Here is a 122,482-nt window from a genome sequence, read left to right as displayed (position 1 = left end):
CACACGGTGAACACAAGTTTCCAGAAAGGCTCCGACCGAACACAGAATAGCTATGGGACAGGTGAATTAGATTTATGCAGGATGTCACATGGAATGACATGAGCCTTGTTTCTCACCTGAGGACATTTACATGAGGTCCCCAGGATTCCCCCTGTGCCCACAGACTGAAATGGACCTTGGATTAGAAGTCCCATGGCAGGGGGCGCCTGGGTGGCTCAGTTGTTAAGCATCTGCCTTCAGCTCAGGTCATGATCCCAGGGTCCTGGGATCGAGCCCCACATGGAGCTCCCTGCTTGGCGGGAAGCCTGCTTCTCCCTCTGCTTCTGCTGCTCCCCCTGCTTGTACTCGCTCTCTCTGTCAAATAAATAAATAAATAATCTTAAAAAAAAAAGAAGTCCCATGGCAGAAAATTCAGCGTGACATTATGCTGCGTATTGTCAGCTTAATTCCACCTCGATTTTGTCTAAGTAGTTGCTGAGTTTGATCACAAGGTGGCGCTAACGGGCTTGGCGGACCATAGTTGGGGGCGGTTAGGCATTGAGGTCTTTAAAAAGAAACACTCGAGATTGCTCAGCTTCTTGACTGATTAAATCTTACATTTTTTCCCCCTACTCTGCACTTTCCAATTGGTGAGGGGGACCCCCACTCAATGATAAATTGTTATTTTAATATATTAACTCGGACCTTTTTTTTTACATGGTTGTGGCTATATGATAATGTAATTGCTTAATCATTTTTAAACTTGATATAATATTTTTCTGTTACTACAAGTTCTTCATAAACACATTTATTGCTGCACATTATACAGCGACCATATATCAAGGGCTCACTTGGAACCAGGCAAACATTAGCTGAATGTTTTATGCGCATTTTTACAGAGTCTTCTCCACAGTAGTGTCTACCCACTTAGGTGGACACTTATTACCCATATTTTACCTGCGAGTAGAAAGATGCTTAGCTGCCTTTCTCTAATCATAGTGCTATTTCATTGGGTTTTACTTAATGATTCACCTAGTGTGTCCATTTCATTTATTGCCAAATTTCATTATTTTAGATAAAGCTTCAGAAAACATCTTTATGCATAAAGCTTTTTCTGGATTCAGGAAATATTGCTGGAAGTGAACTCCTCACATCTAAACATTTGTAAGGCTCTTGATAAAGATACAGCACGAAATATGAGAAAATTTTCAGGAAAACCATCTCTGGCTGGATATTTTATGATATTAAAGAATTATTGTTCATTTTTCTAGGCGTGCTAATGGTATTGTGGTTCAAAGAGCCTTTCCTAGGGGCACCTAGCTGGCTCAGTCAGTGGAGCATGCGACTCTTGATCTCTGTGTCATGAGTTCCAGCCCCAGGTTGGGTGTAGAGATTACTTAAGTAAATTAATCTTTAAAAAATAATAATAAAAAGTCTTTGCTAGGGAAGGATAGTGAAGTATTTACAAGTGAAATAATATCTAGAATTTACTAAAAAATAATCCGGTTGAGGGAGGAGTAGGGGATTAATAAAAACAAAAAATTAAGCATGTGTTGATCATTGATAAAACTCCATTATGGGTACACAGATGTCAAATATGCTATTCTTTCCTTTTGTTTATGTTTGAAAATTTCTATGATAAAAGGTTTAAAATATACCCATAAAAAAATCTTATAATCTATCAGAGAAGCCAGACCCATAATTCCTATTCTGCCTAATTCAGTGAGAAAGACAGGGAAAATAGGGTAGATTTCCAGAATAGTTTGCTCATCTCTCTCTCTCTCTCCCCATCAAGCAAGAGTTAAGGTCTCCCTAAAACCAAAACATTATCAATCACTTTTGTTTTGCTAAAACTTTTCTTTATTTTTAATAGGATCATAGAGCTGGAAAGGGTCTTTGAGATCTGGTCCTCATTCTTCTAAACAACTGAGAATCCTCTTCTGAATTATAATCAATGCTCTATGACAATATTGTGCACCCACCTCCTAACCCTAGCTTGGGGCAGGCTTTAAGTTTCTGGAACTATCCAGCATCCCCTTCCTAGGGGGCAACCTCACCTATCGTTTTAAATTTAAAAAGCAAAATGTTTTGTGTGTTCTGGACAAGGGTAAGCATTGAGCATTTGGAGACTCCCCAGGAGAGGTCCCAGCATCACAATGAAAGAGTTAGTTATACCCTTTGTCACTCTGCTTGAACCCCTCCATGGTTTTACTCCTATCCCTCCCTCCTGGCTCTTCTTCCTGGGGGCTGGCACCTTCTATCCACCCACCCGCATTCTTGCCCCAGGATATGTGGGTTTCACCTGGCCAGCTCCTCCAGTGCAGGTCCGTCACCCAGCACTTGCTCAGTGCAGCTGGTCCCCAGGCGGTAGACCTGGAAAAGGAGGTTAGGAAAGACTGTGAACACCCCTCTCTAGGTCTTGTTTTTTCAGTCTTCAAGAGTCCTTATCAGTGGAATCTAAAGAAACAAAAACAACAGAACTCATAGATGCAAAGAACACAGAACTCATAGATGCAAAGAACAGATTGGTGGTTGCTAGAGGCAGGGGTTAGGGGGTGGGTGAAATGGGTAAAGGAGGTCAGAAGGTATAAACTTCCACTTATAAAACAAGTCCGAAAATTTTTAAAAATAAAAAATAAAAATTAAGTAAGTCCTGGGGATATAATGTATGCCATGGTGACTATAGTTAATAATCCTGTATTGCATATTTGAAAGTTGCCTAGAGAGTAGATCTTAAAAGTTCCCATCACAAGAAAAAACCCTTTTTGTAACTATGTGTGGTGTTGGATGTTCATCAGTCTTACTGTGGTGATCATTTTGCAACAGACACAGAAATCGCATCAGTATATTGTACACCTGAAAATAATATAATGTTATATGTCAATTACATCTCCATTAAGAGAAGCAAGAAAAAAATACAACAGGCACTTAGTAAATATAAGATGCTTCAGCTTTTACTAGATGAGTAATTATAAATATATTTCTTAGTATTTGATATTTAATATTAGATATTCTGGGGGGGGAGAGTCCTTAAGGGGAACCAAAAGTTAGCACGCCCCCTCCCTCTTTTTTTCCCCCTGACTTGGCCAGGGAAACAGGAATTTCTACCTATCCTTATATATTCCATGTGATTTAGGAAATAAAATCCTTCAAGGGGGGAGAGTTCACTCTCTCAAACAGCACTACTCTGGTTTTTATTAGGTTTGGTGGATGTTGGATACAAAGTCATTGGTGTCACTACTCTCTTCCCGTCATACAGAGGGAGAATTTTTGTCCTTTTCCCCAGGCCTTGGCGACTCCATCCTATGCATTTAGAGTTTGCGCCTCTTTTCTCTCACAGGGCTGCTTTGTTCCCTCGATGGGACTTGTCAGGGTGAAGCTTCTGAGGCCTAGAAAGAATTGATGTCTGTCCCACCACCGTGGAGTGAGAATGAAAACTCGGGCTCATCCCAGCAGACTCTAGCCTAAAAATATCTCGACTGCAGGAACTTTGCCTGTCTGTCCTTCTGGTCGACAAGGCTGGAGGCAGCCAGGACCCTTCCAAGCTCTAGCTGGAGGAACACGTGTCTATAAGAGCCAAGGTGAGGGGAGCTGATGGACGTTTCCCCTGGCCTAATAGTCCCAGAGAGGGCCCTTCTTATGATGGCCTGGTCCTGCAGAAGGAGAGAGAGACAAGAGCTGATCCCTGATCTCCTGGAGCTCACCATCCAGGGGCGGAGATGCTAGTAATGGTCAGTGTCACAGAGGGGACACACAGCAGCAGCAGCTGGACCTAGACCACTCTGATTTACAACCCGGGGCCAAAGGAAACGGTCGCCAGGGTGACAGGGCTCAATTTCACCTTTAGAAAAGGAAGATTCTAGTAGAAGTGAAGAGGCCTTAAGAAGAAGGAGGTAGATATTGATGAAAAAGGTTGAACAAGTTGGGATTTGATATTGATAGATCTCTAGAAAGGGAGAAAAGGCAAGGAGGCTTCAGGTTGTTCCCTGGGCACTCCATCCGCATAAACACTAACCAGAATTGTAGCAGATACACAAATTCTATAACCAAGCTCTTGAAAAGGTCACTGAGATATAATCACGGCTCCATGGGAGGCTTGAGGGATGCCAGCCAGGCCCCAGACTGTCATGTCCTTTAATGCTATGACAAGCAGGTCCCCTCCATGGAGACTGCTGCCCGTCATGGGCACCTCCTCCCTGGCGCTCCACCCACAGACCAGATCCTTACAGATGAGGGCCAAATCTTCTTATCAGGCATTTTATTTTTTTGGCATCAAACTATTCTCTGTTGCCCAAACACCATTGGAACTACAGAATGGAAATGGAGAGGGGTGGAGAAAAGAAACACCAGCCATCCTATCATACTCCCTCATATCAATGTGTTAAAATTTCCATTTCCAGCCCGTGTGCCAGATGAAGAGAACAGGCCCGTGGGGACAGTGTTGGGTGGTCAGAGCAGACATCCCAGGGCCTGTCCTGGCCAACACCCCATTCTTACATTTCCCGGCACCAGCGGACAGATCGACGCCCTGCCTGCTGGACAGGAAACAGACCACCAGAAATGTGTGACCTGACCTGGGTGGCCAAGATTGCTGTCTCCGTCGCAGCCTGGCTTGGAGGGGATGTGAGAAACCAGACGAAGGGAGTGAATTTTGGATAAGGTGAAAGGTAGCCAGTAGACGTTTTGGAAAGGACTGAGTCAGGGTTAAGGAAGACAGAGAAGCGACCTGAGATTTGGCAGAGTACAGATACCAAGGATTTGACAAGCGTGTTTCAGGGGAGCCGTGGAGGCAGAAGCCTCAGGAGCAGGTTAAAGAGGATGATACAAGAGGAGGAGAATTTTTGGAGAAGTTGTGCCGGAAAGGATGGTGGAGCATGGGACCGCATGAGGGAGTCTTGGGCCAGAAAGAAGGGAGTTTTCAGAAGAGAGCTGCTAGGGCATGTTTGTGTGTTGGCGGGAATGATCTAGTAGAGGAGAAGAACCTGAATATGGTGGAGAAAGGGGGGGTGACTAGAGCAGCAAACTCCTAGGAAGCCAGCGAGGTCAGCCTTCAAGAGGACCGAGGACAGGAAACAGAGAGTATGGGTGAAGGTACCACAGGTAGACTGTTGCGGAGAAGATTGTGGGCTTTCTGTCCCCCTGGGCCGGAGGAGATGAGGCCAGCAGCTAAGAGGGGGAAGGTGGTGTTGGGCATCGGCAGGGAGAGCAATCAGCACTGTCCCAGAGAGCGGGAACATGAACCCACTGGGGGAAGGCAGCGTTGCTGTCTGGCCTGGCATGCCCATGGGGGGTCTGCAAGGATGGATTTAAGCTGGAAGCACTGAGTGAGCATGAAAGCAGAGTCCCTGTGAGTGCTGCTGCTGGCTCTGGGGAAGGAGAGAAGCAGACACATTGGAAAGTTTGGATGTGTCCGAACCAGGACTTGCTCGTGGACTGGACGTGGCCAGAAGAGGATGAAACCAAGAATAACTCATTGTTCTTGACTCAAGCAAGCGAGTTGGGGGGAGGGGGGGAGCATGGACTAAGATGGGGGTGGAAGGGACCAAGAGCTGCATTTGAGGAATTTTAACATGAAATGACTATGAGGCATCCATGGAGACAAGCAGGCAGGTGGGGAAGCCTGGAGCATAAGGGGGAGGATTTTCTCCTCTGCTCTGCTCCGCAGTGTGTGAGAACGATGCATGAGCTGGGTCTGGGTGTGTGGTATCACCGTCCTGACTTGCATGAAGAGGAGGAAGGTCTCCAGCACTAGACTACAAGCTCCTTGCAAGCAGGGCCTACATTTTATTCACTGATGCATCTCTAGCGCCTTTCAGAGCACCTAGAAGGCCATAAGTTCTAATCAATATTTTCTGTCGAGATAGATAAATCGCATCATGGGCCCCTCTAGCCTCCAGAAACTGGGTGACTTTGGAAAGTCTGGGACAAATACCTTCATAGCTTCACGAGAGAGGCCTTGCTAATTACAATGACGACAAGGATTTGGGGATGACTTATATAGTCAGGGAGGACCAATTGCTCTTCTGAATAATCACTTAAATGGGTCACACCATGATTGCTCAGAGTGACACAGGTGGCAAGGTGGATGTAGGGGTTAGGGTGGGGTGGGTGATCAGAAAATGGGAGGAAGGCAAGTTTAATTCCACCAGAGAGCTGGGTTTGCTTTGTGACCTCGGGCTAACTACTTGACTTCTCCCACACTTTTAATTGTTTGTTTTTGTTTTGTTTTTAATGGAAGTGATAGAGATCTACCATCCCAAATGGCCATAGGCACCACTAATAAAATTATGGCACCTCTGTGACAAACAAGGGAACCTGAGAAACCAGAAGCTGACAAGAGTTCTCAGAAGCAGAGACTTTGTCTCTGCTCCAGGAAACTTAGCCAGGTGCCTGGAATGTGTGTGCGCCACAGGAAGAAAGAAGAAGGAACTGTGTGGGGTGAGGAAGAGAGATGCCATGGACACCAGAGTCTTCCTACAATAGTAAAGTGACCACGTGGCAGGCAGCCAGGTAAACAGCCATAGAACAATAGACAGATGGAAACACGCAGAATGTAGGGCATGGAATGGTCTAACCTCTGGGATTTTATAGGAGACTGAAGCCCAACAAAGGGCATCCATTTGTTCACCAGGCATTTCTCAAGAGCCAATTATGTACCAAGTGCTGGGCCAGTGTTTTGGTTAAATATTGCTGCACAACACATCACCCCAAAACTCAGAGGCTTAAAACAATAGTCATTTTATTATTTCTTACACATCTGTGGGTCAACTGACCTCAGCTGTGTGGTTCTTTTGCTCCATTGGGTGATGGCTGAGTCTCCAAGTTATTTGGGGTGAGACTCAGCTAGAACCTTCAAGATGGCTCACTCGCAGAGACGGCAGTGGGTGCTGACCTTTGACTGGGAGATTACCTGGGTCTTTCACCTGGCATGCCTCGGTTCTCTTCTGTATGGCTTCTCCACCTGGCTTGGGCTTCTCAAAGCATGGTGACTGATTTCCAAGAGCCAGGGAAGTGGAAGCCGTCAGTCCCCTTAATGCCCAGGCTCAGAAGTCCCGGAATTCCACTTCTGCTGCATTCTATTGGGTGAAACCCAGTCATAGTGTGTGTATTAGTTACCTCCTGCTGCATAACAAATAATTCTAAAACTTAGTGGTTTAAAATGATGATAAATATTTATCTCTCTCAGCTTCTGTGGGTTAGTTAGGAAATATGGAGCAGTTTTGCTGGGCAGTTCTGACTTGGGGTATCTCATGAGATTGCAGTCAAAATGTCAACTGGAGCAGAAGAACCATGAGAGACAATGGACTCTGAAAAACAAACTGAGGGTTCTAGAGGGGAGGGGGTTGGGAGGATGGGTTAGCCTGGTGATGGGTATTGAGGAGGGCACGTTCTGCATGGAGCACTGGGTGTTATGCACAAACAGTGAATCATGGAACACTATATCTAAAACTAATGATGTAATGTATGGGGATTAACATAACAATAAAAAAATTAAAAAAAAAATGTCAACTGGAGCTGTGCTCATCTGAAGGCTTGACTGGGACTGGAGGATCCATTTCCAAGATGGCTCACTCACTGAGTTGGCAAATTTGGGTTTGCTCTTGGCAAGAGGACTCTGTTCTTCTGGATGGGCCTCCCCACACCCTGCGTGAATATTCTTGTGACGTGGTGGCTGGCTTCCCCAGAGTGAGTGATCCAAAATACCAAGGCAGCCCTTTACAAGCTAGCTTCAAAGGCAGACTTCATCACCTCTGCATGCTTTTTTGTCACATAAACCACCCCTGATTTGCAGTGGGAGGAGACCATGAAAGGACACAAATGACCAGGAAGTGAGGATCACTGGGACCATCTTGGAGGCTGGCTATCACACAAGGCTAGCCCAAGATTCCAACGGGTGGAGAAATAGACTCTACCTCTGGATGAGGGGAATGACCAAGACTTCGTGACCATCTTTACTCCTCCAGAGCCAGGCCCTAGGGACTTAGCAGAGGACCAGACATCAGAGCTTTGTGCTTACAGAACTCACAGTCTAGACCACAGTCTAGCTCCTACAGTCCAGGACCACACAGAAAACTAGTGCCAGAGAATGGATGTGTCTATCATTTTCCTTATACAGATGGCAAGCCTGAGGCTGAAAAAAAAAAAAGCCAGTAATACACCCAAAGTCATATAATAAGTGGCAGAGCTGAGATTAACACTCAGACCCTTCTGACCCCAAGCCAAGCCCTTCTTTCCCTTATCCTGTACTGCTGCTCATTATATTACAACGCTAAATTTTAAATAGGGAATACAATATTGTATATAGTATAAAGTAACAGCTATGTAAATCAAACTATGCTTCTAAAAAGAACAGAAGGAAATATAAACAAAATATTGACAGTTTCTAATAAGTGGTAAGAACATGAGTGAGGGTTTTTTTTCTTCCTTCTTCTAGGTTTCTGTTTTTTTTTTTAATACTCTAAACTGAACTTCTATCACTTTCATAATAGAAAACCCCAAACCATTTCCTGCCGTGGTGGATCACACAGGCCCAGGAGGAGAGAGGGGTGCTGGGGGGATTGGAGGGGGAGCTGGGGGTAGGGGGTGAAGAAGGAGCCCTTCACCTGTGGATTTTGGTTCTTCCTCTGCTCTGTGGCTGTTAATTAGCTCACCTGTGCAAACACAGCTGAGCCCTCCACTGAGGTGTGGGAGGAAGAACCTCGTCCTAAAGAAGATCTGTGCTTCCCACTCTCCAGGAACGGGCAGGGCAAAGGAAAGTAGAGGGCTGATGTTTCTCCTTCTTAATGGGATATATCTATAATGCTGTTTTCTGGTCCAAGATCAAGGTGACTTCCCCTCAAATATGAGCTTACATACTGACAGAATATTTGATATTGATGCTTTCCTGGAAACTCCAAGATAGGTAGTCACTGTAGTTAAAACTAGTTGTTTAAAGTATTAAGTCCTTTTTTTTGTTTCCTGCGACCATGTGATCTCTTCTTTCACCTTTATATTTGAGGCGTAAGCATGTCACTCCATTGTCTTCTTCCATGGCCAGAGTGTGTTTTCCCTAGAGTGAAAAACAACAGCTTCCATTAATTGAGCACCTATTACGGAAAGATGCTATATTAAGCACTTATGCACCCATTTACTCTTTACAATAGTATATGATGTGGTATCTCAATTTACAGATGAGAAAACAAGGAGCTCAAGGAAATTCAGTATCTTCTCCAAGGCCACATGGCTTGGAAATGACAAAGGCGAAACCTGAGCCCAGGTCCAAATGGCCCCCAAAGCCACTCGCCTAATGCTGATTCCCTAAAAAGAACATTGTAACATTAAAAGACATTTGAAAGTTTATATACTGATATCCCAAGATGGCAGTTTGGTGGGGATTGTACAAGGTTCTCTTTTTGAAAATGGACTTTGTATCAGGAACGTCTTAAGCACCACTTGAGAACGTCCAGCCCCGGCTGCAGTGGCCAGTTCCGTGGCTATACTCCTACCAACTTCCCAAATATTTCCTTTGCCTAAGCACTCCCTCAAATACAGACCATCCTTGTCTTCTGAATTGCAGAGGTGTTGAGTAAAATAGATATGTGGAAACGGCCAGGACTAGCAAGTCCACTTTCATTTCAATTCTATTTAACAACCTGGTCAGGAGCTAACATTTCCCACTGACTCGTGGGAAATATACCAGAGTATATAAATATATAATATATAAATCTCCTTTTCAAGATTTAAAAACCAAAACCAAAAAGCCCAACCTTCCCCTATGTTTGGGTGGATGTATATGTCGTTAAATGGCCAGCTGAGCCCTCCCATTTCTGCTACTTAAGGGGTGATGTACCCTGATGGGGACGAGAGATGCAGGGCTGGGGCTACCCATGTGGGCTGCACTCCTGACTCTCTCATCCCTGGAGTTAGAACTGTGCTCCAGGGTGATTCTGGACAAGCTGGAGACTGAATTTCCCATGCTGCCGTGGGGCAGTGGACCTGGTGGTTGGAAGGTAGCAAGGATGGTGGGTGACATCAAGGTTATCGGGAAAGCAGGGGTGTAACTATTGTACTGTGTTTCTGTGGCCACACCTGACCTTGTCATCACTCAGAATCATTCTTCTGTGAAAACCTTGCCTCAACCATCCCACTCCAAATGAAAGCAAAGCTGGTTCTTCTCATCTCTCCTGCCGCCACGTATTTCCCCCTGCCTATCTCCTCCTCTTTGGATTTCCTTCTATCTCCATCCAACACAGGACCCAGCACCCACCACTTCAAACCCCCTGTTGTCAGTATCCGAGCTGTTTTGTTTTCTTTTTTTAAAAAGATTTTAGTTATTTATTTGACGGGGCGGAGGGGGAGAGAGAGAGCACAAGCAGGGGGAGCGTCAGGCAGAGGGAGAAGCAGGCTCCCCGCTGAGCGGGGAGCCCGATGTGGGACTCAATCCCAGGACCCCAGGATCATGACCTGAGCCCAAGGCAGACACTTAACTGACTGAGCCACCCAGGTGTCCCCAAGCTGTTTTGTTTTCCTCCTGTTCCTGACCCTGTAAATTCATGACTCTGGATTCTCCACACCTGGAACTGCCTAGCCCTCGGCAGTCCCAGGGCCGCCTCAAGTGCACGGGCCCGCGGGGCTGCCCCGAATTCTCCTTCTCAATCTGGCAGCTCCCTCTTTCATTCCTCTCAGAGGCTTTTCCAGTTCTTCACTGTTTCCTTCAAAACCCTGTTGTCAACTCCCACCTACTCTCAAGAGATGACTTTGCTTCTCACTTTAGAGCTAAAAAAATAGAAGCCAGCAGGCAGGAATTTCCTCAACTTCCTGCCTTCCACCTATGAATGAAGCTGCACCCACACCCATTCTTAGCTGCATGGAGCTTACTGCAGTGGAAGAGCGGACCCCTCTTCCTGCCCCAGGACTGCTCCCTTTCCCTGTGGGCCTCCTGGGACCCTGTCCCGTGGGTCCTCTTCTGCCCAACCTCTTCATTCTCTTTTCTTAGCTCTTCTCTTCAGCCCAGCTCTGGGGGTCCTCTGCATTTCTAGGCCTACCTACACTGCTTTGGTCAGTGACCCAATAACCAGTCTAATTTCCAAATCCCAAGATTCACTGTTCAGACCTCCTCCAACTTGAACCTTCCGAGGCTATGTTGCTATAGACCACTTCTTCCTTCTCCAGTACCTTCTCCCTTGGCTTTGGTGACAACACTCTTTCTTGGGTTTTTATCGCCTTTCTGGTTTCTCTTTTGAATAGCCCTCATCTGGCCACCCCTAAAACCTCATCTGTTCCCCATGGGTTATTAGTGTTTATTCTGTGCACCATAACTCCTGAGCTTACATTCGAGGAAGCCTATCATGATCTATCAACTTGCTGATCTTTCTCTACTAGATCTAGTGCCCAAATTCTACCTTTTCTTTTTTTTTACACTTTTTTATAGTTACCTTTGTCTCCGTCCCCAGTGTTTAGTATACCACCTGGTACTTACTGAGCTCTCCATGATTGCTCATTAATAGTACAATTTGCGGCACAATGGATCCCTAGCCTTTGTTAGGTATACAAGTGGATTGACTTTTTTGTTTTTGTATATGTCGCAACCATTTCTCCCTTCAAAAATGCAATGTAGCATCAAAACATTGAATTAATGGGGCGCCTGGGTGGCTCAGATGGTTAAGCGTCTGCCTTCGGCTCAGGTCATGATCCCAGAGTCCTGGAATCGAGTCCCACATCGGGCTCCTGGCTCAGCGGGGAGCCTGCTTCTCCTTCTCCCTCTCTCCCTGCTCATGCTCTCTCTCTCTGTGTGTCTCAAATGAATAAATAAAATCTTAAAAAAAACAAAAAACAAAAAAAACACATTGAATTAAAACTCTTAGAGCATTTTTGTTTGTTTAGAGTTTCAAGAGAAAATAGGGATTATCTTGAAACATCATAATGGGGAATAATTCAAGTATACCAGAACCTAGGTAGGCTTAAGCTGCAGTCTGGGTTGTGAGAGAGATCAGGTTGATGGCTGGGGACAAAGGGGGGGCAGATGTCAGAATAATATAATAACTTGGGCTTGAATTTCTATGACTTCTATTGTAGGTACAAAAATATATTTTACTTTGTACATGATGTACATTAGAGCAACTATTTGGGGGATAGAGTAAGGAATCTTGCTTGATATCTGAATTTAGCATCACAATCCCTGAACTTTGTCACAGGTCACCATAATGAGTACAGATGCCAAACTCTAAAATGACTCTTCATTTACAAGTTCAAAGTCCATGTAGATTCATATATATGTTCTTTATTTGACTGGATTTTCATACCAGCCCAAGGAGGCAGAATTTGTTATTATCCCATTTTATAGATGAGCAATCCAAGGATCAAAGAGACTTAATTATGTAAGTTGTTCAAAGTCAAACAGATGTAAGTTAGAGCAATGAAACTTCAACTCCAAGGCGGTGCTTCTATATCACACTGTCTTTTGGGGAAGATTAGTGATATTTGCTTCTTTTTGCCTTTTGAAGTTATCCATCCTGTTTCTGGCAGCAACAAAGGGCATTTTGGCAGGCACTGGAGTAGGAGGATCCTGGTCATTAGGGTCATGAATGCTGGCTCTTTCTTTAGCTAGTCTTGTGATCTTGGACGCATCAGCAATCCTCTCTGGACTTCAGTTTCTGCATCCGTAAAATGGGGAAAATAGCAATCCGATCTACCACACAGGATTATTGTAAGGTTTCAATGAATTAATATGTGCAAAGGCCTCGACATAGTAAGGTGCATAGTAGCCTCTTAATAGGTAGGAAGTGTTAGATTATTCTGTTATTATATATTCATTTATTTTTCAAAGCATCCAAATTCCTCACTTTTCAAAAAGAAGGGATCCTTCTTAGTGTTCCTGCTGGATCTTATTGGCCTCTAGTTTGAGGTCAGATTGATAAGGTATTAATTAATCTAATATTTATGTAGGGCTTGGAATGGGCACAGAGTGGGGTGGGCACTCTGAGATGCACCTTGCCAACTTCCAAGGACCCTTGCAGCAGTGCAGTTTCAGGGCCTACCCCTCCCCAACCCCCCACTGAGGAGGGTAGTTTAAGATGTGGCCAGAAAGAGTCTGGGGCTATTTCTCGACTGATAATCGCCCTTGTTGCACATTTCCAGATATCCATGAATGGAGCCCTCTCCTGTTGAGACAAGAGTTCCTTTTCCTTTGGGAATGCCAAGAGGATACATGGTAATACCAAGGAAGTGATATCAGCAACCCAGAGACTTAACACTGACTGACAAGGCTGATCAATGTGTGTGTGGAGCTGTCCCTGGCAAACACAGCACCCAGCAGATATTACAGCAAAATATGGGGTGTTCTGTGGAGGCCATTTGCTCCTCATAGGAGGGGTCCAGGTGGACGGGGCTGACCTTGAAATTGAAGGCAGTAACTTCTGGGTCAGATGTGTATCTGGGACACTGGGGATGAGGAGAAGAATGTGGCTGGGAGGGTGGGCAGGGCTCAATTCACTGGAAGGAAGCTCCGGAGGGGCAAGGCACCCTCCTGGGCTTATGACTGGGTGTGGGTGTGTTTGCCATTAAGATATTTCAGCACTGTCTCACCAGTCAGAGAACAAGACTGGTTTGTTGCTTCATCCCAGCCCAGTTCCCTTCAAATTCAGTTCTTAGCATGACCCACTCAGGGAACTGCTCTGAGTTTCTTAGTAGGCGACCTCCAGCCCAGCTGGAAAGTCTCCCAGCCATATTACTGATTTTGAGGATAAAAAAGAGTTTAGCTTTGGGGCACCTGAGTGGCTCAGTCGTTAAGCGTCTGCCTTCAGCTCAGGTCATGATCCCAGGGTCCTGGGATCGAGCCCCACATCGGGCTCCCTGCTCGGCGGGAAGCCTGCTTCTCCCTCTCCCACTCCCCCTGCTTGTGTTCCCTCTCTTGCTGTGTCTCTCTCTCTCTGTCAAATAAATAAAAATAAAATCTTTAAAAAAAAAAAAAAGAGTTTAGCTTTATTTTTGACAGTTTAAATTTGAATTTCATCACTATGATGGACTCGAAACATGCACCTGAACCTGTGTGGATCTTGTTTGTACCACCTACATTAGATTATCTTGGGGGAGGGATGCCGAAAAATGCGTATTTTCCCCAGTCCCATTCCAGAAGTGGGGAATTAGAGACTCAGGAGGGACCTAGAGATCTTATTGTTAAAATCCGCCAGGGTGAGACTGAGAATGTGCCTTTTTAAGTGAATTTCTGGGATTGGACGGGAGGCATGAGGGCCTTCTAAAATCCAAATTTGAGTAAATATGCCCCGCGTGGGACCCCTGGTTCTCGTAGCCTCAGTTTCTCCCTCCGACCGGGGCAGGTTCTGTCTCCACTTGTTTGCTAGGCTGCAGGAAGAGGAAATTAGTAAGTGCAAAGAACTGAAGAAAGCGCGGCAGCCGGGCTGGGAGAGAAGAGAAGCTCTTACCCCTCCCATCCGGACTCTTCCAGGTAACCCTGCCACCGCCCCTCTCTAGCCCCTTGGGCGGCGGCCCCTTTAACAGACCTGACCAATCGCGCGCCCATTTCCGCGGCCGCTCCCCGGCGCGCGGGTAGGGGCTGGATTGGCCGGGCCTGGCGCGCGGCCTGCTCCGCCCCTGCCGCCCTCTGGTTGGCGGCGGTGGCCGCGGGCGCGGGGCGGGTCCGCCGGCGGGGCGGGGCGGCCGGTGCCCGGGGGCGGGCGGGCGGCAGGACAGCGGCCGGAGCCCGAGCCCACGCCAGAGCTGTGGCGGCCGCGGAGCACGGGCGCCGGCGCAGTACAATGAAGGAGCCAGCGGAGCCGGGGTGAGCGCGACCGGGGCCGGGCGGTGGAAGGAGCGCCTGCGGAGAAGGCCCGGGCTGGGGGCGGCCCGACGCCGCTGGGTCCCGGCTGTGCCGGGGGCTGGCGGCCGTTGGTGAGGCGGGGCGCGGGGATCGGGGCCCCCTCAGGGCTCCGCCCCGCTGTCACGGCCTGGTGTTGACGGGGACGCCCACACGCGACGCCCCCGGGCGAACCCCTCTTTCCTTTGGGGTCGGGTGTGGCGGTTTGGGCTTGACCCGGACCGGAGGCGCCGGCCAGCCCGTCCCCCGCCCCCCACCCCAGCCTGCCGTCCTCGGGCTCCGGGCTCCCGGCTCGGCCCGGGCCAGGGAGGGCAGTCCACACGCAAACTAAGGGAAAACAGCTTGTAATTTTATGAATGGGGCCCCGGATTCCTGCCGCCCCCCTCGCCCACGTCACGAAATGCTTGCAAGTCGAGAACCGCGGTTACTTTTACGCGGATCTGTCAGGGGCTGACTGCGCTCGGGTTGTTTTTCTCCCAACTCCTGGAAATCGCGGGTGGCCGTGGGGCGGTTTGCGTGCCTTAGACAGGAGGCGGCGGCGTGCCGAGAGCCGGGGGATCGGAAGGTTAACAAGTGACATTGGGCTGAGGCCTAACGCCAGGTGCCCTGCCCGGGAGCGCGGGTGTGACGGTGGAGGCTGTGGCTGTTGGCCGCTGGCTAGCACGCCAGCGAAACCCAGGGACCGCGAGAAGGAACGCACAGCGACTCCAGTTGCAGCATGCACGCTGCCCAAATTGCACGGCCGCCGCGGGAGTTGGTGCAGGGGAGTTTTCCCCTTTTTCGAAAACGGTTTTTGGAAAACTTAGCCCCTCAGTGGGTTGATAGTTACTTAACGGTTGTTATGGTTACGGGGCATCAAATGTAAGGGCAAAGTCTGTTTCCACCCTCGCTCTTTCTCCAGAGCTATGAAGTACTTTGTCACTACGTTTTACAGACACTGTACTGGGAGGACATACTTTTTTAGAGTTGAAGGGAAAGCGTGGGCTCCTTGAAGGCAGGGGTGGTACCATATTCCTGTTTGAAGTCCATCGTGGCTGGTCTGCACAAGAATTGAAAGGAGCCAGCCTTCTGCATGTTTTGATGATCCTCATCAAAGGATTTAAAGGAGCCCTTTCAGGAGCCAGATGTAAGCTGGAAGGAAAACAATGAGTGACTTTTATATGGAAACCAATAAGGAAAAACAGAGGGGCAAATGATCCTTGAACTCCAGGGTAAGGGGGTATTTGAGGAGTCTAGGTTTGACAGTTTAGAACTAGGTGACTCCGTGAAGCTTATCTCATAGGAGGTATTGGAAGAGTGAAACGGCCATTGCTGTTAGCTCTTTTTAACCCTTAAGCTATTTTGGTATTTCCGATTCTTCCAAGAATGGGTAGTTGGTCTAAACTTATGGAAAACATGTAAGCCTCCTAAGGGTACCGAGTGGGTTTTTGCCAGACAGTTTCTTTCACACAGGGCTCTCCAGGAGTGTCAGTGAAGGCCTCCAGTCAGCGTGTGGAGGGCTCTGGGTGAACTGAGCTTGGCCTGCCCATTTATCTGCAGGAAGAGGTGCTGTGCCTGAGAGGAAAGAGATTAACAACCCGATTCAAGTCAGAGGATGGTAGTAATGGAGACAACCAACAAGTAACCCAGGGGCTGGGACAGAGGGAGGGAGGGAGGGGAAGTGCAGGAGTTTGCTTGGGCTGAGTTTCTGGGGCTTGGAGGTTTGAAGAGAGTAGAATGCCCTCCTGTGAGAGGGTTGGAGATATCACATATACCAAACGTATTGTTTTTTCATTAGAGATTATGTTTTTAGAATACTTCTGGAAAAGCAGCAGAAGAGATTAGGCTTTCAGGTAGAATAAATGTACAGGATGTTTTGGAGTTTTCGTTTAAAAGAAATTGCATGTAGTTGAAAAATATTCATTCAACTAATTTTTATTGAGTCAGTAGTGTGCCAGAAACTGCAAGGCAATTGTGGGTTGTGGTGGAAAAAAACTAAAATGGGTGGAGGGTTTGTTTCTACTTGCCATATGATTCGCCTTCCCTCCAAGTCAAAAGCTCTCTTCTGAGGATGTTCTGAAATCCTTGAGGAAAGAAAGGGGAGAAATGCACAGAATATTACTTAATGTAAGAACAAAACAGAACAATGGGAAATTCTTCCCACCGTAGTTCACTTTTGGTGTCAAACTGAAGCTTTAAAGAGTGGTTTTCTGTGTCAGGTTTGGTGTAAGATTATCTGCATCCTCATATCTATTGATCCATATCTTTTCATGGTGTTACTTCCTGTTCTTTCTTTTTTTCCCCTTTCTCCTACCAATTTATTTATTCAGAAATTTGGAAGTTCATTAGACAGATACCGTCCTTGGTCTCTAGGTGCTCCCACCTCATTTTCTTTGCCCGAGCATCCCTCAGCATCTACTTTCCTCTGTCTGATCCTTATTCTCCCCGGAGGGTCCCCCTTGGGCATTGTTGAGGTCACAGGGAATGTTTGTTCTTTGATTCTGTCCCAAAGCAGAAGGCAGCTAGTATAGAAAAGAGAGCATTTGTTGAATTTCAACTCCAGCTCTGTACTACTTTCTCTCTCTCTCTCTCTCTCCAGGAGATAATCTATATCAATATAGATGTAGATGTAGATATAGGTATCTTCTCCAGTCCTTGAGCAACCCTCTAAGGGAGATAGATGATGATGGTAGCCTCATTTTATAGAAGAGGGAACCGAGGCTCAGAACAGTATAAGTAACTTGTCTAGAGTGATAAGCTGGTTAGATGGTGGAGCAAGAATTTCAGTCTAGGACTTTCTGATTCCAAAACGTGCCTCTTCCATTGTACTGTATTGCTTCTCCCAGAAGAGGAATGGCAGTTCTAGCACAGTGCCTTCTTTGGACATATGAAAGGTCAGGTTCGGAGCTGTTCAGAGAATTGCCACAGTTAACATGCTTACGGTGGACCAAGAGTTAGCACCCTGTGTACTGCCTCTCTGCCTGGTACCTTTTTGGGTCATTCATGTGGCTGCCAGGAAATTTGAGTTTACTGCTGTGAAAAGGTGATCTGAACTACCAGGGCATATCCCAGTGCTTCCATTTAGCAGCTTGTGACTTTGGGCAAATTATTTTTTCTCTCTCTGTACCTCAGTTTCTTTATTTGTAAAATGGGACAGTATTCACATTCCAGCAATAGTAAGACAAGTACAGTTTGTCTCATCTTAACATTTCTGAAGAAAAATATAGTTTTTATTATAAGATATTAAATATTACAATATAATATATAAGATATTAAATAGAGAATTTAAAAATCTTTCCATTGAAAGGACTGACTAAACAGTGATCATTACTCATTCAGTAAATATTTGAGCACCTACTGGAGCCAACCATTGTGCCTGTCGTTGGCAGCGATGTCCATTTTTGGTACATAAAATAATGGTACGTCTTAGTAGTGGGGTCCTAGATTAGATGAACTATAGTAGTGCATTCTTTATTTTTTTAAATATTTGAGAGAGAGAGCCCATGCGGGCATGAGGTGGGGGGGTGGGGGCAGAGGAGAGGGGGAAACAAACTCCCCACTGGGCGGGGAGCCTGACACGGGGCTCGATCCCAGGACCCTGAGATCATGACCTGAGCCAAAGGCAGACACTTAACTGACTGAGCCACCCAGGCGCCCCAGTAGTGCATTCTTTATAGGTAGTTGCAGGGATTACATGAAGTCGCTCCCGTGCCTGGTACATAGTGAGCACCCGATATCAGTTGATGGTACTGAATGACAGGGTTAGGGTTAACTGGTGGGTGGCTCTGGCATAAAGCTGGAGAACATCTCATAAGATTTGCCACTTGGAGCCTAGGCAGTAATCCATGATCTGTGGGCCGGAGGAACATTTTCCAGTTTGCCTGGAACTCTGTCCTTTGGCTGACTCTTGTCCCCATGAGAAGCATTAACTTTGGGAGCTAACGAGCCACGCACAGACAGCTCCCTTTGTCCTGCCTATTCATTAAGGTCTTTGTCAACTTTAAATCCCAAGTTAAAAATAAATATCATTATAAGAAGATTGGAAACCTACACTGATGTCAATAATCTTACATGTGGATTTTAAAGCACCTCAAGGTTATATACAAGATTCTGTGTTTCCCCTTTCAAAACTCCTTTTAATGTCTAATTGCTTTGGGTGAAGTGTCATGAGATGCCAGTAACCAGAAGGAGCCTAGGAGGTCATGAAAGTACAGAAGCCCCTACCTAGCACTGGGTGAGGTAGAGAGAATTCTAGAGTGGGCATCAGAAGGCCTGCTCCCAGTCCTGGGGCTTTATCTTGTTATTGTGTGTGTTCTTGGGCCCTGGGCCCATGTGTCTCTCTGGGTCTCGAGGCTCTCTTTTCAAAATGAGGACTTGATTTCTCAGTCTCCTCCCCTGACTCCCTCCAACACAGTATCAGAGATTCTGTGAGTTTGTGAACTAAGGATCTGAGAGATTAAATGGTCGAAAGAAGTTCCTTCATTCAGGCCTCCTGAAGTCTCACTTGGGTGTTTGTGATCCTGCTTTGTAAAGCAGAAAACAGTAATCAGGTGATAACAATATGAGTAACTGTCATTTATGGAGGATTGCTGTGTGCCAGGCATTGTCTGCTTTTCAAACTCTCATGGCCCTGTGAGTAGGAGAGACCAATGTCAACCTTATTGTAAGATGAGAACACCCACGTTCAGAGTAGTAAGTACCTTATCCGAGGTCACACAGCAAAGAGGAGGGCTTCTACCGCTCTCTAGTGTGAGCTTGTGGTTGTTTCAGGTGGACTCTGCCTCATCTTGGTATCCTCTCAAGCCACGGGCCCTGGAAGTTTTCCAGTTTAAAAGTAGGATTCCTCCTGCTTTGAGGTCACACATCTATCGGGTGCTGACACCTCTTTAAATTTGAGTTCTTGTTCAGGACATCTGCTGTGTATTAGGAGAACTTTGTTCAACCTAAAGAATAGCCCCTGTGGGAGTTGCAGGCGACCTAAGTCCTTGAAAGGCAAGGTTTTTCTTTGGTGAACTGAAGCCACAAGCTGGGTCACTGTGAGCATAAGTGGGACCGTTGAGAGCAGAATCCAGTCCTTCGGTGTGGAAGCTGATGGGATGGGAAACGTGGGTGGGCTTTGAAACAATCAGGTAACCTTTCCCTTTTGGGTTTGCCTGGAGGGTTGGTTCTAAGGGCTTTTCGCTAGGCAGGTTATTGGACCTAACAAATTGAGTGCCTCCCTGGCTTATGCTAATAGTTGAGAACGGCACAGGGCTAGCAGAGCCCTCGTCAGTCATAAGCTTATTAGGGATTTGAGATTTAAACCCACCCCTTGGAGCCCTCCTGCAGTAACCTTTCAGAATCACAAGAGGCATTTCTGAGTTTCGTTTCTCTGTTGTTTCTTACAGTTGGTGTAAGCTGGCCTGTTTTCTTATGCAATTTTAAATTCTTTTTTACATCTACTGCTATCTTTTAAACACTGTTCCTAAAGATGGTTATGTTTATCATTTGGGGTTTGAAATAGAGAATTTAAAAATCTTCCCATTGAAAAGACTAACTATACAATGATTATTACTCATTCAATAAAGATTTGAGCATCTACTGGAGCCAACCATTGTGCCTGTCGTTGGAAATCCAGTGGGGAGCAAAGCAGATGTGGTCTCTGCAGGCACATAGCACATTATCTAGTCCAGACAATAAACAAGTCAAGAGATGTATACACTGTGTCTATAGATTACATTGTGATAAGTGGATAGGCTTCTTCCTCTGAAGGGGAAGAACAGGGCACTGGGAAGGAAGAAAGTGAGGGAGGGAGCTAGCACTTGGGAGTGTCCAGGAAAGCATTTCCAGAGGAGCAGCTTGTAGAAAGTATGGCATGGGGAGGAGAGGAGGAGGGAGGGCTTGAGGAGGTAGGGGGAAGACGAGTCACAGGGAGAACCGTGCAATGTAGAGATGAAGAGCCCGGGCTCAGGAGCCAGGCACTTCTTCAGGGGACTTGGGGATTTCTTAGGCTCCTGGTGCCTCAATTTCCCACCTCCAAGTGGCCGTTAGGATTGAAGGAGCTGATGTCTGGGAAGTCTTGAGAGCAGTGCCAGGCACATACAAGAAGGGCTGGGAGTAAGGGTTTGCTGATTCTCACACAGTGGGGATCTTGACCTGGAGTGGATGAGCTTCTCTTCTTGGTCAGCATTTTCCATCATTCCATGTGTAAAGTAACCACAGGGCTGAAGATGAGATGGAGATGGCTAATATGCACATCTGCTGGATGCATTCTAAGGTAGCTTGGTGTTGGACGCTCTGTGATACGCTAACCATTGAGCACATGTGGCTGGGGAGCACCTGCCGTGGAGCCTCAGCCCCATCTGCTGTGGGTGCCATGTTCAGCCGGAAGCGTTGTTCCTCAGCTCCTTCCTACAGTTGTCTGCTTTGGTGTTTGATATGGAAGGTAGATTTTTAGCCTTCCCCCCCTCGCCCACCCATAAGAGGAGGCAGAGGCCGGTGGCCTCATTACCAGGTGATCAAAGGTGACAACTCAGAGTTGCTAAGTGCAGTACCCGCCTGAACTCATGCCCAGTGAGATTTGGTGTGGTGCTTTCTTGGGGAAACAGCCACACCTCGGGATCATACAGGAGGAAAACTTCATGAAACGAGTCACTGGCTTTGGTTCTTTGGCCTGGTTTAGGATGTTCAGTAAAATAGTAGAAACCCAGCCATATCAGAGTTTGTAATTATCCTACAGAGTATTTTTTTAGAACTGATCAAATTTGTATATAATTGCATTAGTTCCTTTAAAAAAAAAAAAAAAAACTTATTCTGAAAACATTTTTTAAATTTACAAAAGTAGAGAATAATATAACGATCCCCATGGATCTATCATTGTTTCAATAATTATCGACATTTTGCTAATCTTGTTCCAAGATAGTTTCAATTTGAAGCATTGTTGGTGGATTTTCTGTCACAGTATAAATGTATCTTTGGAATATAAAATTATATGGTAGATATGGTCCTAGAGGAAAAAAAAATTACCGCATGCTGCCTAATTACAGGACTGGTGTTAGTAGTTGAAATTCAGAATCCTAAATGAACATTTCTTGCAAGCCCGCATAGACTTGCTCATGAAAAGTAGGCATCCCTGACCGGACGCATATGGAAGACTATAACCTTGGGGTCTCAGATTGGAGCCCCATTCTTCCAATGATATACTCAGTGAGAATGATGCCTCCTGAGGCTGGGACAGGAAGCCCATCCAGACTAGAGGGCCACCCTTGCAACTTGGCAGGAGAATGCATTTCAAGTCTGGGTCAAAGACACAGAACATGCTTCTTTTGTAAGATGGGCCTGAACCCACTGGACAGCTCCAAGGATGGATTCCCATGGACTCCTTTCCCCCTTATTTCCCTTTCTGGATTATTCTACTCTAAAAACTGTTTGATTCCTTCAATGAACCCAAATTTTAAAGAACATATCTTAAGTTTCCCCTTGTCTTCTACCATGCTTGCATTCATTCCTTCATTCATTCATCACCCAACAAACATTTGAGGAGGTTGCGCAATGGGTCAGATAGTGTGCGGTATACAGCGGTGAGCAAAATTCACAAGGTCCTTGCCCTCCTGGAGGAAGGAGAAAAGCAGAGGTCTACTAAAAAATATGTCCTAAGAAATACAAGTGCTACAAAGGACAAGTGCAAATGGGAGTGAGGTGAGGGGGTGGAGCTGTTTCCTGAAGAGGGAGCAGGTGGTTCAGTTCCTGAAAGGCCTAGTTCCTTTCCTCCTGGGAACAGAAAGGTGCTTGGAATATAATAAACCAGGAAGAGAGAGGCACGGGCCCAGCTGAGGCAGAAGGCAGGAGGGGCTAGACCATACAGCACTTTTCAGAACATGGATCTTACTCCATGAGCCACAGGAAGCTCTCATAGGGTTTTGAGCAAGGATGTGGCGTGCTCATATTAGGATTTTTTTTTTTTTTTAATTTTGTTTTTAAGTAAGCTCTGCGCCCAATGTAGGGCTTGAATGCGAGACCCTGAGATCAAGAGTCTCATGCTTTGCTGACTGAGCCAGCCAGGTGCCCCCATATTAGGAAGTTTTAAAACCACTTCCACTGCAGTGGGGTGAATAGATGAAGTCACTGTGGGGAGAGCCATGAGGGGGTTGCTGTTGTCTTCCAAGCAAAAAGGTGGTCGTTAGGACCAGATTGGTGGCAGCAAGATTGGAGAGAAAGAGACCATTCAGGAGAGGTTTAAAGATAAAAATCACAGCACTTGGTTAAGGACTAGGTAAGGGCCAGCTTGCATTTGCAGTGAAAAGAAATGTAAATTACTTCAGGCAGAAAACATTGGCTGTGCATACTCTGCAACTCACTGGTTCCCTTGGCACCTATTTTTCAGAATTTCTAGATAAATTTAAAGCTGTTCTCCTTACTTGCTCTTAAATCTATTCTTGAAAACTGTCATCCACTTTTGAAACATGTTCATCGAGCATCTACTATGTGCTGGGGAGAAATAGGTGAGCAAGACAGCCCAGGCCCTCAGCCCATCTCCTCTGCACCTCTCTGTCCTCCAGGCTGGGGTTGCCTTACCTCCTGAAACCTTCATATGGGCCAGGTTGCAAGGGCTTCCTGTCCCAGCCTCAGGAGGCATCACTCTCGTTGAGTATGTCATCAGTAGCACAGGGCTCCAAATTGAGGCCTTAAGGTTAGAGTCTTCCATATGCAGCCCACAGTCAGGGACATAGTAGTCTTCCTCTCTATCTAGAAGGTAGGGACTATGCCCCGTTCATATTTGTATCTCCTCCCTCTCACACTCCCCACCCCCCCAACTCCCATCAGCAAACCAGAGTGCTCTGCCCTTGGAGGTATTCAGCAGGTGTTTGTTAATAGCCCCTGGTACTACTCAAGAATAATGCTAGGTGGGCCCTAAAGAGGGCTCTGGGCAGCAGTAGGAGGGGAAGAATCTTCCTGATGTTGGGAGAATACCCGTTGGAGAGAACGGAGGCAGTTGTGTTTAGACCTAGCCCTGCAGATGGGCGGACTTGCCCTTCCCTTGAGGCCAACTTCTAGATGAGGGGAGGAGTCTTCCTCCTCAGATCACCTGTCACGTGGGAGGGAATCATAGGAGACATCTGGGTCTTCACCGGAACTTTGAAGTTCTAAATAGGAAATGTACTTGAGGCAGAGAAGGTGGTTAAATTTCCTTTACAACTTTTGTGATTGTGATTCTGAGAGAGAAAACTGATGTGGGATGTCATTAGCTGGTTTCCTAGGTAACTTTTTTTTTCCTTTGTTTTGTTTTGGAAGAATGGATTGGGTCCCTAGACCAGGTCCTCTGATAACCAGAGAGGAGGCATTTATTGAAGACAAGAGTGATGTATTTTCTGGGAGACTTGCAAGTCTGGTTGGGATGGCTTTAAGCTGAATATTAAGGGGATAGAAGAGAAAAGTATAAAAAAAAAGTATACAGGAAATTTGCAGAATGAAATGACATAGAGACCTCTGTGACTTAGCCGCAATGTGGGCACCAAAGTGGTGCCCAGAAACTCTCAAGTGGAAATTAGCACCAAAAGCTGCTTGAGAACAGCGTGGAGGGAAGGGGTCAGGAATCTGTCAACTCATGCCTGGGGGTGAGCAGCCAATGTCTCCAGGCACTGGAAACCTTAACATCACTGCCAGGTAAATAAGTGATCTGCTGGTAGGTCGGATTGGAATAGAGCAAAGTAGTATGGGCACACCTGGCCCCAGAGAAAATCCTAGGAGAGACTCCTCTGTGTGCCCTGACCACAGAAGGCTGGCAGCAGGCCTTCCAGTCATGACGGCAAGAGCAGGTATGTACTGTAGGACGGCCTGTCAGACTGAGGTGGCAGTGATTTTGTTCCATAGGCAGACCTTAAAAGAAGCCCCTGGCAGATGTAGTAGATCGTGAAGACGTTTGTAGGTGAGTGTTATTAGAAGTGGACCACGTGGTAAATTTTAACACTACCTTGCTGATATTTTGCCTCTCAGAGCTGGTAGAGGGAAGTGTGTGTGTGTGTGTGTGTGTGTGTGTGTGTGTTGGTGGGGAGGGGTGCTGTTTGGACCTAATGATGACAAATAAGGAAAAGCCGGTTGATGGTGTGGATAGGGTAAAGGGAGCCTGTGACCGTGGCCCAGAAATAAGCCCAGAGCTGGGGTTTAGGCAGGCTGGCTTCACAGCCCCTGCTCTTGGAGCATCTCCTACCTCCTGTTTCCTTTGATAAAAAGAATGGAACTGCTCCTCACATTAGCTGTACAGGAACCATCTTGGTGTCCTCAAATCCACATGCCTGTTGGAAATGACCTCTCGAGTATCAGGCTATAGCTATGAGTAATTTGATGTGACTCCTCCTTGGTCTCCCATTTGCCTCAACTGCCCCCCTCCTGGCCCTCCCCCCCCCGCCCCCGGAAGAGTTAAGAGTAGAAACTGCAGTACCTGTCCTAGAAGTCTGAAGGGAGTTGTCCTCAGGGAAAGTTGAGCTGCTTGCCCTGGCTAAGTTCAGAGGCAAGATCGAAGTGGAAAATAAGAGTAGCAGAAAACCCATGGGAAAGGAGTTGCTTTTGTTTTAATTTCTCAGGGTAGGCTAATGTCTGTGGGGATATGATGAGTGGTATTCGATCCTGTTGGGGTAGGTTAATAGTAAAGCAGGAACATTAATTTTTTTAAGGCTAAAACTCCCAACAGAAATGACTATTGATCATACTCTGAGCCAGAGACTAAACTCGTTTGGTCAGTCTAGCTTTTGTCTTAAGGTCTGACTGTGATCAAGAGGGGGTGTTGGCAGAGGCTTAACAGCCTGAAGCGAATTTTATTTGATGAGGTCTGATTTGTGGCATGAAAGTCTTACGGAAGGAAAAAACCTATCTTGAGTTTCTGAATTAGGTGATAGAGTTGCTTTGGCAGCAAATGTAGGCAGGGCAGGGCCCAGAATTTTCTGGGGCAGGTGATCAAGAGGTCCTTCCAGCTATACGAATTTATAATGCCAGAAGTGTTAATCTCAAAAAATAGAATTTTAAACATGTTTAAATTATATGACCCACAGCCTAGAAGTCTTCCAGGAATTTCAGGTTTAGCTATTTCTAAGTCCTAGCTGGATTGTGGCCTAAGAATTTTAGCCATTTTGTGTGATCTGTCAGAGTTGATCCATTAGCTGCAGTTTCCCCTCCCAGAAACATGCTGCTGCTCCTTCTGGGCTCGCTTGAACCGCACTGCACAGAGGGGTGGGCACTGTTGGTTGGTAAATGTTCAGTGAGATGGGTACTTTATAGCAAGCTAAGGAAAAAAGTGTGATTTTTTTTTTTTTTTTGCCATGTTTTTCTATTTTAGGAGTTCATACAGGTGCCCCGATTGGTGTTTAAAGAGGAAATGAGAGGTTTTTGCCACCGTAAAGCAGAGTGGTTACCTGGGTCAGCCCTGTCAGTTCGTATTTCTGCCCGTTGTCGTAAGGTGCATATCCATATCTCTCACTGGTGTGATGCTATTGCTTAGGGAGGGAGTGACCCTGCGAGACAAGCAGGAAGCCCTGAAACTAGCTTTGGAACCTTTCATCCAACCAGCTTGATGGTTTCAAGACAAATTCTTTGGGGCTTGAGAAAGGACTCATCAAATGGGTTATCCCCACATTGAGTTAACATGGGCTGGGTATCCAGTGATCCCTTGAGCATTCAGCAGATGATGCTGCTCCCAAGACAGTGGCTGTGCTTGGGGACTGTCACGGGGCAGGTCCAGACTCTCTCTGGCAGTGAAAGTCAGTTTTCTGTGAGTCTTCTGTCAGTCTCTTAAATGAGAGTCTCTTAAAATCTTCACCCACTTTGTCATTCTTTTTAAGGAAGGTCTTGAAGAATCTTAAAGCAAGTGTTTGCATAGCATGAAACATGATAAATTCTTAATTAAGAAATGGTTAATTAGATTTTTTTCTTCCTGATTAATAGCTTAGAAGTCAGTGTGCCAGTTTTTCTTTCTTTTTTAACTTAGGCAAGCACTTAAGTATATTTTGGAATATTTGCTTTTCAATTTTTTGGTTGTTTGTAGCATGTCTAGAAAGGAACCACCTATTTTCCCATTAAGGTCTTGGCCCAGGAGTAAAAAACCCCATGAAGCTTTGGGAGGCACTAAGGACTGTTGTTTTCTTGAGGCAGAATTTCACTTTGCTCTCTCTCTTGTCCTGCCCAGACTTCTGAAAGACCACACACCCACCATCCAAAGGGTGTACATCAAAACTTTATACTTCTTCCTCAGAATAATGTAATGAGTTCTTTAAATCAGGGTTTTTAACCTTGAGGAAGAGAAGGGAGAAGTCTGTATCTGCTTGCAAATTGAATGTGAAATCTTGCGGGTATTTGTGTACTTATATTTGGTGGTGGTAGGGTCTTATGTTCATCAGGCTTTCAGACAGCTAAAGTCTCTGTACCTCTCATCTAGAAAACTCTAAAGCCAGCTTTTTAGAAAGGAGGGACCAATTAACAGTAGGGGAAGAACCTAGAGCACAGACTGTCGGTTCCTGACTGGTGGGAGCCCATGCCCGCAAGCCTGGCTTCTCCCTAGTCATACCTGGCTACCGCTGGGTCCCTGAGAGCCTCTTTCCTCCCTACTGGCCCCTCTCCCCTCTTCAAATCTGTAAGGTATCCTTTGTTGGGAGAGCACTGGATGAACTTGTCCTACAAGCCAGGTGCCATGTGCCAGGATATTTTGTCTTTGGTTTCTTTAGTCACTTCCTTTTGTTCAATGCCCTAACTGCCTCCTAACTTCTTGTAGGCCTCTCTCCTCATTTTTCTTGCGTTTCTCTCTTATACCACCTTCTCTTCCTCCCCTCCTCCTCCCCCTCCCTTTTTTTCCCCCCCCCTTAATGTGTTCTAAGTTAATCTATTCCCTGCCATTGGCTTTTCTGTTCGGTCTGGTAATTCTTGTCTGCAGCCAGAAAGGGGGCCCTGAGCTAGACCCTGAGCTAGACAGAGAACTGGGAGGCTGGTCCTCCCAGCCCTGTGGTTCTGGATGGTGGATCCTTCCCCTCCCTGGGATGCCTTGGGGTCCATCCTAGAAGTCCAGCCATCTGCTCTGGCAGCCTCCACCCAGCCAGGAACACACACATGGATTTGCTGTCACAGGACCCTGCCTTTCCTTGTGGACCTCATATGTATCCTATCATGGTGAGCTCGGTTCATGAAAGTATTTCTTTTTTGTTTTATATTCCTTATTCCAGTGTTGCCAGAGGCAGAAACGACAGAAGTTATTGCTTCCAGAAAGACTGTTCTTCCAGGGGCAGGCCAATATATAAGGGAGCACTGGTGACAAATGTGCATGATTGCAACAGCAGACAGTTAAATTACGGTAAAAGATGGTCATTTTCTACCTTTGGTAGTTTAAGCTTCTTTCCCTCTCCGAATTTCTCCCCGTGCTCTGGGGGGCTAGGCGTCTGGCCCTGAAAGGGTTTGGGAGGAAGGTCTCCTCTTGCTGCTTTTGAGGATTCATTAGCCCCTTGGCAGCACTCACCTTCACACGGAGGTGGGCATGTGATCCAGAAGGCTCTGCTTAGGAAACCAGATCTCTTAACTGATATAGCCATCTCGTGAGCTGGTAATGCAAGCTGTTGGTAATTACAAAAAACCTACCGTGAAATTCATCTAAAATTAATGAAGAGTCAGCACTGTGGATTTTAAATACAGAGGAAGTTATGGCATCGGCTCTCAGTTATCTGAGTAGATTATTTCTTGCTCATCTTTACGCCTTTAGCTGGCTTCCCTTTGCACCCCATTGTGCCCGTGGGCTCTCTTCCCACTCCGCTCTGCTCGGTTCACATTCCTCCCACACGAACCCATTTTAATGGGAAGCTACCGAAAAATGCTGTGCCTTCCCAAATCAATTGTTTGGGATTATCCATTCCACTTTTCTCTTCTGTGAACACAGAGAAGTGAAAGGTCCAATGTATTTAAAAGAAAACAGTAAAAATGTATGGAGAACAAACACATGTGAGTGAAAACCAGCTAGATGAATAGAACATGTCTGCTTTTCCTGACATTGATTTTTTTTTTTTAAGGAACATTGTTCAATACTTTATTTTGTGTGTATGTCAACATTTGAAGGTCTCTAGATCAGTAATTATATAGACTGAGATAAATGGTTAAGGTATTTTGAGGCTAAAATTTGTATTGCTTTGGTGATGTACTTTATAGGTATATCATCCCTTGATTTAATAGGAAGGATCTCTGGTCTATATGTGCTTTTATGTGACTTGAAGAGCAACTAACTAGTCCATTTAAACAGATTTCAGTTAGGACAGTGGTTTTGAGACATCTCATAATGGTACCGTTCTCAGACTCTTGGGATAGAATTGTCAAATTATAGCAAGTAGCGTTAGAAATAATTTTGCAATTTTCTAAGCAGATTGTGATTTCTCCTTCTTTTTTTTTTTTTTTTAAAGATTTTTTATTTATTCATTTGAGACAGAGAGATACAGAGAGAGAGAGCATGAGCAGGGGGAGAGCAGAGGGAGAGGGAGAAGCAGACTCCCCGCTGAGCAGGGAGCCTGATGTGGGGCTTGATCCCAGGACCCTGGGATCATGACCTGAGCCGAAGGCAGACGCTTAACCATCTGAGCCACCCAGGCGCCCCTGTGATTTCTCCTTCTTTACGTCTAGTTGTTCTGGAAATAATAGTGTAAAGGTACCTTTTTCCAAAACTGATTATTTTCCAAATACAGTGGTACCTTTTGGTTTAGAAGAAATGATAGAGGAAGATTGTGGTCCAGGAGACAAGCAGAGAACAGGGTTTTTTTTTTAGCCTTTCTTTTATTACACCTTTGGCCACATTTTTGAAGAGAGACCAAGAATTGCCATATGTGTGAAAGAAAATTGGTAACTGGGTAGACTTGAAATGAAAGTGAGATTTTCAGAGTAACAAGGTCCACGTTCTTACATGGCTTGTAGAAACAAAGGATGTGCAATCACAGTAGGTCTAGCAGCTGGGGTTGGTGGAAGTGGAGAGTTCATGGAATCTGAAGGATATTTAAGTTGGTATGATATTTAAATTTCCAAGTTAGAAAAAGCTCATCGAGAACAATGGTTTGTTAAAACCAAAATAGAAAATAAATTTTTAAAAAATGGAAGGGGGAATGTGCACGTATGCATCTTATAGGATGTTGAAAAAAATTTTAAATACCTGGGACACAGTTTGAGGAGCGGGCCAGAGCACAGTGGGAACAGTGCCTTAAGGATTACATTTGATGTAGAAGCACTCAGTCAAAGAAGAAACTTGCCCAGGAGGAAAGTTTCTGTGGAGATGTGCCCTGCATTTTGAGTGAGTGATGTACTGGAGCATTGCAGACTCAACATTGATTTTGATCATTCTTATGAAGCTGGATAAAATAATGTTGTTTCTGAGGAAAAAACAGTTATCATGAAGTGTCAAGAGCCCTGCAGTGGAAAATGCCAACAGCCAAGAATCCCAAACAAATTCCAGAATCAACATCCTAGGTGCAGACCTCACGCTGACGTACCGTCTTGATTTACCTTACTGTGAGGTCCAGTGGGTTTTTGTTGGGCACCCCAGAAATGCACAGGATCCATACCCACCAAACAGGTGTTGCAGCTAGTACTTAGGCTTCCTAGTATTTTTCCTGGGAGAAAGTGTTTGATCTGGAACAGTTCCCAACTGGGTAGAAACCTTGCTCACCAGAGGTGGCTCTGAGAAACTTTGGTTTCACGCGCCTGGGTGGCTCCGATGGTTAAGCATCTACCTTGGGTTCTGGTCATGATCTCCAGGTCCTGGGATCAAGCCCTGCATCAGGCTCCTGGCTCAGCGCGGAGTCAGCTTCTCCCTCTCCCTCTGCTTCTCCCTGCTGTTCATGCTCTTTCTCTCTATCTCTCTGTATCAAATGAATAAATAAAAAAACTTTAAAAAAAAAAAAAAAGAAACTTTGGTTTCCCAAAATAACGGGTAAAGTTCTGCTACCCCCTAAAAGAGCGGTGTTTTAACTTTTGGAATATACGCCCCTTTGCGCCTCTGAACACTAGAAAACTACACATGTACACACAGACCCAGTTTGGCCCGTAGGATGTGAAGAACCCTTGATGTAAAATAGTAAGATGGAAGGTTTTGAAGAGAATGTGAGGAAGGAGTTTGCTGCTGGTACAGAGGCCATTTTCCAGTGGGAGGTAGAGGTGCTCGCTTGGGAGTGTACTTTGTACGTTGTTGGGCAGTAAGATTTAGCAGGGCTCGAACACGCAGCCAGACCTATTTTGAGAGAGTTGTACACTCTGAGAGTAGTGCTTCCAGAAGGTGCAACTCCCTGCTGCCCTCAAGAGCTGGGCCCAGTGTTTGCTGTCAGAAGCTTTTTGGAGAAGGTCTTTGTAAGTGCGGTTATTTAGTATGTGTATATCACAAAGCAGTACCAACTCTGCATTTATTTCCCTCGTTACTATTATCCTTTTCCCCTTAAGAAGACTGATACAGACATTGACCAAGTGGGTTTTAAGAGCCTAAAATTAATTTGTTAGATAAATTGCTTCTTATATAAGTTATAAAGGAGGCATTGCATACTTTATTATGAACAATGTGATTTCAGAATTCTCCCATTTGAGAATATATATTTTTAAGAAAGTGCCTTATAAGAACTGCATGTATTGGATTTGCATCCTGCTTTCAAATCCTCTGTTCCACTTTGCAGTGGGGCTGGCATGTGAGACAAGTTGGGAGTGGGGTGGTTCTGGTCCAAAGGCAGGCCCAGGAGCTACGGACACCTTAAGAGTTCTGTTGGTGGCAACAGCTCTGCGATGTCCACTTCTAAACCCCTGGTAGATGGTGACTTGCAGAGGAGCTCTTATTTATGCCATCAAGATATATAGGGTGCCTGGGTGGCTCAGTTGGTTAAGCATCTGACTTCGGCTTAGGTCATGATCTCTGGGTCCTGGGATTGAGCTCCCTGTTGGGTTCCCCATTTGGCGGGAAGTCTGCTTGTCCCTCTCCCTCTCCTCTGTACCTCCCCCGCTCCTGCATGCATGTGCACATGCTCTCTCTCTCTATATATATAAATAAATAAAAAATCTTAAAAAAAGAAAAAAGGTCTAGAAGTCACCACCACCCAGAGGTATTCCCTTTTTCTCCTGAAGGATCCTTTTCTTTGACAGCGGCTGGCTTGGAATTTTGGTTTCCTAGAAGAAATGCATTTTCCCAGCAGAGACAACATTATATATACACAGTGGTTCCGTGGGAAAACAGAGTTAGGAAAGGCTTGTGTTCCTGTAAAGGCTACCACCCGGTAGGGACGATCTGGGTATGAAGTTAGATCTCATTTTCTCCTAGCAAGTGTTATAATATGTTATATTCTGGAGCTAAAACCTGATGCCCAGTTGCTAAAAATATACTGGGCTGTAAATGATATATTTATTTTCTATACCATATGGAATTCTCTGAAAAGGACATAAACGGGTTACTTAGGTATTAGGTGCCGTGTTCTTTCTTTCATTCAACTAATAAATATTTAAGTGCCTACTCTGTAGGGCGTATGTTCTGTGGGCTGAGAGGTAATAAGTAGGTAGCCATGTAACACAATGTCAGGTAGTAATACCGTTCTTAAAAATAAGGGGATGGGGAGGCCGTGCTTTTAGGATAAGGTGGTCAGGAAGGTTTTTTCTGAGGAGAACTTAGAGCTGAGTCCTGCCATTGTTTTTACTACAACCAATTTTGGGGAGTAACAGTTGTCTTTGGGGCCATGGAATTCAGTGAGGCTTCTTTGCAGAGATTTTGACCAAGTAATTTGAAGGATCTTTTGAGGAGTTGGGACTTTGGTATCAGTGACATTTTGAGAGAGTGACTGGCCTTATTCTGGTTGGTACCCTCTTTTTCTTACTGTCAGTTTTCCTGTGGCAGGAACAGGAGGAGACAGCCTTTGGCCATCCAAAGCAGCAGACCGAGCATCTCCCTGCTCTTGGGTTGGCTTCGAGCTTGGCCACTGAACTTGCTTTCTGACAAAACGTTTTGCATGCCCAACGGTCTTTAAAATACGTGAACCGACCCTTCACTTGTCACTCCACAAGGTCTGACAACCTGAATGCTTTCCCTGGAAGGGTCACCACATCCAGAGGCCAGCTGACCTGGGCTTGGCCCCGAGTCCCAGACACAGAGGCCTGGCTCCAGGCTGAAGGGTTATAGCTGTTGACCTAAGGCTATTTTTTTTTTTTCCCCTCCTCAGTGTCATTTGTAAGCATTGAATCACGAAATTATAAAACAACCTTTTAGGAAATAGTTTATACTTCTTCCAGTGACGCTGTCACTGTCCAAAACCTCTTCTCACACGTGGGGCCTGTTAGTTAGCCCCACAGTTCTCCCCTGTACTCAGTAGTCCCAGGATACATTAATAACCAGTATTTGCATAGGGCTGCGATGGACAGACCCAGGGCCATACCTCTGCCCTTAGTCCTCACAACATCCTGTTGTTATTGCTGCCCCTTTGCAGACCAGGAAACTGACCACACCTGTCAAGGAAGGAAGGGCACTAGTCCTACGAGGAGAAGCCCGTATAAAGGCTAGTGTGGAACCTTTTTCATCCCCACACAGATGCCGTGAGGTACACTTTATTTGTCCCCTTCTGTAGATAAAAAACTGAAGCGCAAAAAGATGATGTAACTAGCCTGAGGTCACAAGCTGGTGAGGGGCAGAGCTGGGTTTGCTCCCCATCTGATTTGGAAAAGCATGCTCTTACCATCCTACCAGGCGCCTACCTTACCTGCCTGAGGCCGCCTGTCCCTTGCTTCCTTCTTCCCTTTGTCACTCCTGCTCTGCCCTCCCCCTCTTCAGTATCACCTTGGCCACTTTGCCTGGTACCTGAGCCGGCCTCCCTGAGTCTGTGTCAGGTGGGTGGGCGGTGCCAAGTTGAGCAGTGCTTCTGAGATCCCTGGAGGGCTCACAGACTTCACACATTTGTGGACGAAGAGCTTTATACACACACAGACACGCATGTATGTATATACATATACTTACATGCGTGTCTGTGTGGAGATATAGAGGAAAATTAAACTGTCACTCTAGCATATCAGACATTCTTACATTTCTGAACATTGTGTGAATCAGTGTAGGTACTAGTTTGTGTTTTTTCCTCACTTATCATGATTTTGTTTGCATATTGCCTCATTTCTATATCATGCACATACTTGCTATTTGTTGTTGTTTTTTAAAAGATTTTATTTATTTGAGAGAGAGCGTGCATGCGCACACGAGCAGGGGGAGGGGCAGAGGGAGAAGCAGACTCCCTGCTGAGCAGGGAGCCCACTTGAGGCTCGATCCCATGACCCCAGGATCATGACCTGAGCCAAAGGCAGATGCTTAACCAACTGAGCCACCCAGGCGCCCCCATACTTGCTATTTGTAAGGACTATGTGATATTTCCTGTTAACACACCTAGGATCCTTGGTTGACTGAGTTGTTAAGCTTTGGGGCCTGGCAAGGAATGTACCTGATAGCATTTCTTCTTCAGGAAAAAAAGTTCTGGGTTTGGCTTAAGAATAAGTGGTTTTGCAAAATTGTTCTGTAAATTAGAGGCAGCTTATTCACCATAGTTTCAGTGGATTTTCGTTGGAAACATGTAGTAGACATTTGATGAAAAACAAATATTTGTTTTTTCCAGATTGGAGTTCACATTTGGATCCCAATGTTAAAAGCAGTCATAACTAAGACTTATAAAGCCTTTTTGGGTGTGATTTACATGTCTAACCAGGCAAAACCCTTTTCAGAAGCTAGAGTAGAGAGGATTGAATTGACAAAGAAAACTTTTTAAAAATTAAGGTTATCTTGAGGCTAAGGATGAAATTGACGGGTGATCACAGAAAACACCTTCCGAAATAAATACCCCAGCGTTCGACTTCTACAGCAGAGGATTGACATCGAGCAAGTAGCGGCTGTTTCCTTTTCCCTGTGGTGTTGGGCGTCATTAAAGGGAGTTGCCCAGACCCGTTTGCTTTGCATTTCAGCCCTTACTGGCAATGATGCCTTAGGCAAGTCTCTCAACTTCTCTGTCTCCTAGTCCTCGTTTGAAATGAAAACACAGTTCCTGCCTCTTAGGGCCAAAAGATGGAATGAGGAGTGTCTTGATGTATCTGGGACTTAAATCTTCAATCAGAGTTGTTCTCCGTAACTCAGAACTTCAGATGAATTAGTGCATGCCAAGTGAGCTGCCTGGATGATGCCAAGACTCCCCCCACCCCCCCACCCCGCTCCTCATTTTAGGAAACAGTTATTTTTCCTGCTCCAGTTTGAAGTTTCTTGTTTGCTGCCTGGTTTAAATTAGGGTCCCAAAAGTTGAAGAATTGTGTGTGTGTGTGTGTAGAATAGTAGATGGCATTAAATTTCTCTTGAAAGATGTTCCAAAAAAGTTGAACGTAGGCAGACATTTCTGAAATGGTTTTATTGCATATGTTACTTGCACAGGATTGTTAGAGGTTCATGACTTCAAGAAAATACTTTGTCATCCAACAAATTCTCTCTCTACTGTTTGGTTTTTAAAATTTTTTTATTTTTTATTTTTTAAAGATTATATTTTAGAGAGGGGGAGAGAGAAGGAGGGGAGCACATGTGCAGGAGTGGGGGGAGGTGCAGAGGGAGGAGGAGAGGGAGAGAATCCTCAGGCAGACTCCCGACTGAGCGCAGAGACCGACACAGGGCTCAATCCCAGGACCCTGAGATCATGACCTGAGCTGAAATCAAGAATTGGATGCTTAATTGACTGAGCCACCCAGGTGCCCCTGGTTTTCCATTATTTGTGAGGAACCATTTGTCTCCCTTCCTGGTGGATGTGTAATAGTATCAGTTATTGAATCAGAACTTTCAACACCTTTCTGACATCCACCCATGGAGGCCACCAAGTGTCAGACTCTTAACGATGTCCCAAACTGAACCTATTATGTTCCCCCTAAACTGATCCTCCTCTTATTCCCAGAATTGATAAATGGGATCGCTGACCACTGTCTTGTAAGCCTAAAGCCTAAGGCTTGTCCTTAAAAGCACCTTCTTCCTCGTTCCCTATGCCACCCACCAAGTCCCATGCATTTCATCTCTCTCTCAGTCTCTTTCATCTTCACAGCCACCTCCCTTGTCTGAGCTACTGTGGCCTCTCACCTAAAATGTAAGAGTGTAACTGACCATTCTGAGTCCTTTCTTGGCCCCTCCCAGTCTGCTTTCACACTGTACCCAGAGTAAGCTTTTCAGAATGTCCATCTGATCACCTGCATACTGCCTCTAGACCACATATGATAACCCTTCATTTGTTCCTCATTGCTCTTGGGATAAAACCGGTTCCTCAATGTGGCCTTTAAAGTCCTGCATGACTTGGTTCCTGCTCACTCTTCCAGTCTCATGCTGTGTACATTAAACCCACATTCAAGGGTCCTTCTTTGGGTTCCTCCGTTAGGCTGTGCTCCTGCCTCAGGTCCCTTGCTCATGCCATTCTCCCTTGTGGACTGCCCACACTACCATCCTAGCCAACTCTGACTCATCCTTGAAATGTCAGCCCAATTCCCACTTGCTCCAGGGACCCTTCCATGACCAATCCTCAAACTGATTAGGTTTCCCCACTGGCTGTACTCTCTTGGCACCCTTCATGTTCCTTCATAGCTCTTGCATTGATTATTTGATGGTCTCTGCCCCCTGTCCTTCTCTAAGCTCCCTGAGGGCTGTTCCAATACTGTGCTGCTTTGTGCATTATAAGGCGGGACACAAATGGCAAGTACTGAATGCAAAAACGTGTCTCTGCTCTCGGAGCTTAAACTCCACATGTCCAACTAGAAAGGTTTGGCTGAGATTAAAATGTTTGTGCAAACAAACCTGTACCAGTGCATAAATTGTGAAATTAAGAGAGCCTTAGATCTACGATCAACTCCAAATGCTTGTTTTATATACATAATAAATTGAGAGGAAAATGAGTTTGTCTTTAGGTGTTGTTTTTGAAGTCAGTTTCTGTATGGTAGTACCTTGAGACATTTAGATGAACATTTCGTGGAGTGATTTACATAGGGAAAGTCTGTGGTAGCAACTGCCAGAGATGGTTAGTATAAAAGGGAAGGCAGAGACATCAGTAAAGTCACCAGGTAATCAATAACGTGGGTAGAACATTTGCTACAAACAACAGCCTCATCTGATGCCACCTCGCACTGTCTCAGTGAAGTCCCAGCTAATTGTGACCAACTTCCCTAAGGTGGAAATATGTGCCCATAGCACACAAAAAGGGATGTGCAGTATTTTTAGGGTTAAGATTTTCGTACATGCAGTAGAACATGTATATACAGCAGTGAAGTAGGGGGGTGGGTAGAACAGGTAGTGCTGAGGGTGATATGGGCCTGCTGGATTTCTTTTTGCTGTAAACTGTGGTTTACTATAAGAAAGTCTTCCCAACGTGGAACATATTTCCTTAATAGGTTGATTATTATCCCAAGCAGGCTTTGAGGGACCTGTAACAATAGAGTGAAGAATAAAGCATTTTACCGCCTGTTCTGTGACTTACTGGGACTTTTTTTTTTTTTTAAAGATTTTATTTATTTGACAGAGCGAGATACACAGCGAGAGAGAGAACACAAGCAGGGGGAGTGGGAGAGGGAGAAGCAGGCTTCCCGCTGAGCAGGGAGCCAGATGTGGGGCTCGATCCCAGGACCCTGGGATCATGACCTGAGCCGAAGGCAGACGCTTAACGACTGAGCCACCCAGGCGCCACTTACTGGGACTTTTTTAAAAAGTACTTTTCAGGGCGCCTGGGTGGCTCAGTCGTTAAGCGTCTGCCTTCGGCTCAGGTCATGATCCCAGGGTCCTGGGATCGAGTCCCACATCCGGCTCCCTCCTCAAGGGGAAGCCTGCTTCTCCCTCTCCCACTCCCGCTGCTTGTGTTCCTGCTCTCGCTATCTCTGTCTCTGTCAAATAAATAAATAAATAAAATCTTAAAAAAAAAAAAAAAAAAAAAAAGTACTTTTCATTGCTTTCCTGAGTTGTCTTTAGACTCAGGGTCCACCCTGGAGCTGGTGCTCCCCCTGGACAGACAGTGTGAAGGTCTTTGTCTTTCAGCGATGGGCTTGGCATGCAGCCAGTGCTCAGTAAATGTTGAATGGATGGAAGTCTTTCTTGAAGCACAGAGCACCTGTAGAGAGCTTCTGTTGCCCATGGATTGATTTGTCCTTGGAAACACCTGAATGAGGCAGTTAGTAGGGGTGGGGAGCATCGCCTTGGAGCGTGAGCCCTAGCTCTGCTAGTCAGTGGTTTTGTTGCCTTGGTAAGTTGCCCAGAACACTTTCATCCTTTTTCCTCATCTGCAAAATGTGGGAATAATAATAGCTCCTACCTCACCGAGTCATTAGGCTTCAATGAGATCTTGTTGGTAAGGTCCTGAGGCCTGGCCTGTGTAAAAGTTAATTATCAGAATCCCTCTGATACATCCTCACAAGTCCAGATCGTGTCTGACTTGGATCTCTATGGGCCTCGGCCCTCCTTTCCTCCGAGAAATAATTCCTGCTGCTTTGGGTGACAGGGACATGTACTGCTCAGTACCTAGACGGTGCTCTTTACCATGAAATTTAAATGGCTGTCATAAAGTTTTTAAAGGAGAAAAACTTGTATTTTCTGAAGATGACCATGATACATCTTTATTTAAATAGAATAACTGCCAAACAGGGTCTTTTGAGAACAAGTAATCATACCCCTTGGTATACTTCATCATGTCCACTGGGAGAGAGCATCGTGGTTAATGATAACATTTCTCATGCTGTTGGTGCCCAAACTTCACAGTTTATGAAGTGCTGTCCCATTTATTCTTTCTCCCAGCAATTTGAGGGGTGAGTTTTCGCCATCACGCCCCTCATTTGACAGATCAGGAACTGCGGCCCCAGCGAGGCTGCTCCCGAGCTGGGGCTCTTCCCAGTTAGCCTCAGCTGTACCGGGCTATCCTTTTGGGTGTTGAGTTATCTCTGTGGGATTTTATGGTATCCTAATTACACGTGGATAGCCAGAAAATTTTGCTCCTGTTTTGGCATTTTGCTTTGGCAGAGAGTACTCTCTGAGGACCCACATGAGCTGGAAGACAAAACCCAACAACAAACTCAGCACTAATCATCTGGAAAGGGCAGGACGCTGCTCTTAGGCAGTTGCTGGACCTATGAATGGAAGAACATCAAGATCACAACTTTACAGCGTTCACTCCTTTGAAACGTCAAATGGAGCCCCATAACAGCTGTCAGGTTTATCGTGCCTCCAGAATTAGATTAGGCAGTTTAGTTCCAAGCTGTGTACTCGTATTTCTGGTTATGAAATGCTCCTTGTGCGTATATTCCCTGATCTGCCAAGAAACAGCTTTTTCTCTTGTTACTTTGTGCATCCAAGTTTGTTTATTTCACTTGCCCTTCATTTCTGCCTTCTGTCCTGCTTTGGGCCTTGAGACAGTGATGAAACAGACCTTCAGGAATGGGCAGCTGTGGAGGCCCTGGCTGGGGTCAACTCTATTGGAAATGCCTTCCTGGATACCTAGGGTCCAGGTTTGGGGGGGATAGGACCAGCCCCAAGAGATGAGGTCACAACTCAAGGGGCAAACGGTGCAGTCGAGGGTATCAAAGATCAAGAGCAGAATGCAGTCATGTCCTGTGCCCATGGAAGAGGGGCCCACCTCTGATTCTTCATTTGAAATATCTGAAGTAGTTCACTGATTAACCTTGATGGAGGTAGGCCTGCCCCCCCCCCACCTTTTTTAATGTAGGTTCAGAGCGGTCACCTCTTACAAAGGAGTTGCCTCCAAGGTAGTGCCTTCTAACGTAGATGTAGGCTGGATTAACTAGTTACTGGTGCTGAGGAATAGCTGACACTGTCTCACCAGCTGAGTTCCTGGTGATTTCATGATTTCATCACATTTTCCTGTGTGTGTAAGTTAGTAAGTAAGTAAGTATACTGCGTTCCTGATATTCCAAGTTGATTTAGACCAGTGAGTCTCAATTCCATGGTAGGTATTGGGGCATGTGTGTGCACATACGTAAGCTGTGATTACTAGGGAATTTTTTTCAAATTATTTGCCTTCTAAATCCCCCCTTCTCAATTATGACAGGTCCTGAGATGGGGAGGGGTGGCTGTGTCGTTTGCGTGAATACATTTCCTAGGATTTTCTGGTACACCTCCCCTCCGCCCAATCCCAAAATGCACTTGCCCTTTGATTACTAGGGATAAGAAGGTGCTCAGAGCTGGCTGATCAGCTGTCCCACCGCAGTCTGCTGGGTGGAGCAGATATAGGCTGGTGGTTCCAACCTGACATCTGCAAAGGAACCCATGGGAGCCAGGGGGCCATTTTCAGTATTTCAAAAGGCTTAATAGAAACTGCATTTACCCAGGATAAGGACACAAAAGCTACTCAAATTATCAAGTTTCTTTTCTTCTGTTTGGAATTGCAAGTCTGTGTGGTTTCATGCTGATTCCAAGTTCTGATTGGCTGTAGATTACATAAGAACTTCTGAGACAGGATTGGTCTAACTCTAGACATTGTTATTAGAGCTGGTATCAGGTCTCATTCCCCAAACTGAATGTTCTTACTGCCTTTAGAATGAGGTTGACCTTGACTATCAAAGTTAAGCAACTGATTGTTTCTTGCTTGCTTAGCAATGTTTATCATCATTACACCTGTGGCAGTGATTTGCTTTCATAATGTTATTTAAAACCCTTTATAGGGCACCTGCGTAGCTCAGTCAGTTAAGCATCTGCCTTTGACTCAGGTCATGATCCCAGAGCCCTGGGATCGAGTCCTGCATCGGGTTCCCTGCTCAGCAGAGAGTCTGCTTCTCCCTCTCCCTCTGCCCCTCTCCCCCTCTCCCATGCTCGTGCGTGGACGCTCTCTCTCTTGCACACACACGCTCTCTCAAATAAAAAAAATTAAAACTCTTTATAAATGTAGATTATTGGTTAAAATTTGGATCAGCATTCAAATGCAAAAATAGTAAACAGAATTAACCAGTTACTATTCAACATCGTTTGTTAGCATTTGGCAAAAACAAGTGGCCAAGTGGGGAAGGGACAGAAAAAAAAGAGGTTGCTGGAACTGCAGATCTCATTCAATGCCTTTATTTTTTAAAATTTTAAAAGATTTTAAAAGATTTACTTATTTTAGAGAGAGAGCATGCACCCAAGTGTGGGGAGGGGAGGGGCAGAGGGAGAGGGAGAGAGAATCTCCAGCAGACTCCTTCACTGCTGAGTGAAGTGCCTGATGCTGGGCTTGATCCCATGACTCTGAAACCACGACCCTGAGCTGAAATCAAGAGTCAGACGCCCAACCAGATGAGCCACCCGAGGTGCCCCCAGTGCCTTCATTTTAAAAGTGATCCTTTTAACCAGCTCTGCAGTAAAAGCAAAAAAGACAACTCACAGTAAAGCACCAACTATTAATCTTTAGTCTCTGTAGCTTCCGAGGATCCCGTTGGCTGTGCTTTCTTTTTTTTTTTCACGCACACCCTCCCAAGTTCCACTTTTTCATGTTGTGCTACAATGTATAGACCTTTCGTATTTCTGCTTTGCCCCTGTGTTTGTAATTCTTAATGGTCACAGCTGCCTGAGCTAAACCTGAAGCCAAACAGGTGGGACAGTCTAGTTTGGGTGGTTAGAGAGGCCAGGCCCAGGCTGTTTGATCCTTGAGAACGTGGCCAGGCGGGGTCAACTCTGGTCCGCACGGATAAAAAAGATGTGCTCTTGCCTGCTGCAGATGCTGATAATAATAATTTACATATGCCAAATGTTGTTTCTTCATTTTCCCGGCAGCCTTTCTGAGGTGGGCACTGTTATCTCTTTTTGATTTGTAGAATGAGGAGAAAGAGGCCTTTGGTGATAATTTGTCCAGAGTCCCACGCTGGTCAGCGGTGCGGCTGGGATCTGAAGCTGGGTCAGTTTAACGCCTGCATTTGAATTCTTAACCAGGTTTCTCTGACTTCAGAAAACTTACCACCTTCCACCTTCATCCTCACAACAAACACATCTGTTGTCTGCATTAAAGTCGCAGAGGCTTGATATTAAAATAAGATGGAACAAATGCTGCAGGCGAGCAGGAGCCCCAGAACCTCCTGTCAGCATCAGAGCTTTGTTAGTCCTCCTTGGGGCAGAGCGGGGTGAACAGCCAGCCCACAGTCAGGCTTTTCTTTCGTTCCATCCTGTAGTCGGCCTTGAAGTTTCTTGAACTTGCCTAGGCACAGCAATGACAGCACGAGGTCACCTGAATCGTTTATACAGTACTTTGCGGGGTAATCTTGGCTATTGGTAGCTTTTTGCCCTGACCTTAGAACCTAATCCCCACTGATGAGTGGCCATCAAGTTACTAATTAGAAGTTATCTGTGTGCCCTGTTCTATCCTCCGGACAAATTAAAAATGTTCCCATGTTCTCCCCGATGCCTTTTGTCATGGCGATGCTTGAAAGTCATCAAAGCGGTTCTGCCGCTGCCGGAGGGGCCCCAAGAAGAAGTGTTTCCTCTGACTGCCGCCTGGCCTTTATGTGTCTGGGGGCAGGCAGGTCCGATTCCTCTATTTTTCCAGGGTCTTGCTTCTACTGAATGAGAAAATTTTACACATGAGTTAAAACAGACTCATGTCCTTGGGCTGGATTGGAAATTGGAGTTCAGACTGTAGAAGTCTGGTTGGGGCTGATGGGTGAGAATTGTCTGGGTTTACACCCTGGGCCTTTGGCTTCCTGTTGTCTAGAATTGTCTTTTTCTGGAGTATGGACAGGGGGCCGTAGTTCTAGGGTCCTGGCATTATCTGGATTCAGAATGTGGTTTTGTTTTATGCTCTGTGTGGTTGGAAAGGTACATCTGTACCACAGTGACATTGTGGATTGCATAAGATTTATGGGCCTAGGAACCTATTTCCCATGTATTTTCCTTCAGGTTAAATGGATTTTGAATTTCAAACAATTGACTTACTGATGAACTTTTGAGACTCAGTCTAATCTTGCGTGAGAACTCACTTTCTATGATTACTTGTGTGGCATAAACGTTGTAGGAGGTCAGCTGAGAGGCCAGAATTGTCTAGGAGGAAGGCCTGGGGTTCAGTTCAAGCATCACTAGCTTCATGGAGGATATTACTCTTGACGAGGCAGAGGCAAGAGGGGAAGGCATTTCCAATAGAGGTAGCTGCATGAATGGAGGTGGGAAGGAAGATGGTTTTCACATGAACCAGTGGCTCATCAGACCCAACCAGAATGTTGGGAACACGTTGGAGAGTAACTGAAAATAAGGTTGAGTAGATAAAGGGGCCCAGGTTATGTTGGACCCTAAAAGCCAAAGAGATTAGATGAGACAAAAGATAGGTTTTTGAGCCAGAAGAGGGACATGATGAGAGTAGTGTTTAAAGAAGGCTAGCCTGGCTGCAGAATGCCACGTGGGCTGGAGGCTGGGGACGAGGGATGAAACCAGAAAGAAATGTTGAGGTATGAGGTGATGAAAGAAGAACTCAGTCAACAGGACTTGGGGAACAAAAGAGTTTTGGAGGATAAAGAAGAGGAGAACATCAGAGATGACCCGTGGGGGTTGGAGCCTTGGTGGTTGGAAGATCAGTGGTCCCTTGATGGATGAATGGATGAGAGGGAGTTAGTGTGGGGTTGGGTTGGGTGGACAGGAATGAGGGGACAGTTGGGTCCATTCGGTTTAGAATTAGGCCTCTTTAGACCTGGATAGGATCTGTGTCTGGCTATAGATTAGAGAGGAACAGCTAGAATTTCTAGCCAAGGGATGGATTTGTGTATATAGTTGGGTATTGGAGACAAGATGGCAACTCGTACCACCTTCCCAGTGACTTAGGGGCAAGGCCATCTGCTTAGTGGGAGAAAAGAGGGAGACACAATTGGAGGTCTGGATGAGAGACAAGGCCTGGAATCACACCAGTGGGGGATCTGGCCAGAAAATCAATGAGCTATTTCAGGAATTTCCTGGAAACAGCAGTATCCTAGGTCAGGTGTGCATGCTGTAGTCACCTCCTGACTGGGGTCTGGAGCAACCCCTACCCAGCCCTCTCCCCCCACACCCTCCCTAGCTGGGACGGAGATACCTGGTAATGGGAGTGACTTGCAGGCTGGGGGTGGGGGTGTCTCACAGGCAGTAAATAGCAGTGTTAATGATTCAGAGAGGGTGGTACAGATGGTGGTTTCATCTGAAGAACTAGGCCAGCCCCTCTCTTACCTTGCTCTCTTGCCCCATTAAAAAAAAAAAAGCCAGGCAGAGGAGGAAGGGGATCATCTTTTGTGAGAGGGTATGGGATTGTGTCCCTGTAAGGATAGGTGGGAACCTGGAGGAGGTATAGTTTGAATCCACAAGAGGGTGAAGCTTTTTGTTGCCACAGCACACGCAAGTGCTGATTATCTGCATCTCATTCTTAGTAGACTCGGCAGACTCTCCACCTATGACCAGAAGAAGTGAGGGATGTTTCCACAGCTGGGCTAAGTAAGACAAGGTCTAGAAGTATTCGTTAATGTGAGATGAACGGTTTCAGTATTATTAGAAAAATATTTTGGCTTCATTGCCTTGGCACATTAATCATTTTAAGTGTATTCTGGTTCCCTTTGCTTGACTTGAGCAATTGCCAAGAATTTCTCTGGGCAAAATGAAAATGTAGGAACTCTAAGTAGGTTCTGTTCCATGAACATTGAATCATAGAACCATAGACATATAGAATTTAGAGCTTTCTGGAAAACTTCTTGAAGACGAGGAGGGTCCCCTCAGTTTACAGTGAAAGGACCCAGCATCAGGGAAGTGAAGTGGGTGAGCTCCATCACTGTCACTTGAGGGTCTTGGTCCCCCTCGGAGCTCCTGGCCCTGCTGCCTCATGGCTTCACTCGGTATGAATTTTCAGTGGCTGATTCTACTACCAACTGAACAATTATCAAAATCTCACACTTGGGTAGAACTGTTGGGCTCCGTCATATCACTGGGCTGCCATCAGCTCAAGTCCTTCCCTGTCACATCCACAATGGTGGTTGAGTAGGTTGGGGGAAGGTTCCCTGACCGGGGCGGGGGGGTGGGGTGGCTATAGACAAATAGTCCTCTTCAGAGGGAACCACAGTGTGGCCAGTTGGCCATTTGGGACCGTGCCTCTACCAGGAACACAGTACCTCTTGACTTTGCAGGTCTTGAACATGGCCCTGGGTTTCTTGCCTCCTTTTTTCTCATGGCCTGTCCTTCACTTGGAATGTACTCTCAACCCTGAGTGAGAGAGCACACAAGTGGGAGGGACAGAGGGAGAGGATGAAGCTGACTCCCTGCTGAGCAGGGAGCCCGATGGGACTCAGTCCCAGGACCCTGGGATCATGACCTGAGCCGAAGGCAGACGCTTAACTGACTGAGGCACTCAGGCGCCCAGGGAAACAGTTTTGGAAGGTTTTTACAATGAGCTTGAAACTGTGTTTAAAAAAAAAAAAAAAAAAGAATGCAAATGTATAGATGCTATGTAACCCTATAATTTCATTTCTTTCTTTTTTTTTTTTTTTTAAAGATTTTATTTATTTATTTGACAGAGAGAGACATAGCGAGAGAGGGAACACAAGCAGGGGGAGTAGGAGAGGGAGAAGCAGGCTTCCCCGCGGTGCAGGGAGCCCGATGTGGGGCTCGATCCCAGGGCCCTGGGATCACGACCTGAGCCGAAGGCAGACGCTTAACGACTGAGCCACCCAGGCGCCCCTATAATTTCATTTCTAAAACCTCATTTACTGAGGAAATAATCAGAGGCAGTCAAAGGTTATGTACAGAATTGTAACACATTGTAGCAGTGTTTGTAATAGCAACAAATTCCAAGTAATATCCTGTGTTGAAAGGGTTATGATATGGGATATTCATTTTATGTAGCTATTTAAAATCATGTGTAAAAGAATCTCTGTTGACTTGAGGAAATACTTAAAAGCACAGTTAACATCTAGGGAATGCTTGCTTTGTACCAAAGAGCATGCTCAGTGTTTTACATAAATTGTTTTATTTAATCTGAAGTCTTTTGCCATTCCCATTTTACAGATGGAGAAACAGAGGCTTGGTTAGTGTAAATAATTTGCCCGAGGGTCAGACTCCTCCCAGGTTGGTGGAACTGAAGCCAAAGGCCTCCCTGATACCCATATGCTAGATCACTTCACTGTGTAATCTTGTGTATAAAAACAGATTGCATGCATACATATGGTGTGACTCATTTTGTAAAAATGAATCTTTCTGTGCCTTAGTTTACTCATGGGTAACTTATGGGGGATGGGCAAGTACAATTTTATATTCCAAAGATCGTGATTTTATTTTAAAGATGGACACGCATTTACATGTAATTTTTTTCCAGATTATGAAAATATTTGGAAATACCTAAAACGAGAAAATAAAAATTACTGATAAGCAAAAGTGACATTAGTGCTGCCGGTCCCCCTCTGTTTTTGCCTGATGTATGTGTGGAATGAACATCTTTTTTTTTAAGATTTAATTAATTTATTTATTGGAGAGCACACCCGGGTGCGTTGCAGGCTTGATCGCACAACCTTGAGATCATGACCTGAGCTGAAATCAAGAGTCAGATGCTTAACCGGCTGAGCCATCCAGGCGACCCTGGAATGAACATTATTGAGGAACCTACTGCAAAATTGGTTTCTGAGAAGTTCTTAACCAGTTATGTTCCAACCATTAGTGCAGTAGTGGGTTTGTCTCAATGTGCTGTTGACAGCATCCCGCATTATATTTTAATGATGGAATGATGGCATTTGATGACGAAAATTGTTTCACTAATTTGTTTCCCAGCTGATGTTTTTAGTGAGTTGAGCTTCTTTTGTTTGTTTGTGTACTGGCCATTCGAACTTTTGGGTGAATTGCCTGTTTATGTATCTGTTGATGGATGTATTGGGAATTACCTGTTGATGATACCTTCTAAACTTGATCATTTAAGACCTTAAGAAAGACTATCAGAAAGTCCTTATAAGGGGAAGTTTCACTGTCAGGTGGAATGCATTTTTCTTACAGGGATGAATTAGTGGTGTATAGTTAAAACCTGATTTCTTAACTACTTGGGATTGATTTGGCTTTAAAATTTAAGGAATGAGGGGCACTTGGGTAGCTCATTTGGTTAAGCATCTGCCTTTGGCTTAGGTTATGATCCTGGGGTCCTGAGATGAAGCCCCTCAGCGGGCTCCCTGCTCAGTGGGGAGTCTGCTTCTCCCTCTGCCTCTACCCCTCCCCCTGCTCCTGCTCTCTCTTGCTCTCACATGCTCTCTCTCAAATAAATAAAATCTTTAAAAAATAATAATAAAATAATAAAAATAAAATTTAAAGAATGATTGGTGAAAGGTACACGGCATTTCTTTGTATTACTTTTGCAACTTACTGCAAGCCTCTAATATTTCATAATAAAGTTTTAAAAAGTTCAAGTTATGGTAAAACTCAGGCTCCTTCCTGTTAGTACTTGTAGCTGGCCATGATCATTCTGACAGGTAGAGCCAGAGGGAGGTGGGAGGGAGCAACGTTCGACAACAGATCCAAAGCCAAACAAGGGCAAGGAGCACTGCCTTTTTTGTTTTTTCAACTTGGAAATTATTTCAAAATTTAAAATGGTTGCAAAAATAAAAACTGAAAAAGGAGCACTATGTACTCTTTCCCAGATTTGCTTGTTGTTAACATTTGACCCCATGAACATCAGCTGTTGAAACATGTTTATGTGGTGACCATAGCCACCAACAACTCTTGTCTCACCCTCCTTCCAGATTTCCAGCACCAGTCTCCTGGGTTCCAGGCATTCACTCACCTGAGCAAAAACATCTACACCCAGTTTTCAAATTTCTGGAGAACCTACAGGGGTTCTGTTTCCTAAGATTTAAATATAAATCCAAACGCTTAGCCTTTTAAGGCTTTGAACAGTTGATTCCCTGCCCCTCAACTCAGATATTAACCTTCCTCCCCTGCCCCCCAGCGCAGCCCCTCAGCTGTAGCTAACCCAGCTGTTTAGCCACCCTCTTGTTCTGACTTGTTCCCACCTCAGGTGCCTTGCCGTGCGCTGATGTTTCATATCTGCAATATTCTTTTCATGTCCGTAGGCCTTGTGCGGTTGTGCTGGAGGTGGGACTGGTTTTGAAGGGGTTACTATGAACTGAACTTGGATTTTATTATTGGGACCAGCTAGCAGTCTATAAAGCAAAATTCTAACTGTGTAGATGCATTTGAACACCTTTTTCCTCCACGGATACGGCCCTCTTCCCAGGTGGGCCTTCTTTGTGGCAGGAAGAAGGTCCATGCATTGGCCGAAGAGGGTGGACGTGGGTTGGAAGAGACTTTTTGGGGTGTGGGTCTTGGAACCTAATAACTAATGGGAAAGGCATTCTGAGTTTCTGATAGTCGAGGTGCCTTGGGAGCCGTTGTCCGTGCTGGAAGTACTTTCCTCTTTCTTTTCTTTTTTTAAATGAAACTAAGGCCAGAGCTAGTTCATTATCTGTAATGTCAATATTGATTTTTGTTGGCGAGGCGGAGTATTAACAGATTAGAATGGCTGCTGGCAATTCTCAGCCGCTTCATTGAATTTAAATGAATCAAGAGGGGCGCCTGGGTGGCTCAGTTGGTTAAACCACTGCCTTCAGCTCAGGTCATGATTCCAGAGTCCTGGGATCGAGCCCCGCATCGGGGTCCCTGCTCATGCAGGAAGCCTGCTTCTTCTCCCTCTGCCTGCCGCTCCCCCTGCTTGTGCTCTTTCTCTCTTTCTCTCTCTCTTGCTATCTCTCTCTCTCTGTGTCAAATAAATAAATAAAATCTTTAAAAAAAAAAATGAATCAAGAGACAGCTACTCGAAGGCACTTGAAATTTTTAGGCTCAGTCAGACCTTCCTATTATGGCCGGTTTGACCAGATTCAGCTGTTTCCTCTGCAGCCTTAAGGCCTCTTCCTTATTTTTTATAAAACCAAATCCTATTAAAAAATGCACAGATAAGAGGTATTAAACCATTCTCTGCCACACAGTGCAGCTTGCCTCTTTTCCCCTGCTAAGAGAAGTTTTTGAATTAAAACTATTGACTGACACAACCCATGGTAGCAGGTGGTACTCACACATCATACGTCCAAGTGCAAGTTTGTTCAGAGGCAGCAAATATCCAACAGGCGGAATTTTACAAAGACAAAGCATTTTAATAATGATCTTGAAGGATTAGTGATGCTTCTGAGAAATGAGGCATATTCCAGACAGGCTTGCCTCCTAAGATCTGCTATATTACTGTGTGCTCTTTATCTGGAGACTAGTTCAGTTTTCAGTCAAAATTGTTCTCTTCCCTCCTTGCTTCCGTCCTCTTCTTTTTCCCTCCTCCGGTGCTTCCTCTAATCTAGTATGTGATTTAGAAATTAATAGTAATGATGGTGGTAATAATGGCCACATCACTGTTGTTTTTTTTAAAGATTTATTTATTATTTTAGAAAGAGTGTGTGTGTGTGTGTGTGTGTGAGCAGGGGGAGAGGCACAGGAAGAGGGAGAAAGAGAGAGAATCCCAAGCAGACTCCCCGCCGAGCATGGAGCCCAATGGGGCTCAATCTCAGGACCCTGAGATCATGACCTGAGCTGAAATACAGAGTTGGACGCTCAACTGACTGAGCCACCCAGGCTCCCCTCACTATTTGTTTTAATGTGGGAGGACCAAGTGGATGAATTGCTGATAAGTGAGTGACCTGGAAGGAACTCTTTTCTCTTTTTTATGGCTCTGTAGGACACCAGGATTGAATTGTTTCAAAGACAGCTGGAGGTAGAAGGACAATTTTTATTAGAAAATTAGTTCCCCCCCCGAAAAAAAAATCACCAGAATTCAGGGAGGTTATTATATGAGTTAATAAATGCCAACATTGAGTCTTGAAATAGCTTTTCATTTTTCATTATGTAGTCTGATTTATTGTTGATTGGTTTTTCATGGCTAATTAATGATGATAACCTTTTTGAGTGACTAGAAATAAAATAAATTTCATGGATGTTTCATATTCTAACCTTGACTGTACTAAGTTTGAGAGCCTCATGGACTTCATGATAGGGAGGGCAGTTGGCTCCTGGCTTCCTGTTTAAGGTCTTTGTTTTTTATGAGTTCAGGTTAGATGGGAGCTGAGGCATTGATTTATTCCTTGTTTTTAGACTGGATAGAATAAAATCCAGCATAAATGCTAGGGAGAGAAGCCCTTCTTTGAGGCTTTCTCAGTCTTATTTATTTATTTTATTTATTTAGAGAGCGAGCACAAGCCTGTGCCTGAGGAGGGGGAGGGGCAGAGAGAGAGAGAGAATCTTCAACAGGCTCCACACTCATTGCGGAGCCTGATTTGGGGCTCAATCTCACAACCCTGAGATCATGACCTGAGCTAAAATCAAGAGTCACACACTTAATGGACTGAGCCACCCAGGCGCCCTTTATTTATTTATAGAGAGAGGAGGCTTTCTCAGTCTTAATGAGAGCAATGGCCATCTCTACAAGGCATAGGAACTTTAATGGAGAATTGCAGTCAGGATCTTAGGAAAGACCCATCAGCAGAACAGTTTGAAATGTCCTTTTTCCCTGAAACCTACCTGACCAAGGCTAAGGTTCGGGGAGCACTGGGCTCTAAATAGCTTTTTTTTTTTTGACCTCCAAGAAGTATGAGAGCATAAATACAATTACATTTGTTACCTTAGAATGTAACCACATGGCAAAGGCTGAAGCACAATGAGAGCTTTTTGAGTAGAATTGTTTTCATTGGCATGATAAGTAGCTCAAAGTATTTTATTATTTCATTGTTAAGTTTTGAATGAATATTTTTTAAAATATTTTTTAGTTTGAATTTATGGTAAAATATGCATAGCATAATATTTACCACCTTCACTGTTTTTGGGTGTACAATCCAGTAGTGTTAATTAAGTATATCCACATTGTTATGCAACCAATCCCCAGAACTTTTTCATCATATAAAACTGAAAATGTGGACCCACTAAACAACTCCCCATTCCCCCCCTTTCCCAACCCTCAGTAACTGCCATTCTGTGTTCTTTTTATTTGAATTTGACTACTTGAGATACCTCAGGTAAGTGGAATCATTCGGTATTTGTCTTTTTATGACTGGCGTACTTGGCTTAGTGTAATGTCCTCAAAGTTCTCAAATCTAAGAGGGCCCGTTTGTCTCTTGTTCACTCGTTGCTGAGTAGATGTAGCCCTTTGGAGTTCCAGCTCATTGTGGAAGGGCCTTCAGTTAGTGCTCTACCTCGGCCAGCCCTGAACTTGGATTTCTGCTCAGGAGATCATTAAAATTAAAGTTCTGGTTTGCCAGAATCACTCAATATCTTGAGGGCTAAAGTGGCTTCTCTAGAGCTCTTCTCTGGGTTCCTGTTTGCCTTAGCCTCAGCCTGGTTATTCCTTTCCCAGTTGTAAAGCTTGAGTGCTTTCCAGAAGATTTTTTTTTCTTTTTAATATCGAATTCAGTGTTAGTTATTTTCAGCAGAATGTTGGGCCTGATAATAGAACTCACCTTCCCAGACGCCTCTGCTACCCCCATCCGTTCTGGGGCTGGACGTGATTAATCTTTAACCCCATTTGGCTCGTGACCAAATCAGACTTTTGCTTAAACGCACACCTCTGGCAGGAAATCCTCTGTGGCAACATGAGCTATAGGCCCTCCCCCCGCAGGACTCAGGAGCCAGTGTCAAAGCCCAGGGTCCTGTGATCTGCTGGTGGCTTTGGAAGAAAGAGACCTGTTGGGAAGGAAATTTCCTTCTCTGGCCTTTCAGTTCCTGAGGGCTTGATAAGGTGGTCTCCTTGTTTGGAGCCCCGTTATAATTGAGTTGGAGTAGAGGGCAGGAGCTAGTTACTTTTTTAGGATGCTAGATTGTCAGGAGGATGATGAGATGACTCTTAATTTCTCCACACAGCTGGTCACAGGCTGGTGGCTGAGAACTGAGCTTTTAGTCCCTGGGAGAGCTGTCCGTGAGGGAGCACAGGGGGTGGGTACCAGGTCCAGGACAAAGCAGTCATAAAGCACGTGTGTGACATGCTGGAGGAGGCAGCCTGTGTGGTGAAAAAGGCATCAGGACATCAGTGTCAAAAGCCCATGTCTAACTGTCCCTCCCTTCCCCCTTCTCGGTCAGTGCCGTGGCCTTGGACAAACCATGTTATCTTCCTGGGGGAGGGTCAGTTTTGCTGGCCCCAGCAGCCAGCCATGGGAGGACAGAGAGGAGGGAGCTTGCAGTAGTCCCTGGGAGGAGGCAGTGACCCACTTGATGGGTTGTCTAGAACCCAAACCATTGACTCTGGTTCCACCACATTCAATTATCTAGCAATTTTGGTCCTAGAAGCAGCTTTTCTTCAATCTAATCCCCTCATTTTGCAGATGGGCAAACAGGGCCCTGAGATTTTCTTCTATTTAACAGTAGTAGTGCTGCTGTGGCCTCACAGGGCAGGTTTTATCAATGTTTTATCATATTTTATCAGGTAAAATAGATAAAACACAAACATAAAAATAAGCCTACAAAAAACCCCAATCTGGTGAAGTAGAGCAAGGCTTCGGTCAGTGCGGATGCGGGGGAGTTTATGCTGGATCTCTGCGGCTACTCCCTGAGCCCTGGAGAAAGACACTGGATGGTAAGCCAGACTGCCTGCCCTTAGCTGGCTCCCTGGCACCCAGCTCTCCGTGGGTCCAGCTTGGGCCCTACTGGCTGACGTAGGCCTTGAGACAGTCTGATCGGAGAGGAGCAGAGGCCCCTTCAACTGGCAAGTCAGGGGGCCTGACTGTGTGGAGGAGGATTGGGCAAGGAGGCCCCAGTGGTGGTCCTTCCTGGGCAGGTGCTTGCTCGTTGTACCGCAGGCTCCTGGATACACTACTGTTTTCTCTTTTCTCCCTTTGGCTGCTGCCTGGACGGGACTTTGCCTGCGGATTCCCAGGCCATCCCACCCTCAACGATAGACAGGCCTCTCCACTCTTGCCTTGCTCCCCAGAGGACTGACTCAACGCTGTTCAGCGCCCAAATCGTGCTCTGTCTTACCCCTGTGCCCGCAGTCATTTTAACTTGTAGCCACCGCTACCCGTGAAACAGCCTCAGAACAGCAGAGCCTTACAGGTCATCCTTTATGTTATTAAAACAGTTTAAAGATTTTATTTATTTATTTGAGAGCATGCACGCGAGAGAGAACTAGCAGGAGGAGCAGATGGAGAGGGAGAAAGAATCTCAAGCAGACTCTGTACTGAGTGGGGAGCCCGACACAGGGCTTGATCTCACGACCCTGAGATCACGACCTGAGCCGAAGCATGGGACGCTTAACTGACTGAGCCACCCAGGTGCCCTGTTATTAAAGCAATTTAAATGAAGTTTATTTTTCAAGTATCAAACTTTTCTTTTTAAATTACCTCTATAATTTTCTTCTTAAATTACACTTATAAAACTAGGTGACAGTTAAATGAAAAACGTGTTGCACTTGGTATTTTTCTTCTTACTAAGCTTACAAACCTGTTGGTTTAAAGATAACCGGGAGGGATTGTCCTGGACCTGAGGCTGTGTGTCTTTTTAACTTGCCCTCAGCTCCTGGATTTAAATTGCTTTGTCTGCCCATAAAGATCATTCCCTTTTCCTGAATCTGTTGGGGATAGGAGAGCCTGAGGGTCACGGTGAGCATGGGCAAAACTCTGTTGGAAAGTTTCTGTGAACATAACTTAAGTATTGATGCTAAAAATGTGCAGTTACAGATGTGTCACGTTGTGACTGTGCTCGAGTGGTCGTTCGTGTCATCATTGGGGTATTTTCTGTTCTAGTGACGCAGGATCACTGCCACCCACGCCCCCACCAAAGGTTTACTTTTTCTCTTGTTGGTAGTATCAGGTGCCAGCGTTTTGCACATGAATATTTGACAGAAGACTCAAATATAGGAGTTCTTCAAACTAAAGAAACAAGCAAGCAACGTAACATTGATCATGTCTCGTAGATTACTTGTATAAGTGTATTATGTTGGGTTGTATACAATCATCTATAAACGTGTAGGATTTTAGATTTGGAAAGAACTCGTGATCCTCCATTTTACAGATGAAGATTCTGAGAACCAGAGAAGTTTTGGCTTGTTCAAGGTCCCACAGAGTCAGCTGGAAAAAGAGCAAGTGCCAGGAGCTCTATTTGCCTGCCAGCATGTATATACCAGCAGCTCCCAAGGCTGCGCTTGCACTCCCCAGGATGCCGCTCCTGTACTTCTGGTCTCCCCCTGCTCCCCAGCACGCACCCACCCTCCTGGAGGTAAAGGCCCATTTGGCAGGACACATCATGCCCATGCTCATCTTACACCTTTTCGCTTCTTTCCCATCATGCCCCTTCTGCCACAACCTGCCCATCCATTTATTATTTAATTTAATTTAATTTTTTTTTTATTTGAAGTAGGCTCCATGCCTAGAGCCTGGGACCTGAACTCATGACCCTGAGATTAAGAGTCACATGCTCTATTGACCAAGCCAGCCAGGCGCCCCTTCCCCATCGGTTTAAGAGGCTGAGCAGGTATCCTCCTTCCCACACTGGTCTTAGCTTCCTCAGAACACCTGAAGTTCATTCCTCAAGTGTGTTTTAGCTCCTTTGATAGGGTTTCTTTCCAGATTATGGTGTTAATTTCCATTTTGTAGGGTCTGTCATGGTGTGTGGTATCCAGTAAATAGGCCTTTAGTGAATAGGGAGAGAGGTAATGTACTAGATACTGCAGGGTCGGCTTGGTGTCTTCTGTTTTGCTGCCCAGCTTTTCAGGTGTCTGTCTTCTCCCCAGCTGGCTGCTGAGTTCCAGAAGGGCAGAAAGCATAGCTTCCACGTCTCTCACCATAGCCCTTAACGGAGTTCTTGGTTGGTGATGGGTTACAGCATTGAGACTTAATTTTCCTGCCCTCTGAATCTTGGGTTCAGTTTAAAATATGTTTCCTTTATCCTGAAGCCCCAGAATATGACCATGTCTTCATGGCTACCTAAGTACTCTGCCATTTGGGGAATAAAGGAGCCAACAGGGTGATAGCAATTCATCTAGAGATTTCCCTTTCCGCCCTTGGAGACTTTGCTGCTCCTTCGCCGTGGCAAGATAGTATGAGTCCTGGTGGGAGAAGCAAGCCGAATATTTGTTAGGATTGCTGGGAAAATAGCACTGGAAGCAGTAATCATCCTGAGTTGGCTTTTTATAGCTGGCAAACAGTGGTGAAGTTTTTGTTCTAAGATCCTCAAAATCCCCAGGCTGCTGCATTCTATTCCGTTGGACTTCTGAGGTAATGCTGGTAACCTCTATTGTGCAGGTATTTCAAGTGTTGAAATATAGAATGGCTGGTAGAAACGAGCCAGTTAAGAGGGAGGAAACAATTACTCAGCTGTTGTGAAGTCAGACAGATCGTATGGCCTTTATAATACCGGTTTGTAGCTTGCTCATAAAAGAGAATGCCTAACTGGGATTTATCTGGTGAAAATTAAACCATCAAACCCGCTCAGGTGAGAAACAGTGGCCATCTGCCAAGTAAAAGCATAATCACCATTTGGAAGGGAGCTTCATCTGTGCTCCAGTGTGCACACGATAGCCTCTCCTGTGCGGAAACGGCTCTCTGACTTCCGGTTTCCTTGCTCTTTCCGCAGAGCCTGAGCCCTCGAGAAGCCGGCGATGACAAGTCTGAATGGTCGCCATGCCGAGAAAACCATTGACATGCCAAAACCATCAGCCCCCAGAGTGCACGTGCAGAGGTCCGTGTCCCGAGACACTATCGCCATTCACTTCTCGGCATCCGGGGAGGAGGAGGAGGAGGAAGAGGAGGAGTTCAGGGAGTACCTTGAGGAGGGGCTGGACGACCAAAGCATTGTAACAGCGCTCGAAGCCAAGGAAGACCTCTATCTCGAACCCCAGGGTGGCCATGACTCCTCTGGCCCTGCCGCCCAGCCCATCCTGGCAGATGGACTGTCCGTGTCCCCTGCCATTTTGCCCGTCTCCGAGAACACGGTAAAGCTGTTGGAGTCCCCTCCTCCGGCAGCGCGAGTATTAAGTACGGTGCCATTGGCTCTGTCCCCAGGGTCGTCTTCGTTAGGCCCCTTAGCTAGCTCTCCCAGTGTGTCATCCCTTTCTGAGCAGAAAACCGGTTCTTCCTCCCCGCTGTCCTCTCCTTCCAAGTCTCCTGTCCTCTCCTCCAGTGCCTCATCTTCTACCCTGTCCAGCACCAAGCCCTTCATGAGCCTTGTGAAGTCCCTGTCGACCGAGGTTGAGCCAAAAGAACCCCCCCACGCCTCGAGGCACAGGCACTTGATGAAGACATTAGTCAAGTCTCTGTCCACAGACACCTCGCGGCAGGAGGCAGACGCCGCGTCCTGTAAACCACCCGACTCCAAGCTCAACTTACACCTGTTCAAGCAGTTCACACAGCCACGCAGCACAGGTGGGGACTCCAAAACTGCACCTTCCTCCCCACTGACTTCTCCCTCCGATACGCGCTCCTTTTTCAAAGTGCCCGAGATGGAGGCTAAAATCGAAGACACTAAGCGACGCCTTTCAGAAGTCATATATGAGCCTTTTCAGCTCCTTAGTAAAATTATGGGAGAAGAAAGTGGCAGCCACAGGCCCAAAGCCTTATCTTCAAGTGCTTCAGAGCTCTCCAATCTGTCCAGCCTGAACGGTCACTTGGAAAGCAATAACAACTACAGCATCAAGGAGGAGGAGTGTGATTCCGAGGGGGACGGCTGTGGGAGTGACCCCAGGGCCGCAGATGAGCCCTCAAGAGAGGTGGAGCCGAGAAGCTCCCAGGTGAGCGGTCTGAAGGACTTAGGCCTGAAGACGAGCTCTCTGGTTCTTGAGAAGTGTTCCTTGTCTGCCTTAGTGAGCAAAGAAGATGAAGAGTTCTGCGAACTATACAGTGAGGACTTTGATTTGGAAGCAGAGGTAGAGAGTACAGTCGATAAGCTCCCGGATATCCCTCTCAAGCCCGAGGTGCTGGCGGATGATGGTCCAACTCTTGACAGTGAGGACGAGGCCCACTCGGCCGTGCAGCACCCCGAATTACCAGTGAAGACCCTGGGCTTCTTTATAATGTGTGTCTATGGGTACCTCATCCTCCCCCTCCCCCATTATGTGAGCGGACTCTTTCTGGGAGTCGGTCTTGGATTCATGACTGCGGTTTGCATGATTTGGTTTTTTACACCACCAAGTGCTCATAAATACCACAGATTACATAAAAACCTACAACACTGGAACACAAGATCTCTGGATATCAAAGAACCGGAAATACTGAAGGTAAGTCTGCAGCCGCTGGTGAGCGCACGCGCTGTCTCCCATACAGCCTGATTTTTAGATCCAACTTCATTTTTTTAGTTGATTGCCATGGGTTTTCACACAAGCAGTGTTTTTAAGCCTTTGAGATCTCTTCATTCTCCGGCCAAGCAAGAGACTTCTCTGGGAAACCTCATTCTAGTTCACGTTTTAGCAATTCACCAAGTTTTTCAAGGATCTCCATGGTGCTAGAGAGTAGCATTTACATCCAGTTCGTATTTCAGTCTCTCTCTAAACTTTCCAGGGATTTGCTACTTGCTGAGGATTTGTTATAGCTGAGTCTGCTAGGATTGCGTATTCTTGACACCCTGGAGGAGGGTTCAGCGCTCCTGGAATGCCAGCGAAGGAAAGGAGGAAGAGAAGGCAGATTGGTGTCATGGTTGGCCTTGTTGGCACTCCTCCTTCCTTTGTGCATCGTAAGATGCGGGCTGGAGAAAGAGACCTCACTTCCCAGTGTGCAACAGTCTCGGGATTTGGGCCCCCCCTGAGGGTGCTGGGATGATCTGTTAGGGTGCTAGAAGAAAATATTAGAACTTCCATTCACATTTATTTTTGTATATTTAAAAAGCTGCTGTGTTTTGTGTATGTCTCAAAATATACGAGATACAAACTTAACAGCTGTAGCTTAGTTTGTAAGTCATAGGCACATATACACGTTTTATATATATACATATGATTTTTTAATTGTGGTAAGATGCAGATAACATACAATTGACCATCTTAACCATTTTAAAGGTTACAGTTCAGTGGCATGAAGTACATTCACATTGTTGTGCCCTCATCACTACAGTCTGTCCCTTGTACCCCAGAAGCTCCGTACCTGCTGAACGGTCACTCCTCGTTTCTTCCCTCCCTCCAGACCCCAGCAACCATAGTTCCACTCGGTCTTTTTGATTTTGAATACTCCAAGTGTCATATAAGTGGAATCAGACAGTATTTGTCTTTTTGTGACTGGCTTATTTTACTTAGCATAGTCAGAATTAGTCAGAATTTCCTTTTCTTTTAAGGCCAAATAATAATTCCATTGTGTGTATATACTCCATTTTCCTTATCCATTCATCCAGCAGTGGACACTTGGGTGGCTTCCACGTTTTAGTTATGCTGAATAATGCTGCTATGAACATGGGTGTATAGATATCTCTTTCAGATCTTGTTTTCAGTTCTTTTGGGTATATACCCCAAAGTGGGCCTGTTGGATCCGATGGTAATTCTGTTTTTAATTTTTCGAGGAACTGCCGTACTGTTTTCCACTGTGGCTGTACCATTTCACCTTCCTGCTAGCAGAGCACAAGAGTTCTAATTTCTCCATATCCTTGCCAACACTTGTTTTCTGGGTTTGTTGTTTTGGTTTGGTTTTAGGGTTTTTTTTGGTAGTTCAAAGCTGGTTTCATTTCTCTTTTAATAGGGTTTTTCTCCCCTCTGTTTAAATAAGAGTGCTTAAAAAAGTGGCAGCATCTCTTTCTATTGCAAAAAAATAGAAACAAAAACAAAAAAGCAAAACAAGGGAAGAACGCTCTAAGGGTCCAAAATACTATTTGTTTTCTAGTTTCATAAACTTTTTATCTTATTAGAAAGAAATACATGGACAATGTTTTTTTGGTTTTGCTTGTTTTTTTTTAAAGATTTTATTTATTTATTTGACAGAGAGAGAGACATAGTGAGAGAGGGAACATAAGCAGGGGGAGTGGGAGAGGGAGAAGCAGGCTTCCTGCCTAGCAGAGAGCCCGATGCCTGGCTCAATCCCAGGACCCTGAGATCATGACCTGAGCTGAAGGCAGACGCTCAACGACTGAGCCACCCAGGCAGACAATTTTTAAAAAACACAGGAAACCCAAAGAAAAAAATTATTTTTTTTATCATACTAGTGGGAAGGGATTAACGATTTTGTTATATATCTTGGTTTTGTTCTTTTTTTAAATTTCTGCGAGTATATATACACCACACGTGTGCATGCTCACTCTTTTTGTTTTGACTTAATGAATCATGTATTTGATTTTTTTTTTTCTTTCTTTCCCATGGCAGTATGTTAGTTATGGGACTTTCTTTTTTAAGAGAAGCTGGTGCTGAGTCTTGAGGATATGACACACTTAAGCTTAGTATTAATATATGAAGTGGAGTAAGAGTGACTCATTATGGTTGCTATGCTTTTTATAGGGTGGTGCTGTGACTGCCTGAGTTACATGCGCTGTAAGTCAGTTAGTATAACTTTAGCAAAGAAAAATGGTACTTCTATGTTACTCCGATGCCTAACAATCGTGACATTCAGTTTTTTTTTAATTTTTTTTTTTAAGATTTTATTTATTTGACAGAGAGCACAAGCAGGGGGAGCAGTAGAGGGAGAGGGAGAAGCAGGCTCCCCGCTGAGCAAGGAGCCCGATGCAGGACTCGATCCCAGGACTCTGGGATCATGACCTGAGCCGAAGGCAGCTGCTTAACCAGCTGAGCCACCCAGGCGCCCTGTGACATTCAGTTTAAACTGGTTCGAGCACTTGACTTGTTTAGGGTGGCTTCATTACTGTTCAGGAAAAGTTGTATCTTAGCCTGGAGTCTTCTGTTTAGTGTACTGGGCTGTTTTTAGAAACCTGGCTAAAGGGGCGCCTGGGTGGCTCAGTCATTAAGCGCCTGCCTTCGGCTCAGGTCATGATCCCAGGTTCCTGGGATTGAGCCCCACATTGGGCTCCCTGCTCAGCGGGAAGCCTGCTTCTCTCTCTCCCACTCCCCCTGCTTGTGTTCCCTCTCTTGCTGTGTCTCTCTCTGTCAAATAAAATCTTAAAAAAAAAAAAAAAGAAACCTGGCTAAATACTTTCTTTATTTTATAAAAGGAACACTACTACAGATTAGAAGGGTAGGTTGTATATTGTAAGCCAAAAATTTCAAATGCAAATGTTCTTTGGGCTTAATTAATTTTACTGAGTTGGAGATCATACTCTGGAGAACCGTTTAAAAAATATGACACTTTAAACATTTAGCAGTGTTGACATTAAATTTAGGACTCAAATGTTGTGATAAGAAAAGGAAAGCATAGGGTGCCTGGGTGGCTCAGTTGGTTAAGCGACTGCCTTCGGCTCAGGTCATGATCCTGGAGTCCCTGGATCGAGTCCCGCATCGGGCTCCCTGCTCGGTAGGGAGTCTGCTTCTCCCTCTGACCCTCCTCCCTCTCATGCTCTCTGTCTCTCATTCTCTCTCTCTCAAATAAATAAATAAAATCTTAAAAAAAAAAAAAAAAAAAAAGAAAAGGAAAGCATAATGGAGTCTATCTTTAAGCATCTATTTTGTGTTACATTTTCTCATTGGACATTGGCTTTACTTTCTGTAAGAGTAGGATAACACTAGCTATTGTAACAAATTACAAGTTTGTTTCTTGCCTGTGGAACAGTCCTGTTTGGGTATTCCTGGTGGGTGGGTGGCCATGCCCACGTGTTGATGCAGGGGCCCAAGTTCCTTCTGTCTGTGGCTCAGCAAACTTTCTTAAAAGGCCAGATAGTAAATATTTTATGCTTGTGGGTCATATAGTTTCTGTTGCAATCACAACTCTTTATTGTAGCAGGAAAGCAGCCACAGACAATGTGTAAATAAATGGGTGTGGCCCATTTATAGAAACAGGCCTCGGGCTCAATTTCTTGACCCCTGCCTAGGGTATTAGAGTTTTTTGCATCCAGCTGGCAGAAGGAGAGTGAGAAAGCAAAAGAAGGCCTGCCTTCTGATAATGCCTGGACCTGGAAGTGACACGCATCACTTCTGCTCACATTCCATTGTGAGCTAGTCACATGGGTCCTCCAAAATGTCAGGTGTCCTAGGGAATCTGGGACTTGGCTGGGCAACTTCTTCCCAGCAACAGCTATACACTGTAGAAAGGGGTGCCCAAAGTCTGAGGCACAGCTCGCCTTCTCTGCCTCACTTTCATAGTACTTATAAGAGCCCTAGTTATATGTATATTTATCGCCTATCTCCTCCAGTCCACCATAGGCTTCATGAATGCACAGGCCATGTCCATCGTGTTCATCGTTGTGTCCTCAGCACGTGGCACATAATGGGCACATGATAAGTACTTATTGGATGAATAGGTGGGTAGATGGATGGATGATGAATGAGTGAATGAATGAATGAGGCTTTATCGGGAAATGTAGGTGGTGAGGCAGTATTGACCCTGTCATCTCCTAATGAAGTTGCTTTTTAAAAGAAATCCCTGATACTTAAGGAAAAAATTTAGTTGGGTTGAGAGGGGTGGTCTTTTGAGAAGACAAAAAGTAATTACCAAAAAGTACAGATTATGGAGAGGTTTTTCTTTTCCCACTGCAGTGGAAAAGCCAAGATGGTCCATCTTTGACAGGATTCGGAACTTGATTACTACTTAGAAATCTCTGGCAGCAAGTCTGCTCTTCTCTTACCTGCACTCCTACAGCGCTGGCCTCCTGAATTCAAAGGGAGAAAAGACTGCTGGCATCTGCCAAGTAGAGCATTAGAGAAATGGGGATAGTGGCAAGTTCTAGATTTCTGCTCTCTAGATTTATGGCTTTAAGAGTGATGCAGGAGATGGGCCTTGGTTTCTTTATAAAACAGATCTGTGAACCTGTTCCTAGGGTCGGAAAAGCCCCTTTTTGAAAATAGGCTTGATTTAGGGAATTAGCTGTTTTGAATTATTTTCTGTGGAGGATGTAATGGTGCAGTTCTTGAGGGCAGGCATGGAAACTTTAAAAAAAAAATTCACAGACCTGGGTTATAAAACCTGCCTGTGATAAAGATCTCTAGTATAGAGGCCCAGCATTGACAGTGATCCTACGTACCTCGTGCCCTCAGTAGACTCTCTCTGGGAGCCCCATGAACCAGACAGGCAGGAGGGTTAGTACTCCAGGACTATTTTAGGAGACTGTGTGTCTTTAAACTTCGGAGCCATGTAAGTTCTCAGTGATGGGTCCAGGACTGAGAGTCTGAGTCCTAAATTGGCTCCATAAACAATTCAGAAAGCATTGCAGTTTTTCTTCAGTGAGACTTCACATGAAGATGAAAGGGAGGAGAAAAGTAAAGCTCTTTTGTACTTTATCCAGGTGATTTTACTGTTCCATCCACACTGTGGACATTTGTATTTAAAAATGACCCCGTTACAGGGGCACCTGGGTGGCTCAGTAGGTTAAGTGCCTGCCTTTGGCTCAGGTCATGATCCCGGGGTCCTGGGATCAAGCCTCGGGTCGGGCTTCCTGCTCAGCGGGGCGTCTGCTTCTCCCTCTCCTTCTGACCTCCCTGCCCGTGCTCTCGCTCACTTTCTCTGTCTCTCTCAAATGAATAAACAAAGTATTTAAAAAACAAAATGACACTTCTGCAGGGGTGAGTATATGGGTTGGAGAGTCACAAAGACTGTTAGCAGCCAAGTACTAGCTGTTCTCAAAAACTGATATGTGGCTGATTAGGCCTCATGACCCTCCACCATCTCTCACTCGACCCTGCCAGTCAGCAGCTCTCTCGTCTGGGACGGAAGCAGTCAAAACCTCTGGAAGGCCAAAGAGTTGTCACCAAGTCCACAGAACAGCTCTTAGAACCTCCTCCAAAGCCTGCTCGTTCTTAATGTTTGGGAATTCATACATTATGATTTCATACATTCATGCTGCTGATGAGAAGCAGCAAATAGGAGAAGGGTGGCTACACAGACACCAAGTGACAAGTCGAACTCGTGAGAGCCCGGGGAGAGATCAAAATGCTAGGAGACACTAATTTGACTGAAAGCTTGGCAGTCTGGGTATGTTAGCCCAAGGCAGAGCGTCATGTGTGCTGCAGAGTCCCAAGGCTTCATTTGAGCAACAACCCCTGTGTGGTAACCTGGGGGTTTTATTTTGGGTGACTAGCTAGATACCCTAGCTGGGGACCCTGGGAAAGAGTGGGTTTGGGCATCAGGAGAATTGCATTTGGGATGTTTGTTTTTGCTGAGCATTCTTAACAAGTTGGATGCTTCTTCTCTAAGAATGTACTTGTCACAGGAAGCCTGGGTGGCTCAGTCGGTTAAGCGTCTGCCTTCGGCTCAGGTCATGATCCCGGGGTCCTGGGATTGAGCCCCGCATCGGGCTCCCTGCTCCGCGGGAAGCTTGCCTCCCCCTCTGCCTGCCACTCCCCCTGCTTGTGCACTCGCTCTCTCTGACAAATAAATAAATAAAATCTTAAAAAAGAATGTACTTGTCACTTGACTAGGAGTGTACTTCATTCAGTGCCATTCCTGTACACTGATGTTTCCACATGTCTGTAATGATAAGCTTCCTGAAGATTTCATAAGGTTCTTAGATGTATGTTTGAGTGTATGACTCATGCAGTTTTAAATTATATTCATGGGTAAATTCTTTATCTCAGACTTACAAACCACCCCGTAGAACACAACAGTAGAATGTTGGTTTCCGGAGTGATGATCTCTCTTTTTTTTTTTTTTTAATTTTTTCTAAAATTATTTTAATGCAAACGTAAAAAAAGTCTGTCTCTTTTTAAAAGATATGGCCCATGGGTACCTGGGTGGCTCAGTCGGTTAAGCATCTGCCTTTGGCTCAGGTCATGATCCCAGGACCCTGGGCTTGAGCCCCGCATCAGGCTCCTTTCTCGGTGGGGAGACTGCTTTTCCTTCTCCCTCTGCCATTCCCTCCCCTCCACCCCGCTTGTGCTCTCTGGCTCTCTGTATCTCTCCGTTAAATAAATAAATAAAATCTTAAAAAAAAAAAAAGATATGGCCCAAGAAGGTCAACTAAAATTATGTTTCCACCACTGCAAGACTAATAGAAATGAATTTTAGAGAACCTTTTTTCCTTAGGTTATATCACATTTAGATTTTTAGTAAGAGGGATGGATTTTTTATTTATTTTTATTTTTTTAAAGATTTTTATTTATTTATTTGACGGACAGCGAGAGGCAACACAAGCAGGGGGAGTGGGAGAGGGTGAAGCAGTCTTCCCGCCGAGCAGGGAGCCCGATACGGGACTCGATCCCAGGACCCTAGGATCATGACCTGAGCCGAAGGCAGACACTTAACGACTGAGCCACCCAGGCGCCCCAGGGATAGATTTTTTAAATCATTGCAGTCCCTAAATACAGGCTTTGGTTTTGACATGTAAAAATGATTTTGTGAGGAAAACATAAATTTTGAGAAGAAATTCAAACTTGTAAATTTAATCTCAATTTCATGCAATTCTTTCTTTTAAGAAATTAGAGTGTGCAAATCTTAAGGAGAGAACAGCCCCATTACAGCCAAAAGAGACTTGGGTTGCTTTTTTGTTGGTGTCTTATAACCCCCAATACAATAAGAAATAAAACATTTCTTTCTACATTATACTGAACTGAAAATATACTGCTCCCATAATGGGTCACTTGAGTTTTTATGGATGGCTTTTATAAATATGGCTATTTCCTAGTGTCCTTTGTTGCTTGAGAAATACCAGGTGAGATGTTTCAGTGTTCAGTTTATTGTAGAAAATGTCTAGTATATACAAGAGAATAGTATAATGAAACCCCATGTACCCAAGGCCCAGCCTCAGCTTCAATAATTATCAACATTTTGCCAATCTTACTTTTCCTACTATTTGCCAGTACATTCTAAAACTGTTCTTTGGTCACCTGAATTGGGTAGATGCTGCCCTGAAGGATGGAAAAGCTGAGATAAAGGCCATTTTGCTGTGGCTTTAGCTGTGACCCCACTGCTTCTAGTGGTGTGGACATGAAGGTGACCTTGGAGCAGTCAGTTGGAGGATGTGGACGGTATTGAGGCTGGTGCTCCTCTCCCCAGTGGACTTTTTTTCCTTCTTGATGGTTTCTTTGAGTAGCGTTTATTTTGAATGTTGACTGTTGGCTTAAGGCTGTCATTCATAGTATGAAGTCTGTATGTCTGTAGGTTTTTTTGTCTTTTCTGGGTAAAATCAAATTTGTATCTAAAGTTCTGTAAATTTAAGTAGACTGTTCCTGCCATAGTCTCTAAGTCCATGATCTGTGAGATCATGTTTTAACTGATGATCCAGTTCTAAACCATTAATCCATCAAAAAGGGTCGAAACCTGCAAAGAGAAAAATCTTGCTTATGCTTTAGTTTGGGGGACAAAAGAAAAGTCCCCAAGCTTTTTTATGGGCTTCAGAGAGGATTTTCAGCAGGAGGGGCCTCGGGCCCTGGCTCTGTCCTTATGTTTAGGATTTGTTCCTTCCCTGATAGGCTAGATGAAGGAATGATGCCCGGGAGCTGAGTGACAGGCAGCCTCAAATGCCAGCACAGCCATGTGACAGCACGATGTCAGCCCCACAACACTGAAGACAGATAGAGAAAGCCCCATCGCTTCCTCAGGCCAGAGGGCTGGCGCATTGCACTGGTCAGCACAGCGTCAAGCTGACCGAGAGAGAGCATTGGTCTTGACCTCCTGGCTGGCACCGTAACTGAAAGTGAACACAGTAGTAGTTCTTCCAGACTTTATTATTTTGCAAAAGGTTAATTGCAGCTTTTAATCTTTCCAAGTATTAAATGAGTCCCTTTATAGATTGTGGTTTATACTTTCAGCCAGACATGGCTTCTAAGTCCAGTGGAGAATTGAAGAGAAACCCCTGACCTTTTACAGACAGGATCACAGGACCAGTCTGTGGGCCAGGCAGCTGCAGGCCAGCTGACTGTGGTCATTGTCCCCCGGTGCATGCACTGTCTCCATTTTAACAGCTCCAGCCTCTGAAAGAAACAAGGCTTGTCTGAGCTGCTTTAGTGTGGGTTGAGAGCATCTCTGAGTTTTTAGTTGAGCTGTTGAAATGGAATGAGTTGCTAACTATATACTATATCTCTTTATCCCCACTCCTATGTCCCATAACAAAATAAAATTGGAGAAACATCTTACTTGGTAAGAAATGGAGGGTTAAGAACTGTAGAACAGCTGAGCAGTGGACAGCTGGGCACTATATGGGAAACTGTGGGGGGAAGGCCTTGAAGTTGCTGCATGCTCTCAAGATCTGATATTTGACTGCTTAGGTCTGGAAATTCCGTTTGCAGCTGAATCCAAGGGGTTGGTCAAGCTGCGGGAAAAAGTTGGCTGATTGATGGTATCAAAAGGCAATGGGGTTTGCATTGGGAGATCACTTTCTGCAAGGGTAGCCTGTGTGGTTTGGGGTCAATAGGGTGCATTAGGGGACAGAAGCAGGAGAATCATGCCTGGTGGTTACCTCTTGGCCCGAGCCTCCCAATGGCCATCAGCATCCTGGATGCCTGACTGATGCAGGTCAAGTAGCAGCCCCTGTGAGTCTCTCAAGGTTTCCTATCAAAGCTTGTAATGTTCTGGAAGGAGCCCTGCATGGGAGTCAAGAAAGCTGAGCACCAGTCACAACACCTACCTCTCTCTGTTACAGAGAAGTGGCTAATTCAGTTTCTGTCCTGAAAAGCTTGAACATCTTTTACTCCTAAGATTCTTCCTGAGGTTACTTATTCTCTTGTTCTGTGCTATTTTGTGCAATTATAACTTGGTTTTCTTCTTGGGAACAGTGACCAAGCCTTCTACTTCAAAGTAACCTCTGCCAGTCTCTGCACTTAATAGAATCTCAGCTCCTTCTGTGCTTCTCTCTGCTTATGCAGGTAGAGCAATATTTACAGGCCGTGAAGGGCACACCAACTTGTCCTGCTCACTTGTGCTTTACATACAGATTTCATGTAATCCTCATGGGTGCCATCTGAATTAGGCTACATTCATGTATTCAGTCAGTGAACATTTGTTACAACTCTGATTGTCTTGTGTTTGTACTCAAGTAGACCAGGCAGTTAACAGATACAGTGATAGGAGGAAGGTAATAGAGAACAGAGCCTAGGTGATCAGAGAGGCTCCCAGGGAGAAGTGTCATCTTTGCCATGACGTGGGGGATGACTAGCCAGACCGAAGGTGGGCCATGCCATGGAGGGGAGGTAGGAGCCTGGGCCTCGAAGTCAGGTAGACTTGGCTTAAGTCCTGGATTTGCCACTCTCTGGGCCACTTTTTTTTTTTTTTAAACCCCTCTTTAGGCAAATCACTTAACCTCTCTCACTGTTTTGCTCACTTAGAAAATTTTGGGTAATTGGCAGAAGTAGCTAATGCACCTGAAGTGCCTGGATCATAATATGAGCTCAGATGTCAGCTATTATTACAAATATTAATGTCTTAAAAATCTTATGGGTAAGATTTATTCCTTTTACTATATATGCAAATTGTACCTCAGTAAAGTACTGTTAGCATGGAGAAATTCATCACGGCTGGAGCAGAGGGTAAGGTGGGGAGCGGGGAGGCATGAAGCTGGGAAATAAGCCGTGTTAGACCTTCTCACTGGCAAGAAGACCAAGGGTCTAAGGATAAGCATCATCCAACTTGGCAGTTAGCAAGTGGCGAAGCCAGGATTGGAACTCAGGTGTGTCAGACTCAGCAGTTCTGCTGATGTTTGGGGGGGGGGGGTTGCAGTGTTTTGACCAGCAGTCTGTCATGTATGGTTAAGGGTCGGGCCTCACTAAAGCCAACAAATGATTGTCCACAATAGACATGCAGTTGCAATCCTGATTCGTGGGTTGTATCTATTTGTTGGCAGCCATGGGCTTTAGCCTCTGGGAGCTCCTGAACACAAAGAAAATGGTTGAGTAGGAAGCAGGCAATGTGAAGATAAAAGGGAGGAGAAGCCACAGGGCCCTTTGTGTTGGAATGCAGCCACTGGTGATTCTGAGAGGAGCATGGGGAGGAGGAGGCTCAAGCCAGCCTTGAACCAGAATAAGGGAGCTTGGAGCCCCCTGGACCTTTCCTGAGGAAAGGCATCTCCTAGATTCTCTTCCTAGGCCTACCCCTGCCTCTCACCAGTGTCCTCTCGCGGGGCAGGTGTGGCGTTTTGTTCCCGAACTGTGTAGGACTTGAAACTTTCTTTTCTCCTCCACATGCCTCTAAAGCAGGTTGTTCTAGTATTTCTGCAGTTTGGCAAGTGGTAGAGGGTAACCTGCTTGTTATCTGCCAGAGCAGTCAGCAAAGGAAGACCACATATCATCTTGGAACTGTGGCCACGTTGCGGGGGGTCACAGGCTGCAGCCCAGCAAAAACTCCAGAGGGCTGGCTCTCTGGCTTGGGTAGGAGCTCAGGCTGCTGGGTCGAGAGCAAATCCCTGAATCACTGGAAGTGGTTGCTCTTGTTAACCAGATACAGGGAGTTTACCAGGAATAGTAACCGGCCAGCAGTTTGTTAGACTAGTACAGAGCGATGGCTCTTCACCAGGTGATCCTGTAAACAGATGAGCTGAAGCAGTCAGTGCTTGTGTCCTAACACGTGTGCCTGTGTGTCCTGTCTTCTTTTCTATAAAAAAACAGAGGGATAAGCTAAAAGCTTAATGTGAGTTTGTTTGCAAATTGAGCATCTTTTAATGACCTTATAGAACTGTAAGAGTTTTCAAAAACTTTAGCCTTTTATTTAGATTACTTTATTCTTACTCTTTAGTTTTTAAGATTGTATGTTAGCTTTTTTTTTTAAGTATATATATTTTTTAGTAATCTCTACACCCAACATGGGGCTTGAACTCACGACCCTGAGATCAAGAGTTGCATGCTCTTCTGACTAAGCCAGCCAGGCACCCAACCTGTTAGCTTTTTAAAGTGGTTTTGAATTTCTAAGATTGAATGTTGCATCTGGAGATTACTTAGATTATCTTCTCTCATGTAATTTGGTAAAGCACCTAGTAAAACACAGCATAAAACTGCATGTGTTGGAAGTATCAGCAAGAAGGGCGCCTGGCTGGCTCAGTTGGTAGACCGTATGACTGTTGATCTCGGGGTCAAGAGTTCGAGCCCCATGTTGGGCATAGAGATTACTTACTATAAAATAAAATTTAGAATCCTGGAAGTGTCAGCAAGAGAAGAGAGGAGGATTTTGATCATTCTGCTTGAGCCAGGTGTCTAGGTTCGAAAAGCCAGAACCTACGAATTGGATGTGTGCTAATACAGTAGCCACTGGCCACATAGGGCCGTTGAGCCCTTGAAATGCAGCTAGTTCAAACTGAGATGTGCTCTAAGTGTGAAATATGTGCTGGATTTTGAGGAATTAGTACAAAACAAGGAATGTAAAATATAATTAATAATTGTTAATGTTATATGTTGAAATGATAATATTTGGATATACAGTTGACCACTGAACAATGTGGGGGTTAGGGGCACTGACCCCCTATGCAGTTGAAAATCCCTGTATAACTTTTGACGCCCCCCAAAACTTAACTACTAATAGCCTGTTTTTGACCAGGAAGCCTTACCAATCACAGTCGATTAACACATATTTGGACAATATATGTATTGTATACCATTTCTTAAAGTAAAATAAGCTAAAGAAAATATTAAGAAAATCATAAGGAAGAGGAAGTACATTTATAGTAGTATACTGTATTAATTGAAAAAAAATCTGCGTTTAAGTGAACCTGCACAATTCAAACCCATGTTGTTCAAGGGTCGACTGTATTGAATTAAATAAAATACATTGTTAAAATTAATTTCACCTGCTTTTTTCTTTTTTTATTATGGCTACTAGACAATTTAAAATTATGTATTTTCATGATGCATATTTATGGTTCATATTATATTTCCATTGGACAGTGCATCCTTGGACAATTCTGCATTTTCTGACTTACTAGGAAAGGCAAAACGAAAGCAATTGGAGAGAAACAACCTTTTATTCCCAAATGCCTCTTATTCATTAATCAGTTAACCTGTGCAGTCTCAGGAGTTTCAAAAGGGGAAAATCTTTACAGCTCACATTACTCTATTTCTCAGAGACTGTCCTGTTATTTGAGAATAACTTCATAATATGCTTATCTTTTTTTTCTTTCAGCCTTTCTAGTCTGGTGATGATGACAACTATAACGCAGGGTATTTTGTCCAAAATTCCAGTATCATGTTAATTCTATTGACTTTTTTACATGTCCGCTATAATTTTACATAGCTAGAAACAAATGAAAAATCTTTTATATGGAGATACTATTGTAGAAATGTTTGACTTATATCAAATTATGATTATCATAACTCAAGAATCAGTAATAAAAGGTTTAACATCTCAGCTAAGATGTAATTATGGACCCCACAGAGGGTATCACACATGCCATGTATCCTCAAATAGTCTCTATTCTAGGCAGGAGATGTACACTCAGAGTGAAATAATTCAAGAAGAGCAATCCCTAGTGGGGACTGTATAGCTAAACGGCTCATAAATGACACTGATAGAAGTTGCTATTTTAATCTCATTGTCATTCCCTGGCCCTAAGAAATTCTTAAGCACCAGCCCTTCCATCCCTCCCTCCACAGATTCTTCTTGGTTTTAGTAGCTCTGCAAGTAAATACAACCTGGCCTTTGAGCATGGCTCCGAAGCAGCCCAGAAAAATCAGATCTGCTTCAAATTCTTTATTAATCTAGTTGCCTTTAGAACTTTAGGCCTAGTAAACCTATTTGGGTAAGAAAGTATTTTCTGCAACCAAATTGGATAAAAAGAAAACTGTGGATTATATGCCAGGAGATCTTTAGCAAAAATGTTGCTTGAAACATTTTAGACAAACATTGTTTAAAAAGACAAATATATTTATAGAAAATGTGTATTTGTTATAGTGTACATGGAACATTCGCCAGATACACCATATTCTGGGCCGTAAAAACTTAATGAATTTAAAAGAACTGAAATTATAAAAAGCATGTTTTCTGACCATCATGAAATTAAACTAAAAATCAGTAACAGAGATATCTGGAAAATTCCCACACATTTGGAAATTAAACAACATACTTCTCACTGGCCTGTGAGTCCAAAGATAATCACAGGGAAAAGTAGAAAATATTTTAATCAAATGAAATTGAAAATACAACATATCACAAATTGCAGCTGATGCAGTGTTTAGAGGGAAATTAATAACATTAAGTGCTTATTTTAGAAGTACAAATTACCAATATTAGGACTAAAAGAATATTGCTAGATTCCACAGACTTAAAAAGCATAATAGGGAAATATTACAAACAACATTATGCCCAGAAGTTGGGCCACTTAAATGAAATAGACAAATTCTTTATAAGACAGAAACTACCAAAGCTCATTCAAGAAGAAATAGATAGCCTAATTTCCAGTAGAAATTAAAGAAATTGAATTCATAGTTAAAAACCTTTCTACAGGGGCGCCTGGGTGGCTCAGTTGGTTAAGCGACTGCCTTCGGCTCAGGTCATGATCCTGGAGTCCCTGGATCGAGTCCCGCATCGGGCTCCCTGCTCAGCAGGGAGTCTGCTTCTCCCTCTGACCCTCCCCCCTCTCATGTACTCGCTCTCTCTCATTCTCTCTCTCTCAAATAAATAAAATCTTTAAAAAAAAAAAAAATTGTTTAAAAAACCTTTCTACAAAGAAAACTGCAGGCCCAGATGGCTTCCTTGGCAAATTTACCAAACCTTTAAGGAAGAAATATTCTGCACAAACTCTTCCAGAAAATAGAAGGAACACTTCCCAACTCATTTTATGAGCCTAGCTAATATTGAAAGATATTGCAAGAAAACTATAGGCCAATTTACCTTATGAACTTAGGGTGACAAATGAACAAAGTATTAGCAAGCCAAATTCTGTAATGTATAAAAAGGATAATAATAGTACTGTGCTGTTAAACTGGCTCTCTGGATCAAGAGGAAGTCCTCTTTGTACCGTTCACTGATTTCCATTGTATAAAAACTCCCACAAACAAAACAAAACGAAACCCTCCCACCATGGCCAATTGTAAGCTACCAGTGTGAGGTCACTGACAGTGGAGTCAGGAAGAGATGTGTAGAATTAGCTCTCGTGAGTTGGTGTAACCCAACTTCAGCACATCATGACCAATGCATAATCTTCCCAAGAATGCAAGACTGGTTGAACATTCAAAAATCCATGAATATACTTAGCAAAATAAATCTACCCAAACTGGTGCTCTTACTGTACAGTCCACTTCAGGCCCCACAGTCTCTTTGTTGCTTGTCCCCCTTTTCATTTCATTGCTCTGATCATTGCAACATCTAGATTACACCCTCTTCCTGTGGCCACTCGCTTGCTCATTTAACATTTTTAATAGATGCAGCGATGCAATTAGGAGGTGGGAGAGCTACTCCTAACTCACGCAAAAAAAACCCTACTAAAATATATAAAACTATATAATTGTCTCATAAATTTCACACACACACTCCATGGTGAAGTATGTTTGTCTGTTTTTACTTACATTCAGGGTACTCTTTGTGACGACCTTTTAATGGTTACGCCAGCAGGGTTGTCACATGGTAAAATGAAGACCTAATTCTCTACTGATTTGGGAGCATCCTTGAGTCAAAAATCCTGTCATTTTTTAAATCTTTGTATCGACTCCTGACACATTACTTGGCACATAGACTCAGTGCATGTTTTGATGAATGGATAAATAAATAGAATTCTAAGGATTCCTCATTTGCAGAGGCTCTCAAGTCAAGACTTAAGTGTGAGACTCAAGTACTCACTGTGGAAATGGCCATTCTTTGAAAAGAATGACATTCCCAATTGCATTGTGATTTTTAGTACTTCTCTGCTCAATTCAAAAACATTTATAAAATGAGGGGAGTAGAGGGGTGCCTGGGTGGCCCCTCAGTTGGGTAAGCGTTTGACTCTTGATTTCTGCTCAGGTCATGATCTCAGGGTCGTGAGATTGAGCCCTGCATTGGTCTCCTCATTCAGTGGGGAGTCTGCCTGAGATTCTCCCTCTCCCTCTCCTTCTGCCCCCCCCATGTGCACATGCTCTCTCTCTCTCTCTCTCTCAAATAAATAAATCTTAAAGAAGAAGAAGAATAAAATGAGGGGTATGGAAGAGAATCAATTAAAATTCCCTAGAGAACTTTTTTTAAAAAGATCTGGGCCACTGTATCATCTGAAAAAGGACTGGGGAGCAGGTAGAGTATTAAATGATGAATATTGATCATCGCTATGAGAGTAGCTTTACCATAATTTTATGGTGTGTTAGGCTTTTGTACACTGCCCATACACTTTAATATGTGTGCTCTTTTTGAAGATCAATGTATAAGTAAGTACATTCATGTTGTTGGGGGGGCACCTGGAGCACAATTTTACTCATTTAAGTTACTATATATCTTTGGATTTTGACATACTGTTGATTATATCTATAATTCTTAATGCCTAATTTCTGATCATCTGCCTTACTGTGTGATTTAAGTGATCTAGAAATGGAGTGGGAGTGGTAGGTCTCAGTTCTGGAATGATAGCATGAGTTAGTATGATCTGTGAAATTCCAAAGATGGTTTGCAGGTGAGCTGAGAAGAGGATGAGTTTGGCTAATTTAAGAAGGCCAGACTGGGTAGGATTATTCACCCCTAGAGGAGGTTAGGCTGAAAGACTTGCTCTATTTACATGAATAAAACTTCCGAGTTTCCTGATTTGCTTGTTATCTTTAAAAAAAGAAAAAGAACCTTTTATTTAGAGAAATGGACATTATCATTATCCTCCCAAATCCGGATTTTTAGTTATCAGAAACATAGCAGATTATAGCTCCACGCTGATTATCCTTCAAGCTTCGCACCTGTCTTAGCAACTCCTAGTCACCAATGAATTGACACTTGCATCACAGTCAGGTTTGGTTTCAGTGTCCTGTGTACCTCAGATCTTCGTTTTTGTATCAAATAAGATTTGTGTTTATTCTAATTTTACTAATGGAAGTTTTTCTCCATCAGGGATGGATGAATGAGATTTACAACTATGATCCAGAAACTTACCATGCAACTTTGACACATTCAGTCTTTGTCCGACTTGAGGGTGGGACCTTAAGACTTTCAAAGCCCAATAAAAATATATCCAGGAGGGCAAGCTACAATGAAACAAAGCCAGAGGTTACCTACATCAGCCAGAAAATCTACGACCTTTCAGACAGCAAGGTGAGCCTGGCTAATTTGAGAAACTAAAATGAAAGAAAAGCATTTGGAATCTTGGTTGTTTTACTGCGCTTTTCCCCCTCAAAAGGGTGTGTGTGTGTAGTGTGTGTGTGTGTGTGTGTATAATTTAGGGCACTACCTTTCATGCAAATCACCCAAGCATCTTTTTAAATGTAGATTCTATTTCAGCAGCTCTGAGTGGGGCCTAAGAGTCTGCATTTTTATGAGCTCCCAAGTGATACTCTTGCTGCTGGTGGTCCATGGACCACACTTTGAGGAACAAAGGCATAAACACTCATCTGACTTTGAGAGTTAACTTTTAACTTTTCAGTCCAACAAAAAGCTAAGTGTAGTGGTGCTAGGGTAATAATGAATGAGGACTCTGTAAATGTGAAAATTATGGATATGCAAAATAATTCCATTTGATAAGTGTTATATACTGCTGTTGTTGAGAAATATAAATTGTTGGTTATTCCAAAAAGCTGTAGGTTTTCTGTTATAACTCATGTGAGTGATCTTTAAATTTACCTCAAATGACAGAAGTATTTAAAATAGTTTTTGTATAAATTTACTCTTGAGACTGATAAACTTGAGCTTCCCATCTAGATGTAGTTTGATAAATTCTTTTTTTTTTTCTTCCAAATTTATGGTTGGTCCAAGGTCATGAAACTTAGTTGATGATAACCTGCTAAATAATTTTTGTGTCACTGTTACCTGAAAATTACAGATACTTAATCATGGAACACTACATCAAAAACTAATGATGTGATGTATGGTGATTGACATAACATAATAATAATTTAAAAAAAGAGAATTACACATACTTGTAACTCTTGCAAAATTCTTAAACATCTACTTCTGGAATGAGTTTGAAGAATAACAAATCACTTCCAAAACTTAATCCCAGTTTCTATAGTCATGTTGTAGACAGGTGGTAATTATTTTACACTCATTGTTTTAGTCAAAAAGGCTATAAAGTTTTCATGTGTGTTCTGCATAATATTAATGCACAGTGTGGCCAGTTCTTAATTTTGTATGTCAGTCATCATTTCCTTTTCCTGTAGATTTATCTTGTACCCAAAAGTTTGGCTCGAAAACGAATCTGGAATAAAAAGTACCCCATTTGTATCGAGCTTGGTCGACAAGATGACTTTATGTCTAAGGCCCAGACTGATAAAGAGACTTCTGAAGAAAAGCCTCCAGCTGAGAGAGAGCTGGGAAGCGAGGACCCTAAGAAGCCACCCCATCCTCAGGAAGGAACACGATCTAGCCAGCGAGATCAGATACTCTATCTCTTTGGGAGAACTGGCCGAGACAAAGAGGAGTGGTTTAGGCGATTTATTCTGGCATCTAAACTGAAGTCGGAAATCAAGAAGCCACCTGGTGTCTCTGGAAATAAACCAGGTAATGACATGTGTGCTGAATGCTTAAGTATTTTTAAAGGGTCCATAGGAGAATGGAGAGAGATTCCCAGGTAGGAAGGAAGGAAACCCACCCTGAATTGATGACCCTCCACCTAAGGAATGTTCTCAGGACTCACTTGCCTTTTAGGCTGGTCATTGCAACCCTTTGCACCGGATCATTTAACCAGTGATGGAACAGCTTGCAAATGTATGATTTTTGCCTTTGTTGGTAACTTAGGATTATATTTATTTGTACATACTGTGACTCTGAGAGAAGAAACATCAGGAGAACCCTGGTTGTGATAAGGAGGCGGGTAAGTCAGGGCAGCGTATCAGGCTAGTGTTCTCAGGCTCCCGGCCCTGAACATGCTTCTCCAAGCCTCAGATCACCGTAGAAATGCAGAGTCTCTGGCCTCCCGACTCACATTTGTACTGATAAGTGAGCCTCTGCTCATTTCCTGTCCTTCTGCCCCATGTATCCCACTTGGGCCCTCACTGAACCTCTCAGTGTCCTCCAGACATCTAGGGCCCTGTCTTCGCTTTTTGCATATGCTCCTCCCTCTACCTGGAATGTTCTTCCCCCACCTGCACCAGGAAAATGCCAACCATTTCTTCAAGAGGCAGCCGAGAGGACTCTACCTGTGAAGTTGGTACTGGGGCTTTCTTGGGAGAGGTAGTCACCTCCTCCTTTCTGCCCTGAAAGTCCTTCAGTCATGCTTCGGTTGCCATGGTTATTATAGAGAGCTGTAATTTATGTGCCTAGGTGCCCAAATTCAAGGGCAGGGATTATGTCTCATTCTTCTTTTCATGTGGAATTGGCCCAGAGAAGGGCTTGATAAAAACCTTTGTTGAATAAAAGATGACAGGTCTGGAATTGCTGTGCGCTGTGGGCGAACGGTTAGCTTGCGGCCCACTTGCCATTTGTTTCTGGGGCTGTGGCAGTTCCATATTTGACCCTCAGTGATCACCAGGAAAAAAGAACAAGGTTACTTACCACATGGACTTCATGGCTTTCAGTTCCTCTGAATTGTTTTAGAGAAGAAGAAAAACCGTTCTAAAAAATGAGCTGTTATTAGAGTCGGAGGTATTTCTCAGGATAGGAAATAGCCTTATAAATATTTTTTTAAACAATCATCTGTTAGCATGTTAGCTGCTTGTCCACTTAGCCCGGGGCAGTCTGTTCGCTGTTGCGTTGACTTTGCAGTCGTTTCCTTCCTGCGTTAACAGCCGCCCCCCTTTGCGGCAGGGGTTTTGCCCTCGTACAGTAGACACAACAGCCCCTCGGGGCACCTGACCCACAGCCGCAGCAGCAGCAAAGGCAGCGTGGAGGAGGTGATGTCGCAGCCGAAGCAGAAGGAGCTGGTGGGCAGCGTGCGGCAGAAGATGCTGCTGGACTACAGCGTGTACATGGCCAGGTGTGTCCCCCAAGAAAACCGAAGCCCCCAGAGGAGCCCGGTGCAGAGTGCGGAGAGCAGCCCCACGGCTGGGAAGAAGGTAAAGCTGGCTGCCCAGGCCGTGGCTTTTCTGCTTTTCTACTCAGACTCGTTTCTGCAAACGTAAGCCCTTGGAGCGCTTCCTGTGTACCAGGCCCTGCCCTAGGCACTGGGGACACAGTAGTGAATGAGACAGATGCGGGCCTTGCCCTCGGGGAGCTTGTGCTCTCGGCAGGGACAGCAAGAAACAAACAGCTGGCGGTGGCAAGAATTAAAAGAAAGCCAAGGATGGAAGTGGGGAGGGTGGAAAGTGGCCAGACTGCTATTTTAGAGTGGTGGTCAAGGAGGGCCTCCTTACGGAGGTGACGTTTGGGCAGAGACCTGACCACAGTGAGGAAGTGAGCCATGGGACGAGTGTGGGAGGAGCCTCCCCAGTTCAGGGGACCGGCCCAGAAGCAGGGGTATGGTTGGAGTATTCAGGGAACCGTGGTGAGGTCGGTGAGGTGACGGTGAGCAGGGCACAGAGAGGCAGGGCCTCATGGGATCAGTTCTGAGGAAGATGGGAAGCCCTGGGAGGGTTTTGAGCAGGGAGTCATGTTGATCTATTTAAGTTTAAAAGTGGCTGTCCGTGGAGAGTGGGCAGGAGGAGGAAGAGAGTGGGTGGGGGGCGCTTCCAGCTGTCGGGGATGGGGCTGTGATGAGGGATAGCAGCAGGTGCTGAGAACGGCTGTAGTTGGGATCTGTGTTTATAGGGGAGCGGCTGGATTTGCTGATGAATTAGGTGTGGGGCGTGAGAGAACCAGAGGGGCCAAAGATCACTCCTAACCTTTGACCTGAGCAACTGGGCAATCAGTAGGGAAGTTCTCAGAATCGTTAGTAGTAGAGGTCTGATTCCTCAGTTACCTTTGTATTCTCAGACTCATTAGCGATGTCCAGTGCTTTTGAAGATTTGCCACGAGCATTCTTCCCACAGCGTAACAAGCTGGCCATTGACTCAGGATCATCTGCAGTAAGATAACTAAGCTGCCATATGCCAGATTCTGTTGGGCACTGTGATAGAATTCCTCTGATCCCTTCAGCAGTCTTGCAGACGAGATGGTATTCTCTCCATTTTGTAGATGGAGAAACAGGTTCACGCGAGCTAAGTAGCTTCATTTCACAGTTGCTAAGTGGTGGCGTGTACAAAACCAGATGATGCTCCCAGGCCCTCAGCTGCCACCACTGCCATGTTGGTGGCCGTTAGAAAGCTGTGCTGGCCCTCAGGCCTCCTGCCACTACCCCACTCATCTCCTCAGCACGGCGCCCAGCCTGTGCACACCCAGCCTGCTTTCCTCCCGCTCAGTAACTCACTGAAGTGTGTGACCTCTTACAGTGACCGTATCTGCTCTGAATGGGAAGCACTTGGTGCCTTCTCTGTGCTGTTAGCCAGTCATGGGTTTTGCTTCATTCTGTTGGTCCTCTCCAGTGGGGAAGAGACCCCCGAACCCTCATCCGGCCGACCTTGTCAGGCCAAAAAAGACCCTGTGCTCTGCTGGCCCCTCACCCACTGCCTCCACCCTCTAACCTGAGTTACCAACTAAGAGTGGGAAGTAGGCCTTCCTCTAGGCTGGAGTTGGGCAATACAAAACTATTCTAGGCATGTCCTGTTTACCACCCGTGAATCCCCCTACCCCAAATTCCTTTTCTCCCTGGGTTGTCAACTGTCTGAACTCTCATCGAATTCAGGGAAATCAGGAGGAGCATTTGTATACTAATGGAAGAAAATTACCCCATGAAATGCTTGCTTTTTAAAAGAGTTCCTTAAATTAAAAATACAAAAACAAAACCATGTTTTAGAACATCGTGTCCTCAGTGTGTGTTGCATGTGCTTGTCGTGTTGTGTCATCACTGGAGTCTCTGGAAGCCCCAGGAGGGGCTGGGAGGCCCCGATGGCCCATAACTGAGCCCCTTGACCCAGCGTCCCTGTCACCCGGGGGCTTCTCTAGTGCAAACGTCCTTTCTGAGTACTTGGCATTTACCTCTTTAAGCACCGTAACATGTTTTTCCTCTTCTAAGTCTGATGAAAATCTTTAAAAACCACATTGCATTTCCTGGCCCCCTTAGGCAGAGCAGGCAGGGATGATTTCATCTTGATAATTTAAGGACTTAACAACAAACAGAAATTCAGGCTGGTCGTCATGCAGGCCTACTTGAGGTCAGAAGCCTTTCACCCCCATCTGAGCCACCCCAGGCTGCTGATTCTGCAGTAGTTTTCTCTCGATTGTCAGTTGGCTGGTGTTGGTATATGGCCTTCTAGTTGCTTCTCCTTGAGTGCTTATCCCCATCTCCCACCCCCCACCCCTAAGGCAACGATTCTAGTCTGTGTGGGCTAAGAAACCAGAAAGCCAGAATTGTGTGAACAGGATAACTGTCCTTGGAAAGGGAGCTTTGGAAGAAGGTGCGTGGGGTCTAGTGCTGGGCTCCCGCATCCCCTTGGCCTCCCTGAAGCACGTGTGGGCTGTGTCCTGGCTCTCAGGGATGGTCTGCTAGTTAAGACCGTCTTGAATAAGGTATGGGCATGTGTTATAGTTAACTATTACTGTGTAACAGCCCCAGAAGTCGTGGCCTAAAACCATAACAGTTACTCATTTTGCTTACCAATTTGTAACTTGACCAGACTTGGCAATGAAGGCTTCTCTCTACTCCATACAGCATCAGCTGAGGAGGCCCCACTGGGGGCTGGAGGAGCTGCTCCCAAGATGCCTCACTCGCATGGCTGGCACGTAGATGCTGGTTGTTGGCTGGGAGCTCACTTCTCCGTGTGGCCTGGGCTTCCTGCAGCTTGGTGACTGGGTTCCAAGGGCAAGTCTCCCTCGAGAAAGAGCCGGGTGAACACCGTATCACCTTTTATGACCTTATCTCGGAAGTAAAATAACATCACGTCTGTCATGCCCTATTGGAGCAGTCAGCACACCTTCCCAAGTTCAGGGAGGGGCAGAGATTCTACTTCTTGCTGAAGAAGTAGCAAATTCTTGGAAGAACATGTGGGATGGGAAATATCGTGGCACTGTTTTTGAAAAGGAAGTTCTGCTAGTTTCCTCTGCTACTTTGATTACTTTTCACCCTTTAAGGCAGTTCTTAACTAGTTTTATTTCTTATTAATTTTGCAGTTTGAGCGCACGAGGACCTTCTCCCTCCATTTTTAACTTGTTATGTTTGGTGCATGTGAAACATTAACATGGTTCCAGAGGTCAAAGCTGTACAAAGACCTACTCAGAACAGGGCCGTCTCCCCCACCCTCTTTCTTCTGTTCTTCCATGCTATTCCCACTCACCCCCCCTGGAGGAAGCCAATCTCCTTAGTCTCTGGTTTATCCTTTCTGGCTTTATTTTCCCTTCTGTCTTAGTCGAAAGGTAGCATATTATGGATACTCTTTTGAACATTACTTTTTCACTTACTAGTACATTCTGGAAATCACTCCACATCAGTTCATAGATGTCTCTCCCTCCTCTTGTTTTTAAACAGCACCAAGTACTTGTTCCATTGTATAAATGTTTCATAGTATATTCATTCCCTCTTTTATAAGGGCATATAGGTTTCCAGTATTTTGCAATCACAAACAATGCTGCAGTGAATAATTTGTGTATTGTGTATTTTTGTGCTGTTGAAGGTGTATCTCCAAGGTGAAATCTTAGAAGTGAGATCGCTAGATCAGAAGGTAAATGCACATGTAGTTTTGTTAGGTATTACCACATTCCCCTCTATAAGGGTTGCACCAGTGTTCACTCCCACCAGTAGTAAGAGTGCCTGTTTCCCCAAAGGCTCACCAAATGCGGACCCTTTGGATGTGGTCAGTAGTGTTCATCCTTCCTGCCAAAGACCGGGCCAGGTCATTTCTTAGGGTCCATATTGCCTCTGATATCATGAGTCCAAGAGAAATTCAAAGGGCTCAGAGATAAAAATGAACCTTTGACATCTCTTCGGGTGACACTGTCACATCGTCAGTGTCGGCTACCAGCCAGAGCTTACCCAGAGGGAGCTTGGGACACAGCTCCAGCCTTTGCCTCAGCTTCTTCTCTCCCCATTCTCCCCCGCTGCTGCCTCTTGTAGGCCATGGTCAAAGCATCTCTTCCCCTGAGGGCTCCACGTCTAATGGCAACTTCCACCCGCTGGGCCTCCTTTCTCACATGGCACCTAGTGCTAAACTAGGTTTGGAGGAGAATGAGGCCACTGGTTCACAGGAGCCAAACCCAGGATACAATTAGTAAATCTAGACAAGGTTTGTGTTAAACAATGCTGAAACACTTTTGGTGTTTATTCTTACTTATAATAATTAAAAACATATTCGGTCATTAAATGACCGAAACCACTTTGGAGCTCAAAATTGGAATTTTAAAATCACTATTTTGGAAGAAGGGCCTGGTTCTCTAGATGTTTAGTGGTTAGTGACTAGTCACTGAGCCCTGACTTGCCCTCATGACTGCTTTGTCCCACAGCCACAGACTGTGCAAGCCTCCGAATCTCCAAACCCCCATGGTGTTGGCGCCATTTTCTCACTGTTCAGGCAACTTAACCTCTAGAATAGTTGAGAGACCATGAGGCTGGCTGAGGAGACTAGAGCTTTATTGTCTTGTCAAGGTAGTGTGCTTGGTTGGAGATTTTAATAGTAATTCAGAAAATAAGAAAATAAGGAGACTTTCTTTTGAAACTAATAATATACTATATGTTAAATTGAATTTAAATAAAATAAAATTTTTAAAAAAGGAAACTCTATTTTTAAAAATGTCTAAAGGTGGCATAGTATTACCCCTGGTGTGGTTACCTCAGGAAGGGAGACTGCACAGGCTGCCTGCAGATTTGCTCAGGGGTGTAGAAAGGCCAGGGAGGCTGCTAGTTCTGTATGCCCCAAAGTGGCCTACCTGGGAGAGAGGACCATCGGTGGGTCAGTGCTGTGCCTGTCCTCTAGGCAGGTGCAAGACTCCAATATTCAGATTGTGTCACACACTTCCATGCTCATTATCCAAGGAAGATCCTAAATGTTTAGGGATAATGTAGGCTTCCCAGGTTTGGAGAATTCTGTCTTCATTATTACTAGTTGTACTAATTATCTTGTTAGCTATAAACTGGATCATGAGATATAAATCCCTGTTTGCAGTTATCAGGAGATGAGAACCCTAAAAAGCAAATAGGAATCAAATAGAAACCAGGAAATCTTAATTGGTGGAGTGGTTTTCCAAGGCTTCCCTTTCCTGTGCAAAGTCACCTTTTCAAACATTTAAAAGCAGTATTGAAAAGTGCTCTTCCTACAGTGAGTAAAAAATCTGAAGCCATAGAGCCAATTTAAACATAAATTTTAGAAAGGATCCAGAAAAGAGTGCCAAGACAATTCAAGGAATGGGGAAGGGGAGGGAAAGAATAGTCTTCAACAAATGGTGCTGGAACAGCGGGTATCCACATGGCAAAAGAATGAAGTTGGACTCCTGCCTCACACCATACACAGAAATTAACTCAAAAGGATCATAGACCTCAATGTAAGAGCTAAAACTATAAAACTCTTAGAAGAAAACATAGGAGTCAGTCTCTGTGGTTTGGGGTTAGGTAAAGCTTTCTTAGATAAGACACCCAAAAGTACATGCAACCAAAAAAAAAAAGATAAACTAGATTTCATCAAAATTAAAAACTTTTGTGCTACAAACAATACCATTAAGATAGTAAAAAGACAACCCACAAAATGGGAGAAAATATCTGCAAATCATATATCTGATATTCTAGTACCTAGAATAAACAAAGGATTCTTAAAACTGAATAATAAAAAGGTAAATGACCCAATTAAGAAATGGGCAAAGGGGAGCACCTGGGTGGCTCAGTCAGTTAAGTGTCTGCCTTTAGCTCTGGTCATGATCCCAGGGTCCTGGGATCAAGCCCCTCATTGGGCTCCCTGCTCAGCGGGGAGCCTGCTTCTCTTCCTCCCTCTGCCTGCCGCTCCCCCTGCTTGTGTGCTCACTCACTCTCTGTCAAATAAATAAAATCTTTTTCTAAATTTTTTTAAAAGATTTTATTTATTTGACAGAGAGAGACACAGCGAGAGAGGGAACACAAGCAGGGGGAGTGGGAGAGGGAGAAACAGGCTTCCTGCGGAGCAGGGAGCCTGATGCGGGGCTCCATCCCAGGACCCTGGGATCATGACCTGAGCCGAAGGCAGACGCTTAACGACTGAGCTACCCAGGTGCCCCAATAAATAAAATCTTAAAAAAAAAAAAAGAAATGGACAAAGGATTTGAATAGACATTTCTCCAAAGAAGACATATAGATGGCCCATGAGCCTAGAAAAGATACTCAGTCGTTAGTCATCCAGGAAATGCGAATCAAAACCATAACGAGAGGGGCACCTGGGTGGCTCAGTCGGTTAAGCGGCTGCCTTCGGCTCAGGTCAGGATCCCAGGGTCCTGGGATCGAGCCCCGCATCGGGCTCCCTGCTCAGCGGGAAGCCTGCTTCTCCCTCTCCCACTCCCCCTACTTGTGTTCCCTCTCTCGCTGTCTCTCTCTGTCATATAAATAAATAAAATCTTTAAAAAAAAAACCATAACGAGATACCACTTCACAACCACTAGGATGGCTAGAAAGAAAAAGATAATAGCAAGTATTAGTGAGGATGTGGAGAAAGTGGAACCATTGTATATTGGTGGTGGGAATGTAGAATGATGCGGCTGCTGTGGAAAACACTTTGCTTGTTCCTCAGAGTAAACATACAGCTCTACGATCCAGCAGTTCCACCTCTAGGTATATATCCAAGAGAAATGGAAACCTGTGTCTGCACAAAAACTTGTACACAAATGTTCATGGTGCCATTATTCACAACAGTCGAAAGTGGAAGCAACTGAAACTTCCATCGTGAGTGGATAAAGCATGGTAGATGCACACAAGAGAATGTTACTCTGCAATAAAAAGGAATAGTGTGTCAACACCTGCTACAGCATGGGTAAATCTTGAGAACATTATGCTTACGAGAGAAGTCAGTCACAAAAGAATACATATTGTATGATTCCATTTATATGGAATGTCTAGAATTAGGTGAATTCACTGAGATAAATTAGGGGTTGGTTGCCTGGGGCTGGTGGGGGGGGCTGAGGGTGGGGGGGATGGGGCTTGTGGGGACAGTGGTGGTGGGGACGGTCGTGGCAGGGATGGAGTTGGGGAAGAATGGCAAGTAACTGCTAAGGGAAACAGGGTTTCTTTGGGGGGTAATTAAAATGTTCTAAAGTTGATGGTGGTGATGGCTTCCCACCTCTGTGAGTATGCTAAAAACCATAGATTGTTCTCTTTAAATGGGTGAATTGTGTGTTATGTGAACTATATTTCCATAAAGCTGTAAAAAAAAAAGATACAAAACCATGTTAATTTGATCCAATTTTATTTTTTTTTAAAGTACTGTATCCTAAAAAGTTATATACATTGAAAAAAGACTGATAGTAAATAGAGGAAAAATGTTTTAAATAATTATATTTGTGGGGCGCCTGGGTGGCTTAGTCAGTTCAGCGACTGCCTTCGGCTCAGGTCATGATCCCAGGGTCTTGGGATTGAGCCCCACATCGGGCTCCCTGCTCAGCAGGGAGTCTGCTTCTCCCTCACCCTCTGCCTGCCGCTCTGCCTACTTGTGCTCTCTCTCTATTTCTCTGTCAAATAAATAAATAAAATCTTAAAAAAAAAAAGCCAGGGGTGGCTTAAAAAAAAAAAGAAAAGGAAAAATAAATAAACAATTATATTTGGATAGTGGGATTATGGGTGTTTTCTGCAATAAATATGTACTGTTTTTATAATTGGGGAAACATCTAACAGACCTGGGGGAAGGGTCTTCCATTGTGCCTTCTCCTGGACCCAGCGGTCCTTTGTGAAACCCTGGTGGCACCAGATTGTGTGTGACCAAACCTTAGGAGCGGAGGCACTGAGCTCTCTTTGGAACAAAAAAAGCTGGGCTGGCCTTGGCTTCTTGGCCATTTGTTACAGGAAAGATTACACCAAAAAATTAAGTAAAATTGTACTTTACTCTGGAGGTTAGCTTTTAATAAACTATATCCCAAGAGCTACTCAGATAGTCATGATAGCCTCCTTCAGCTTCGGACCTTTTTTTGGAAGTCATTTTGAGAAAGGTGCCTTATCTAAATGTACCTGTATAGTTGAGATGGTGAAATGAATATTCTTCTCACATTCCTTCCTGCGGGCAAATGGCAGTGTTAGGAAACATATGCATATTTATTCTTCAAGCTCTTAAATTTTTACTACATTCATTGGAAGTGAGTTCTTTCTAGTAGCCCAGTGAATCCAGATTTTGTTCATAAAGCTGCTTTGAAGCATTGTCAGTGTTCTGCTGCTCTTGGATTTTTCTTTGTTCCCAATGAGTCTGTGGAGAGAAGCCTGTAGAAGGAACTGTTGAAAAGAAAAGATAGCCTGCTTGTCAGTTATTTCAGAAATGTGTCTCCACATCATATGCCTTTGACTTGGACATACATTGTGAAATAGCCTTTGTTTCTTGCTATTTTGTGTTAAACCTGTTTGCTGTGAGTATCTAGGGCTGTAAAGAAAGGTTAATAGAGGGTAGACTCCCCGACTCGAGAAGGGAAAGTGACCGGTTCTCTTGTGTCACCTACAAATCTAAGCAAGACATGCACTGCCTTGTGTGGGCACAACTTGGCACTGCCGAAATACCTGGGGGAGGAGGGCACTGTCCTTGGTGGGTGTTTACTTGGAAGTCTGTGTAGATAATCTGGACTGGATAATGTGACTCAAAGACCGTAACCTCAGAAACGCTGGACCAGATTCCCTTGGGGTGTGGGGCACAGATGTTCAGGCAGAGAGAAAAGTGATTCTAAGAAACATGTACCACCTGTGGAATGACCCAAGTACCCAGTGGTCCCAGACATCTGCTCTTGCATCCAGGACCTGGAGGTAGAAGTGTCTTGGTGAGGGGCACCCGGCTGGCTTCATCGGGGGAGTGTGCGACTCTTGATCTCAGGGTTGTGACTTTGAGCTGCACATTGGGTGTAGAGATTGCTTAAAAATAAATTTTTTTTTTTTTTAGATTTTATTTATTTGAGAGAGAGAGACAGAGACAGTGAGAGAGAGAGCACAAGTGGGGAGGAGAGGGAGAAGCAGGCTCCCCACAGAGCAGGGAGCCCGATGCAGGACTCGATCCCAGGACCCTGGGATCATGACCTGAGCTGAAGGCAGACGCCCAACCAACTGAGCCACCCAGGCACCCAAAAATAAAATCTTAAAAAAAAAAAAAAGATTACAGCACCAGGAAGCACAGAGGTGCTGTGTAGCCATTGAAATGAGTGAGGTTAGAGTCATGTCTTCTGAAATGGAATGACCAACATGTATTATTTTTTAAACCGGAGTTTAATTTTTTTTTAAATGAGACTCACCAACATTCTTAAGGGAGACCTGTGAAAACAATCAAATTTGAAGGACTCCTAGAACATAAAATATCTCCCCTTACACCCGATAATGTTAGATTGAAAAACAGAGGCAAACTTCCAGACCCCCAAAGAGAGAGACGGCGCATGCTCTGACAAGACTAGTGGACCGCTGGGTGCTGGGCAGTCCAGTAGGCCCTGCACAAGCTCAGTGACCGGTTCAGACCCCCAAACTTCAGGCTTCAGAAAAATCACACGCAGGTACGTGCCATAGACCTTTGGGGGTACTCCAAGTCATCAGATCTCCAAGGGTCGAATCCAGGAGCACTAGGCCACCTGGGTACGGCCCCCCTGGCCTGGGCACACAGGTCGCGCTGGCGTGAGCAAACACATACAAAGCGTGGAGATGACAAGCGTGTCTGATGTGTGTTATGGCTGCAGGTGGCCCGGGAGGGCAGGGCAGATGCATTTGTACAAACCACAGAGGGAAGAGAAAGGGTAAACAGTTCGCTGATTTCTGCTTTTCTAGTTTTTTTTGGTCCTTGCTTTCCAAGGCTAATTGTTTCTGTAAGGCTGTAGTCTAATTAGAGACCTCAGCGTAAGGAAATGTCTGTCACAGCAGGTGCCAGTCCCACCACCTTCCTCCCTCAGGACAGAGCAGGTGGAGATCAGGGAGAAGGAGGCTGTGAGTCAGGCTGTGCTGATAAACCAGGGGCCTCAGGCAGGACACTGCATGGTTCCAAGTCCGTTTCCTCCGCCCTAAAATAGAAGTCAAGGTTCCGTCTTTCTGGAGTATTGTAAGACGTAAATGAACACCCTGAGAAGCAGTCTTATCGCAGGGCCTGGCGCAGGGTCCGCGGCCGCAGCAGTGACAACGGGTGGTGGTCAGCAAGCGTTACCCGCACTGCCAGGTACCTCGCCACACCCTCAGCGGCGGTCACTGCCCGCTTCTGTCTCCTGCTTCACCCTGCCTGGCCCTCCCCGGGCAAGAGTCCATCGTCTGATGAGTAGCCTGGGAAATCAGAGACTAACTCAGGTTTGCTCTTGTCCTACCTTGCACGCTGGCCGTGCTAGATGTTTGAGACAGATTGTACCCGGCGGAGGGGAGGCCCAGGGGATGTCACTGGGCTGAGACTGGGGAGAACAGCTGTAGGAATTTTCACAGAATTCCTGAGAACGGGCTCTCTCTAATCCGAGCCTGCGGTTCTCAACTTTACCTGTTCATTACATCCGTGAGGGAGCTTCGGGGAGATGTGATACCCACTCAGATTAGTATCTGGGCGTAGGGCCCAGGCACTAGTATTTGTAAGCACCCCCCTGCCCCTCGCCCAGGAGGGCTGTGAGTTCCCAGCTACTGTAAGAGTCCTGGGCACGGGAGGCTTTGGGGCTGCCTCGGTAGGACCAGCCTGACGGTTACATGTCCAGGGAGCCCCAGTTAGTTGGAAGAAAGGTAGGCAGACATTTGATCAGAGGTGCCATTAATCAGAAGTGGGTACCGAGCTCATTTGGGAGGCAGGGCAATCTGGTTGAGCTAATTGTATGAAATATTAGCTTGTTCACAGGAAGACTGGCAAAAAAAGAAAACAGACAAAGAGGAGTTTTTATCCATGATGGTGGCTTTTGTTTCTCCCTTTTTCTATTCACTGACCTAATGAGACTTGTAATTTGTAGGGAAGAAATACAACTCCTGTGGCCGCCCATCTCTGTGGGGAGGGACCTTCAGTGACTTTGGAAAAATAAGCACCTGTCTTGTTCTCCAGTTGCTTTCCAGCTAATTTTGGTTCCCTTTCTTTTGCCAGTTGCCAGAGGCTCCGCCCTCCGAGGAGGAAGAACAGGAAGCCTGGGTGAATGCCTTGCTTGGTAGAATGTTTTGGGACTTCTTGGGAGAGAAATATTGGTCTGATCTGGTGTCTAAGAAAATCCAAATGAAACTCAGCAAAATAAAGGTATCGTTTTCCACACAAGAAGCTTCTAGTTCCTCACATTTCTTAATTTGGAAGTTTTGTATCATTATATCCTAAGTGAAAAATAACTTGGTTTAAAGCATATAACATGAGAACAGCAACATATCTGAGCTGTGACCTTGGCCATATGACTCACCATACCTGGGGACTTAGTGAATGTTCCTGTTTACTTTTTCCTTTGTGTTGCTCTCATTGTTATCAATTCTAGGTGATAATCGAGAATTTGGTTTGGGAAAATGTGAGCTTTTGTAGCTGGTTTGTCATGTAGACCTCTAGTATCTTGAAATTAGTAAGGAACTTAAATTGTACTTCAGGAGCCCACCCAGCCTCACAGTCTGGGGGCTGCACCATCTCTGCTGAGGAAAGTGCCAGACTCCAGACCTCTTTCCCAAGTCATGCTCCCTCTCAAAGCCCAGAAAGTTAGCATTGCACTCTACATGTGTCTGGGCCTGACCTTTACTTCTGGCCAGATGGTATTTTATTTTCGGCTCTCTCTTTGCTGAAAAACAGCAGTCCTGGTGCTGATCAAGGCCCACTTGGAAGTAAGTTTAAACTGCATAAATATTCCTCACCATTGCCACTAAATGACTCATTTAGCACCACCTCCACCAACCCAGAGACATCAGTTAGGTTACGTAGAAGTAAGTTTTTGACCCAGGGAAGACCCAGCCAAGGAAGAGTCCCTTTGGTCCCCAAATGAAGTTGCTCAGTCAGCACCTTAAATCCGTGGATCTTTCTGGGTCATAGATACCTTTGAGACACAGAAACGAATGAATCCTTTCCCTAGAAAAATGCACAGTGGTGCAGAATTTTTGCCCATGACTTCAGAGGGTTCAAGGACTCCAGGTTAGGAAACTGTGAGCGAAGGTAAAATTACATTAGAAGGAAAATGTGGGCATGGAGGAGCTTCGATGTGACTTTTGTCATTCCTTTGGGTGACAAACCAAGCCTCTTAGGGCTCAGTCAAGCTCTGGCAAGCTCTGTCTGCCAGCTGCAGGCCGGTGTCTCTTTCCTAACCCCTGATGAAGAGGAGAGTCGCTCTCTGAGCTGGAAGAGCAGATGTCGAGGCAGAATTTGGGGCAAGGATTTGGGAGGGCTCAGTTGACATGAGTCAGTCTGTTGTTTTTCAGGTAGATTGAGGCTTGAATGCACTCTGCTAGCCAGGTCCAAGGCGGGGAGCAGGAAGCGGCAGTGGCCCTCCATGTTCACAAACAAGCAGCCAAGCTAGAGCTCACGCCACCGCCTCCCCCTTTCTGGAAAATGATGGAGAGCTTGCTGAGTTCCTGGTCAAGACACACAGGCGGGGCTGGCGCTCCGCGGGCCCTTCCCTGAGCAGGAGGGCTGGGGTTCCCGGCAGAGGGAGACAGAAAGCAGGGTGTGCCTCAACTCCAGACGGGACGCTGCCGTCCCTGTTACACACCTTCCAAAACAGACAGGGCAGCCTCCCCTGCTTCTCTCGGGTGCTGGAAGTCCGTGGAACCTCTGCCGTGTGGAGAACGGTGGGTTCTCTCATCCCAGAGGAAGTTGAGGGAAAGTCTTTTATTTTCATCATCTCCCTTTGCTGGTCATGTGAGCTTTTCCAGTCTGCAGATAAAACTGGGGTCAGAAGTACTAGAAGGTGAGGATAGAGAAAAGTGGCCTGGATCCAGTAGTGGGCTGTGCTCCCTCCATTACCAGCCTCACACCTCCACCCTGCCCTGCGTGCCCTGCGAGACCAGAGGAGACCCTGGATGTAGTGGAATAAACAGAAAGGCAGCAGGATATTACTCTAGTTCGGAACCTGCTGCCACCCCTGCCAAAAGGACTCTTATTATCACCAATAGCCAAATATTCTGGGAAGAACGAAACCTAGTAGTGAGCGTTGGTTAACGGCCAATACAAGAGCCAGAATGGCTGGAGGAGCCTGAGCTGTCCTGTCTGCTGTGACAAAGATCTCTTCTGTCTCCTGGTTTCCCCTGAAGGCCTGACATATGGAGAACTCTTTGCTGGCCTTGCCCTGCAGTCTCACATTGTCACCCTCACATGTGATAATGACTCATGTTGTGAAAGAGCAGCCCTGTGGGTGTATCTGGTGCCCAGTGATGGTTTAAAACAAGCTGAGTTTCTGCCCCAACAGCAAGTACATTCTTGGCCTCCGCCGGCCCCTCCCAAAACCGCCTTGGGGTCCTCAATCGTCAGGGGCCTCTTGTGCCCATGTCAGCAAATGTTGTCATTGCAGACAGCTTCCAGCAGTCCCTCCCACCAACCTGAGAATGTTCCATACACCTGAATGTCCAGTTGGGTTCACTCAGGAGAGTAAAGAACATGTAGTGGGTTCTCGTCTCACTGTGGTGCCTTTGAAAGGGAAGAAGAGAGTTTCTGGTTGAAAAGAGCTGGAGTGACCTTTTGTTGCCTTTCCCTGCAGAGTAGGAAGGACGCTGACCAGGCGAGGGCCTGGTCCTGAGAGTTTTGATTCAAATCAGTTGTGATTTGGAGGGGAAGGGTGCTTAGAGATGTTCTAGAATCTTGGAGTGGGCACTCAGGTGAATAAGTAGGAAGCGAGGCTCTGCTGAGCCCCTTCTCGTAGTACCTGCAGGTGATTAGAGCCCAGCCCAGCCCTGCTGAGTCTTTCCCAGTCCCCGGTCCCTCAGCCCCTTCTTTGTCTCCGGTTCCTCCTCTGCCCTTGCAGGACCACAGGGTGCAGGGTGGGAGGGCTGGGAGGTTGGACAGGGGACTGGGAACGCCATCTCTGCATTCGTTCCCCTTGCTCAGTGTCAGACACCTGTTCTCACAGAAACCAGCATGCCCCTGGCTCACTGAGTATTAGAGTGATAATAACAGACAGTCTGGGGCAAGGGTGCAAGAATTTGGCTACACGTTCTTGGCCAGGTAGGGTTCTGTAGGCTGATTGGGAGGCCAGCCACCAGGTAACATTGATGCCTTAGAAAAAGGTTTTCCAAATCCAGCAATCACCAATTCAAAATGCACATTTGAGTACTGTCTTTGGTCACGTTTTGTTCATCACAGACATCATAACTCTCACCGACCCACTCCTGCAGAAGAGCAGAGCAAGAGTCCTCTGGTGAATCATCAAAGTGTATACCTTTGACAACTGAAGAGGTCCAGCCAAAATAGGCATTAAATCTATGCCTCGCTAAATGCTACCTCCTTTTATGGGAAATGTTCCGCATATATTTATTTTAAAAAGCAGTTTGATGCTGGTAAAAAACAAGGCGCTCATTACAGGCCCCAGTGTCATGGGAATCTCACATTGACAGGGGGTGCTGCAGGTCAGTGGGGAAAGTATTGGTGATTCAGTAAGACGCCAACGAGCCATTGAGAAAAGAAAATTAAGGTGGATCGGTAATTTGTATCTTACACTGAAATGAGGAATGGACTACAGATTAAAAAAGAATAACTATACCCATACCTAAATTCAGGTGAAAGAAACAGATGAATTAATTCCATAGTCTTGAGGCAGAGTAGGAATTTCTAAGCAGATTAGTACTCATGCTATTTGCTTTAGAGCGGATTCCTACTGACGCGGTATGAGTTGGGGTCCCAGCAGGAGAAAGATGGCACACTCAAGTGGCGTCACCTGAGAGGAGAGTTTATTAAGGGAAAGACTTATAAATATGGGGGCCAATGTAGAGAAACCAAAGGGATAGGGTAGGACCCAAGGCTAGCAGCAGCGGGGAGCTGTCAGCACTCCCTGTAGGGGCAAAGCGGGGAGCAGTTACCAGACCTTGGGGCAGCATGGCTATGTGGAGAGTTGCCTGTCTGACGGGAGCCGTGGCCTTCAACAGAGGGAGGGGACAGCTATCTGACAACACTCTTCCCCGAGTACCTCCCATCTTCCCTGCCCATTGGTGTTTCCCACTGGCCAAATCCAGCCAGAAGCCAGAGGATGGGAGAGCCCATCCATGTGATTTGTTCCCAGCCTCTCTGGGAACTCAAGTCCAGGCAGGGGGGGCAAACAGAAAATGTCCAGCACTGGGTCAAGGGATGTGATTTTCTTTTTTTCCAAGGATTTTAATAAATATTGTGAGTTTGCCTATCAGAAGTGCTATAGCAATTTCTTAACTCCCCACTAGTAATCTGAGAGGGGTCCACTTTCCCACACTCTAGCCAGCTCCAGGCATTGGTAACCTGACCGGCATGGCTGGCTTCTCCTCCTCAGTCAGGTCTTCGGCCAACGGCACTCCTCACAGAAGCCTTCTCCAACTTCCTTGGCCAACACAGCCACCCTGCCCTACACCCCGGCTCCCTCTATCCCACCCCACTGGTCTTACTGTCTCTGGAACACTAATCACTCTCTCAAGTGATTTGTCTACTTAATTATCTGTTTCCACCTCTCCAACGTAAACCCCATGAGAGCAAGGACCTTGCCTGACTTGTCCGCAGCTCTCTCTGTAGGATGATGCCTAGTATGCGGTATATGCTCAGTAAATTTTGGTGAAATTAATGTGTCCCCAAAACCTTGACCTTGACTCCTTCTTGAGCGGATGCTGAATTCTAATGACCAGGTTACTAACGTCTCATTTGTTGTTTACTTCTCTCCTCCAGCTCCCCTACTTTATGAATGAACTAACTTTGACGGAACTTGACATGGGGGTGGCTGTGCCAAAAATCCTTCAGGCCTTCAAGCCTTACGTTGATCACCAAGGTAACTAGCAGAGAATTGACCATTTGTACGAGGGTCGAAATGTCTCCATCACTGCAGATCGAACACCAAAGCTTTGTGTTGGGAGGGGGTCAGGGACGTTTTAAGCATCTGTCTTACGTTGATTATCTTTTGTTGTGAAAAGTCACAGCCTTCAACTGATGGGGAACAGATCAGGAATAGATCCCCCTCCTAATTCTTCTAGTCTCTCGGGTCCCTGCTGGTCCTGCCCCAGCCCAAACATGCCCATGTACCCGTTGGCGGGGCCTGGACTCTGGTGTGATTCAGAAAATAGCCCCCGCCCCTCGCGGCCTCCCGTGTGCCCCCTGCAGCCCTCCCCTCTCACCAGGAACTGCTGCTTCTCCATCTGCGCTCGTGCCTTTGCCCTGCCCCAGCTTCTAGGTTGCAGATTCTTTGACCATGTTTCACATCTCGCCTTCCTTCCCACCTCGCCTTCCTTCCCACACCTAGAAGGCGCTCTGTACGTGTTTAAAAAAATGAAGACAGATGTTGTCAGCAATATTTTGAGCGTACAGCTCTCTGCTGGGGGAAAGTGCTCAGATTTGATGTTTAAGACACGCTCTTGACACATTATTTACACTTACTCTGCTGAGTTGGGGCAGGAAGAGTTGATTAGGATGTATAGAGCTTAAATAAAATTATGACGTCAAGATTTATGCGTGTTTTGTGGCACGTGGTTTTAAAAGGACCGTGATGGAAAAGTTCATACACAGGAGTGGGGTGAAAAGAGGCGCGAGCCAGGTAGGCCAGAATAGTCCGTGAACAGGCAGGAAAAATCTCCCCACCATGGAAGCGGTCAACTTCTTTTCTGTAGTATTGCTTTCCACACGCACCTCTTTCCACCTAAACTGGACCGTCATTCCTCAAAAGGCACAGGAACAAGATAGGGGAGAAAATAATTACAACTTTCCAAGAGTGATACTTGTTTTGAATTGTTTTGTAAATTTAGGGACTCTAATGTCTACTTTTGTCCCTGCAGGGCTGTATCACATGGCTCTTGAATCATATTTAGTGAAATCATTTTCTGTGTTGTATACATTTGATGTAAATACAGAGATTTTTTCTAGCCCTATAATTAGCAGCTCTGATTATCTCTTTAACAATATTTCAGCTGACAGCGAGCCCATATTTCCATGTTTTTAGCATTCCATGGATTTCAGAGATAGAGTATTATTTGCAAATCCAAAAGTCTACCTAATATTTGCATGTTGAGATCACCTGTAACCCTTTGATCATTTCCACACTTTGATAAATCTGTGTGCTCCTGGATTTGGCTAATTTCTGGTACACTGAGGGTAAAACTAGAAAAGATAATTTGCAAATGGTTTAGCTAGAGTTCTTTTAACCGCATATGATATTTTTAAAAGATACGTTATGTCTTGAGAACCTAGCTAGGATCTCCACCTAATCTGTGTATGAGGGGTTGCCTGCCTTTCTTCTGGCTCTGGCGGGCTCTGGGCTCCCCTTTGCTCTTTGCCTCTTTGGAGATTGACTTGTAACGAGCTGGTAAATGATCAGCTAACATACACCTCCACAGAGTCAGGCTTAAGGAAAGTAAATAATATGTGAACATGCCCTATTTCCTAATGTGTTAGCAGTTTCTTATCTCTGTCCTTTGTTGAATTAGTAGAAATTTCCAGCAAGAAAGAAAGCAGGGCCACAGCTGGGCTTTGCCGCATCTCAGGAGCGTCCCTATAGCTTTGAACTCTGCGGCCTCCCAGGGCAGCTTTGCCAGGCTTTGAGGGAAATTCACCAAATGCCTAAGTCTCTTTCCTCTTCCTCTGGAGCAAGACATTTCACTACACAGATCAAAGCTTTGCCGGTTTTTAATCCATTTGAGGCTATTTCACTCGTTTCAGGGCAAGTTTTAGACATCTGCCTGCTTATGTAACAAGGGAAGAAATGTTACGAAAGAAAGGAATGATAAAAGACATAAAGCCTGTGGGTTTTAAAAGTTTGATCACATTAGGTTTTTCCAAGTCGGCAAAGGATGCATGCGATAGTTAAAGCAGAAATAAACGTAAAGGAAATGTGCTGTTTTGGATTCCATTGCTCTAAGGTAAACTTTTCTTTGAAGGAAATGAAAATCAAGGGTGACGGGCTAAAACTGACTCTGGGAAGCAGAGCTCACCTTCCAGGGAAATGCAGGCCAGGTGAACAAGCCCCCCACAGCTCTAAGGAGGGGGCACCTCCTGGGGGAATGCACCCCCCTCCCACACACACACCCCTACCTTTTTTTTTCTTTCTTAAACGTTTCCTAACTTGTGCTTGTTTGTTGGAGGCACATGGCTGAGGGGTGGAGGAGGGTGGATATTCGGGCCAGAGCCGGTTGGATCACTGCATCCTCGGGATGAGGGATGAGCTGTGGTTCCGAGCGCAGCTCTGGGGCCAGGGCTTTGGGATTCACAGCTCTGCGGCCGGAGGAGGGGGGTTCCATACACCCCACTAAGCACTCTCTCCAGTGGGAAGCCTGTGAGTCGGCAGGCGAGGCTGGTCTGAGGACCGAGTGAGTCAGCGCGCGCGAGGCGCCTGGAAGGCGAGCGCGGTACGTGCTGGCTGTTCTTCCTTTTACCATCAGTAGTGGCGCCTTCACTGCTGCTCCTGGAGAGTCTAGAATGTGGGCGGCTGCGGTGCGCAGTTGACCCTTTTACAGGAATAAATGGAAAGAAAGAGGCCATTCTCAGATGTTGTGGCCTTGCCACTAAAAGGAGCGACATCTGTAGTTCTGAAATCCCCTGTTGGCCACCACGGGCCTCTCCCAAGTCCCAGGACAGCCAGCCAGTTTCTCAGGTTGAATGACCGCCTTTCCCAGGCGCGTCTTCACTCCCCACCAGCGGCAGGTGGCTGGAAGAGAGCGAGCTGTCCCTTGGAAACTGGCCGCGCCCTTCCCGCCTCCTCTCTGAGCCCGGCCCACTCCCTACGCACCTCTGACTGGGGGCCGTGGCGGGGGGCACAGCGGGCCCAGACGCCCCAGGGAGGCAGAGCAGTGCCTGCAGCCATGTCAGCCAATGTCAGGATGAACCACGGGTGTGGGCTGGACCCCTCAGGTTCAGGTGCATTTAGGCTTCAGGACGTTTGGCGCACGTATGTAAGTCTGCAGATAGGCACTGAGTGTCCCCCACAGAGCGCCGTACTGCTTACGCCCTGTTTCGAGATACCAAGTAACAGCCCGAGTTTTGACAGAAGGTGTTGGATTCTGTGGTAGGAGTACCATGTCCCACAGGAACAGGAACCTTGTCTGCTTTCAGAGAGGTCGTGACTGGTGGTGTCCACCATCAGCGACTGCTTGGTCGTGACTGGTGGTGTCCACCATCAGCGACTTGTCTTCTGGCCCTTAACATTTAGTGCCTGGTGTCTTTATCCAGTGCTGAGACTGAAGTGACTTTGCCACCGAGTATTGCAGAAAACTGGAACCAGAGTCCGTCTGTGACCTGCTCATTCCTTCCACTGTGCCCTTGTCAAGAGCATAGAGGAGAGGGGCAGCCCAGGGCTGAGCACAGTACAGGCCAGACCGTGGGGCTCAGCGCTGACAGGCGTGGCCCCACACACTCTGACCAGATCATGTGGCAGAAAGGAAAATTACTTTTTTTGTGGAAAGGGAGAGAAATCCGTTTTGTGGAACTTGGTTGGGGTGCAAGAGAGGAGACTCTGACTTGCGACTAGATCAACCTTGAGAGGCGGAGCTGTTTCTGAGAACAGTTACAGGTAGACAGAATGGCATCTGTCCTAAAAGACACATTCACATACAAGGAATGCTAGTTTTCTGTGGTATATGAGTGAGCAATATGGCACCAGGAACAAAACAATCACTGGTATACTTTTCTAAGAACCTATAACTCCAGCATCTGTTCTTGGTAATATATAATTAAATGTTCCATTTTAAGAAGTTTGTTCTTTGGATGCCAATGTTGCCTCTCAAAGTGAAAGTCAGCCAGTAATAGTTACAGTTAGAGAGACATGGAGGAGCAGATAACATGAGGGCCAGGCTCAGGTGAGCAAGGCTTTGGGTTCTTTTACCCCTTCTAAGTGGCAGGTACCCCGTTAAGCCTACTTTAATAGTAATAAAACGGTGAGCTGCCGAGTGAAATCACTAGATCTACGGGGCCACAGTTGGGCTGTTCCTGAGGCCGTGGGATCTATCAAACAGAACACTAGGGAGGCTGGTGGACCTCTAGTCTAGCTGTCCCTGGTGACACGCACTAAGGCGTGCTCACCTCCCGTGGCGCCACGGTCAGTCTGGCCCAGGTGGCCCCGGCCATCTTTGTTCATCTTCGAGCATCGGGTGCCTGAGGGCGGGGATTCGTCTCAGTGTCGTTAGTCCTGATGTCTCGCACTGAGAACTCGAGGAACATTTTGGGTGGAGCAGGCTGTGACTTTTGCTGTAGTCTCCCCTCCGAGTGGTGGTGATGGTAGCTGATGCTGCCTTCAGCTGAAGAGTGGAAAACCGCCCTCTGAGCTCCTCGCAGGTCCTGCCATGAAAACTGACTGAAGTTGTCGTTGTCAGTTTGTTCCCCCATGTTGCCAGGTGACGGGCTGGTTTTAGTATATGTGCTGCCGAAGCAAGCACGGTGACGGGCTGGTTTTATAGGGACCTGTTGGTAATCAGCTGCCACTCTTCACCACTGGACGTCCTCGTCCTTGTCACATGAGGGCCCCTTGTGGTGGGGGGGGATCTGTTATGGACTGAATGTTTGTGTCTCCCCTGTCCCCCCACCCCCAAATTCAAATGTTGAAGCCCTAACCTACAATATGATGATATTTGGGGAAGCAACTAAGCTTAGATGAGTTCATGAGGGAGGGGTCGTCATGATGGGATTAGTGCCCTTAGGAGCAGAGACCAGCGAGCTAGCTTGCTCTGTCTGCCATGTGAGGACAACACAGTGAGCAGGCAACCTTCTGCAAGCCAGGAAGAGAGCTCTCAGGAGGAACTAAACTGGCCAGCACCTCAATCTTGGACTTCCAGCCTCCAGAGCTGTGAGAAAAAAAATGTCTGTTGTTGAAGCCGCCCCGTCTGTGGTTATTTTGTTATAGCAGCCCAAGCAGACCAACCCAAGACCCTTTGTCTCCATGGCCTTTCTGGAGAACCTCTAAGAGCACTGATGGCCTTACTCCTATTTAAGGGCTTAAAAAATTGTCCTGCTCAACTTCTGGTTTTTATCCCTGAGCACTACCAAGAGCAGATGGTTGTAGAAAGCAGCATTTTAAATGAAATGCCTCACAAAAGAGTCTTAACATTTGTCAGGAGCACAAAAGAAAAAGCTCTGCAACCACATTCATCTAGACGAGTAGCATTCAGCTTAGTTAGAGTTAAGACACCCCTCGTGGAACAGTGTGTGTCCCCATCCTTACATTGTTGATGCATTTGTCCCCACAACGGGAAGACAGGCTCCCGAGGAACTGTGAATTTCATCTTTCAGTCACACAAGGCAGGAGCCTCCTGACTCACCTGTTACATAACATAACCGCTCGGTCTCAGCTCCAGGTTGTGTGTGCTCCAGGGTTTTCAGGGTGCTCTTGGGCTCACAGGGGCAAGTTTTTCTTTGCACCTAATGTTAAAATAGTCTCCTTACCCTCATCTAAATGCAGGCATGTCATAGTAAAGTAATTTGTTGGAATGGTTGCAGTTTGTATCTGTTTTTAAAAGTTCTCAAGCCTTTCTTGACTCCTTCATATTCTCCCTGAGAGCCAGGGCTAAACAAGGCCATGGGGGTGGGCCTGTTGGGGTATAAACAATGATATAAAAAAACAGACCCCACTGCTCATGCAGAGGCTTGGTCGGAGGTGCATGTTTCGTGCCCTCCCCAGGCCAGACAGGGCTCTCTGCCTGCCCAGTGCCCCCTTGGCCCAGTGACCTCTTCTGGTCTGGTCCGCATCTGCCATGGCAACAGCAGGAAGCGCGGCGGGAGCAGAGAGTCCCAGAAGTAAGGAAGTGGGCTGGTGACAGCAGAGAGAGGGAAGAGCCCTGGCTGGGAGGGACCCAGCCCTCCCCTGAAGAGGCATTGCGGTCCCCCTTGTGCACATGAGGAGGCTGGTGAACAGAGGTCTAGAAACGTCCAGTGGAGCTCAAGCCCTGGTCTGAGTGACAGCACTCCACATGCATCTTCCCTCTGCCTGCCTCCCCTGAGCTCCTGGCAGAGGGAGCACTGGCCCACACGTCCCCGGGTGGGATGTCCCAGTTCCCGGGTGTAAGCCAGCTGTTCACTAAGCTATAGCCACATCCCCTCATATAAAAAACAGACAAAACCTTCTACTTTATAAGAAGTAAAATTCTGATGCCTTTTTTAGAACAATCTTCAAAGGCAGTACATACTATTAATATTTATTAGAAACCTGACCAGGATTTTCAAAAGAAGTTATTTCTGAATACATACAGGAGCCAGGTAGTTGGAGCCTGTCGATTCTCTAGTTTAAAAAAAGGTGGAGATGGGGCGCCTGGGTGGCTCAGTCGTTAGGTGTCTGCCTTTGGCTCAGGTCATGATCTCGGGGTCTTGGGATCAAGCCCACGTCGGGCTCCCTGCTCCGTGGGAAGCCTGCTTCTCCTTCTCCCGCTCCCTCTGCTTGTGTTCCCTCTCTCGCTGTGTCTCTCTCTGTCAAATAAATAAATAAAATCTTAAAAAAAAAAAAGGTGGAGATATTCTACAACAATAAATATCTTCTTTATTGATGTTCTATATTGAGTTTGAAGCCTATTCATATCTAGCCTTTGCCCTACTCCCTTTCCACTAGAAGTGATTAATGACTGTCTTCATTAAAGCAGATGTCCCCTTTGTTTCCAGTAACAGTACCTTTGAAGAGCAAGCTAATTGATGATTTTTAACTGCTTAATATAAGCAAGAAATAAAGCAGTTTTGTGAGTTGCTACAAACAAGACAGTCACAGTTGACCTGCACATCACTTAACGTCATTCGTGGAAAACAGTTACCTTCAATTATGATAAAAAGAATTTGTTGAAAACAAAATGGGAACCATTCCGCCTTTAGTGAAGAATTACACCATTAGTGCTTCTTGAGGTTAAGCAAAGCTTTTATCTGAAATGGTGGCCAAATAAGGGCTAGGTTATTTACTGTAATTGCTTGAAAATGCTGCTGTGTTTCAACAATGCTTTTAGATTAGTTTCCTGCTTCCTTTTAGATGTTGTCATGCATCTTATGAGGATCTATGAAGTTGATTAGCATTTAAACACCCACTTGAAGGATCCCATTTTGATTGCAAGTCCATGAAGTGTTATGGAACCCCGAGTCTGAAAACTTGCAGCATAGCATGTTGTACCCCCAAATCCCAGAATCCTGGTGTGGAAGGTCGGGCGATGATCCCTGATGGCATTTTAGACTTCTGGTCAGTGGCCGCTTCTGTTGGTGGCCCATCCCAGTGAAATTCCACAAAGCTGAAAGCCTCTTACGTATGATCTCACTGACACTGGTGTCTTTTCTAAGGAACGGGGTTTTAAACTAAGGTACCAAGCGGTTACCCCACTTTATCTGGATAATTCTGGGGCTTGAACATTAATTCGTCCATTACTAAGCAATTTCCAGAAAGAAAAGGATGCTAAAAATGTTTGTCCCGCTCCTTATCATACCGAGCTCAGTCTGAAGCATTTCCACTCCCCCACCAACATAAGATCATTTGAAGGCAGTGGTTCTCACGTGCATCTTTAAAGAATAGGCCAGCATTCAGTGAGGTCTCTGCACCTCTCTTCTGCCTCATAACTGGCTGGGAATCAGCAGACTTTGTCCTGGCTTTGCCCTGGGTCAAGCCATCTTCCTGTTGGGAGTGTATTTTCTTACTAAATGTGAGAATGAACCCAGAGAACAGGACCCCTCCAGCGCTGACAGGTGCCCTGAGCTCACCGTTTTAATGGATATTCACATGTTGGCAAGTTGACAAACGCCTGAACCATTTCCAGGGGCTTGTCTTTTCACGACCTCCTCTTGCATGCATTGGTAGTACAGGCGATATAAATCTACAGACTTTCAATGTGATAAATACAAATTTTTATACTGTCATCTATAGTCATGTTCTTCTGGGGGGAAAAAAAAACTTCTGTTTTTTTCACCATTTCTCCAGGACTCTGGATCGATTTGGAAATGTCCTACAATGGGTCCTTTCTGATGACTCTCGAGACCAAAATGAATTTGACCAAACTAGGTAAAGAGCCTCTTGTTGAAGCCCTGAAGGTTGGAGAAATTGGCAAAGAAGGGTAAGGGGCCATATGAATTTACTAATCCAACCCTGGGGAACCAAGCTCTCCCTCTAGTCTTTGAGAAGCAGCTTTGATGTGTAGTGAGCTTCCATGCATGTGCTTCCGGACCACAGAGGATTTCAGGGAATGGTTCCCTACTCTCAGCCCCTGAAGACTGTGAGTCCCCACCTCTGCTCAGCACCTTGTGGCCTCAGTGCTCCCAGTGGGGCGCACACAGCATCACTTACCCAGAGAGCATCACTGACTCAGACTGGTAGGGCAGGCTCATCTGCACAGTAAAAAGTTCTGTGTAGAGAATCATCATCCAGAAACTTCCTCCTCCAGCTTGCAGCCCCAAACAGCATTGTGTGGGCAAGGCTAAGGTCCCTAGGGGGTCCGTCTGCTTTAATCACAGAGTCTGAATTATTTCTAATAAGACAATTGATTTTATAGCCAAGAGGGTGCTCCTAAGGCGTTTTGAGATGTATTTTCTCTAAATAATACAATATTGATTTGCTTAGTAGTAAATTCCTCTCTTTGTAGAAGATATTGCATCTGCTGCCCAGAGTTTGTCTGATTTAGTAAATATTTCGCATTTGTGAGATAGTTAATGAAGGTTAATTTTTTTCCCCCTTAGATGCCTAGAATGGGTAAGCTGGAACTTTACATTCCCATACACCTTAAAAAAGACTGCTTCTGACCACAAATTTGAATTATATTATTGTTTTGACCAAACTAAAAATGCTGAGTAGAGTCTATTTCTCACATCTTTATCCCTTTAGCATGGAATTAACAGTACGTTGACAGAAAAACCCCACAAGGAGCCACCTTCTCAGGGTCTAAATATAAGACACGCAGACTCTTAGCTTTTTGCTTAGTTATGATGCCGACCTAATGCTTATATTCATACATGCGGTCATAGCAAACGGGGGTGGTCGTACATTTGAGAATGTGCTTTTACTTGGATTATTCCGATTTAATGAAATAATTGGAAAATTTCCCCGCCTGTATGAAATCTAACCTGTATCTGTGCTATTTTCCTTTCGTTTTTCTGCTATTTGTTAAAATGTGTTTGGATTCGGCAATCTGTGGATTGTATTTTCTGGTGAGTGGTGTTTATCAACTCTCCATGTAGCATTTCATACCCTGTAGGTGCTGAGTCTTGTTTGGTCCCATGTGATGCCACTAGGAAGCTTGTCCTTTCATCATGTTCCTGGACGTAAAGGCTCAGTGTGTAGACCTAAGAGGATTGAGGTCAGAGTATTTAAGAGGCTTCCTCGGGAGGGAAAGTCTTGCCAACTTCCCTGATCTGAGTTGCTGGGGTTTTGGTCTAGTTCTCTAATCAGACTCCGTTTCCTGTGTCTGGACGCCCCCACCCCACTGCCAGGTCTGTAAGACAAAGCACGCGTCCGCAGCCTGGCCTGTAAGACAAAGCACAGTGGGCAGAAGCAGCCTTGAAAATGAGGTCTAAATACCCAGGAGAAGGACAGAGCAAACTTCAGTCAGAAGGACTCCATTCTGGAAACAGCCCTGTGCCAGCACCGAGCTGCTGGGACTCCATTGGAAAGGGGCGTCTTGGGCGGCAGGTGGGGCCCCGACACAGCCAGGTCCCTGAGAGCCTGGTCCTGTAGGCCTTCCACGTCACCCTTACTCACGTGGCTCTCGGCACCATTTCAAATTCGTGAACCCCGGCCCGTCAGAGGATGGACATGTTTCTGAGAAAGCAGTGCTTCTCCAGACTGCATGAAAAAAAAATCCTCTGCTTTGGGAATATGATGGTATTATTTTGTCATATACTTCTGAAGTACCGTTTTTTCCCTAGTAGAGTCTGGTATAAAATGTTTTACTTCTTCCTGTGAGGGTGTTACCTTATATGTTGATGGGTAATTGGCTGTCATTTAATTTTAAAAGCAAGGGAAAAAAGCCGTTCCAAAAGTACTTCGTTTGGGAGAAAAAGGCCTGGAAAAATGGACCGTTAACTTTTTTTTTTTTAACATGAAGGACCCCTTTGGGAATCGGAGAGCTCTGGGTCCTTCTCCCTGGAAATGCCTGCACGTGTACCGCTTTGGCTCAGTTTCTGGGAGTACTGAGAGCCTCTGAAAGCCCATCCATAGCTAAGAACCTAATCCCAGAAGTGATTCTAGAACACACTTCTTCGCTCCCTCAGTGATGAGCATATAGGAATACCCTGAGTCTAAATGCCAGGGAGAGAGCAACCCACAACATTTTCCTTAATGGTGAATCTCTCCAAAGAGGAGGCTGTGGCAGGGCCTCTGCTTTGTCCACGGCCTTTTTTCAGTCCCCTTTAAAGTGTGCAAATGATCGGGCCCTGGGGGAGCCTCTAGAAGATGCTGCTCACCCTGTGGGAAGCCCCACTTGTAGCGAGTTTGTTCGTGTCCTCACGTTATTACCCTGAGGGTGATAGTGAGACACGGCAATCTGTGTTGCTTTAGTCTAGTGAAGTCCCTTCTCTTTGAAATGTGTGTATACTTTTTATCTGTAGACATTTTTCCTTTAATCTTTATTTCCCAAATAGCCGCCCTGTTACATGTTGTAGTTAACATCACTTTGGGGCAATAAGGTGCTCAGAGTGGAATTCGGGTAGCGAGCTGAGCAGTCGTAACTTTAGGAATTGACCCGGAGAGGACCAGAGTGAGGCAGTAAGGGAAATGTTCTGCACGCCGTCTGCTCTCTGAAGGAACCGTGGCTTTGGAGGAGGGCATTTCCTGTAAGGCACTTGGCCTGTTCATGCTCCACCACTGCAGCCTGGGTCCAGTGTGCCAGTCCCCCCAGGGGGGCCCCTGCGACCTCCGTACTGGGTCACGGGTCCACAGTATACCCCAAACCACCACCCCCCTGAAGCTCCTGAGTCTGGGGAGCCAAGTGGCTGCAGCCCACGCTGTGGCCCGGGCAGGCTCTGTGGGTGTACGCACGCATGTGTCTGTGGTGGCGATTTCACTCAGAGAAAATGCGTACGTTCTCATGTGTGGCCACCTCCCTGGGCTGTTTCATCTAATTATGCATCCTTCACGTAAAGCATTTTTTGGAGCTGCCTTTTAGAACTGCCTCCAGAGTCTGTGACATTCTTTTAACTATTCTGAGCACCAGCAAGTCATCCTGCTTTGTAAGATGGATTGGATCTTGGAGAAGGTGTTGGAAGTTGTTCAGAGGCAATGGAGATTATGAGACCAAGAAATAAAACGGTTGGTCCAAGATAGAGCATCAGTGATAAAATAATTCACTTTTTCTTACGTGTCTGACTCCAAGCACATGTCCAAAAAGATTTTTAGCAGGGACAGCAAAACTAGAATTAGCCCTTTAAGGTGGCTCTTTGAAAGGATATCATCCTCATCTGGATTCTAAGATGCGTTTTTAAAAAGTAGGCTTATTACGTTCTAGCACCCCTTATATAAGTAAGAATGTGCAGTGTATCTTTCTCTCAAGTTCATGCTGACATCATGAGATCATTAAATGCACGAACGTTCAGTTATAAAGCCGAGTATCAGCCAAACATTGAGTGACACATTTAATTAGCTAAGTATTGGGTGCCATGTAGAGGTACCGTTTGCTCAAAATCAGAATTTCATGTCACCTGGTCTACTTTAACTGATATGGCATTGTCTAAATTATTAACTTCAAGCCACAAAATTTATTCTGTTGTCTGTCCTGCGGAGGATTAATTCGGGAACCTGAGAGCTCTCTGCAGTGCTCAGCCTTTGGCATCTTTTGCTTCAGGTCTGGAGGCTGCCAGATGACAAATACCAGTGGGGACAAGACGGGATGGTGGCTCAGCAGGTTTCACTGCAGCCCCATCTCGAGGCAGCATGCTGTGCCGCGTGGATGGGGAGCAGGCTCCCTGTGCGGTGAGGACACAGACGACTCCGTCTGAGAGCGCCTGGTCTGAGAACCAGGGAGCCCAGGCACCGTACTGATGGACAGGGACAATAGATGTCTCAGATGGCTGTGTTAGCTTTGGGGATTTGCCTCCCTGACTCCTCATCTCAAGCCCCAATTTGGGCTTTCTTGGGAATAATATTTTGCTGGCACATTTTACATAAAAGATCTCTGTGAGGGCTGCCCAACCATGGAAAAGTTCTGAAATGGCTTTGCGACCAAGGAGCATCCATAAGCATTCCTGGGCTAGCCAGGACTCTAATGGAAGGAGGAAGAGTCAGTTAGGTACTGTCCCCATGGCCAGGGACAAGAGGCTTTTGTATCTGCAGGGGGAGTTTCCCTTTAACTGTATGCTCAAGCCTGTTGGCTGAAACAGCTGGCTCTCATGTTTCAGAGCTGGGGTGGAGGAGGATCCCCGTGTCCTGCCAGGGAGGACACTTGCAAGGTCTGCTTACAGTCGGGCTCCTGTTTCAGGGGTGGAGATTTCAGCCCCACCCTTCCAGGGCTGGGGCCTTTGCTGGGCCTTCAAGTCTGCTCTCGTGTGTGTACTCTGCCCTTGGGTGCCCTTAGCCCCCATGGGCTAAGAGATGGCTGCCCCTGTGAGCATCAGAGGAAGACCCCAAAAGGGATTGCACCTGTAGGGACAGGACCTAAGTCCCACTGCCTTTCCCTGTCCTGGTAGTTTTGTCCTTATCAGAAGTACAAGGCCTCACCTCTGCTTTGTGACCATTTGGTTGCTTAGTAGTGTTCAGAGACTACTCTGTCCCTTGGTGGCTTCATCCCAATGAAGTCTCTGAGCCTCAGAGATGGACCCTGCCTCTCTGCTTCTCTGAAGCAAAGCCACCATCTAGGGAGGGAACTGCCTTTTGTGGGGCCAAAGCTCAGCCAAGAACCCCGCCCCACCCCACCCCCCCGGGCTGAAGAGGGGCACTTGCCACTGCTGGTGATCTAGTAACCCCCCTGACTCTGGAAACTGAGTATCCAACCTGGCAGGATTAATGAGGGACTTTGCTCATTGATGAGGCTTTGTAATTATTTTTTTTTTAAGATTTTATTTATTTATTTGACAGAGAGAGACACAGCGAGAGAGGGAACACAAGCAGGGGGAGTGGGAGAGGGAGAAGCAGGCTTCCCGCCGAGCAGGAAGCCCGATGTGGGACTCGATCCCAGGACCCTGGGATCATGACGTGAGTCGAAGGCAGATGCTTAACGACTGAGCCACCCAGGCGCCCCATATTTATTTTTAAAATGGTTTTTAAATTTGTATTTCTCCAGGAAACTTCCTGGGTTCTCCCGTCAGTTGCTTCCCAGAGTCCCTTGAGATTTGTCACTTGTGATCATTGGCTTTTTCTCTGGCCTTCCGGAGCTAAGGCAGTATGGGATAGGATACGTAGTTTCACTAGGAAGGAGTCTTGAGTCAAAATGAACCTGGAGGTGACTAAGGAAGCATCATAGTTGTTGAGCTCAGCCAGAGTCAGGGGCTTGCCTGAACATCCCTGTCATGGGTGAGAGGAGGTTATGTCACCAACATAAGCTGTCACCTCACCCCTGTAACCATCGTTCTTCCCATTCACCCTCCCACTTGGCTAAGTAGCTGCCATGTTGATGAGATCACTGCATTTTGTGTGGACGGCATCACACTCCCGCCACCTGTCCTGATGCATGCACAAAATGGAACTCTTGAGGCCCAAGTCCTCTGTGCTGCTCCCAGGGGCCTTGGCACTGAAGAGTGTCCCGGGCAGCCTGGCCAATCCGAGGACTCTTGGATTGGGCCCCTTCTTTCCTGGGCGGGGTGGGCGGAGTGAGGCCATGTTAGTGCTGGTGCTGGTGGAGCATGTGTGTTCTCTCTCTAAGCAGAGCCTGAAGGGCAGGCTACGGTGGTGACTCTGCCCTGATCAGTTGCAGGCCCAGGGCGTACTGTCTGGCGGACAGCGATGAGGAGTCCTCCAGTGCTGGCTCCTCTGAGGAGGATGATGCTCCAGAGCCCAGCGCCGGAGACAAACCACCTCTCCCGGGGGCCGAAGGGTAAGTGGATCCGGTTTCCAGAGGCTCCAGGGGTCAGGGTACCAAGTTGGGAGTGAGCTTCCCACCCCCCCAACCCCCCCACCCCCGTTCCTAGTAATCTTTCTTCCTCCTTCACATTGAGTGAATGGTTTTTGCATTAAGAACCCAAAGTGGCTTAAACTTCCAGGCCCCAGAGCAAAAAAGACCCGCATAGCTTTCCTTAGCTAACAAGGTCCCCCATCAGAATGGCTTTCTCAGGCCACTGAAGAAAAGTATTATTTTCTAAAGATTTTATTTAAATTCAAGTTAGTTAGCATATATTGTATTATTAGTTTCAGGGGTAGAATTCAGTGATTCATCACTTGCATGTAAGAAAATTCTGAATAGAGAACTGAGGGGCGCACTTGTGGCACAGCGTGCGCAACACCTCCCCCTGCTGTCGGCGGAGGGCACTGTGCCCCCTCGGTCCGGTCGCCCTTCTGTTGAGCTCCGGGCATTTCTTTGGTGTGTTTTGAAGATGTGGGTCACTTAGCTGATCTTTTGGATCATGAATTTCATTTTCGGGGCTCCCTTTGCCTGTTACTTAGACTATGGCATAATCAGAGTATTTACACAGCTTCTCTGTAAGGATCTTTTAGTTATTTAAAGTGAGTTGAAGAGACGAAGATTATAAAGAAACCAGAGATTCAGAAGCACTGGTAAGAAAATATCAGCCTATTCACTTTTGAAATCCAACAGAAGGTGGAGAGAATCCAGACGTTTGAGGAGTTGATACTAAAGTTTGTGGGTGTTATTTGAAATCTGCCCTCTTGACCTTCTTAGGAATCACTGCTTTTCCCTACACACATACACATACTATTCCTGACACTCTGAAACTCTGGAGGATTTTAAAAAGCAAATATCCTCTCTTCCTAGGGCAGTCTTATGGTAGATAGGACCTGATAGAAAAGCTTGCTTTCTTGGCCTGCTAGCCTGTCAGCTTGATTAGCAGTTTTCTTTAGAAAGAAGCTCTAAGCGCTTTGAAAAGTAGTTGCCACTTAAAGCTGATAAGACGTCACCTAAAAGGCAGTCCGTTAACGACTGTATTTTATGTCCCTGTCGATGCAGCATGATTTCTTATTTGATGTGTAGAGATGGGGAGGTTTCTGTAAGAGGACACAGGATTTATAAGCAGTAGTTGAGGTGTAATAAGGAGGACAGGTGAGATGCCTTCTCTGCACTGTGAGGACTTTGTCTCTCCACTGGTCATGACCTGGGCTCTGTCTGATCTCTACACCTTCTCTAAAGTAGTAGTTTCTCAGTTGGAGGTGATTTTGCCCCCCCCCCCCCCCCCCCCCGTGGACCCTGAGCAATGTCTGGAGACATTTTTATTATCATGACTGGGGGAAGCATGCTATTGACGTCTAGACGGTTGAGGCCAGAGATGCTGCTAAACCACGTACAGGAATACAGAGGGCAGCCCCAACCACAAAGAATTAGCCCGTCCAAAACGTCAGTGGTGCTTCGGTTGAGAAACTCCGGTCTAAAGTAAGGTGAATGCCGAGCCACAGAGTTTTTGTGTGTGGAGGAGCAAAGTTTCTACTAACACCTGTGTCCCTCATTTAAAGGTATGTTGGAGGTCATCGAACAAGTAAGATTATGAGGTTTGTCGATAAAATTACCAAGTCAAAATACTTCCAAAAAGCAACAGAGACAGAGTTCATTAAAAAGAAAATTGAAGAAGTCTCCAATACACCCCTGCTGCTAACCGTAGAAGTACAAGAATGCCGAGGAACCCTGGCGGTCAACATTCCACCCCCTCCGACTGACCGAATATGGTGCGTATAACCTCTCGTGGGACCATCCATATCCCAGCCTGCCTACCACCGCCATTATGGAGAAGTACCTTCTCCTGGGCAGAAGCACTGTCAGATGTTCTTCAGGGAACCTTCATGTCCGTTGCAAATCCAATTCTGCTTTTTTCTGTGAATGGTTAATTCACATTGAAAGCTTCATCTTCACATGTATCTCTTCTTGGTCTTCCTCCCCTTCAAAGCCAGCTCTTTCCCCCAGTTAGAAGAGCCACCCTCGGTAGAGCTCTTATTCTCTGCCTAGCCTGGGGTGTAGCTGCTTCACCTGGTCAGTCCTCACAGCATCCTGCGGAGATAGGTACCACTGTTACCCCACTTTACGGAGGGGGATCATGCATCCGGCAGAGCCCGAGGTACTTAGGGAAGACTCCCCGGGTTAGACCTAAATGTTAAGGAGGCAGAGCCCGTGTACTTGGTAATTGTGGTAGAAGGTCTACCCAAGGAGTTGTCATCGAATGAACCAGTGGTTCTCAACCCTATCTGCATATCACAGTCACCTGGGGACTTGTTAAAAACAAAGATGTACCCAGCCCCCAGGATCCAGGACATGGGGGACTAAGCCAAGATTGAGAACCACTGGAATAACCTATTATTCATGGGTCCAGCAGAAGAAAATCACTATCTGTGAACTGCAGTTTAAAATTGTCATTCCAGATCGTTTAAAATGTATACAAGTGTATACAGTGATTGCAGGAAACTTCATTGTACCAGAAACTACGTTGGCATGAAAAAAGATAGCTCTGTTCTATCCCAGAGTGAAACTATCATGCTGGTGCATACCCCTGGCGTTTAGAAGGGCTTATGAGAATGATCAGAAGACAGTTTTTGAATTGAATAACCATTTGATGATGATACCAGTGTTTCCCAGTAAAAACTTTAAAATACCTTTTTAGATTTTATTTTTAGAGAGTAATATTTTCATTGTAAAAAAAAAAAAAAAGGGAACAAATGAAAAAAAGTGGAGGGGAAAAAAAGCCTCTAATCTTACCGCCCACAAATAACCACCATTAATATCTTACTGTCCAGTCTTCCAAACCTAACAAGAAAAAATTTTTTAATAGTAAGAGTTGATGCATTTCTTCACTTTCATGCTTTAAGATGTATCAGTTACAGGTGACACAAGGCTTCTGGGGGAGTACTACCCAGGGCATTTGTTATGAATCCATAAAGTTAAGTATAGATCTTGAGAGTGTTTAGAAATGCTTATAGCAATTTGACATTTTCGTTGTAATTTTTAAAACATTGATCCATGACAAATGGAAGTTTTTAGGTAATTTGATAGCACACAGTCTCTTGTCTAGATCCTTTACCAACAGTTTTGAATGCCAGTCTGCTCCACTGGGAAGCCTTAATAAGCATGCTGTGCGGGATGGAATGAAAAAGCAGGTTATAGAACGTTCTCTATTTACATATACATATTAGGAGTGTGGGGAAAATTGACCCTGCTTATCTCAGTAGTCCTGTCTTGGGGGTAAGATTCAGGGAGAGGCAGTATCTTTCACATTCTGCTTTGTACACATGTATTTTGGGGGGTTTGTAATGTACATATGCTACCTTTATTAAAATAGCAACAAGAAAGATCCTTGCCATTTCAGGAAAAACAAAAAACCAGAAAACAACGCCCAGGTCAGACTTTTCCAGTGGTGCTTTCTAAATTTCCCAGCTTGTCAGAACTGTTCTCAGATCATCACAGCCCTACACATAGTCCAGGGACGTAGGAGCTCACAATTCCTGTTTGCTGCCTTGAATCATTTTTAGAGGGGATTTTCAGAGTAAGAACATTTACATAGGGATGAAGCCCTGAGTAGATGAACAGTGTTTGCTGTTGGTACTTGTCTACTTCCTCTCTTTGCATCTAAATGTAGTTGTTTACTACTTGTCTTCTTCAAAAAGGTATGGTTTCCGGAAGCCACCATATGTAGAGCTGAAAGCTCGGCCAAAACTTGGAGAGAGAGAAGTGACTTTAGTTCATGTGACAGACTGGATAGAGAAGAAACTGGAACAAGAGTTTCAGGTAAACATGTGGTGTCACCTGGTGTGCGTTTCACCTGAGTCTCAAAGCTCAGGGCAGAACAGAGGTTCTGAAGTGCATCTGGGTCAGGATCCTCTTTTGAGAATCTAATGAAAGCTATGGGCCCTCATCCCAGGAAAGTACCCATCATGATCAAACGGGCCTAACGCTTTAGGTACAGTTTGAGAAACCCTGAACCTTATCCACAGAACCCTGTAAAGTAAGTAGTTCAGAGGAAGCCCCAAAGGTGCGTTCACTAGGCCAGAGCTCATTCTCCAAGCCTGTCCTTCTGCTTTCTGCCCCCAAAGCTAATAGCAGTGTAGCCGAGGCCCCGGGATGAACCATCAGATATTCGAGGCACATATGTCTTCCAAGGTGTTATGGATTGGCAAACAATTTACTTCGTAAATGAGTTTCACCTTTTGGAGACCTCCTATTTTTGCAGTGGTATAGCTGCAAAAGACAAGAGTTTGAGCTCTTGTCTTTAAAATTTTATATTTGTATTTAAAAGCTATGGATTAACATTAACTGAAAACCAATTGCTGGAAAGCTTAGTAATAGCACCAAGTGAAAAAGTACTTTGAACCCAGTGAGGGGAAGACAACCTTTAGTTTTTTCCTTTTCCCTAGATCCTACAATAGGCATTAGAGTGGGTCATCTCTTTCAGGGATATTGGGGTACAAGGAGCACAAAGAAAGGACGAGGGGGCAGAGGTTGGCATCTGGTTTTGTTTTGTTTTTTTAAGATGTATTTATTTTAGAGAGTGTGGGGAGGGGCAGAGGGAGAGGGAGAGAATCTCAAGCAGACTCCCTCCAGAGTGTGAAGCCCGTCGCAAAGACCTCGGCTCAGTCTCACAATCCTGAGATCATGACCGGAGTCGAAATCAAGAGTTGGACACTCAGTTGACTGAGCCACCCAGGCACCCTGGCACCTGGTATTTTTGAGGCAAGTTGGGAAGTTGATGGGTAATTGCTACAACCTCCCATAGCCACCTTTTTTTGCTTTTGTGTATGCTTTTGTAAGAGGGCATTACTGGAGACTGAATGCATTGCCAAAATTCAAGTGCGTAAAATTAGTTTATAAACAGGACAGGCAAAGCACCATTACTATCAATCACTGATTATTCTTTGTGCGTTCATTATAGTAGGACTTCTTTCATACATAGCTTTGTCTGGTTCTGGGTGAAAAAAATTAGCTTACATTTTGTTGCTAAGATTTAACTGGATAAATTCACTTGGAATTTGTGTTCTGGACATAGCAATTTGGAAATACTGTGAGCCCGTGAAGCCAGTTCTCTTTAAGTAATGGTATGGAATATTTATGAATTAATGAGTTTTATCATATGTACATGAAATCAAAGGCTGCTTCCACCCCAGAGCTGACTTACCGGGTTCTTCTGTTCATGTGCTGATGTGATTCAACTCTTTTTAAATGTGGCAGAGGAACTAGTTTAGAATGTGCACAAAAAGTTGTTTCATATGTACTTTTAAAACTTCTCCAAAGCCTAAAATGATCAGAACAGAGTAGGGGGACAGCCTGAGAAAAGAACGTTCTTCCACATGGCTGTTTTTTTCTACAGAAAGTTTTTGTCATGCCAAACATGGATGATGTCTATATCCCCATAATGCACTCAGCCATGGACCCTCGCTCCGCTTCCTGCCTCCTCAAAGACCCACTTGCGGAGGCTGCTGATCAGCTGTGATGGGTGAAGATCTGACCTTCCCAGTATTGAGACCTAACGCAAGGTGTGGGGTTCTCGGCTGCCTTCTGTGCTGTAGCATTGGCCTCTCCTCGTGCCACAGCTTCTGCCCTCCGCCTGCTGGTGCCCATTCCACCGCGAGGTGTCATTCCACGCGTCCAAGAACTGGTCTCTGGGTTGCCGGCTGCAAAGCTTTGACTCAGCAGAGGAGACTGTGGAAGAACCACCACGGTGGACCCAGAGCCTACAGATGACTCACACCATGGCTTTTTTGAGTCTACCAGTTTCTGTGGCCGCAAAAGAACACAGTAAGAGTAAAGCTGTACAACTGGAAAGCTGTCCCCTTGCCTTGACTCCTCCAAAGCTTTTCCTCAGGCAGCCAGTGCACAATGGGACATTTTCTCACTTCTACAGTTTGTGGGGGATGCAGCCCTCCACACTGCCAGAGAAGGTCAGTTCAGGAACATGTGGAGGGTGGGGAGTGGAATTTTGTGAACCATTTCATTGATGATAAAGAGATACGCATAGCAACTTTTCATATTGTGCATTTTGGAAGCAAGTAGCCATAGAACACACACACACACATACACACACATTTGATCAGCTGGGGTGGGGACAGTGGGATTTGTGAACATTAGGCAAAGCCATGAGATCAAACCATCCCAAGCCTTCTATCAATGAGATACAATCACCTGATTTCTAACTAATCCCAAACGTTTTCCTGAGACATGAGCATGTGTGAAAATGTCCAATACTGCACATAATGAGTGGATTGGAGTGTGGGCAGAAAGCCAGAGCCACAGCTTTCTATCCGGCACCTCCTACGTGCTCTGTGCTTCATATAGGCATCTTAAATGCTTTGTTCATCTAACTGGTTTAGGATATTTTGAGGTTGTGGGCAGTTTCCTCTTCTGACAGCCAAAACGGAGAACTCTCTTACCACCTTTGAGAGTCGAGACCAAGTTTGCTCAACATTAAACACTACATTATCTAAAAATCCATGTGACCTTTCTTTAATGTTGCCAACCTTATTTTGTGCATTTGTGTCAGAATCTTTAGTTTACAAGTTTGGGGGCTCTCTAGGTGTATAATTTGCTTTGAGAAGTACTCTTAAAACAATTTTTTATTGTTTAAAGCTGCATTCAACATCAAAACTACCGTGGGTAACTTTTGATAACTTACATCTGTGGACAAAGCTAATAGTGGTTTTTTAAACAGCACCTTGCCTGAACATGACTTTAAAGAAATTAATATATTGAAAAAATATATTTGAACCCTTGATTACTTTAAATGCACCATTAAACATTTGACTTAAATTATTTGATCATTCCAGTTGGTGTACTGTTCTAATTTCTCAGTGTGTAGGCCGATTTGCCTGTCAGTCCGCATGTCTTGTTCACTGGTCTATAATTTTTGTGCAATAACTAAAGGCAAAGGACTAGATGCACTACTGTGTAAAGAGATTACACGACTACCCTATTGCACTTAATCAAATAGTATGTGGGGATTTACAATCGCTTGCGTTGTTTCACAAAATAAATATCTCAATGTCAAATACTAGATAAGCATCCAAGTTATTTCTACTCAATCCTTTTTGGATAATAGAGAATAAACAGTGTGTAGAGGTCACTTGGGCACTCAGCTGCCAAAGCAGCTTACATTTCCTGGGTGATCACCAGATGGGCTTTCTAATATTGCCAGGTGGTCCTCACCTCAGCGGATTTTAAAACACCCGAGGGGCAGTCTGGTTTCTGTGCTGGATCTTACACCCTCAATAGCCTCCTTAATCCTGTGAACTTGGAGCGCCCTGCAGTTACTACACACCAAAGCAGTTTAAACACTGCCCTCATGCATCCTGGCCCTTCAACAGTGCTGCCTTGTACTCAGAACTGATACACCTTTCACCTAAACCCAAGTGAGATGGCTCACCACCACCAATCATCTAGACCGGGAAGGAGTGTGCATCTACTTAGGTGCCTGATGTGACCAGAAATGCGTAAAATTCAATTCACCTTTACAACGACCTCCTTTAGGCTAACTGGGCTAATTTGTCCAAAGCCTTTATCCCCATGCTGGGCACAGTATACAAATAAGAGCTGGCCCTAAATGGTAGTTTTTCTAAATGGGTCGCTGCTACACCTTAGGCAGGCGAGTTTTTAAATTCATGCAGCTTCAAGACTGAAACCAGTTCCGGGGCCCTTAAACTGCTCACACTTAGCTGCCGCCCCCCCTTCAGAGGCCATCCACGCCGCGGTTAACCTGCAGGTCTCGAGATCACAGACGATAGGACTTACAGGACAGGTACAGAAACGTGCGGGGCACTGAGTAGCAGGGCCTACGGGATCCCCGACGTCTCTCCAGGGCGCTGTAACCTCGGCTACGAGGACTGAGGCTGGAGTCGTCGCAACGCCCCCCTACCCGGAAAACCTCCCGCCCCCTGCAGCCGGGTGCCGCCGTGTCGCTCGCGGTTAAAAGGGCCGCCGGCGGGAGAACCAGGCGGCCCCAGTTATGCGCAAGCGCGTACTCTGGCGCTGCAGCCTGACCCCCGGCGCCACGCGCAGGCGCAGCGGGGGCTCAAAAGCAGCGCGTCGCGACAAGGAACACTAACACCAGCGCTGGGACCAAACCATTTTATTGAGGGGCTTCGGGGAATGGTCCAAGGGGAGGAAGACAGGGAGATGCGACGTCCTCGGCCCGGCCGGAACCTGCAAGAATGAGAGCGGGGGGTTAGCGGGTGTGCGCCCGCAAGCCCGTTCCCTGCCCGCCGCAACCCCGGAGGCCCGGCTCAGATTGTAGTTCGCATCACCCGCATCAGCAGTCTAACACGTGCTTTTTTGGGAGTGTCATCACTGCAGGCCCCCCGCGACCCACCCGGCTCCCGGGCCGACCCGCCGGAGCCCAGCACAGACACATCTCACCTTCTCAGCGTCACAGTCCCCGAAAGACTGATCCCCTTCCTCCGGCTTCTACTTAAGGAGCGGACAGGAGGCGGTTGGGCGGGCCTTACCGGCAGTAACCAATAGCAAGGGACACTTCCGGTCACGTGCCCGTAAAGTAGCCTAAAGAGCGGCCGTGCTCGCTGAGTCCTCCAGAGTATAGAGTGGTCACGTGCCGACCATAGAGATGGGCGTCAAGGAAAGACTGTGAGTCTGGATTTCTTTCCGAGTCTAGGTTGCTGGCTTGTAATTAGCGCGTCTCTGTACAGTACACCAAAGGGCAGTTTACAAACAGGACGCAACTGAGTCACTTTGAAATGTTCTGTGCCAGGAGGTAGGCTAGGAGCTGAGCATATAAAGGTGACAGTCTAACTTTGTTCCTGAATTGAAAGTAACCTGTTCGGGCAAAAAGAGCCTGTCTTTGAAGGTAGAGGATGTGCCAAAAAAAAAAAAGAAAGTAGAGGATGTGCAACCAGATCCTGACTTTGTGACGAATTCCTTGTATGACCCTCAATTTGAGAAAAATAGGAATATCCAAAAAAGTTGTGAAGATTAAATGAAATCATGTCGGTTGCCTGGCACATTCTGAGTGGTAAACAAATAATTGTTTTATTGTTGTTTTTTTTAAGATTTTATTTATTTATTTGACAGAGAGAGAGCGAGAGAGGGAACACAAGCAGGGGGAGTGGGAGAGGGAGAAGCAGGCTTCCTGCGGAGCAGGGAGCCCGATGCGAGGCTCGATCCCAGGACCCTGGGATCATGACCTGAGCCGAAGACAGACGTTTAACGACTGAACCACCCAGGCGCCCAACAAATAATTATTTTAAAGGAATGCTGTGAGGTGGAAAACTTAGGTGAGTGCAGAGCTTTAATAAATGCTAAAATAGAGCTATGAACAACCTACTGTGGAAGCCCCAAGGAGACAATGCCTAACTTTGGGAAAGTTAAAAGTACTTCTAAGTACTGAACTCTTAGAGTAAGCCAGACACACTCTTCACTACAGTTGACCCTTGAACAAGGAAGGGGGTGAGGGAGGTGTTGGGGCACCCACCACCCAGCGGTGGAAAATTCCTGACTCAATTATGACTCCCCCAGAGCTTAACTACTAGTAGCCTGCTGTTGACCAGAAGGCTTATGGATACATAAACAGTCAATGAACTCATATTTTGTGTTGTATGTATTATATGCTATATTCTTATAATAAAGTAAGCTAGAAAGAAAATCATAAAGGAGGGGCGCCTGGGTGACTCAGCAGGTTAAGCATCTGACTCTTGATTTCACCTCAGGTCATGATCTCGGGGTTGTGAGATCTGCCTCCCATGGGGCTCTTGCTGGGCGTGGATCCTGCTTGAGATTCTCTCTTTTCCCTCTGCCCCTCCCCCTGATCCTGCACACTCTCTCCCTCTTAAAAAAAAAAAAAAAAAACGCATAAAGGAAGAGAAAATACGTTTGCAGTGCTGTATGGTATTTGTTGAAAAAAAAAAAGGTGGACCCATGCAGTTCAAACCCATGTTGTTCAAGGATGAATTGTAATGGAGAATAATATAGCACTGCCCTGTGAGAGCTTGCTTTACCAGGAGAGAGAACAGCAACCAGTCACAATATCTGGTTTTCTTTATTTCCTTAATGTTCTCTTTGGGAAATCTTTTCCTTTTTTCCTCCTAATTTAATAAGGAAAATGTAGTAAGAAAAGCATTTCAACCTGACCTTGTAGTTAAATTGTACTCTTATTTTCATTATTTTCGACACAGTCTTTAGTTAAATTTAAAAATTCCTCTATGACCCAAAGTAATGATTATTTTGTCAAATGTCTTGTGACGTCTATGCAGTTATTTTTATTGCTGTTTAAATTTTTATTATTTTCTACATTTATTACATTGTGGTACAGTTTCTACATTAGGAAATGAATACAAGTTTTCTTTGTGGCCTAGAACATCTATTTTTACAAATGTTCCACAGATTCTCAGGGCACCTGGGTGGCTCAGTCAGTTAAGCATACGACTCTTGGTTTCACCTCAGGTCATGATTGTGAGATCCAGCCCCAACTGGGTTCTGTGCTCAGCTCTCTGTGCTCAGCCAGGAGACAGCTTGAGATTCTCTCTCTCCCTTTCCCTCTCCCTCCCCATCTGCCTCTCCCTCCCCGTGTTTCCTCTGTTACTCTCTCTCTCTCTCTCACACACACACACACACACACACACACACACGCACACTCCCTCTCTCAAATAAATAAATAAAATCTTAAATAAATAAATGTTCCATGGATTCTTGCAACGACAGTGTTTTCACTATCATGTACATTGACATGAAATATTTATTAATTCAACCTTAAGTGTGTTGTAATCATATTTTCCAAATGTCTAATTTATACTTGATTGGGAGTATATGTACTGTCACTGACTGTGACGTGTTAAGATTATGCTTCAAGTATGAAATGCTGGGGAGGATGCAAAGCAACAAGAACTTTGCTCCATTACTATTTAGGAATGCAAAAATATATACATTTTGGAAAAGAATTTGGACAGTTTCTTATAAAGTTAACTTACCCAAGAGAAATGAAATTTTATGTTCACACAAAATCCTGTACCAAATGTTTATAACATTATTCATAATGCTTCCAAAGTGGAACTACCTAAAAGCCCTTCAATGGGTGGATCTTAAGCAACTGTGGTACATTCATACAATTGAATGATACTCAGCAATAAAATAGAATGAACTATTGATACATGCAACACTTGCAAGAATCTCAGAGGCATTATGCTGAGTGAAAGAAACCAGACTCAAAAGATGGTATGATTCCATTTATATGATATTCTAGAAAAGAGAAAACTATAAGAACCAAAAACAGATGAAAGATTTTCCAGGAATTGGAGGTGCAGGAGCATTTGACTACAAAGGTGCAGCATGAGTGCATTTTTGAGGGTGATAGAACTGTTCTGTATCTTGATCGTGATGCTTACATGACTTTATGTATTTGTCAAAATTCATAGAACTATACCCCCACACGATTTCATATTACTGTAGGACATTTAAAAATAAAAAATTAAAAAATTATGCTTCAGTCGTTTTCCTTGATTATTTCTATTGTTATTTGCTTGGTATATTTTGAGGCTATGCTATTTATCTCATTACACTTTGTGGCTGATAATATTCCATCATGGATTATATGTATCTATGTATAAAATAACACTCATGTTTTTTGCCTTGAGTTCTAATTTGTCTTACATTAACATTGCTACTTGTGTCTTTTTTTGTTTGTTTGTGTGTGCTGGTATAACTTTGCCCATCCCTTTATTTTTAACCTTTCTATGTTATTTTGTTTTTAGTGTGTCCTTTGTATGAGGCACATGGTCGGCTTATCGTGTTTAGCCCAATGTGACAATATTTGCCTTTTCAAATTTTTAGTATGAAATGTCTCTGCACACAAAAGAGTACATATAAAGTATATGTGTGGTTTGGAGATTATTAATAAATTGAACATTCATATGCTCACCACTTTTAGAAAAATGACATCATCGATAATTTTAAAGCTCACTTTCTGCCCCTTCTGATTCCATCTCCTTCCCACACTCTCAGAGGAAACCACCATCCTGAGTTTAGAGTTTGTCTTGTTTGACTTTTTTTTTTAAAGTTTTGCTTCATACATTTATATGTTATTTAGTTTTGCGTGATTTTGAGCTTTATAGAAATAGAATATATGTATGTATCTTCTATGACTTACTCTTTTTATTGCATAATATTGGTGACATTCACGTTGTATGTTTGCAGCTAGTGATTGTACTAAGGCAACCAGATTCACTTCTGTGTAGCATCCCAGTACACAGTTACATCACTCATTACACATCTGTTCTCTTTATGTTGGATGTTTACAGTACCTACCGTTTTCATTATTGCAAACAAAGCCGCTCCGAATATTCTTGTGTGTGTGCAAAAAAGTTCCTTTGGGGTATGTAGATTGAAGCACAATTGCTGGGTCGTAGGGTAGGCGCATTTCCAACTTTCTAGATAATAGCAAATAACTTTTCAAAAGTGGATACTGTACTTTGCACTCCCACGTTGGCCTCCACCTTCACCAATTCTTGATATTGTCAGACTCTTCATACGTGAGTATAAAATGGTATCTCAGTGTAGTTAAATTTTTAAAGCATTTATTTTCATATAACCATTGACCAATCAGCTGACAATCAGGTTTTCTCTTCTGCAGTTGCTCTTTTAAAATCCAACTTTATAAAAAAAAAGAAAAATTCAACTTTACACACAATAAAAGGCACCCATATTAGGTGTCCATTTCCCTGGTTTTTGTTTGTTTGTTTGTTTGTTTGTTTTTACAAATAGGTACATTTGGGGGCGCCTGGGTGGCTCAGTTGGTTAAGAGGCTGCTTTTGGCTCCGGTCATGATCCCAGGGTCCTGCTCAGCGGGGAGCCTGCTTCTCCCTCTGCCTGCCGCTCCCCCTGCTTGTGCTCTCTCTCTCTGTCAAATAAATAAAATCTTTAAAATAAATAAATGTCTTTTTAAAAAAAACACAAAAAACAAATAGGTACATTTGTGTGACCTCCCCCACAATCAAGACACAGAAAATTCTCATCGCTCCAAAATGCTTCTCTCTTGCCTCTTTGTAGTCAGTGCCCGCCCTCTTCAATCACCAACTCAGGCAACCACTGATCCATGTTCTGTTATTACAGAATGACTTTGCCTGTTTTAGATTTTCTTGTAAATGGATTCATGCAGTTTGTACTCTTTCGTGTCTGGCTTCTGTCACTTAAACGAATGTTTTTGAGATTCATCCATATTATCGTATCAGGAATCCATGCTTTTGTGTTGCTGAGTAGGATTTCATTGTATGAATATGCCATCATTTGTTTTTCCATCCACATATTTACAGAATTTGGGTTGTTTCCAGTTTGGGGCTATGATGAATAAAGCTGTTATGAACATCAGCGTAGAAGTCTTCTTATGGACATTTATTTGCATTCCTTTTAGGAGTGGAATTACTAGATCATGTGATAAGCATATGTCTTTAACCTTATAAGAAACTGCCAATCTATTTTCCAAAGTGATTATACCATTTTACACTCTCACCAGCAATGTATGAGAGTTCTGGTTATTTCAAATCCTAGTCAGCACTTGGTATTGTCACTCATTCTAATGGGATAGCTCATGGTGGTTTTATTTTTTATTTTTTTTAAATTTTATTTATTTATTTGACAGAGAGAGACATAGAGAGGGAACACAAGCAGGGGGAGTGGGAGAGAGAGAAGCAGGTTTCCCACTAGGCAGGGAGCCCGATGCGGGGCTCAATCCCAGGACCCTGGGACCATGACCTGAGCTGAAGGCAGACGCTTAACAACTGAGCCACCCAGGTGCCCCAACTCATGGTGGTTTTAATTTGCATTTTTCTGATGACCAAAGATGGTGACCCTCTTTTCATATGACTTTTACTATATCTCTTTTTGTAAAGTGTTCAGATCTTTTGCCCACTTTTAAAATTGTTTTCTTACTAATGAGTTATATGAATTCTTTAGATCCTTTTTCACATCTATATATTGTGAATATTTGCCTTTTTATTTTCCTGACAGTGTCTTTCAAAGAGGAGGTGGCATTTTTAACTTTGATGAAATCCAATTTATCAGTCATGGGTTTTAAGCAAGAGAGTGACAGTCTGGTGGAGTTCAAGCTCCTTGTGACATTCCACAGCCCAGATTTATCTCCTCCCTTGAGAATAACATGAGCTACTAATAAGGGAGTGCCTACCACAGGCAAGGCACTTGACATATTTTAGCTCTAATTCTTGGGATAGTCCTGAAAGGTAGGGAATGCTATTTCTGGTTTTTAGCTCTAAGTCCGAACAATCAGAACCAGGGCTCATAAAGATTAAGTAATTTGTTTACATTTGCACAATTAATAGATGGCCAAGCAGAGCTGGGATTTGAATTCATAACAATTGATTTTAAAGCTTATGCTCTTTGGGGGCGCCTGGGTGGCTCAGTCGTTAAGCGTCTGCCTTCGGCTCAGGTCATGTCCCAGGGTCCTGGGATCGAGCCCCACATTGGGCTCCTTGCTCGGTGGGGAGCCTGCTTCTCTCTCTCCCACTCCCCCTGCTTGAGTTCCCTCTCTCGCTGTCTCCCTCTCTCTGTCAAATAAATTAATTAAAAAAAAAATCCTAAAAAAAAAAGCTTATGCTCTTTGATCACTATACCATGCAACCTCCTAAGGGCCACACTTTGTTTTAGTCAAAACTATTCCTTGTTATCTGAGAAGGTTGAGCTCAACCAACATACATACCTCCACACCTCACTTCTGAGGGAGGCTTACTAACCTTCCACCCCATGAACTACCCAGTGAACCAAGGGACCAGGAGCAGGAGGGGCGGTGGGGAGTCCTAACTGAGAACAGTAGACGGACCCAGAAGTTATACAGAAGAGCTAAGACCCAAGGCCCTGGGAAGAGAGTCAAGAAGGACTGAGTCTGGAGGGGTCTGAGGTGAGTGTGGAACAGGGCTCCTGGGAAGCGAGAGGGACACCAGCATGTGGGGATAAAGGATGGAGAAGACAGAGAACACTGTCTAGAACAATCAGCCAGCCAGCATTGTGACTTGCTCCGATGGCTGCCATGGGTGTGTATGTGAGGGGGGAGGGGATATGTGGAAGCTGAAAGGGACCCAAATCATCCCATTGTGATTTCCCTCAACTTTCCTCTTCTCTACCTCAACATAACACAGCCCTTGAGACCCCTCTCTCTGGTCTCAGAGGAAGATGTGACCTCTCATTCACTTTCTTTTTCAAGAAACACTTTAAAAGTCTCCCTTCCATGCTTGATCCTGTTCTGGGCATGGGAAATATGAATGTGAAGCAAAGAGTCCCTATCTTCAAGTAGCCCACAGTGTAGCTGAGGGTAAAAAGAAAACCCCTACATTTTATGCACTTCATGTCCCTCTTTCAACCTCCTTCAACCAGAGTCTTCTTCAGAGTGCAGGTGTAGGTGGGGAAGAGAAAAGGAGAAAGAAAACTGCTTTACTGAAGGTTGGCCCTGGGCCAGGTGTGGTCATACACATTGTTGATTTAGTCCTCCTAGAAATGCTGAGCTGAGCCAGCATTTTGATCAGGGTTGATTGGTTTTGAGTGATGAACTCAACTTGAACTAGCTGAGGTAAATGGGGGAAGGTCTGGTTCAATAGAGGGGGCAGGGCTGGGCAGGCCAATCTCAAGCCAACTCAAATCAGAACGTA

General features: G+C 45.3%; 1 protein-coding gene, 1 long non-coding RNA gene and 2 other non-coding genes across 7 annotated transcripts; 1 reads left to right on the top strand and 3 right to left on the bottom strand.

Moving 5' to 3' along the window:
• Nucleotides 1-14,616: 14,616 nt before the first annotated feature.
• On the top strand, nucleotides 14,617-113,888 carry TEX2 (testis expressed 2). 4 transcript variants are annotated; one of them, XM_036116243.2, is made up of 12 exons: nucleotides 14,617-14,755; nucleotides 55,290-56,928; nucleotides 73,634-73,834; nucleotides 74,896-75,235; nucleotides 76,481-76,728; nucleotides 87,859-88,005; nucleotides 92,569-92,668; nucleotides 100,751-100,883; nucleotides 106,665-106,784; nucleotides 108,371-108,580; nucleotides 110,507-110,627; nucleotides 112,204-113,888. In XM_036116243.2, the coding sequence occupies exons 2-12, from the start codon at nucleotides 55,315-55,317 to the stop codon at nucleotides 112,324-112,326; spliced, it is 3,357 nt and encodes a 1,118-aa protein (XP_035972136.1). In that variant the 5' UTR covers nucleotides 14,617-14,755; nucleotides 55,290-55,314; the 3' UTR covers nucleotides 112,327-113,888. The 4 variants fall into 4 exon arrangements, with proteins under 4 accessions (XP_035972136.1, XP_035972135.1, XP_035972137.1 ...); XM_036116242.2 differs by having other exon boundaries at nucleotides 106,659-106,784; XM_078065926.1 differs by lacking the exon at nucleotides 14,617-14,755 and adding an exon at nucleotides 53,759-53,933 and having other exon boundaries at nucleotides 106,659-106,784.
• Nucleotides 113,889-114,776: 888 nt separating this feature from the next.
• On the bottom strand, nucleotides 114,777-114,910 carry LOC118550876 (small nucleolar RNA SNORA76). The gene has a single exon (XR_004924775.1). It is a non-coding gene; the product is annotated as a small nucleolar RNA SNORA76 (small nucleolar RNA).
• Nucleotides 114,911-114,939: 29 nt separating this feature from the next.
• Nucleotides 114,940-115,509, bottom strand: LOC118550868 (uncharacterized). The gene is made up of 2 exons (XR_004924769.2): nucleotides 115,242-115,509; nucleotides 114,940-115,028 (listed from the first exon to the last, which is right to left on the bottom strand). It is a non-coding gene; the product is annotated as an uncharacterized LOC118550868 (long non-coding RNA).
• Nucleotides 115,107-115,176, bottom strand: LOC118550875 (small nucleolar RNA SNORD104). The gene has a single exon (XR_004924774.1). It is a non-coding gene; the product is annotated as a small nucleolar RNA SNORD104 (small nucleolar RNA).
• Nucleotides 115,510-122,482: the final 6,973 nt, after the last annotated feature.

Source organism: Halichoerus grypus, chromosome 2, assembly GCF_964656455.1.
Source record: "Halichoerus grypus chromosome 2, mHalGry1.hap1.1, whole genome shotgun sequence".
NCBI lineage: Eukaryota > Metazoa > Chordata > Mammalia > Carnivora > Phocidae > Halichoerus > Halichoerus grypus.
The sequence above is the reverse complement of the archived record's forward strand: the minus strand, read 5'-3'. Positions and strand labels throughout refer to the sequence as shown.

What these genes read in the sequence shown, in the direction of transcription:
- TEX2 (XM_036116242.2), top strand. Translation starts at nt 55,315, where the DNA reads ATGACAAGTCTGAATGGTCGCCATGCCGAGAAAACCATTGACATGCCA. An exon ending in AAGAACCGGAAATACTGAAG is followed by an intron (nt 56,929 to 73,633) that starts GTAAGTCTGCAG and finishes TTTCTCCATCAG; the next exon opens with GGATGGATGAATGAGATTTA. An exon ending in GGAGAAATTGGCAAAGAAGG is followed by an intron (nt 100,884 to 106,658) that starts GTAAGGGGCCAT and finishes TGCCCTGATCAG; the next exon opens with TTGCAGGCCCAGGGCGTACT.